Consider the following 144,179-nt stretch of genomic DNA (forward strand, 5'->3'; position numbering starts at 1 on the left):
CCATAAATTGCAGTTCATCAGTCCCCTTCATCCACTAGAGGCTCCAAAACAGAACAAATTCCTATAGACTCCCATGTTAAAAAGACCAACTTCAGAGCAGAAATAAACATGTTTAACGCCTGGTACAAAAAACATTTTTGGATCAATAGTTTAGGTTTACCTTCATGACAACTGTGGGGGTGAGTGAATTTTTTTCTAACTCCTCCGTTTAAAAGTAATTTCATTTTGAAATTTGGCATATTTAGAATGTGTCCTTTTGATTGACAGGTACCTGATCTTCTGCCTTACGTGAGATGAATGTTGAACAACTGCTGTTTTTAGCCGATAAACAGCGTGACTTAACTTTAGCCCGCTTACTTCTGTTAGCTGGTTAGTTCCTTTTACCGACTGGTTAGCTCGGTTTGCTCTTAGCTACAGGCAGCTTGGAGATCGCTCGATGTCAGTCATCCACCCCCATGCTCACAGCCCCCCTCTCAGCTCCACATCTTTGCCCATTTTTGTATTTTCCAGGAGAGAAGACACGCATGGCACTGTCAAGATGGTGATGGTAGGAATCGCCCAAATGAACTTAAATTCAGCTCTTCAGAAACCAACAGGCGACGTCACGGAGGCTCCACCCATCTTTTAATATATACAGGAGTGTCAAACTCGAGTCCTCGGGGGCCGGTATCTGGAAGGTTTTTGTTGTTTCCCTCTACCAACACAGCTGATTCAAATCAAATAGATGCAGCAGCTTCTTGTCAGCCTATCTATCAATTTCAGTCAGTTGTGTTGGAGCATGGAGCCAACAAAAACCTGCAGGATACCGGCCCTCGAGGACAGGAGTTTGACACCTGTGGTCTATAGTTCTGACTGAGGGCTGTATTTCATGTTGGCAGTTATTCTTGTCGAGATTTGTCAGTATGATTATTACTTTTATTAGGTGCTTAGAATTGTCTCCTGTGACGTTTTTTAGTGAAAGACAAAAAACTCCAACAAAAAACAACCTCAGGACAAATTAGTTATTTTTAATTAAACATCTCAACAGCTCGTTTTAAAAATCTCCTCTTTTATGACATCCAAAACCTATTAAGTTCCTCCCTCTGTTGGTCTTCAACACCTCCCGTGTCTGTGTGGGCCTTACTCGCCCTGCCCATCCTCAGCCGACAGGAAGCAGTCGAAGCTGCGGCCAGCCGGATTCAGGAGGCTTTTAAAGACAAACTCCCAGAATCAAAGGAAAAACAGGACAACACAGGATTAACCACAACATTAAAACTTAAAAGAGGATCCTTTCTGACTCTCCTTGGGCAATCTTCACAGCAGCAAAATGTAAGTATTAAAAATATAATTCAGAAAAAGTATGTATTGTTTGTGTAGAAGGGCTAATGCTAAAAGCAAATATTGATACTAATAGCTAATGCTAGCAGTCGTTTAGTACTAATTACTCAGTTCTCTGAGCGATTCATGCTACTGTTGTTTAATTTATTTTTAATTCAGTGTTTTTTGTTCGTCAAACATTTAAATTTGTTAATCAGAAAAACTATCGCAGGATGTAGGTAGGGGTGTGTATTGTAAAGAATCTGGCGGTACAATATTTATAACAATACGGGCCAACAATACAGTATATTGTGATATATCAGGATACTATGAGCAAGACGAAATATAGCAATTTTTCTTTACTAGTAGTAGAACTGAACGCTGATGTGAATTCTGATGTATCATTATTTTCTAACACGCCTGATGATGTTAGCATCAGTCTGCCTGCTCTCTCTACCAACTTCCTCCTCGCCTGTTAACCCTGTAAAATCATTTAATCATTCTTGTGGACCAACAAAGAATTTTTAATGGATTAATTTAACTCTTGACCCTGATTTAACAGTAGTGTTTATTGCTGCAGTATCAAATGCTAGAATACAGTATGGATTCAGTGTTTACTGGAGTTCAGATGTCAGCCTGGAATCATTTACTTCTCAGGAATCTTAGTTTTCCAGCTTTCCAGATTCAATTCTATTTTTTTTTTAGGTGCAGATTCCATTGAAATTTCAATTCTCATTATTCTTCAATATTGCTGATTTTTGTAGACTAAACAAAATCTACAAAACTTTTTTTTGCTCGTCATTTTTCTTTATTCCAATTATGAAAAACAACACAGTTGCCAGACCATCATTCTGGCTGAACCATTCTGCTGCTATAATTCCCAAGAAGACAAGTAAAAAGATCATAAGATCAATAATAATAATAAAATTTTGTCATGGATTATTTGTATTAATTTCCATTTTTTTAAAAAAGTAGATTTTTTTTTTACAAAAAAAATAGGGTAACAACTTTACAATACAGGCCACAAAATTTGCTTTGTTACTCAGGAACTACTGAGAAAGGAAACATTCAAGAAACATTAGGCAAGGCAAGTTTATTTGTATAGCACCTTACAAGACAATTCAAAGTGCTTTACATGAAACGTTAAAAGCATTACAGAGAAAAAGTATAAATGAAAATACAAATAACAAAATCATAATAAAATCATAAATTATATTAAAATAATTAGAAGCAGAATTAAGTAAAAGTTACTGTGCAGATGTCATGCATAGGCGCATGAGAAAAGAAATGTTTTTAATCTGAATTTAAAAGTTTCTACATTTGGTGAAAGTTTAATCTCCACTGGCATATGGCAAGCCGTTGTGTATTTATTACATATCTTTGATATCAGACATTACTTTTATTCACTAGTTGTCACTATGCACAAACTAGTTAGCATGTGCTCACATTTCATGGGCATTTTTAATTGACAAGTGGAATTCCAATCATTTATAGTAACAGTTTTTTTTAAAAAAAATTTTGTTGTTGTTTTACTTGTTATCTGCTGTGACAGAAAGTTTTACTTGATAATTAGTGAAAAAAATCAAAAATGTCGACTAGCTATAAACTGAAGAAAAAATCTAAAACCACTTGTTAATTAGAAAGTTCTAACATGTTTTCCAGTTAACTAGTTAAAGCATAGTTTGATTTTAATGATTATTTAAAGAGATCATAATTGTTCACTAGTTGACTATTGAAAATCTAAACTGCCACTAGTTACAGTAGTTACACTTAATGCTAATTAGGAGGTGGGATAGAGGGTTAAAAGCACTTCTCTGATTGGGTCTACAGCTGTAACAACCCAGTGAATATTTAACCCTTAAAAGTCTGAAACATTTTTGTTGTTTGCATCCACAAGAACACCAGAAAGTATATGTACAACAACTAATAAATTTGATTCAGCAGGACAAAAAGAAAACAAGAAACATATTGATTTTTGTCTTGAACATAGTCATTGCTGTGTGTTATTACTTTTAGAGGTTTAAAATGCTGAAAGATAAATATTTGCATTTTTGAAGCAGAAGAAACACACCAGAGTTTCCTTTAGTTTATTTTTACCTTGGTCACAAACATTTTATCAATGAACATATCTCGAAGAGAAAAATTGGTCTGGTTCAAAGTAAATAAGTTGTATGTGACAATAATGTTCACATACATCTTAGAAAGTTTTAAATAATGACATAAAAATTATGAGAAATCGGTAAAAGATGCCATCATGACTTGCTGTGCTTCTATTGGAAAACACCCAGGAAGCCTCATCTGTTAAAACAGATCTGATTTTAAAATCCACGTTAAAGACCCAGCTGCTCTCAGCTGCATTTCCAGAGGTATTATTTATAAGCTTAAATTTAGACTTTCTTTAAAGCTGAATTTTTAAACTTGATTTTTATCTAGTGTTTTAAAACAATGTCTTTATTTTACATTTCACTTGTTTTTAATCTTAAATTATGCTTCTTCGCAGACATCATTACCTATAAAACCTTGTTTCTGTTTAAAAACAGTAAAGTGATGTTCATGTTGCTGCTAACAGTGTTTTTATATTTTGTCAAATAATTTCAAAAGACTAGCATGTTCAACAAGAAATGAAATATTAAAATCAGACTATCTCTGGTGTTCAGCTTTCTTCAGTTTCTGGAAATGTTTTGGCACAGTTTGGCAAAATAACATACCTTCCTTCCACATTTCCTTAAATAAAGAGGGTTGTATGTGTTATACATGTTTACAAATGTCTATTTTGTTTTAACACTAATGTCTATGCTAAAAAAAAGTTTTATACTTTTGCAGTCTATCCTTTGGATTGCCTTATCTCCTGACTCCATCCATCCATCCATGAAAAATATCTTATATGCTTCTTTTAGACTAATAAACTGTCATTGTACACACATATAGCAAAAAATGCTTCAATGCAACTAACAGCTGGGAATTGAGTCCCACGTATATGCCATTTAGTAACTTCTCCAGTAACATTTTTATTGCACTTTAACATAAAACCATCCACAAACACACACTCACACAATGGAAGGATTGGTATTAAGAGACTGCTGGAAAGTTTGTTTGAGTTTAAAAGAGAAAGCAAAGTGACCTCATTGGTGACTCACTGAATCTGCTTCCATGAAATTGTTTATGATAAAACTATTCATCTCTCTATCTATCTATCTGTCCATGGTGAAATATAAACAACTTTATCAGCACTAAATCACAATGGTGTAAAATGTACCCAGTTTAATCAAACTTTGTGCTTCAGGTAAGACTTTAAGATGATAATAATAAAAAGGCTACACAACGAAATAGAGGAAACTCAAGGGTAACCCACTAACAAAATTCCTATAGGAATCAAGATTTCTTTAAAGTTTGTTTTTGACTAATTTGGTTCTTTGAATAGTTCTGATTTTGGTTTTTATAACATAAAGGGTCATCATACTGTACATATTTAGTCTCATTTTCTAAACAAACACTTTGGGCCCTGTGATGGCTATGTCTACAGCCACACATAGGTGATACCCAAATGCGTTACACATACACTTAGATTGATTTTGTTCAACCAGGATTTAATTTGCAGACCAATATGAGACATCCATTTCATGTAGCATCACAACTATTCTGAAAAAGCACACATTTTAGTTTATGTTGTGATGGTATGGTTTTCATTTGTTTTTTCCTTGAGTTTCAGTGGCTCCAGTCCCTTGGCTGTGAACCAGCAGCTGGCCACGGGGTGGAGTCAGCTAATTGGACTGAACCAGTGGCAGAAATGGGAGGGGGAATTTAGGGTTTTCTTCTGTTCATTTAGTTAGGTTTTGTGTGTCATCCCCTTTGTCTGTTTTTGTTTGGGCTGATTAGCCACTATTTAAGCTTACCCTTGTGTGTTATTTGTTAGGTCAGTTTGTTTCATTTTGTTGCTTGGGTCCCTTCTGTTACAAATTCTTTGATTATAGTTTTGTTAAGTTGACCTCTTTTATAGGCCTGATTTATTCATTTATGTTAAAACAACTTTTTCTTTTTTTGGGTCAAAATAGAACCCTATGTTACGACCCGTTAGGAAGGTTGGTGCAACAAAGTACGGTGGACACCATGGATGCGAAAGAAAGGCATTTTATTTTATACCCCTGGATAGCCGACACAGTGTAGTTAAGCATGTAGCAACACGCTAGTTGTTTGTTGGGGTAACGGGAACAGCTGAACAGAAAAAAAAAGGACTGCAAAAGCACATAATAAATCACAAAACACAGCCAATGCAGCTGTTCCCATGAATGGAATAGAGTGGTCTGATGAACTCAACCCAGGGTGTTCCAAAACCCAACCAGGGCAAGACCACAAAAAAAATAAACAAAACAAAAGACTGAATCCCAAATCAGTTCACAAGATTCACACACAGGAATGTCCTGTCATGAAAGTCAAAATGTTATTAAAGTTCACCACAGACATAGGTCTCAAAGAAATCCCATGAAGGTAAACATCACAAAAAATGTCCAACACAAAACCCAAGTTGAGGGGGACAACCACCAGAAACAGACAGCTGCTTCCCCCTCCAGCTGAAGTGCAGCAGTGTCCTTTTATTTCCTGGCTTGCTCCCAAAATGGCACTCTGTGAATCCATAAGAAGAGGAGGAGTTGAAGGTGTGTCCACAGTAACCACTCGTGGATCAGGGGGGCAGAGCTTGCACTTTCATCCAGAATGGAGATCAGGTGTGGTTCTTTCACAGGTGCTCGTAACACCCTATTTTGTGAACTTTAAACCTGTGCCTGACTGTGCTTCACTGCTCGGCCGATCACAGGCCCAAACAAATGTAAAAATAATCAAATAAAATTTGAAAAAAAGAAAAGAAAAACAGTTAAAAACCATAATTTATTCATGTAGTTGAAAGACCACAATGACAAATATAAAGAGAAATGCAACACCAGTCCATCCTTGCCATACAGGTGACCTGTTTGTTGCTATGTGGCACTACTGTGACCGATGCCTCTTGTCAAACTAATGCAGTTGAAACTTTGTAATGTCCCTACCAGTAAACAAGTAAAACAAATTACCTTGTTAAAATGGCCTTGTGACACTCGTCCCACGAGTGACAGTTCACACAAGTGCACTTGTGCAGTTGACACTTTAAAAAATTCCTTCCACTAAAGTTTTTTCTTGTTAAATTTTACTAGTTTGACAAGTAACACAAATGTAACTAGTTGCACTAGCTGCACTAGTACAGTTCATGTTTTTAAAATTCCCCACCAGGACACAAGTAAGATAATGTTAAACTGAACAAGTTACTCAAGTGTTGTGTCAATAGTGTTACTTGTGGCACAAGTAACACTAGTGCTACTGGTGTTATTTGTGCACTAGTGTAACTTGTGTCACTAGTGGCATCAGTAAGACTAGTGCTACTAGTAACACTAGTGTTATTTGTGTTACTTGTGCACTAGGGTTGTGTCACTAGTGTTACTAGTGGCACAAGTAACACTAGTGCTACTAGTAACACTAGTGTTGTTTGTGTTACTTGTGCACTAGTGTTGTGTCACTAGTGTTACTAGTAGCACTAGTGTTATTTTTGCTACTAGTGTAACTTGTGTCACTAGTGGCATAAGTAACACTAGTGCTACTAGTAACACTCGTGTTATTTGTGTTACTTGTGCACTAGATTGACTGATTGAAAAAGGAAATAAACAGTGAAAACGTTAATATTTGTTTGGAATTTATTTTTTACGTTTACATTTACACCGTTGTTCAGAAAACTGATGGATTATACACAAACAAAAATGTAGCAACAAAATGGTAAAAAGTTAAGAGTATTCAAAATTTAAGTGTAAATAGAATTATTCTTTAAAATAATATGAAAAGTTGCAATATCTATGTAAATTACAGCTCGGGGTACTCAAAGAAACTGGATTTCATTAAAGTTTTGTTTATTTTATTAATTCTGGCTTATCAAAGTAAGAGTTATGTTCCATTGTTGTGATTAAATGCATCCCTGCTGAGTTACCATGGTAACTTTAGCTGGAGCACAACGCTGAGAACAATTCAATCCATTCAAATATCAGCCTTTTCTTTGTTTTTAAAATTAAAATAAACCTTTATATTTAATCAAACCTTGTATGCAAAAAAGGAGGATTATTTTAAATTAATGTCAAAACAAATCAACCATGAAATTATAGCAGCAATTCTTATTAGATTAAATTCTGTGTACAACAAAGAGGCCCGTTCAGATTTAAGGAACAGAAAGCGAGCAACATATTCATGGAGATTCACAGAGAGAGACAGCGCGATAAACCTTTGTTCAAGTCCGTCTGGATGAGTGGATCAAAAAAGGTTGAATGGTACATCTTAGGGCTCAATTAAGAGATGGTGACGGTTGAGTTGTACTACTTCGGCTGGATTTCTTTCTACAGAAACTAACCTGAAAAACCCATTTAAGTTCTAACCTGCATATAATTATAATGTACACAAAACATTGTTTACATATTTGAAAGAAAATCTTGCCTCTGTGCAGTTTTTCTATTTTGTGTGGATTCTCATGTGTCCTTTTAACATATTACATCGCCTAAATAATTTGCCACAAACCTCACAGCTGAATGGTTTGTCTCCTGTATGGATTCTCATGTGTTGGTTTAAGTGTGTCTTTTGACCAAATCTCTTTCCACATTCATCACAGCCGAATGGTTTGTCTCCTGTATGGATTCTCATGTGTGTGTTTAAGGTTGTTTTTAGACTAAATCTTTGTCCACATTCATCGCAGCTGAATGGTTTGTCTCCTGTATGGATTCTCATGTGTCTGTTTAAGGTTGCTTTGACTAAATCTATGTCCGCATTAATCACAGCAGAATGGTTTGTCTCCGGTATGGATTTTCATGTGTTGGTTTAAGTTTGTCTTTTGAGTAAATCTATGTCCACATTCATCACAGCTGAATGGTTTGTCTCCTGTGTGAATTCTCATGTGTCTGTTTAAGTTTGACTTATGACTAAATCTCTGCCCGCATTCATTACAGCTAAATGGTTTGTCTCCTGTATGCATTTTCATATGTCCGTTTAAGCTTGTCTTATGACTAAATCTTTGTTCACATTCATCACAGCTGAATGGTTTGTCTCCTGTGTGAATTCTCATGTGTTGGTTTAAGTGTGTCTTTTGACTAAATCTCTGCCCGCATTCATCACAGCTGAATTGTTTGTCTCCTGTATGGATTCTCATGTGTCTGTTAAAGCTTGCATTTTCACTAAATTTCTGTCCACATTCATCACAGCTGAATGGTTTATCTCCTGTATGGATTCTCATGTGTCTGTTTAAGCTTGCCTTTCGACTAAATCTCTGTCCACATTCATCACAATTGAAGGGTTTCTCTCCTGTATGCATTTTTATGTGTTGGTTTAAGGTTGTCTTATGACTAAATCTTTGTTCACATTCATCACAGCTGAATGGTTTGTCTCCTGTGTGGATTCTCATGTGTTGGTTTAAGTATGTCTTTAGACTAAATCTCTGTCCACATTCAACACAGCTGAATGGTTTGTCACCTGTATGGATTCTCATGTGTTGGTTTAAGTGTGTCTTTTGACTAAATCTCTTTCCACATTCATCACAGCTGAATGGTTTGTCTCCTGTGTGGATTCTCATGTGTTGGTTTAAGGTTGTCTTTAGATTAAATCTCTGTCCACATTCATCACAGCTGAATGGTTTGTCTCCTGTGTGGATTCTCATGTGTTGGTTTAAGCTTGACTTTTCACTAAATCTCTGTCCACATTCACCACAGCTGAATGGTTTTTCTCCTGTGTGAATTCTCATATGTGTGTTTAAGCTTGACTTGTGACTAAATCTCTGTCCACATTCACCACAGCTGAATGGTTTTTCTCCTGTGTGAATTCTCATATGTGTGTTTAACTTTGACTTGTGACTAAATCTCTGTCCACATTTATAACAGCTGAATGGTTTGTCTCCTGTGTGAATTTTTATGTGTTGGTTTAAGTATGTCTTTAGACTAAATCTTTGTCCACATTCACCACAGCTGAATGGTTTGTCTCCTGTGTGGATTCTCATGTGTCTGTTTAAGCTTGCCTTTCGACTAAATCTCTGTCCACATTCATCACAGTTGAAGGGTTTGTCTCCTGTGTGAATTTTTATGTGTTGGTTTAAGTATGTCTTTAGACTAAATCTTTGTCCACATTCATCACAGCTGAATGGTTTGTCTCCTTTGTGGATTCTCATGTGTCTTCTAAGATTTACTTCATGAAGAAAGGTTTTACCACAGATCTCACATCTGACATTGTTTTTGCCTGAATGGTCTCTTTTCTGAAAAATGACACATTGCAAAGTTTTTAAACATTTCTTACTGTTCAAACAGCTGAAAGACCTTTTGGTTAAGCGTCTCTGATGAGATCTTTGGGAGTGAAACTCTTCACCACATTCAGAGCCGAGTGATTTTATGTCATTGTTACACTCCACACCACTGTTTACATCTGATCCATGTGCCCTGCTGTCATTCAAGTCTTTTTCACCACCCTCCATTGCAGTTACAAAATCTGACAAATGTTTTTACTGTGAAGAGCCTAAAGCCTTTTTGTTCCTATTTGGTTGTAAACAAGTTTTTGAGTCTGGATTACAGGTTAGTTCTGGTCCTCTTCATCAGGTTCTGATCTAATCTGTTCAGCAGGGTTGTTGATCAGAGCTTCTACCTGTGTTGCCTTTAGTTTTGGTTTGATGGAGGTGAGCTGATTATAACCAAGGCTGAGATTCTTTTTCATAATCTTCGTTCTTCACAGTAGCATCATCATTAGTAAACTGTTCACCCGCCCATCATCAACTGTTTTCCATCCTGGCTGGCCATACTTCCTCTGTTTTCTGAAAGAGATGGGACTTGAGGTTCCGTTTGTCCAGATTCCATTTATAAAGGAACTCCCTTTTTCATCACCAACTTCAACTCATCACATCTTCAGGAAACCCTGAAATTAAAGAGAAAAAAAAGCTGGATTTCAAGAGAAAATTCATCGCCACATTAATAACTTTGAATAGAATTGGATAAAAATCCACAAAATATATTTCCACAACTGACCGACTCATCCAAAATTGTATCATATTTGTATAACCAACAATACAAAATATTGCGATATATCAAGATACTATGAGCAAGACAATATATGGCAATTTTTCTTTGCTAGTAGTAAACACTGAATGCTGTTGCATGTTTGACATCAACTTACAGAATAAGAACAGAGGATCTACATTTCACTGCAGAATAAATAAAAACACTGATCATCTTTACATCTTTATCATCTGAACATCTTTATGGACAATATGAATAAAGAAATGAAAATCTGCCACATCAGTAAAGATCAGTTGCTTGATAAAAATTGGTACAGTCCTTTTGAATATTGATATAACATTGTCACACAAAATAATGAGATATTTTGATATCTCAACATTTTCTTACACCCCTACCATAGAGTGGACTATATTGGAAAAGGCATATGTTGTGGGTGTGTCCCTGTTGTGCGCTCAGAACATAAGGAAAGAAGGATCAGGCAGCTTCATAAAGTCCAGTGGTTTACTTTACATAGTCAGGCTTATTACATCACAGCAGCACAATAGGTACATATAATATTTACATCCAATTTGTTTTGGTATGTACATGTGTAGGGTGTGAAATAAAATTAAAAAAAATAATATTCACATTAATAACAAATAAAAATCTGCATGATTAACTATTACGTGCTTAAATACAGGTAAATATGTTTTAGGTTGTCATAAATGTGCCTGTTAGGCTAACTTCACTTTAATACTTGGACACAATACAATGCTGAAATCTAGTGGACGAATGGAATCATGCACTGGGAGACACGTTGCGCATTGGAATCTCTTGTCAGCACAAGAAAAATACAAGAAAACTTGTCCAACACAATATTGCAAATGCATATCAACGTAGGACAGATGTAAGCTAAGGAGAACGTAAAGAATAAAAAGCATCATTTACGCAGGTTAATGTACTGAGGAAAATACAACCTATTTCAATAACTTAGACAAATACAGCTGTAACTAGTCTATAGATTGTTGATGTGGAATGTAGATAGTTACAAAATAGAACGAGAGGTTTATATATTTTACAGTTTTTTAAACATTATTAGGTTATATTACTATGACACACGTGTCTGTTATTGCTCTATGAACAGGACTGCAAGACGAGAATAAAAAAGGAAAAAGACAAGGAGACGCTTTATTTTGAAATCCAAAGTAATAGTTGGTGGCGATTGACTTTACGGTAAAGTTGAAAGTAAACGCGCACTTGAAATAAAGTGTAGGCTGGCTTGACCGCGGATACGCGTGAAGCGGCTCGATTGACCGCAGTGTAAAGTCTCACCTCCTCTCCTGACGAGGCTTCCCTCGATTTAAACAAAAACATCTTTATCTGGTTCTTTTGTGGCGAAGTTTCTCTGCAGAAGATAGGAACGAACATTAGTCGGTATAAAAGCTACATCGGACTCGCCAGCTATAGTTTAAAATAGGGTACTAATTAATAATTCAATAATGTTGCAGAAAATACCTTGCGATGAAATTAAGCGGATCCTCGCGATATTTATAAACCGTCGTCTTGCTGCAGTTGTTTCTTCTTGTTCGTCGTCTTCTTCTTCTCCGGCAGACTGAACGCCGTCAGGCGTGCTGCTGCCCCTCACAGTCTAAAAGTAAAACTACATCAAGGACAAATCCTCCAATGTAGATTGGAAGACTAGACAAAATATCACATTCCACGAACATATGACGGCCAGTCTCTGTTTTCCTGCCACAAACAGTCTGAAAACTCTCTTTCCAATAAGGGGAAGGTCTGTTGCAAGAAAGGTGGTTGGGTCCAGACGACTGTAATGAGCAATGGTCCCTGGGACTGGGTGGCAACTAAATCAGTGGTAGCTATACTATACATTTTACATACCAAAATAAAAAAAATAAAAAAAATGGCTAATCTATTTATGTATTTATTTATTTATTTGCTTTAAAAGAATATGAAAATGAAGTATTATGATTATTAGTAATACTAACTTTATTAATTCCCTCGAAGCACAAGCAGACACAAGTGGCTTTCTTGTTACAGGTTTATTTGTAGACATCTCCACAAATGGCACCGTGAAAACTGAACAAAAATATTAAAGAAAAAATAAACAGTGTCAATTTGACATATAAACCACATACACAGCCAGTAAATAACGTTTTGCTAAAGTAAAATATAAGTAAACAAACAAATACCTCGCTGGCTGCATGCTCCTTGCAAGGGAACTATTCAGTCCTTCAGAAATGTCCCAGTCAAAATCTTTCACCCTGCAGCATCTCATTTCTGCAGGTGCTTGTACCCTGCTTATTGTCAAGCTCTCACGAGAGCAGCCCAACAGGAAATAACTTTAGGTGTACCAAAATAAAAGCACAAATACCTTACACTTCTTTAACTCTGTGATAAATTAAACTTAAAATTCCTAATTATAAACTAATTACAAGGCAAACACAAATACACAATATTGGAAATTAAACAACTATTCTAAACAACATGATTACCACAGTTGCACTCCCACCAAATCACACACTCTTTTATGTGAGATTTCTCAAAATTCTTAGCATTTGGGGTGTAAGAAAATGATCAAATCTTCAACAGTCCTCTCCAAATCAATACAGATTTTCAAGCAAGGTATTAGCTATCTTGTTCTGCTTCAAGCAGAGTAATAACTTTTTGTATGGGTCTTTCCAGAAATGCAGTCTTAATTATGGGTTTCCCTTTCTTATCAACTGTTTCACTAACAGCTTCACTCTTCTGACTTTACTGTCTGACCCCAAATAGACTTCTGTGATCCTTGCCAGCTTCCATTCACAGCGTGGTGCTAGATCATCTTGGAGAAGAACAATGTCATTCACCTTCAAGTTTCTTCTGTTCCTGTTCCATTTTTGTCTTTGTTGTAAGTTCAGAAGATATTCCTTCTTCCATCGAGTCCAGAACTTGTTAGCCAAATATTGCACTTGTCGCCATCTCTTACGGAGATAAAGATCTTCACTTACAAACTGTCCTGGTGGGGGCAAAATGACAGTGGATTTCATTGTAAGAATGTGGTTTGGAGTTAAAGGTTCAGGCCCAGATGGATCATTTAGGTGTTCTGCAGTGAGTGGCCTGCTGTTAATGATAGCCATGACTTCATATAAGAATGTTCTTAAAGAGGTGCAATCAAGGCGTTTGACTGGTCGAAAGAACACTTCTTATTGTTCTTATTTGCCTCTCCCAGACGCCACCCATATGACTTGCTGCTGGAGGGTTCATAAGAAACTCGCATCCCATTCCCTTCACCTTTTCTTGATTCATTCCGTTCATGAGTTCCATAAACTCTCTTCTTGCACCAACAAAGTTGGTACCTTGGTTACATCTTAGTTGACGAACATGTCCTCTTATAGCAAGAAATGCTCTCAGAGCATTGATAAATGCATCAGTTGACATGTTATCTATAACCTCAATGTGTATGGCTCTCGAACAAAGGCAAGTAAATAGGAGACCATATCTTTTCATGTCTTTCCTTCCTTCCTTAACATGGAAGGGACCAAAGCAGTCCATGCCAGTGTAAGTAAAAGGTGGGGTTGTTTGCATTCTTTCTTGAGGCAAGTTACTCATTCTCTGTTCTTCTGTACATCTTCTGTCCTTCCTACATTTAACACATTTGAAATATGTGACGACACTGCACTGCTGCATCCCAGGATCCACCATCCATTGGCTCGCAGTTCGTTGATCGTCATTCCTCGTCCTTGGTGATGTATTCTTTCATGAAAATGTTTAATGAGCAAACATGATATGTGACTCTTTGGTAGTATTGCTGGATGCTTCACATGTGGATGCAATGCAGCTTGACTTAAACATCCTCCAACCCTTAAGACGCTGTCTTTATCCAAGAATGGATTTAACTTGTAGATCTTACTGTGTGCACTCTTGACAAGTTCTTTCTTTAACTTAAGCTTTTTATCTCACTTGAGAATGCTTCTTCTTGAACTTGCTTGATAATAACTAGCTCTGTTTCCTTCCTTTCTTCAAGGGTAGTACTTTCACTGGTCTTTGGATTACCAGTCTTGCATTCTTTCACCTTCCGTCTCAGTCTAGATACTGCTCTTATCAGCCTTGACCAATCAGAGAAATTTTGTAGGAGGTCCAAAAATGATCTGCTCTCTTCTGTCTTTGTGTTAAATACAAAAGCCTTCCTAAGCTCAGGATCATTTTCCATGATGTCTCTCACCTTACATTCTCTGTCAGGTAGTTGTTTTTGCCAAAGAAATGTTGGTCCTGTGAACCAGTTTGAGGTCTTAAGCTGTTCAGCAGTCATACCTCGAGAAGCATGGTCTGCTGGATTGTTCTCAGAGGCAGCATAAGCCCACTGTTCAGGATTCGTTATGGATTGAATTCTCTGTATGCGATTGGCAACAAAGACCTGGAATCTTCTGGCATCATTATTTATATAACCAAGAACAACTTTTGAATCCGTCCAAAAAAACTCGTTCAGATCTTGGATTTCCAGCTCTTTTCAAAGCATTTTGCTGGTTTGAGTTGCAATAACAGCTGCAGTGAGTTCAAGTCTTGGTACGGTTATGACATTGATTGGGGATACTCTTGATTTCCCCATTACCAGAGAACAATGGACTTCACCTGATTCATTGATAGCTCACAGGTAAGAACATTCACCATATCCAGAGATACTTGCATCAGCAAAATGGTGAAGCTCATATTTTCTGACATTGCCAAACTTCGTAGGTAGGAAGCATCTTTTGATTTGCATTTCTGCTAATTTAGGCAAGTCCCTAATCCAGGATTCCCATTGTGGCTTTAAGTTTTCTGGAAGTTCTTCATCCCAGCCAATCTTCTCTTTGCACATTTGTTGGAGTACTTGCTTTCCCAAAAGCACAAATGGTGCAATAAACCCGAGGGGATCATATATAGATGCTACAGTAGAGAGCACACTTCTTCTAGAGAAGAAACTGGGTTTCACCCGAACTCTGAACTTGAATGAGTCTGATGTGATGCACCACTCTACTCCAAGAGCCCTCTCTATATGTGGTAAACTCAAAGACATGTCTCAATCTTCGGCAGTCGCACATTCTGCTACTGGGATGGTTGCCAACACCTTTTCACTGTTTGAAACAAACTTGTGAAGTCTTAACTTACCAGTGAGACAAAGTTCTCTTGATTCTTTGACAAGTTGGATGGCTTCTGCTTCCATATTAACACTTGCTAAACCATCATCTACATAGAAATTCCTCTGAATGAAATGCACAGTGTTTTCACTGAACTGATCCTTTCCTTGTGCTGCCAAATATTTTAGGCCAAAATTGGCACAGCCAGGAGATGAGGCTGCTCCAAACAAGTGAACTTCCATCCGATAGGTCAGTGGTGCAGTTTCTAAGTTTCCATTCTCCCACCAGAGGAATCTTAATAATCTTGGTCCTCTCCTTTGACATGAAACTGATGAAACATGCTTTCAATGTCACACATGATGGCAGCAGAACCCTTATTATTAGAGATTGAGTTGTTGGCAGGTAACATTAAAATTAATTTGTTGAAAAAATCTTTTTTCCACACATTTTCACACTTTTCCTAAAATAGAAATCATTAGGGTTTGAAAACACTTTCTTTGATATCTGCTTAATTTTTTACAAAGTGATTATTAATATCCTAGTCTGAAACCATGTTTAACAGAAATTGCATGAGAAGGACTTCATTTTGTGAAAAGAGTGGATTAACAAACTCAATACAACATTGTTTAAAGGGGTGCTATTATGGTATTTGGAGTTTTCTGAGCTTTCTACAGTGTTAACAGTGTTGAATCCTCATCAGATATGTGAACGGCACTGTTTTTTATTACCTAAGCGCATGTTTGAGTTTGAGTTCCAGCATGCTCTCCATTCGGTTTCCATGGCAATGAAAAACGCGTCGTTTTAGAGAGTTTTTGCTACTTGGAAATCCTTGTGACGTCCCGGGGGATAAGGTTCGGTGATTGGTTACCTTCTACTGGTTAACAAGGGCATGTACAAATACATCAGGCGGGTGGAAAACATCAGATGAAGTTATTTCCAACGGTGGCTGGTGAGTTTACCAAAGAGAGACATCCTGCTGCATTCGTTGCTGTGGGTTGCTGTTTTCCACTTCGTTTTCAGGGTCTGATTCAGGTTCCAACATGTAGGGCTGTATGCTATGTGTTGACATTGTATTTTGGTTTTTTTTATTGAGTTCATATGAGCCTAATCCTTCTGTTTATGAGATGTTACATTGACGGCAAAAGCAGTTGCGGTGCGGGCTCCCGATGTAGTGCAGTGGCGGGAGGCGGGGCTTAATGTGGAAGAGTCTCAATCCACTCGTTTTGCCCACAGGCTGATCTGACAGCCTACGGAGAGGGTCGCTCTGAAGTAAATAAAGTGATTTGTGACAATAACTCGATCAATCCCAGCCCTTCTGGGCTCAGAAATAAAAATAAATTAGCCTGAAATGCACATAATAGTTCCACTTTAAACTTAAGATATTCCATAATTATGATTGACACATCAAACAAACAGCAGATTCATTTTCATCAATGAAAAAATTCTGGTTTAATTTTATAAAATAGCTTGTAGGAGCCAAAGTTCTCAAAACATCTTTTAAATTATAAGTAACATCTACTCAGTATAAGATGTTTTAAATTGTAGGTTTGAATTTGAGGTCAAACCATGCTCTTTCTATAATGTTAGAATCCTTAGAAAGTCTGTCTGAAAATTGAAAACTTGAAATAAAGTTTGAAACCTCAAAGTATTTTGGAAGTCTGAAAAAGTCGGAATCTCTGCAAGCATAACTTCTTCATCTTCATCATCTTCATTTTCAGCCGCTTATCTGGGGTCGGGTCGCGGGGGCAGCAGCCTAAGCAGGGAAGCGTGTCTTTAATAGTCTCAATTTTCACGTTTCCCAAATCCCTCCCCCGGGCCAGACTGGACTCTCTTGCTAACCAGTTTTGGCCCCAAGGTCATATATTTGACACGCCTGACAAAAAAAAACAAAATAAAATAAGATTTTTACTTGTGTTTTTAATTGTTAAACGTCTGTGTCCGGCATGTCTTCTGTTAATCTTCAAACAAGATTTTTCTTGTCCTTTTTAACCAGATTCTGCAAACATACAAAACAGATCGAAAAATGGAAACGATGATGAAGAACATGGATTTCTACGTCACGCCGGTGCTCAACATCGATGGCTACATCTACTCCTGGAAGGACAGCACAGTCAGTACTCGTCTTTAGGCTCTGAAAGTGCAGGATATGAAAGGATTGCTGATTGTTTAGGAGAAATTATCTGCAGTTTAATCATTTTGGGAAATTATTTCTACTGCTTCACATGCTTACAAGATGAAATCATTTTGTTTGTGATGAGTGGGGAAAGAATGCAGCAGCAGCAGAAGGACAGATTTCATATTTACAGAAATGTCAAGTGGCCGTTTAATACATTCCTGAATGAGTCTCTTATTGACTGACTCAGCGTTCTGAACTGTTCAGACTCGACTGTGAAGGAAAAACAGGTCGCCGGGACCTTCAGGCGACTGTTATGGCACCGACCTCAACCGCAACTTTGAAGCCAACTGGGGCAGTAAGTGTTATTGCTGCTTTTCTCTTCTGTTTGTCAAAGTTTGAGCTGAATTTGCTCATTGTTACATATGGAAGCCCCTTCCTGTCACTTAAGATTCAATACTTACAAAGTATGTTGTGATTATGAGATTTATAGTAATAATTATAACATTTAAAGGCATTATTATGAGACCAAAAAGTCACGATGAGATAAAAGGTTATTATAAAGATAAAAATCTTCTGGGGTTTTGCCCAAATTTCCAACATAATTATAAGAGGAAATTTATAAATAAAAGATTAATAAAAATTGAACAATTTGATCTCATAATTACTTTGAATCTAATTACATTAATTTTTTATCTAATCGTTAGAACTCTAGCTGCCTATATTGTAAATTAAATCTCATATGAGATATTTTTTATTCTTGAGTGGCTGGAATGAGCCATGAAAATTACATGAAATCACATGCCTATTTCCTCTGGGGGATTTGTGTAACTGTGCCGCAAATGCCTACATTTGCAGCACAATTACACAATAAAAAAAACATTTGTGAGTTTTTTGTTTTTTTTTAATCTTTATCTCCAGATCAGTTTCCTTCATTATCCAAACTGCTTAGTCCAATTAAGGGTTGCAGGGAAGCTGGAGCCTATCCCGGCAGTCTTTGGGCGAAAGGCAGGGTACATCCTGGACAGCTCACCAATCCATCGCAGGGCCACACAGAGACAAACAACCACTTACGCTCACATTCACTCCTATGGGCAATTTAGAGTAAACAATTAACCTAACATGCATGTCTTTGTACGGTGGGAGGAAGCCGGAGTATCCGGAGAGAACCCACGCATACACGGGGAGAACATGCCGAGGACCGAACCAGCAACCTTCTGGCTGAGGCCACAGTGCAAAGCACTCTTTTATAATAGTGATTTTCCCAGAGTGATTATTACTTTAATTCTCATCATTATGATAATCATCCTTATTTTTACTTTTTACTTCCAGAAGTACATTTAATTGTTCATATTTGGAGCAAGAGATTAAAAAGTCTTATTTAGTGGTTTTTCTTAGTTTTTATATTTTAAGAATTTTGAACCTGATAATAAAAATAATATTTTCAACATAATAATAAGATACTTAGTCAATATTTCTGATTTACAAGTGGTGCAAATAGGCTGCCATACATCTTTCATCTATTTATATATAAATAAAAGCATTGACAAATGGTGAGAATGGGCTTCTACATATACATGTGTAATTTCTCTGGCCTTTTTGCCCACATGTGCAGCATAATTAAGAAATAAAAGTAATAAAAGGGAACAAAACAAAAAAAAGATTTTTCCATGTTGAAAGGTGTAAGTGGTGAGAAAGTGCTTCCATGTTTAGTTGTTTTGAGGTTTCTTCCAACATTTGCAGCTGTCGGAGCCTCAACAAACTGCAGCTCAGAAATCTACTGCGGGACGAGACCCATATCCGAGCCCGAGGCCCAAGCTGTAACTTACTTCGTAGGAAGCAGAAAGGACGACTTCCTGTGTTTCCTCACCATCCACTCCTACAGCCAGCTGCTCCTGGTTCCCTACGGACACCCCGACTTCAGCGCCTCCAATTACGATGAGCTGGTATGTACATATACAAACACAGGGTTGCATGCTTTACATAAGTCTCTGCATATTTCATCAGACGCTGAAATCGTGCAGATCTCTGTTGGATACAGAGTTTACAGTACAGTAGCTGAATTCTGCAAGAGTTAAATCCATCAGGACTTTACACAGCGTATGGAACCACATGCATGGTACCGTGACAGATGTCAGCAACACACTTGACATTCAAGAACCGTCAGCCTTCAGCTGGCAAGGCAGAACTGCAGGAAGCTGCAAAACACTGATAGTAGAGAATGAAGGCCTGTCTGTTGTTTGCAGAGACGCTGATGCAGGTAATAATCTCCAGAGAGAAATATTCTATGCAAAGCAGGATGATGCATGTATGGCTTTCAATTATGAAGAAAAAAGTACAAACCTGGAGCAGGATTAGTTGAGAAGCTTTAAAATTGTTCCAAATACTGCCTCAGATTTTGAGATCATTACTAATGTTTATGTGCAGTAGCTGTTATGAAACTTTGTCACCAGGATGCAAATAAGTGTCCAAAAGATTGGCTGGTTCAGTAAGGAGGTCAGTTAGTCACTAAAGGCGGCAATACATCAGCTGATAAGTTAGTAAATAACATAGCAAATAAATAAATTGGTTAATGAATAAATAATGAACGTGTTACAGAACAAAATGTTTAGATCCTGCTTTGCACCAGTTCCATTTCAGATAGATACAAATAAACCTTTTCATTTATTTATGTTACAAAATACTAAGAGTTTAGCTTTAAATGGGATGTATGTGGTATGTACCATGATAATCTCCCGTTCCACCACATCACCATGAGAATCTCCCATTCCACCACATTATGATGAGAATCTACCGTTCCACCACATCATGATGAGAATCTCCCGTTCCACCTTATCATCATGAGAATCACCTGTTCCACCACATCACCATGAGGATCTCCCGTTCCACGACATCATAATGAGACTCTCCCGTTCCACCACATCATCATGAGAATCTCCCGTTCCACCACATCATCATGAGAATCTCCCGTTCCACCACATCATCATGAGAATCTCCTGTTCCACTACATCATGAGAATCTCCCGTTCCACAACATCATGACGAGGATCTCCCGTTCCACCTTATCATCATGAGAATCACCTGTTCCACCACATCACCATGAGAATCTCCGGTTCCACGACATCATAATGAGAATCTCCGGTTCCACGACATCATAATGAGAATCTACCGTTCCACCACATCATCATGAGAATCTCCCATTCCACCTCATCATCATGAGAATCTCCCGTTCCACCACATCATCATGAGAATATCCCGTTCCACCAAATCATCATGAGAATCTCCCGTTCCACCTCATGATCATGAGAATCTCCCGTTCCACCACATCATGATTCGAATCTCCCGATCCACCACATCATGAGATTCTCCCGTTCCACCACATCAGAAGAATGTCCCGTTCCACCTCATCATCATGAGAATCTCCCGTTCCACCACATCATCATGAGAATCTCCCATTCCACCACATCATGATGAGAATCTCCCGTTCCACCTTATCATCATGAGAATCACCTGTTCCACCACATCACCATGAGGATCTCCCGTTCCACGACATCATAATGAGAATCTCCCGTTCCACCACATCATCATAAAGAATCTCCCATTCCACCTCATCATCATGAGAATCTCCCGTTCCACCACATCATCATGAGAATCTCCTGTTCCACTACATCATGAGAATCTCCCGTTCCACAACATCATGACGAGAATCTCCAGTTCCACCTTATCATCATGAGAATCACCTGTTCCACCACATCACCATGAGAATCTCCGGTTCGACGACATAATAATGAGAATCTCCCGTTCCACCACATCATCATGAGAATCTCCCGTTAAACCTCATCATCATGAGAATCTCCCGTTCCACCACATCATCATGAGAATCTCCCGTTCCACCAAATCATCATGAGAATCTCCCGTTCCACCTCATGATCATGAGAATCTCCCGTTCCACCACATCATGATTCGAATCTCCCGATCCACCACATCATGAGATTCTCCCGTTCCACCACATCAGAAGAATGTCCCGTTCCACCTCATCATCATGAGAATCTCCCGTTCCACCACATCATCATGAGAATCTCCCATTCCACCTCATCATCATGAGAATCTCCCATTCTTCCAAATCATGATTAGAATCTCCCGTTCCACCTTATCATCATGAGAATCACCTGTTCCACCACATCACCATGAGAATCTCCGGTTCCACGACATCATAATGAGAATCTACCGTTCCACCACATTATCATGAGAATCTCCCGTTCCACCTCATCATCATGAGAATCTCCCGTTCCACCACATCATCATGAGAATCTCCCGTTCCACCACATCATCATGAGAATCTACCGTTCCACCACTTCATGAGATTCTCCTGTTCCACCACATCAGAAGAATGTCCCGTTCCACCTCATCATCATGAGAATCTCCCGTTCCACCACATCATCATGAGAATGTCCCGTTCCACCACATCATCATGAGAATCTCCCGTTCCACCTCATCATGAGATTCTCCCGTTCCACCACATCAGAAGAATGTCCCGTTCCACCTCATCATCATGAGAATCTCCCATTCCACCTCATCATCATGAGAATCTCCTGTTCCACCACATCATGATTAGAATCTCCCGTTTCACCACATTATGATGAGAATCTCCCGTTCCACCACATTATGATGAGAATCTCCCGTTCCACCACATCATGATAATCTCCCGTTCCACCTAATCATCATGAGAATCTCCGGTTCCACCACATCATCATGAGAATCTCCCGTTCCACCTCATCATCATGAGAATCTCCCGTTTCACCACATCATCATGAGAATGTCCCGTTCCACCACATCATCATGAGAATCTCCCGTTCCACCAAATCATCATGAGAATCTCCCGTTCCACCACATCACCATGACAATCTCCCGTTCCACCACATTATGATGAGAATCTCCTGTTCCACCCCGTCATGAGAATCTCCCGTTCCACCACATCAGAAGAATTTCCCGTTCCACCTCATCATCATGAGAATCTCCCGTTCCACCACATCATCATGAGAATCTCCCGTTCCACCACATCATCATGAGAATCTCCCGTTCCACCCCGTCATGAGAATCTCCCATTCCACCACATCAGAAGAATGTCCCGTTCCACCTCATCATCATGAGAATCTCCTGTTCCACCACATCATAAGAATCTCCCGTTCCACCACATCACCATGAGAATCTCCCATTCCACCACATTATGATGAGAATCTCCCGTTCCACCACATCATGATGAGAATCTCCCGTTCCACCACATCATGATGAGAATCTCCCGTTCCACAACATCATAAGAATCTCCCGTTCCACCACATCACCATGAGAATCTCCCGTTCCACCACATTATGATGAGAATCTCCCGTTCCACCCCGTCATGAGAATCTCCCGTTCCACCACATCACCGTGAGAATCTCCCTTTCCACCACATCACCGTGACAATATCCCGTTCCACCACATCACCATGAGAATCTCCTGTTCCACCTCATCATCATGAGAATCCCCTGTTCCACCACATCATGAGAATCTCCCGTTCCACCACATCATGATAATCTCCTGTTCCACCTATTCATCATGAGAATCTCCTGTTCCACCGCATCATAAGAATCTCCCGTTCCACCACATCACCATGAGAATCTCCGGTTCCACCACATTATGATGAGAATCTCCCGTTCCACCCCGTCATGAGAATCTCCCGTTCCACCACATCACCGTGAGAATATCCCGTTCCACCACATCATGATTCGAATCTCCCGATCCACCACATCATGAGATTCTCCCGTTCCACCACATCAGAAGAATGTCCCGTTCCACCTCATCATCATGAGAATCTCCCGTTCCACCACATCATCATGAGAATCTCCCATTCCACCACATCATGATGAGAATCTCCCGTTCCACCTTATCATCATGAGAATCACCTGTTCCACCACATCACCATGAGGATCTCCCGTTCCACGACATCATAATGAGAATCTCCCGTTCCACCACATCATCATAAAGAATCTCCCATTCCACCTCATCATCATGAGAATCTCCCGTTCCACCACATCATCATGAGAATCTCCTGTTCCACTACATCATGAGAATCTCCCGTTCCACAACATCATGACGAGAATCTCCAGTTCCACCTTATCATCATGAGAATCACCTGTTCCACCACATCACCATGAGAATCTCCGGTTCGACGACATAATAATGAGAATCTCCCGTTCCACCACATCATCATGAGAATCTCCCGTTAAACCTCATCATCATGAGAATCTCCCGTTCCACCACATCATCATGAGAATCTCCCGTTCCACCAAATCATCATGAGAATCTCCCGTTCCACCTCATGATCATGAGAATCTCCCGTTCCACCACATCATGATTCGAATCTCCCGATCCACCACATCATGAGATTCTCCCGTTCCACCACATCAGAAGAATGTCCCGTTCCACCTCATCATCATGAGAATCTCCCGTTCCACCACATCATCATGAGAATCTCCCATTCCACCTCATCATCATGAGAATCTCCCATTCTTCCAAATCATGATTAGAATCTCCCGTTCCACCTTATCATCATGAGAATCACCTGTTCCACCACATCACCATGAGAATCTCCGGTTCCACGACATCATAATGAGAATCTACCGTTCCACCACATTATCATGAGAATCTCCCGTTCCACCTCATCATCATGAGAATCTCCCGTTCCACCACATCATCATGAGAATCTCCCGTTCCACCACATCATCATGAGAATCTACCGTTCCACCACTTCATGAGATTCTCCTGTTCCACCACATCAGAAGAATGTCCCGTTCCACCTCATCATCATGAGAATCTCCCGTTCCACCACATCATCATGAGAATGTCCCGTTCCACCACATCATCATGAGAATCTCCCGTTCCACCTCATCATGAGATTCTCCCGTTCCACCACATCAGAAGAATGTCCCGTTCCACCTCATCATCATGAGAATCTCCCATTCCACCTCATCATCATGAGAATCTCCTGTTCCACCACATCATGATTAGAATCTCCCGTTTCACCACATTATGATGAGAATCTCCCGTTCCACCACATTATGATGAGAATCTCCCGTTCCACCACATCATGATAATCTCCCGTTCCACCTAATCATCATGAGAATCTCCGGTTCCACCACATCATCATGAGAATCTCCCGTTCCACCTCATCATCATGAGAATCTCCCGTTTCACCACATCATCATGAGAATGTCCCGTTCCACCACATCATCATGAGAATCTCCCGTTCCACCAAATCATCATGAGAATCTCCCGTTCCACCACATCACCATGACAATCTCCCGTTCCACCACATTATGATGAGAATCTCCTGTTCCACCCCGTCATGAGAATCTCCCGTTCCACCACATCAGAAGAATTTCCCGTTCCACCTCATCATCATGAGAATCTCCCGTTCCACCACATCATCATGAGAATCTCCCGTTCCACCACATCATCATGAGAATCTCCCGTTCCACCCCGTCATGAGAATCTCCCATTCCACCACATCAGAAGAATGTCCCGTTCCACCTCATCATCATGAGAATCTCCTGTTCCACCACATCATAAGAATCTCCCGTTCCACCACATCACCATGAGAATCTCCCATTCCACCACATTATGATGAGAATCTCCCGTTCCACCACATCATGATGAGAATCTCCCGTTCCACCACATCATGATGAGAATCTCCCGTTCCACAACATCATAAGAATCTCCCGTTCCACCACATCACCATGAGAATCTCCCGTTCCACCACATTATGATGAGAATCTCCCGTTCCACCCCGTCATGAGAATCTCCCGTTCCACCACATCACCGTGAGAATCTCCCTTTCCACCACATCACCGTGACAATATCCCGTTCCACCACATCACCATGAGAATCTCCTGTTCCACCACATCATGAGAATCTCCCGTTCCACCACATCATGATAATCTCCTGTTCCACCTATTCATCATGAGAATCTCCTGTTCCACCGCATCATAAGAATCTCCCGTTCCACCACATCACCATGAGAATCTCCGGTTCCACCACATTATGATGAGAATCTCCCGTTCCACCCCGTCATGAGAATCTCCCGTTCCACCACATCACCGTGAGAATATCCCGTTCCACCACATCATGAGAATCTCCCGTTCCACCACATCATGAGAATCTCCCGTTCCACCACATCATCATGAGAATCTCCCATTCCACCTCATCATCATGAGAATCTCCCATTCCACCACATCATCATGAGAATCTCTCGTTCCACCACATCACCATGAGAATCTCCGGTTCCACCACATTATGATGAGAATCTCCCGTTCCACCCCGTCATGAGAATCTCCCGTTCCACCACATCACCGTGAGAATATCCCGTTCCACCACATCATGAGAATCTCCCGTTCCACCACATCATGAGAATCTCCCGTTCCACCACATCATCATGAGAATCTCCCATTCCACCTCATCATCATGAGAATCTCCCATTCCACCACATCATCATGAGAATCTCTCGTTCCACCACATCATCATGAGAATCTCCCATTCCACGTCATCATCATGAGAATCTCCCGTTCCACCACATCATGATTAGAATCTCTCGTTCCACCACATCATAAGAATCTCCCGTTCCACCACATTATGATGAGAATCTCCCGTTCCACCACATCATGATAATCTCCTGTTCCACCAAATCACCATGAGAATCTCCCGTTCCACCTCATCATCATGAGAATCTCCTGTTCCACCACATCACCATGAGAATCTCCTGTTCGACCACATCATGAGAATCTCCCGTTCCACCACATCATGATAAGAATCTCCCGTTCCACCACATCATAAGAATCTCCCGTTCCACCACATCACCGTGAGAATCTCCCGTTCCACCACATCACCGTGAGAATATCCCGTTCCACCACATCATGAGAATCTCCCATTCCACCTCGTCATGAGAATCTCCCGTTCCACCACATCATGATTAGAATCTCCCGTTTCACCACATTATGATGAGAATCTCCCGTTCCACCACATTATGATGAGAATCTCCCGTTCCATCACATCATGATAATCTCCCGTTCCACCTCATCATCATGAGAATCTCCCGTTCCACCACATCATCATGAGAATCTCCCGTTCCACCTCATCATCATGAGAATCTCCCGTTCCACCAAATCATCATGAGAATCTCCCGTTCCACCACATCACCATGACAATCTCCCGTTCCACCACATCACCATGACAATCTCCCGTTCCACCACATTATGATGAGAATCTCCTGTTCCATCCCGTCATGAGAATCTCCCGTTCCACCACATCAGAAGAATTTCCCGTTCCACCTCATCATCATGAGAATCTCCCGTTACACCACATCATCATGAGAATCTCCCGTTCCACCACATCATCATGAGAATCTCCCGTTCCACCCCGTCATGAGAATCTCCCATTCCACCACATCAGAAGAATGTCCCGTTCCACCTCATCATCATGAGAATCTCCTGTTCCACCACATCATAAGAATCTCCCGTTCCACCACATCACCATGAGAATCTCCCATTCCACCACATTATGATGAGAATCTCCCGTTCCACCACATCATGATGAGAATCTCCCGTTCCACCACATCATGATGAGAATCTCCCGTTCCACCACATCATAAGAATCTCCCGTTCCACCACATCACCATGAGAATCTCCCGTTCCACCACATTATGATGAGAATCTCCCGTTCCACCCCGTCATGAGAATCTCCCGTTCCACCACATCACCGTGAGAATCTCCCTTTCCACCACATCACCGTGACAATATCCCGTTCCACCACATCACCGTGAGAATCTCCCGTTCCACCACATCACCGTGAGAATATCCCGTTCCACCACATCATGAGAATCTCCCATTCCACCTCGTCATGAGAATCTCCCGTTCCACCACATCATGATTAGAATCTCCCGTTTCACCACATTATGATGAGAATCTCCCGTTCCACCACATTATGATGAGAATCTCCCGTTCCATCACATCATGATAATCTCCCGTTCCACCTCATCATCATGAGAATCTCCCGTTCCACCACATCATCATGAGAATCTCCCGTTCCACCTCATCATCATGAGAATCTCCCGTTCCACCAAATCATCATGAGAATCTCCCGTTCCACCACATCACCATGACAATCTCCCGTTCCACCACATCACCATGACAATCTCCCGTTCCACCACATTATGATGAGAATCTCCTGTTCCACCCCGTCATGAGAATCTCCCGTTCCACCACATCAGAAGAATTTCCCGTTCCACCTCATCATCATGAGAATCTCCCGTTACACCACATCATCATGAGAATCTCCCGTTCCACCACATCATCATGAGAATCTCCCGTTCCACCCCGTCATGAGAATCTCCCATTCCACCACATCAGAAGAATGTCCCGTTCCACCTCATCATCATGAGAATCTCCTGTTCCACCACATCATAAGAATCTCCCGTTCCACCACATCACCATGAGAATCTCCCATTCCACCACATTATGATGAGAATCTCCCGTTCCACCACATCATGATGAGAATCTCCCGTTCCACCACATCATGATGAGAATCTCCCGTTCCACCACATCATAAGAATCTCCCGTTCCACCACATCACCATGAGAATCTCCCGTTCCACCACATTATGATGAGAATCTCCCGTTCCACCCCGTCATGAGAATCTCCCGTTCCACCACATCACCGTGAGAATCTCCCTTTCCACCACATCACCGTGACAATATCCCGTTCCACCACATCACCATGAGAATCTCCCGTTCCACCACATTATGATGAGAATCTCCCGTTCCACCCCGTCATGAGAATCTCCCGTTCCACCACATCACCGTGAGAATCTCCCTTTCCACCACATCACCGTGACAATATCCCGTTCCACCACATCACCATGAGAATCTCCGGTTCCACCACATTATGATGAGAATCTCCCGTTCCACCCCGTCATGAGAATCTCCCGTTCCACCACATCACCGTGAGAATATCCCGTTCCACCACATCATGAGAATCTCCCGTTCCACCACATCATGAGAATCTCCCGTTCCACCACATCATCATGAGAATCTCCCATTCCACCTCATCATCATGAGAATCTCCTGTTCCACCCCGTCATGAGAATCTCCCGTTCCACCACATCAGAAGAATTTCCCGTTCCACCTCATCATCATGAGAATCTCCCGTTCCACCACATCATCATGAGAATCTCCCGTTCCACCCCGTCATGAGAATCTCCCTTTCCACCACATCAGAAGAATGTCCCGTTCCACCTCATCATCATGAGAATCTCCTGTTCCACCACATCATAAGAATCTCCCGTTCCACCACATCACCATGAGAATCTCCCATTCCACCACATTATGATGAGAATCTCCCGTTCCACCACATCATGATGAGAATCTCCCGTTCCACCACATCATGATGAGAATCTCCCGTTCCACCACATCATAAGAATCTCCCGTTCCACCACATCACCATGAGAATCTCCCGTTCCACCACATCACCGTGACAATATCCCGTTCCACCACATCACCATGAGAATCTCCCGTTCCACCACATTATGATGAGAATCTCCCGTTCCACCCCGTCATGAGAATCTCCCGTTCCACCACATCACCGTGAGAATCTCCCTTTCCACCACATCACCGTGACAATATCCCGTTCCACCACATCACCATGAGAATCTCCTGTTCCACCTCATCATCATGAGAATCCCCTGTTCCACCACATCATGAGAATCTCCCGTTCCACCCCGTCATGAGAATCTCCCGTTCCACCACATCACCGTGAGAATCTCCCTTTCCACCACATCACCGTGACAATATCCCGTTCCACCACATCACCATGAGAATCTCCCGTTCCACCACATTATGATGAGAATCTCCCGTTCCACCCCGTCATGAGAATCTCCCGTTCCACCACATTACCGTGAGAATCTCCCTTTCCACCACATCACCGTGACAATAGCCCGTTCCACCACATCACCATGAGAATCTCCTGTTCCACCTCATCATCATGAGAATCCCCTGTTCCACCACATCATGAGAATCTCCCGTTCCACCACATCATGATAATCTCCTGTTCCACCTATTCATCATGAGAATCTCCTGTTCCACCACATCATAGGAATCTCCCGTTCCACCACATCACCATGAGAATCTCCCGTTCCACCACATCACCATGAGAATCTCCGGTTCCACCACATTATGATGAGAATCTCCCGTTCCACCCCGTCATGAGAATCTCCCGTTCCACCACATCACCGTGAGAATATCCCGTTCCACCACATCATGAGAATCTCCCGTTCCACCACATCATGAGAATCTCCCGTTCCACCACATCATCATGAGAATCTCCCATTCCACCTCATCATCATGAGAATCTCCCATTCCACCACATCATCATGAGAATCTCTCGTTCCACCACATCATCATGAGAATCTCCCATTCCACGTCATCATCATGAGAATCTCCCGTTCCACCACATCATGATTAGAATCTCTCGTTCCACCACATCATAAGAATCTCCCGTTCCACCACATTATGATGAGAATCTCCCGTTCCACCACATCATGATAATCTCCTGTTCCACCAAATCACCATGAGAATCTCCCGTTCCACCTCATCATCATGAGAATCTCCTGTTCCACCACATCACCATGAGAATCTCCTGTTCGACCACATCATGAGAATCTCCCGTTCCACCACATCATGATGAGAATCTCCCGTTCCACCACATCATAAGAATCTCCCGTTCCACCACATCACCGTGAGAATCTCCCGTTCCACCACATCACCGTGAGAATATCCCGTTCCACCACATCATGAGAATCTCCCATTCCACCTCGTCATGAGAATCTCCCGTTCCACCACATCAGAAGAATGTGCCGTTCCACCTCATCATCATGAGAATCTCCCATTCCACCACATCAGAAGAATGTGCCGTTCCACCTCATCATCATGAGAATCTCCCGTTCCACCACATCATCATGAGAATCTCCCATTCCACCTCATCATCATGAGAATCTCCCGTTCCACCCCGTCATGAGAATCTCCCATTCCACCACATCATAAGAATGTCCCGTTCCACCTCATCATCATGAGAATCTCCTGTTCCACCTCATCATCATGAGAATCTCCTGTTCCACCACATCATGAGAATCTCCCGTTCCACCACATCATGATGAGAATCTCCCGTTCCACCACATCATGATGAGAATCTCCCGTTCCACCACATCATAAGAATCTCCCGTTCCACCACATCATCATGAGAATCTCCCGTTCCACCACATCATCATGAGAATCTCCCATTCCACGTCATCATCATGAGAATCTCCCGTTCCACCACATCATGATTCGAATCTCCCGATCCACCACATCATGAGATTCTCCCGTTCCACCACATCTTAAGAATGTCCCGTTACACCTCATCATCATGAGAATCTCCCGTTCCACCACATCATCATGAGAATCTCCCATTCCACCTCATCATCATGAGAATCTCCCATTCTTCCAAATCATGATTAGAATCTCCCGTTCCACCTTATCATCATGAGAATCATCTGTTCCACCACATCACCATGAGAATCTCCGGTTCCACGACATCATAATGAGAATCTACCGTTCCACCACATTATCATGAGAATCTCCCGTTCCACCTCATCATCATGAGAATCTCCCGTTCCACCACATCATCATGAGAATCTCCCGTTCCACCACATCATCATGAGAATCTACCGTTCCACCACTTCATGAGATTCTCCTGTTCCACCACATCAGAAGAATGTCCCGTTCCACCTCATCATCATGAGAATCTCCCGTTCCACCACATCATCATGAGAATGTCCCGTTCCACCACATCATAAGAATCTCCCGTTCCACCACATTATGATGAGAATCTCCCGTTCCACCACATCATGATAATCTCCTGTTCCACCAAATCATGATTAGAATCTCCCGTTTCACCACATTATGATGAGAATCTCCCGTTCCACCACATTATGATGAGAATCTCCCGTTCCACCACATCATGATAATCTCCCGTTCCACCTCATCATCATGAGAATCTCCCGTTCCACCACATCATCATGAGAATCTCCCGTTCCACCTCATCATCATGAGAATCTCCCGTTTCACCACATCATCATGAGAATGTCCCGTTCCACCACATCATCATGAGAATCTCCCGTTCCACCAAATCATCATGAGAATCTCCCGTTCCACCACATCACCATGACAATCTCCCGTTCCACCACATTATGATGAGAATCTCCTGTTCCACCCCGTCATGAGAATCTCCCGTTCCACCACATCATGATGAGAATCTCCCGTTCCACCACATCATAAGAATCTCCCGTTCCACCACATCATCATGAGAATCTCCCGTTCCACCACATCATCATGAGAATCTCCCATTCCACGTCATCATCATGAGAATCTCCCGTTCCACCACATCATGATTCGAATCTCCCGATCCACCACATCATGAGATTCTCCCGTTCCACCACATCAGAAGAATGTCCCGTTACACCTCATCATCATGAGAATCTCCCGTTCCACCACATCATCATGAGAATCTCCCATTCCACCTCATCATCATGAGAATCTCCCATTCTTCCAAATCATGATTAGGATCTCCCGTTCCACCTTATCATCATGAGAATCATCTGTTCCACCACATCACCATGAGAATCTCCGGTTCCACGACATCATAATGAGAATCTACCGTTCCACCACATTATCATGAGAATCTTCCGTTCCACCTCATCATCATGAGAATCTCCCGTTCCACCACATCATCATGAGAATCTCCCGTTCCACCACATCATCATGAGAATCTACCGTTCCACCACTTCATGAGATTCTCCTGTTCCACCACATCAGAAGAATGTCCCGTTCCACCTCATCATCATGAGAATCTCCCGTTCCACCACATCATCATGAGAATGTCCCGTTCCACCACATCATAAGAATCTCCCGTTCCACCACATTATGATGAGAATCTCCCGTTCCACCACATCATGATAATCTCCTGTTCCACCAAATCATGATTAGAATCTCCCGTTTCACCACATTATGATGAGAATCTCCCGTTCCACCACATTATGATGAGAATCTCCTGTTCCACCACATCATGATAATCTCCCGTTCCACCTCATCATCATGAGAATCTCCCGTTCCACCACATCATCATGAGAATCTCCCGTTCCACCTCATCATCATGAGAATCTCACGTTTCACCACATCATCATGAGAATGTCCCGTTCCACCACATCATCATGAGAATCTCCCGTTCCACCACATCACCATGACAATCTCCCGTTCCACCACATTATGATGAGAATCTCCTGTTCCACCCCGTCATGAGAATCTCCCGTTCCACCACATCAGAAGAATTTCCCGTTCCACCTCATCATCATGAGAATCTCCCGTTCCACCACATCATCATGAGAATCTCCCGTTCCACCACATCATCATGATAATCTCCCGTTCCACCCCGTCATGAGAATCTCCTGTTCCACCACATCATAAGAATCTCCCGTTCCACCACATCACCATGAGAATCTCCCATTCCACCACATTATGATGAGAATCTCCCGTTCCACCACATCATGATGAGAATCTCCCGTTCCACCACATCATGATGAGAATCTCCCGTTCCACCACATCATAAGAATCTCCCGTTCCACCACATCACCGTGAGAATCTCCCTTTCCACCACATCACCGTGACAATATCCCGTTCCACCACATCACCATGAGAATCTCCCGTTCCACCACATTATGATGAGAATCTCCCGTTCCACCCCGTCATGAGAATCTCCCGTTCCACCACATCACCGTGAGAATCTCCCTTTCCACCACATCACCGTGACAATATCCCGTTCCACCACATCACCATGAGAATCTCCTGTTCCACCTCATCATCATGAGAATCCCCTGTTCCACCACATCATGAGAATCTCCCGTTCCACCACATCATGATAATCTCCTGTTCCACCTCATCATCATGAGAATCTCCTGTTCCACCACATCATAGGAATCTCCCGTTCCACCACATCACCATGAGAATCTCCGGTTCCACCACATTATGATGAGAATCTCCCGTTCCACCCCGTCATGAGAATCTCCCGTTCCACCACATCACCGTGAGAATCTTCCGTTCCACCACATCACCGTGAGAATATCCCGTTCCACCACATCATGAGAATCTCCCGTTCCACCACATCATCATGAGAATCTCCCGTTCCACCTCATCATCATGAGAATCTCCCGTTTCACCACATCATCATGAGAATGTCCCGTTCCACCACATCATCATGAGAATCTCCCGTTCCACCACATCACCATGACAATCTCCCGTTCCACCACATTATGATGAGAATCTCCTGTTCCACCCCGTCATGAGAATCTCCCGTTCCACCACATCAGAAGAATTTCCCGTTCCACCTCATCATCATGAGAATCTCCCGTTCCACCACATCATCATGAGAATCTCCCGTTCCACCACATCATCATGATAATCTCCCGTTCCACCCCGTCATGAGAATCTCCTGTTCCACCACATCATAAGAATCTCCCGTTCCACCACATCACCATGAGAATCTCCCATTCCACCACATTATGATGAGAATCTCCCGTTCCACCACATCATGATGAGAATCTCCCGTTCCACCACATCATGATGAGAATCTCCCGTTCCACCACATCATAAGAATCTCCCGTTCCACCACATCACCATGAGAATCTCCCGTTCCACCACATTATGATGAGAATCTCTCGTTCCACCCCGTCATGAGAATCTCCCGTTCCACCACATCACCGTGAGAATCTCCCTTTCCACCACATCACCGTGACAATATCCCGTTCCACCACATCACCATGAGAATCTCCCGTTCCACCACATTATGATGAGAATCTCCCGTTCCACCCCGTCATGAGAATCTCCCGTTCCACCACATCACCGTGAGAATCTCCCTTTCCACCACATCACCGTGACAATATCCCGTTCCACCACATCACCATGAGAATCTCCTGTTCCACCTCATCATCATGAGAATCCCCTGTTCCACCACATCATGAGAATCTCCCTTTCCACCACATCATGATAATCTCCTGTTCCACCTCATCATCATGAGAATCTCCTGTTCCACCACATCATAGGAATCTCCCGTTCCACCACATCACCATGAGAATCTCCGGTTCCACCACATTATGATGAGAATCTCCCGTTCCACCCCGTCATGAGAATCTCCCGTTCCACCACATCACCGTGAGAATCTTCCGTTCCACCACATCACCGTGAGAATATCCCGTTCCACCACATCATGAGAATCTCCCGTTCCACCACATCATGAGAATCTCCCGTTCCACCACATCATCATGAGAATCTCCCATTCCACCTCATCATCATGAGAATCTCCCATTCCACCACATCATCATGAGAATCTCTCGTTCCACCACATCACCATGAGAATCTCCGGTTCCACCACATTATGATGAGAATCTCCCGTTCCACCCCGTCATGAGAATCTCCCGTTCCACCACATCACCGTGAGAATCTTCCGTTCCACCACATCACCGTGAGAATATCCCGTTCCACCACATCATGAGAATCTCCCGTTCCACCACATCATCATGAGAATCTCCCGTTCCACCTCATCATCATGAGAATCTCCCGTTTCACCACATCATCATGAGAATGTCCCGTTCCACCACATCATCATGAGAATCTCCCGTTCCACCACATCACCATGACAATCTCCCGTTCCACCACATTATGATGAGAATCTCCTGTTCCACCCCGTCATGAGAATCTCCCGTTCCACCACATCAGAAGAATTTCCCGTTCCACCTCATCATCATGAGAATCTCCCGTTCCACCACATCATCATGAGAATCTCCCGTTCCACCACATCATCATGATAATCTCCCGTTCCACCCCGTCATGAGAATCTCCTGTTCCACCACATCATAAGAATCTCCCGTTCCACCACATCACCATGAGAATCTCCCATTCCACCACATTATGATGAGAATCTCCCGTTCCACCACATCATGATGAGAATCTCCCGTTCCACCACATCATGATGAGAATCTCCCGTTCCACCACATCATAAGAATCTCCCGTTCCACCACATCACCATGAGAATCTCCCGTTCCACCACATTATGATGAGAATCTCTCGTTCCACCCCGTCATGAGAATCTCCCGTTCCACCACATCACCGTGAGAATCTCCCTTTCCACCACATCACCGTGACAATATCCCGTTCCACCACATCACCATGAGAATCTCCCGTTCCACCACATTATGATGAGAATCTCCCGTTCCACCCCGTCATGAGAATCTCCCGTTCCACCACATCACCGTGAGAATCTCCCTTTCCACCACATCACCGTGACAATATCCCGTTCCACCACATCACCATGAGAATCTCCTGTTCCACCTCATCATCATGAGAATCCCCTGTTCCACCACATCATGAGAATCTCCCTTTCCACCACATCATGATAATCTCCTGTTCCACCTCATCATCATGAGAATCTCCTGTTCCACCACATCATAGGAATCTCCCGTTCCACCACATCACCATGAGAATCTCCGGTTCCACCACATTATGATGAGAATCTCCCGTTCCACCCCGTCATGAGAATCTCCCGTTCCACCACATCACCGTGAGAATCTTCCGTTCCACCACATCACCGTGAGAATATCCCGTTCCACCACATCATGAGAATCTCCCGTTCCACCACATCATGAGAATCTCCCGTTCCACCACATCATCATGAGAATCTCCCATTCCACCTCATCATCATGAGAATCTCCCATTCCACCACATCATCATGAGAATCTCTCGTTCCACCACATCATCATGAGAATCTCCCATTCCACCTCATCATCATGAGAATCTCCCGTTCCACCACATCATGATTAGAATCTCTCGTTCCACCACATCATGAGAATCTCCCGTTCCACCACATCATGATGAGAATCTCCCGTTCCACCACATCATAAGAATCTCCCGTTCCACCACATCACCGTGAGAATCTCCCGTTCCACCACATCACCGTGAGAATATCCCGTTCCACCACATCATGAGAATCTCCCATTCCACCTCGTCATGAGAATCTCCCGTTCCACCACATCAGAAGAATGTGCCGTTCCACCTCATCATCATGAGAATCTCCCGTTCCACCACATCATCATGAGAATCTCCCATTCCACCTCATCATCATGAGAATCTCCCGTTCCACCCCGTCATGAGAATCTCCCATTCCACCACATCAGAAGAATGTCCCGTTCCACCTCATCATCATGAGAATCTCCTGTTCCACCTCATCATCATGAGAATCTCCTTTTCCACCACATCATGAGAATCTCCCGTTCCACCACATCATGATGAGAATCTCCCGTTCCACCACATCATGATGAGAATCTCCCGTTCCACCACATCATAAGAATCTCCCGTTCCACCACATCATCATGAGAATCTCCCGTTCCACCACATCATCATGAGAATCTCCCATTCCACGTCATCATCATGAGAATCTCCCATTCCACCACATCGTGATTTGAATCTCCCGTTCCACCACATCATAAGAATCTCCCGTTCCACCACATCACCATGAGAATCTCCCATTCCACCACATTATGATGAGAATCTCCTGTTCCACCACATCATGATAATCTCCTGTTCCACCTCATCATCATGAGAATGTCCTGTTCCACCACATCATGAGAATCTCCCGTTCCACCTCATCATCATGAGAATCTCCCGTTCCACCACATCATCATGAGAATCTCCCGTTCCACCACATCATCAGAATCTCCCGTTCCACCACATTATGATGAGAATCTCCCGTTCCACCACATCATGATAATCTCCTGTTCCACCTCATCATGAGATTCTCCCGTTCCACCACATCACCGTGAGAATCTCCCGTTCAACCACATCACCGTGAGAATATCCCGTTCCACCACATCATGAGAATCTCCCATTCCACCTCGTCATGAGAATCTCCCGTTCCACCACATCAGAAGAATGTGCCGTTCCACCTCTTCATCATGAGAATCTCCCGTTCCACCACATCATCATGAGAATCTCCCGTTCCACCACATCATCATGAGAATCTCTCGTTCCACCTCATCATCATGAGAATCTCCCGTTCCACCACATCATCATGAGAATGTCCCGTTCCACCACATCATCATGAGAATCTCCCGTTCCACCTCATCATGAGATTCCCCCGTTCCACCACATCAGAAGAATGTCCCGTTCCACCTCATCATCATGACAATCTCCCATTCAACCTCATCATCATGAGAATCTCCCGTTCCACCACATCATGATTAGAATCTCCCGTTTCACCACATTATGATGAGAATCTCCCGTTCCACCACATTATGATGAGAATCTCCCGTTCCACCACATCATGATAATCTCCCGTTCTACCTCATCATCATGAGAATCTCCCGTTCCACCACATCATCATGAGAATCTCCCGTTCCACCTCATCATCATGAGAATCTCCCATTCCACCACATTATCATGAGAATCTCTCGTTCCACCACATCATCATGAGAATCTCCCATTCCACCTCATCATCATGAGAATCTCCCGTTCCACCACATCATGATTAGAATCTCTCATTTCACCACATCATCAGAATCTCCCGTTCCACCACATTATGATGAGAATCTCCCGTTCCACCACATCATGATAATCTCCTGTTCCACCTCATCATGAGATTCTCCCATTCCACCACATCAGAAGAATGTCCCGTTCCACCTCATCATCATGAGAATCTCCCATTCCACCTCATCATCATGAGAATCTCCTGTTCCACCACATTATGATTAGAATCTCCCGTTTCACCACATTATGATGAGAATCTCCCGTTCCACCACATTATGATGAGAATCTCCCGTTCCACCACATCATGATAATCTCCCGTTCCACCTCATCATCATGAGAATCTCCCGTTCCACCACATCATCATGAGAATCTCCCGTTCCACCTTATCATCATGAGAATCTCCCGTTTCACCACATCATCATGAGAATGTCCCGTTCCACCACATCATCATGAGAATCTCCCGTTCCACCAAATCATCATGAGAATCTCCCGTTCCACCACATCACCATGACAATCTCCCGTTCCACCACATTATGATGAGAATCTCCTGTTCCACCCCGTCATGAGAATCTCCCGTTCCACCACATCAGTAGAATTTCCCGTTCCACCTCATCATCATGAGAATCTCACGTTCCACCACATCATCATGAGAATCTCCCATTCCACCACATCATCATGAGAATCTCCCGTTCCACCCCGTCATGAGAATCTCCTGTTCCACCACATCATAAGAATCTCCCGTTCCACCACATCACCATGAGAATCTCCCATTCCACCACATTATGATGAGAATCTCCCGTTCCACCACATCATGATGAGAATCTCCCGTTCCACCACATCATGATGAGAATCTCCCGTTCCACCACATCATAAGAATCTCCCGTTCCACCACATCACCATGAGAATCTCCCGTTCCACCACATTATGATGAGAATCTCCCGTTCCACCCCGTCATGAGAATCTCCCGTTCCACCACATCACCGTGAGAATCTCCCTTTCCACCACATCACCGTGACAATATCCCGTTCCACCACATCACCATGAGAATCTCCCGTTCCACCACATCACCATGAGAATCTCCCGTTCCACCACATTATGATGAGAATCTCCCGTTCCACCCCGTCATGAGTATCTCCCGTTCCACCACATCACCGTGAGAATCTCCCTTTCCACCACATCACCGTGACAATATCCCGTTCCACCACATCACCATGAGAATCTCCTGTTCCACCTCATCATCATGAGAATCCCCTGTTCCACCACATCATGAGAATCTCCCGTTCCACCACATCATGATAATCTCCTGTTCCACCTCATCATCATGAGAATCTCCTGTTCCACCACATCATAAGAATCTCCCGTTCCACCACATCACCATGAGAATCTCTGGTTCCACCACATTATGATGAGAATCTCCCGTTCCACCCCGTCATGAGAATCTCCCGTTCCACCACATCACCGTGAGAATCTTCCGTTCCACCACATCACCGTGAGAATATCCAGTTCCACCACATCATGAGAATCTCCCGTTCCACCACATCATGAGAATCTCCCGTTCCACCACATCATCATGAGAATCTCCCATTCCACCTCATCATCATGAGAATCTCCCATTCCACCACATAATCATGAGAATCTCTCGTTCCACCACATCATCATGAGAATCTCCGATTCCACCTCATCATCATGAGAATCTCCCGTTCCACCACATCATGATTAGAATCTCTCGTTCCACCACATCATAAGAATCTCCCGTTCCACCACATTATGATGAGAATCTCCCGTTCCACCACATCATGATAATCTCCTGTTCCACCAAATCATGATTAGAATCTCCCGTTTCACCACATTATGATGAGAATCTCCCGTTCCACCACATTATGATGAGAATCTCCCGTTCCACCACATCATGATAATCTCCCGTTCCACCTCATCATCATGAGAATCTCCCGTTCCACCACATCATCATGAGAATCTCCCGTTCCACCTCATCATCATGAGAATCTCCCGTTTCACCACATCATCATGAGAATGTCCCGTTCCACCACATCATCATGAGAATCTCCCGTTCCACCAAATCATCATGAGAATCTCCCGTTCCACCACATCACCATGACAATCTCCCGTTCCACCACATTATGATGAGAATCTCCTGTTCCACCCCGTCATGAGAATCTCCCGTTCCACCACATCAGAAGAATTTCCCGTTCCACCTCATCATCATGAGAATCTCCCGTTCCACCACATCATCATGAGAATCTCCCGTTCCACCACATCATCATGAGAATCTCCCGTTCCACCCCGTCATGAGAATCTCCTGTTCCACCACATCATAAGAATCTCCCGTTCCACCACATCACCATGAGAATCTCCCATTCCACCACATCATGATGAGAATCTCCCGTTCCACCACATCATGATGAGAATCTCCCGTTCCACCACATCATAAGAATCTCCCGTTCCACCACATCACCATGAGAATCTCCCGTTCCACCACATTATGATGAGAATCTCCCGTTCCACCCCGTCATGAGAATCTCCCGTTCCACCACATCACCGTGAGAATCTCCCGTTCCACCTCATCATGAGATTCCCCCGTTCCACCACATCAGAAGAATGTCCCGTTCCACCTCATCATCATGAAAATCTCCCATTCCACCTCATCATCATGAGAATCTCCCGTTCCACCTCATCATCATGAGAATCTCCCATTCCACCACATTATCATGAGAATCTCTCGTTCCACCACATCATCATGAGAATCTCCCATTCCACCTCATCATCATGAGAATCTCCCGTTCCACCACATCATGATTAGAATCTCTCGTTTCACCACATCATCAGAATCTCCCGTTCCACCACATTATGATGAGAATCTCCCGTTCCACCACATCATGATAATCTCCTGTTCCACCTCATCATCATGAGAATCTCCCGTTCCACCACATCATGAGAATATCCCATTCCACCAAATCACCATGAGAATCTCCCGTTCCACCTCATCATCATGAGAATCTCCTGTTCCACCACATCACCATGAGAATCTCCTGTTCCACCACATCATGAGAATCTCCCGTTCCACCACATCACCATGACAATCTCCCGTTCCACCACATTATGATGAGAATCTCCTGTTCCACCCCGTCATGAGAATCTCCTGTTCCACCTCATCATCATGACAATCTCCTGTTCCACCACATCATGAGAATATCCCATTCCACCAAATCACCATGAGAATCTCCCGTTCCACCTCATCATCATGAGAATCTCCTGTACCACCACATCACCATGAGAATCTCCTGTTCCACCACATCATGAGAATCTCCCGTTCCACCACATAACCATGACAATCTCCCATTCCACCACATTATGATGAGAATCTCCTGTTCCACCCCGTCATGAGAATCTCCCGTTCCACCACATCAGAAGAATTTCCCGTTCCACCTCATCATCATGAGAATCTCCCGTTCCACCACATCATCATGACAATCTCCCGTTCCACCACATCATCATGAGAATCTCCCGTTCCACCCCGTCATGAGAATCTCCCATTCCACCACATCAGAAGAATGTCCCGTTCCACCTCATCATCATGAGAATCTCCTGTTCCACCACATCATAAGAATCTCCCGTTCCACCACATCACCATGAGAATCTCCCATTCCACCACATTATGATGAGAATCTCCCGTTCCACCACATCATGATCATCTCCTGTTCCACCTCATCATCATGAGAATCTCCTGTTCCACCACATCATGAGAATCTCCCGTTCCACCACATCATGATGAGAATCTCCCGTTCCACCACATCATGATGAGAATCTCCCGTTCCACCACATCATAAGAATCTCCCGTTCCACCACATCACCATGAGAATCTCCCGTTCCACCACATTATGATGAGAATCTCCCGTTCCACCCCGTCATGAGAATCTCCCGTTCCACCACATCACCGTGAGAATCTCCCTTTCCACCACATCACCGTGACAATATCCCGTTCCACCACATCACCATGAGAATCTCCCGTTCCACCACATTATGATGAGAATCTCCCGTTCCACCCCGTCATGAGAATCTCCCGTTCCACCACATCACCGTGAGAATCTCCCTTTCCACCACATCACCGTGACAATATCCCGTTCAACCACATCACCATGAGAATCTCCTGTTCCACCACATCATGATAATCTCCTGTTCCACCTCATCATCATGAGAATCTCCTGTTCCACCACATCATAAGGATCTCCCGTTCCACCACATCACCATGAGAATCTCCCGTTCCACCACATTATGATGAGAATCTCCCGTTCCACCCCGTCATGAGAATCTCCCGTTCCACGACATCACCGTGAGAATCTTCCGTTCCACCACATCACCGTGAGAATATCCCGTTCCACCACATCATGAAATCTCCCATTCCACCACATCATGAGAATCTCCCGTTCCACCACATCACCATGAGAATCTCCCGTTCCACCACATTATGATGAGAATCTCCCGTTCCACCCCGTCATGAGAATCTCCCGTTCCACGACATCACCGTGAGAATCTTCCGTTCCACCACATCACCGTGAGAATATCCCGTTCCACCACATCATGAAATCTCCCATTCCACCACATCATGAGAATCTCCCGTTCCACCACATCATCATGAGAATCTCCCATTCCACCTCATCATCATGAGAATCTCCCATTCCACCACATTATCATGAGAATCTCTCGTTCCACCACATCATCATGAGAATCTCCCATTCCACCGCATCATCATGAGAATCTCCCGTTCCACCACATCATGATTAGAATCTCTCGTTCCACCACATCATAAGAATCTCCCGTTCCACCACATTATGATGAGAATCTCCCGTTCCACCACATCATGATAATCTCCTGTTCCACCAAATCACCATGAGAATCTCCCGTTCCACCTCATCATCATGAGAATCTCCTGTTCCACCACATCACCATGAGAATCTCCTGTTCCACCACATCATGAGAATCTCCCGTTCCACCACATCATGATGAGAATCTCCCGTTCCACCACATCATAAGAATCTCCCGTTCCACCACATCACCGTGAGAATCTCCCGTTCCACCACATCACCGTGAGAATATCCCGTTCCACCACATCATGAGAATCACCCATTCCGCCTCGTCATGAGAATCTCCCGTTCCACCACATCATCATGAGAATGTCCCGTTCCACCACATCATCATGAGAATCTCCCGTTCCACCTCATCATGAGATTCTCCCGTTCCACCACATCAGAAGAATGTCCCGTTCCACCTCATCATCATGAGAATCTCCCATTCCACCTCATCATCATGAGAATCTCCCGTTCCACCACATCATCATGAGAATCTCCCGTTCCACCACATCATCATGAGAATCTCCCGTTCCACCTCATCATCATGAGAATCTCCCGTTCCACCACATCATCATGAGAATGTCCCGTTCCACCACATCATCATGAGAATCTCCCGTTCCACCTCATCATGAGATTCCCCCGTTCCACCACATCAGAAGAATGTCCCGTTCCACCTCATCATCATGAGAATCTCCCATTCCACCTCATCATCATGAGAATCTCCCATTCCACCTCATCATCATGAGAATCTCCCGTTCCACCACATCACCATGAGAATCTCCTGTTCCACCACATCATGAGAATCTCCCGTTCCACCACATCACCATGACAATCTCCCGTTCCACCACATTATGATGAGAATCTCCTGTTCCACCCCGTCATGAGAATCTCCCGTTCCACCACATCAGAAGAATTTCCCGTTCCACCACATCACAATGACAATCTCCCGTTCCACCACATTATGATGAGAATCTCCTGTTCCACCCCGTCATGAGAATCTCCCGTTCCACCACATCATTATGACAATCTCCCGTTCCACCATATCATCATGAGAATCTCCCATTCCACCTCATCATCATGAGAATCTCCCGTTCCACCCCGTCATGAGAATCTCCCATTCCACCACATCAGAAGAATGTCCCGTTCCACCTCATCATCATAAGAATCTCCTGTTCCACCACATCATAAGAATCTCCCGTTCCACCACATCACCATGAGAATCTCCCATTCCACCACATTATGATGAGAATCTCCCGTTCCACCACATCATGATCATCTCCTGTTCCACCTCATCATCATGAGAATCTCCTGTTCCACCACATCATGAGAATCTCCCGTTCCACCACATCATGATGAGAATCTCCCGTTCCACCACATCATGATAATCTCCTGTTCCACCAAATCATGATTAGAATCTCCCGTTCCACCACATCATCATGAGAATGTCCCGTTCCACCACATCATCATGAGAATCTCCCGTTCCACCTCATCATGAGATTCTCCCGTTCCACCACATCAGAAGAATGTCCCGTTCCACCTCATCATCATGAGAATCTCCCATTCCACCTCATCATCATGAGAATCTCCCGTTCCACCACATCATCATGAGAATCTCCCGTTCCACCACATCATCATGAGAATCTCCCGTTCCACCTCATCATCATGAGAATCTCCCGTTCCACCACATCATCATGAGAATGTCCCGTTCCACCACATCATCATGAGAATCTCCCGTTCCACCTCATCATGAGATTCCCCCGTTCCACCACATCAGAAGAACGTCCCGTTCCACCTCATCATCATGAGAATCTCCCATTCCACCTCATCATCATGAGAATCTCCCATTCCACCTCATCATCATGAGAATCTCCCGTTCCACCACATCATGATTAGAATCTCCCGTTTCACCACATTATGATGAGAATCTCCCGTTCCACCACATCATGATAATCTACCGTTCCACCTCATCATCATGAGAATCTCCCGTTCCACCACATCATCATGAGAATCTCCCGTTCCACCTCATCATCATGAGAATCTCCCATTCCACCACATCATCATGAGAATCTCTCGTTCCACCACATCATCATGAGAATCTCCCATTCCACCTCATCATCATGAGAATCTCCCGTTCCACCACATCATGATTAGAATCTCTCGTTTCACCACATCATCAGAATCTCCCGTTCCACCACATTATGATGAGAATCTCCCGTTCCACCACATCATGATAATCTCCTGTTCCACCTCATCATCATGAGAATCTCCTGTTCCACCACATCATGAGAATATCCCATTCCACCAAATCACCATGAGAATCTCCCGTTCCTCCTCATCATCATGAGAATCTCCTGTTCCACCACATCACCATGAGAATCTCCTGTTCCACCACATCATGAGAATCTCCCGTTCCACCACATCACCATGACAATCTCCCGTTCCACCACATTATGATGAGAATCTCCTGTTCCACCCCGTCATGAGAATCTCCTGTTCCACCTCATCATCATGAGAATCTCCTGTTCCACCACATCATGAGAATATCCCATTCCACCAAATCACCATGAGAATCTCCCGTTCCACCTCATCATCATGAGAATCTCCTGTTCCACCACATCACCATGAGAATCTCCCGTTCCACCACATCATGATGAGAATCTCCCGTTCCACCACATCATAAGAATCTCCCGTTCCACCACATCACCATGAGAATCTCCCGTTCCACCACATTATGATGAGAATCTCCCGTTCCACCCCGTCATGAGAATCTCCCGTTCCACCACATCACCGTGAGAATCTCCCTTTCCACCACATCACCGTGACAATATCCCGTTCCACCACATCACCATGAGAATCTCCCGTTCCACCACATTATGATGAGAATCTCCCGTTCCACCCCGTCATGAGAATCTCCCGTTCCACCACATCACCGTGAGAATCTCCCTTTCCACCACATCACCGTGACAATATCCCGTTCAACCACATCACCATGAGAATCTCCTGTTCCACCACATCATGATAATCTCCTGTTCCACCTCATCATCATGAGAATCTCCTGTTCCACCACATCATAAGGATCTCCCGTTCCACCACATCACCATGAGAATCTCCCGTTCCACCACATTATGATGAGAATCTCCCGTTCCACCCCGTCATGAGAATCTCCCGTTCCACGACATCACCGTGAGAATCTTCCGTTCCACCACATCACCGTGAGAATATCCCGTTCCACCACATCATGAAATCTCCCATTCCACCACATCATGAGAATCTCCCGTTCCACCACATCACCATGAGAATCTCCCGTTCCACCACATTATGATGAGAATCTCCCGTTCCACCCCGTCATGAGAATCTCCCGTTCCACGACATCACCGTGAGAATCTTCCGTTCCACCACATCACCGTGAGAATATCCCGTTCCACCACATCATGAAATCTCCCATTCCACCACATCATGAGAATCTCCCGTTCCACCACATCATCATGAGAATCTCCCATTCCACCTCATCATCATGAGAATCTCCCATTCCACCACATTATCATGAGAATCTCTCGTTCCACCACATCATCATGAGAATCTCCCATTCCACCACATCATCATGAGAATCTCCCGTTCCACCTCATCATCATGAGAATCTCCCATTCCACCACATCATCATGAGAATCTCTCGTTCCACCACATCATCATGAGAATCTCCCATTCCACCTCATCATCATGAGAATCTCCCGTTCCACCACATCATGATTAGAATCTCTCGTTTCACCACATCATCAGAATCTCCCGTTCCACCACATTATGATGAGAATCTCCCGTTCCACCACATCATGATAATCTCCTGTTCCACCTCATCATCATGAGAATCTCCTGTTCCACCACATCATGAGAATATCCCATTCCACCAAATCACCATGAGAATCTCCCGTTCCTCCTCATCATCATGAGAATCTCCTGTTCCACCACATCACCATGAGAATCTCCTGTTCCACCACATCATGAGAATCTCCCGTTCCTCCACATCACCATGACAATCTCCCGTTCCACCACATTATGATGAGAATCTCCTGTTCCACCCCGTCATGAGAATCTCCTGTTCCACCTCATCATCATGAGAATCTCCTGTTCCACCACATCATGAGAATATCCCATTCCACCAAATCACCATGAGAATCTCCCGTTCCACCTCATCATCATGAGAATCTCCTGTTCCACCACATCACCATGAGAATCTCCTGTTCCACCACATCATGAGAATCTCCCGTTCCACCACATCACCATGACAATCTCCCGTTCCACCACATTATGATGAGAATCTCCTGTTCCACCCCGTCATGAGAATCTCCCGTTCCACCACATCAGAAGAATTTCCCGTTCCACCACATCACCATGACAATCTCCCGTTCCACCACATTATGATGAGAATCTCCTGTTCCACCCCGTCATGAGAATCTCCCGTTCCACCACATCATTATGACAATCTCCCGTTCCACCATATCATCATGAGAATCTCCCATTCCACCTCATCATCATGAGAATCTCCCGTTCCACCCCGTCATGAGAATCTCCCATTCCACCACATCAGAAGAATGTCCCGTTCCACCTCATCATCATAAGAATCTCCTGTTCCACCACATCATAAGAATCTCCCGTTCCACCACATCACCATGAGAATCTCCCATTCCACCACATTATGATGAGAATCTCCCGTTCCACCACATCATGATCATCTCCTGTTCCACCTCATCATCATGAGAATCTCCTGTTCCACCACATCATGAGAATCTCCCGTTCCACCACATCATGATGAGAATCTCCCGTTCCACCACATCATGATGAGAATCTCCCGTTCCACCACATCATAAGAATCTCCCGTTCCACCACATCACCATGAGAATCTCCCGTTCCACCACATTATGATGAGAATCTCCCGTTCCACCCCGTCATGAGAATCTCCCGTTCCACCACATCACCGTGAGAATCTCCCTTTCCACCACATCACCGTGACAATATCCCGTTCCACCACATCACCATGAGAATCACCCGTTCCACCACATTATGATGAGAATCTCCCGTTCCACCCCGTCATGAGAATCTCCCGTTCCACCACATCACCGTGAGAATCTCCCTTTCCACCACATCACCGTGACAATATCCCGTTCCACCACATCACCATGAGAATCACCCGTTCCACCACATTATGATGAGAATCTCCCGTTCCACCACATCATGAGAATCTCCCGTTCCACCACATCATGATAATCTCCTGTTCCACCTCATCATCATGAGAATCTCCTGTTCCAGCACATCATAAGAATCTCCCATTCCACCACATCACCATGAGAATCTCCCGTTCCACCACATTATGATGAGAATCTCCCGTTCCACCCCGTCATGAGAATCTCCCGTTCCACCACATCACCGTGAGAATCTTCCGTTCCACCACATCACCGTGAGAATATCCCGTTCCACCACATCATGAAATCTCCCGTTCCACCACATCATGAGAATCTCCCGTTCCACCACATCATCATGAGAATCTCCCATTCCAACTCATGATCATGAGAATCTCCCATTCCACCACATCATCATGAGAATCTCTCGTTCCACCACATCATCATGAGAATCTCCCATTCCACCTCATCATCATGAGAATCTCCCGTTCCACCACATCATGATTAGAATCTCTCGTTCCACCACATCATAAGAATCTCCCGTTCCACCACATTATGATGAGAATCTCCCGTTCCACCACATCATGATAATCTCCTGTTCCACCAAATCACCATGAGAATCTCCCGTTCCACCTCATCATCATGAGAATCTCCCGTTCCACCTCATCATCATGAGAATCTCCCGTTCCACCCCGTCATGAGAATCTCCCATTCCACCACAGCAGAAGAATGTCCCGTTCCACCTCATCATCATGAGAATCTCGTGTTCCACCTCATCATCATGAGAATCTCCTGTTCCACCACATCATGAGAATCTCCCGTTCCACCACATCATGATGAGAATCTCCCGTTCCACCACATCATGATGAGAATCTCCCGTTCCACCGCATCATAAGAATCTCCGGTTCCACCACATCATCATGAGAATCTCCCGTTCCACCACATCATCATGAGAATCTCCCATTCCACGTCATCATCATGAGAATCTCCCATTCCACCACATCATGATTAGAATCTCCCGTTCCACCACATCATAAGAATCTCCCGTTCCACCACATCACCATGAGAATCTCCCATTCCACCACATTATGATGAGAATCTCCTGTTCCACCACATCATGATAATCTCCTGTTCCACCTCATCATCATGAGAATGTCCTGTTCCACCACATCATGAGAATCTCCCGTTCCACCTCATCATCATGAGAATCTCCCGTTCCACCACATCATCATGAGAATCTCCCGTTCCACCACATCATCATGAGAATCTACCGTTCCACCACTTCATGAGATTCTCCTGTTCCACCACATCAGAAGAATGTCCCGTTCCACCTCATCATCATGAGAATCTCCCGTTCCACCACATCATCATGAGAATGTCCCGTTCCACCACATCATCATGAGAATCTCCCGTTCCACGACATCATAATGAGAATCTCCGGTTCCACGACATCATCATGAGAATCTCCCGTTCCACCACATCATCATGAGAATCTCCCGTTCCACCACATCATCATGAGAATCTCCTGTTCCACTACATCATGAGATTCTCCCGTTCCACCACATCAGAAGAATGTCCCGTTCCACCTCATCATCATGAGAATCTCCCATTCCACCTCATCATCATGAGAATCTCCCGTTCCACCACATCATCATGAGAATGTCCCGTTCCACCACATCATCATGAGAATCTCCCGTTCCACCTCATCATGAGATTCCCCCGTTCCACCACATCAGAAGAATGTCCCGTTCCACCTCATCATCATGAGAATCTCCCATTCCACCTCATCATCATGAGAATCTCCTGTTCCACCACATCACCATGAGAATCTCCTGTTCCACCACATCATGAGAATCTCCCGTTCCACCACATCACCATGACAATCTCCCGTTCCACCACATTATGATGAGAATCTCCTGTTGCACCCCGTCATGAGAATCTCCCGTTCCAACCACATCAGAAGAATTTCCCGTTCCACCACATCACCATGACAATCTCCCGTTCCACCACATTATGATGAGAATCTCCTGTTCCACCCCGTCATGAGAATCTCCCGTTCCACCACATCATTATGACAATCTCCCGTTCCACCATATCATCATGAGAATCTCCCATTCCACCTCATCATCATGAGAATCTCCCGTTCCACCCCGTCATGAGAATCTCCCATTCCACCACATCAGAAGAATGTCCCGTTCCACCTCATCATCATAAGAATCTCCTGTTCCACCACATCATAAGAATCTCCCGTTCCACCACATCACCATGAGAATCTCCCATTCCACCACATTATGATGAGAATCTCCCGTTCCACCACATCATGATCATCTCCTGTTCCACCTCATCATCATGAGAATCTCCTGTTCCACCACATCATGAGAATCTCCCGTTCCACCACATCATGATGAGAATCTCCCGTTCCACCACATCATGATGAGAATCTCCCGTTCCACCACATCATAAGAATCTCCCGTTCCACCACATCACCATGAGAATCTCCCGTTCCACCACATTATGATGAGAATCTCCCGTTCCACCCCGTCATGAGAATCTCCCGTTCCACCACATCATCGTGAGAATCTCCCTTTCCACCACATCACCGTGACAATATCCCGTTCCACCACATCACCATGAGAATCACCCGTTCCACCACATTATGATGAGAATCTCCCGTTCCACCCCGTCATGAGAATCTCCCGTTCCACCACATCACCGTGAGAATCTCCCTTTCCACCACATCACCGTGACAATATCCCGTTCCACCACATCACCATGAGAATCACCCGTTCCACCACATTATGATGAGAATCTCCCGTTCCACCACATCATGAGAATCTCCCGTTCCACCACATCATGATAATCTCCTGTTCCACCTCATCATCATGAGAATCTCCTGTTCCAGCACATCATAAGAATCTCCCGTTCCACCACATCACCATGAGAATCTCCCGTTCCACCACATTATGATGAGAATCTCCCGTTCCACCCCGTCATGAGAATCTCCCGTTCCACCACATCACCGTGAGAATCTTCCGTTCCACCACATCACCGTGAGAATATCCCGTTCCACCACATCATGAAATCTCCCGTTCCACCACATCATGAGAATCTCCCGTTCCACCACATCATCATGAGAATCTCCCATTCCAACTCATCATCATGAGAATCTCCCATTCCACCACATCATCATGAGAATCTCTCGTTCCACCACATCATCATGAGAATCTCCCATTCCACCTCATCATCATGAGAATCTCCCGTTCCACCACATCATGATTAGAATCTCTCGTTCCACCACATCATAAGAATCTCCCGTTCCACCACATTATGATGAGAATCTCCCGTTCCACCACATCATGATAATCTCCTGTTCCACCAAATCACCATGAGAATCTCCCGTTCCACCTCATCATCATGAGAATCTCCCGTTCCACCTCATCATCATGAGAATCTCCCGTTCCACCCCGTCATGAGAATCTCCCATTCCACCACATCAGAAGAATGTCCCGTTCCACCTCATCATCATGGGAATCTCCTGTTCCACCTCATCATCATGAGAATCTCCTGTTCCACCACATCATGAGAATCTCCCGTTCCACCACATCATGATGAGAATCTCCCGTTCCACCACATCATGATGAGAATCTCCCGTTCCACCGCATCATAAGAATCTCCGGTTCCACCACATCATCATGAGAATCTCCCGTTCCACCACATCATCATGAGAATCTCCCATTCCACGTCATCATCATGAGAATCTCCCATTCCACCACATCATGATTAGAATCTCCCGTTCCACCACATCATAAGAATCTCCCGTTCCACCACATCACCATGAGAATCTCCCATTCCACCACATTATGATGAGAATCTCCTGTTCCACCACATCATGATAATCTCCTGTTCCACCTCATCATCATGAGAATGTCCTGTTCCACCACATCATGAGAATCTCCCGTTCCACCTCATCATCATGAGAATCTCCCGTTCCACCACATCATCATGAGAATCTCCCGTTCCACCACATCATCATGAGAATCTACCGTTCCACCACTTCATGAGATTCTCCTGTTCCACCACATCAGAAGAATGTCCCGTTCCACCTCATCATCATGAGAATCTCCCGTTCCACCACATCATCATGAGAATGTCCCGTTCCACCACATCATCATGACAATCTCCCGTTCCACGACATCATAATGAGAATCTCCGGTTCCACGACATCATCATGAGAATCTCCCGTTCCACCACATCATCATGAGAATCTCCCGTTCCACCACATCATCATGAGAATCTCCTGTTCCACTACATCATGAGATTCTCCCGTTCCACCACATCAGAAGAATGTCCCGTTCCACCTCATCATCATGAGAATCTCCCATTCCACCTCATCATCATGAGAATCTCCCGTTCCACCACATCATCATGAGAATGTCCCGTTCCACCACATCATCATGAGAATCTCCCGTTCCACCTCATCATGAGATTCCCCTGTTCCACCACATCAGAAGAATGTCCCGTTCCACCTCATCATCATGAGAATCTCCCATTCCACCTCAACATCATGAGAATCTCCCGTTCCACCACATCATGATTAGAATCTCCCGTTTCACCACATTATGATGAGAATCTTCCGTTCCACCACATTATGATGAGAATCTCCCGTTCCACCACATCATGTTAATCTCCCGTTCCACCTCATCATCATGAGAATCTCCCGTTCCACCATATCATCATGAGAATCTCTCGTTCCACCACATCATCATGAGAATCTCCCATTCCACCATATCATCATGAGAATCTCTCGTTCCACCACATCATCATGAGAATCTCCCATTCCACCTCATCATCATGAGAATCTCCCGTTCCACCACATCATGATTAGAATCTCTCGTTTCACCACATCATCAGAATCTCCCGTTCCACCACATTATGATGAGAATCTCCCGTTCCACCACATCATGATAATCTCCTGTTCCACCTCATCATCATGAGAATCTCCTGTTCCACCACATCATGAGAATATCCCATTCCACCAAATCACCATGAGAATCTCCCGTTCCACCTCATCATCATGAGAATCTCCTGTTCCACCACATCACCATGAGAATCTCCTGTTCCACCACATCATGAGAATCTCCCGTTCCACCACATCACCATGACAATTTCCCGTTCCACCACATTATGATGAGAATTTCGTGTTCCACCCCGTCATGAGAATCTCCCGTTCCACCACATCAGAAGAATTTCCCGTTCCACCTCATCATCATGAGAATCTCCCGTTCCACCACATCATCATGACAATCTCCCGTTCCACCACATCATCATGAGAATCTCCCATTCCACCTCATCATCATGAGAATCTCCCGTTCCACCCCGTCATGAGAATCTCCCATTCCACCACATCAGAAGAATGTCCCGTTCCACCTCATCATCATGAGAATCTCCTGTTCCAACACATCATAAGAATCTCCCGTTCCACCACATCACCATGAGAATCTCCCATTCCACCACATTATGATGAGAATCTCCCGTTCCACCACATCATGATCATCTCCTGTTCCACCTCATCATCATGAGAATCTCCTGTTCCACCACATCATGAGAATCTCCCGTTCCACCACATCATGATGAGAATCTCCCGTTCCACCACATCATGATGAGAATCTCCCGTTCCACCACATCATAAGAATCTCCCGTTCCACCACATCACCATGAGAATCTCCCGTTCCACCACATTATGATGAGAATCTCCCGTTCCACCCCGTCATGAGAATCTCCCATTCCACCACATCACCGTGAGAATCTCCCTTTCCACCACATCACCGTGACAATATCCCGTTCCACCACATCACCATGAGAATCTCCCGTTCCACCACATTATGATGAGAATCTCCCGTTCCACCCCGTCATGAGAATCTCCCGTTCCACCACATCACTGTGAGAATCTCCCTTTCCACCACATCACCGTGACAATATCCCGTTCCACCACATCACCATGAGAATCTCCTGTTCCACCTCATCATCATGAGAATCCCCTGTTCCACCACATCATGAGAATCTCCCGTTCCACCACATCATGATAATCTCCTGTTCCACCTCATCATCATGAGAATCTCCTGTTCCACCACATCATAAGAATCTCCCGTTCCACCACATCACCGTGAGAATCTTCCGTTCCACCACATCACCGTCAGAATATCCCGTTCCACCACATCATGAAATCTCCCGTTCCACCACATCATGAGAATCTCCCGTTCCACCACATCATCATGAGAATCTCCCATTCCACCTCATCATCATGAGAATCTCCCATTCCACCACATCATCATGAGAATCTCTCGTTCCACCACATCATCATGAGAATCTCCCATTCCACCTCATCATCATGAGAATCTCCCGTTCCACCACATCATGATTAGAATCTCTCGTTCCACCACATCATAAGAATCTCCCGTTCCACCACATTATGATGAGAATCTCCCGTTCCACCACATCATGATAATCTCCTTTTCCACCAAATCACCATGAGAATCTCCCGTTCCACCACATCATGAGAATCTCCCGTTCCACCACATCATGATGAGAATCTCCCGTTCCACCACATCATAAGAATCTCCCGTTCCACCACATCACCGTGAGAATCTCCCGTTCCACCACATCACCGTGAGAATATCCCGTTCCACCACATCATGAGAATCTCCCATTCCATCTCGTCATGAGAATCTCCCGTTCCACCACATCAGAAGAATGTGCCGTTCCACCTCATCATCATGAGAATCTCCCGTTCCACCACATCATCATGAGAATCTCCCATTCCACCTCATCATCATGAGAATCTCCCGTTCCACCCCGTCATGAGAATCTCCCATTCCACCACATCAGAAGAATGTCCCGTTCCACCTCATCATCATGAGAATCTCCTGTTCCACCACATCATAAGAATCTCCCGTTCCACCACATCACCATGAGAATCTCCCATTCCACCACATTATGATGAGAATCTCCCGTTCCACCACATCATGATAATCTCCTGTTCCACCTCATCATCATGAGAATCTCCTGTTCCACCACATCATGAGAATCTCCCGTTCCACCACATCATGATGAGAATCTCCCGTTCCACCACATCATGATGAGAATCTCCCGTTCCACCACATCATAAGAATCTCCCATTCCACCACATCATCATGAGAATCTCCCATTCCACCACATCATCATGAGAATCTCCCATTCCACGTCATCATCATGAGAATCTCCCATTCCACCACATCATGATTAGAATCTCCCGTTCCACCACATCATAAGAATCTCCCGTTCCACCACATCACCATGAGAATCTCCCATTCCACCACATTATGATGAGAATCTCCTGTTCCACCACATCATAATAATCTCCTGTTCCACCTCATCATCATGAGAATGTCCTGTTCCACCACATCATGAGAATCTCCCGTTCCACCACATCATGATGAGAATCTCCCGTTCCACCACATCATGATAATCTCCTGTTCTACCTCATCATCATGAGAATTTCCTGTTCCACCACATCATAAGAATCTCCTGTTCCACCACATCACCATGAGAATCTCCCGTTCCACCACATTATGATGAGAATCTCCCGTTCCACCCCGTCATGAGAATCTCCTGTTCCACCACATCACCGTGAGAATGTCCCGTTCCACCACATCACCATGAGAATCTCCCGTTCCACAACATCATGAGAATCTCCTGTTCCACCTCTTCATCATGAGAATCTCCCGTTCCACCTCATCACCATGAGAATCTCCCGTTCCACCACATCCCAAAGCTGTTCTGTTCAATGTAGATCTGGTGACTGTGGAGGCCGTTGGAGGACAGTGAACTCATCATCATGTTGAAGATGATGTGAATTTGCGACATGGTGCATCATCCTGCTGGAAGTTTCCATTAGAAGATGCTAAACTGTGCTTATAAAGGGACGGACATGGTCAGCAGCAGGACTCAGATAGGCTGTGCTGGTTAAACCAGGTCATGCTGGTATTCATGGACAAATGTGGGTCAAGAAAGCATGTGGAGCTGAAATGGAGACTCATCAGACCAGCAACGTTTCTCCATCTTTTATTTTCAGTTCTGGTGAGTCAGTGTGAATTGTAGCCTCAGTTTCCTGTTCTTACTGACAGAAGTGACACCTAGTGTGGTCTTCTGCTGCTGTAAGCGGTGCTAGCTCTAGCCTTTCCCAGTAGGCGTGTATTTAGTAGCAATCAGCTACGTCAGCTATGAAATAGCATCAGGTCATCACAGCATGACACCTTCTTTTAAATATAACAAAGAAAAGCAATGAAACAAAGGTGAATGGTGAAAATCCAGAAGTTTGTCTTCTTTCTTCGAACAGCAACAAAAATTCATTTTGTGTTTAAACATGAAGATTTTTCCAAACAAAGGTGACGTTTCTTTCACTGATTGCAGTGTGTTAAGGTCTGCCTCGAGGATCAGATTGATAACAATGGAAATGTGAAACAAATATAGTACGGGTTGGATCAGATGCCGTGGGTCCCTTCTGTGTTTTTTACTGGAAATGCAAAAAGAATGCGTACTGACCCACCCCTAGCCATCCTGAACCCCGTGGAGGAAACAGAGCTTTTTAGACCCCTCTACCTTCCCTGACAGCTACTTTCCTTACCGAGGAGTTGGGGAAAAAGTGACTGTACACCATCTGCTTCAAGGTTGAACATGTTTTGTGTTCAGAGACTGCATATCTTGATTGGAACTAGCGCGTAATTGACTTCGTGTTGCCTTTCTATCATCTCCAACCAGTCTGTCCATTCTCCTCTGACATCAACAACTAGATATTTTCTCTTTCAGACCTACTTTGTAAACCCTGGAGATGGTTGTGTGTGAGAAACAGCTTCAGTCCTCAAGCTGATATTTCTAGAAGCACACTGTGACTGCAGTGTTTCCTCACTCTGTTCTCACACCCCCACCACAGTGTTTGTGCGACATATCGAAGATGGCGTCATACATTAGGAGCACATTTCTCATGTTTTTCAAGTGACTGAATTCTCTGCTCATTTTGCTGTAATATGTCGATCGCAGGATGGAGCCATGAATACAGATGAAGCCCCAGAACATTTTACTCTCCAAATCTCCTGTTTTAGACTCGTATTAGAGCACGAAAGTAGTCTTGTGCATTGCAGTGATTACCTGACAAAAGCTATTTTCTGGTTCCTCAGATGGAAGTGGGACTGAAAGCAGCCAATGCTATTTACAACGTCCACGGGAAATACTACAAAGTTGGAGCCTCACCAGATATATTATGTATGTATTTACTGCAGAAACAACTGACTACTACCTCATTTTACCTAACCTTAAAATAAACCTTTCTTCAGACCCCAACTCTGGCTCATCCAGAGACTGGGCCCGGATGCTGGGGATCTCATTAGCCTACATCTTTGAGCTGAGAGACAATGGGACACACGGCTTCCTCCTCCCAGAGGATCAGATCCAGCCGACTTGTGAGCAGGCCTACAGCGGAGCTCTCCACATCATCACCTACGCCCACGATAAGACCTTTAACGGTGCCGTAGCAACCGCCATGGCGACCCTTTGGACCGTGCTGTTAGCAGCAGGCATCACCACAGCCAACTTGATGTGAAGAGAAAAGATCCTTTTTTTTTATTCAGTCTTACATCCTGATTGAATCTGCTGTTTTATCACATTTTAGAATAAATGCAAAAGCATTTTGTGAATAAACAATAATGTATATTTCATAATAACAGCTGCAGCTTTAGTTGTTGAATGTTTGTTTTGCGTGAATGTCAAATTCCTTCCAGTCATTGATGGAATTAAACATTTTATACATCAGTGAAAAGAATTTAGATTGGATTTTTTCATTCATTCATTCATTTTACATTGCGGAAGACACAAAGAACCAGATTTACAATCGGACTCCAAGTGACTCCACATACAAAAAAGATCCTGACTGAAGTCTGTTTGGGTCCATCAGAGATAAGATGATGTTTACAGAGTTTATCTACTCGACCCGACCCTGGATAAACGGCAGAAAATGGATGGATGGATGGATTCATGGATAGATGGACAGAAGCGCAGATGAATAGATGAACCCCCATCATGTTTATCCTCTTTACATTTACTTAATGTGATTCTTGCAGCCGTACTGTGAGCAGACCCTCAACTGTTGAGCAGCAGCATTGTAACAGATAAAACGACATCATCTGCATACATCAATGCAACCTGTCGCACAATGAACCACAGACAAAAAAAAAAACAGGACACATGATGCCTGTCTGACCCCAGCACTTATTTTAAAAGGAGAAAACTGTTTCTCTATGTCATGGGCATTAACTGGTGGGTGCACTATAAGGATAAAATTCCATCTATAGATTTGGGAACCCCTCTGTTATATAATAAACTTTTCATGAGTTATATGACCAAAAGTTTTTCAAGCATCAATAAAACAAAAGTTGTAAAACTGTGTCCAGTATCCAAATCCAAAATCTCTTTCATGGATGTGTAATATACAAAATTTTTAAATAATTGTCATGTTACGCTCTATTTTTCTATATCAAGTAAAAATGAGTAAGTAAAAAAGGAGTATTGCAGATACTGATACTTTTAAATAAGATTGTCCAAAGCATTTATTTAACATGCTGTGTTTAAAAATGTAGTATTATCTTGCCAAGAAAGGCAGATTTTGGGCATGGAAGTGCATCGTCATAGCAGTGAACCAAATCCACGAAAAACAACTTTAAACTCCTTATTTAAGAAGATGCTGGGAGTCTTTCAGCCGGTAATTTAGGGGACTGCAAGATGAAGCACCTGGTGTCATGCGATTAGCAAGTCCGTTGTTGCATCTGACATTCTGGTCCATACTTCTTAACAGCTGGTGGTGTGTGTGCTGCTGGCGGGAGGCCATTTGCTTCCTCATTTACCTGTGTAGCTGAGACGAACCAAAACTAAAATATCGATGATTACACTATAGTATCAACTGAAAACACCACCGTTGGTATCCATATTATACCAGTCGAAATAGCAGAGGCTGTGTTTAGTTGTACAGCTGACACACAACCAGCAAAAGAGAAGATCAGAAAGAAGAAAATGCAGAAACCGCCAAATAAAAAGCACATGAAGAAGACGCACGAGGTGAGATCAGCAAATTATTCTTCTTCTGGTGTTTTCAGACAGCTACAATCTTTACATCAAAGCATTATCTCTACCAACTGGTGTCAAAACATGGAAGTGAACTCTGAACTCAGAATTGCCCCAGAGTAAATGAACTGACTTCAACATGGCAACATAATAGACATATGGAAATATGAGTACGGCGATGCAAGACTGTTTTATTGACGTCCAGATTTAGTACATAGGGGAGCAGAAATAGACCTTTACAGAGACTGACGGGAAGGCCGTCCCAAACATGCGCATTGGTGCATAAACAGTCATTACTCGTGCCGTATTAAAAGTCCAAATTTGGCATTGTCTCAGTGACCAGGGCTGAAATAAAACTGTTCGAGTCCCTGGGCCCAGAGTGTTCCAGGGACCCTCTTCCACACAGCAACATTGTCTAAATTGGGAATGATACACTGTTAAACGACATTTCCAACATCCCTCAGCCAGTGGTACCAATAGCAATACACTAGACACTGTGGTGTAACTATCTCACTTTTATATACATTTTGTTTTATGTCCAAACTGCTGGTGTATGCCCTATGTGGCCCCCACGTGGGTCCCAAGTGGGGACCGTCCCCATAATTCTTATTGGATAATCTGGTCTTGTCAGTGACAGACCCTGGTTTTGTTTATGTAGGTGCCTTGTCATAAATGTCAACATAACCAACTAAAAACTATTTTATCATCCTTATGCAGGAAGTTTGCAATGTTTTAAAAATGGCTTATATTTTGAGTTTTCATCACTGGTTGTCCAGAAGCAAAATTATTACTGCTGTCATTTTAAAAATCTGGATTTGGTTTTATTTTTGTGAGAAAAGACCATTTTGGGGGATTTGGTGCCTGGTCATGGCAGTGGATTAAAAAACGGATACAGGGTGACCCACCTGATGTCACAATTTATCACACATTACATTTTACATTCTGGTCCATACCCCTTACCAGTGAACTCTGATAGGGATTTATTTGTACTCATTTTGGTGCTCAAAAGCATTCACTTGCACAATTTTTTTATAGGAGGTATCTTTGCATCCCTAAACACTGTTACACACATCTATAAACTGGAGTTAAACCCGCCACACACTGGTGGTGAAACTGTATTGGGTCTGACTGGAAAATTAAACCACACTTCAATTCCACATCTTGCATCAGGTGGAATTATTGCAAAGAATAAATCTGAGTGGCAATCTCATCATGACTGCAAACTAGACACTTTCAACAACATCAAGTTTAATTTGTTGTTTTATAATAATAAATAATAACAGTTTACGATGAAAGGCTCCTCATGTCACAAAGGAAATTCGGGTTTCCGTGCTCCTGAAAGGCTGGAAGCCTTGCTGTCTCAGACCGGCCAGCGGCAGGAAAAGTTGCTGCTCTGGAGGAAACTCGTCCCAACGTGTCCAGGTCCAGCCTGAAAGACAAGAAGTCAATACTCAGCATTAAACCTGATGAACTACAGATGAATTATGACAAGTTAAAAACAGTATTTCCACCGTTTGTACCTTCATTCTTGTCTGGCTCCAGGTTCTCTGGCTCTCCAGGCTGCCTCCTGTCCAGTTCTCCTTGCATGATAATGGTGACATAGTGGTACTGCTCCTCCAGTTTGATGGAGTTTACCACTGAAGCAAAGCAGACATTCACTAAATGCACTCCAGTTTCCTCCAGTACTTCTCTGTGGGCACATTCTTCCCATGTTTCCCTTTCAAAGACATGAAATCGGGGTCATCCAAATCCATAGACTGTATATAAAGAGATGGACGTAGCCTCCGTGGTGTCACCCATAGGTTTCTGAAGAGCTGAATTGAAGCTTGGTGGGCGGTTCCTATCATCGCCATTTTGGCAGAGGCATGCGCATCATCTCGCCCGGAAAATACATATATGGGCAAAGAGGTGGAGCTGAGAGTGGGGCTGTGAGCGTCATTGTGGATGATTGACATTGAGTGAACTCCGAGCTTTCTGTAGCGAAGAGCTAACCGAACTAACCCGGAGATAAGAGCTAACCAGAGAACGGAGGTAAGCAAGCTAAAGCTAAGCCACGTTGTTTACTGGCTAAAAACTGGTTGTTCTACATTCTTCTTACTTCAAGAGGGAGATCGGGTACCTGTCAATCAAAAGAACAGGTACCATATATATGCTAAACTTCAAGATTAAATTACTTTTAAACGGGCAAGTTAGAAAAAAATTCACTCCTCTCACAGTTGTCATAAAGATAAACCTGACCTATTAAACCAAAAATGGATTTTTGAACCAGGCTGTACACATGTTTATTTCGGCTGTGAAGTTGGTCTTTTTAACATGAGAGTCTATGGGGATTTGCAGTCAGCCCCTAGTGGAAGAAGGGGGAACTGCAGTTTTATACACTACCACATAGGCTGCACTTTTTACTGCCGAAGGCTCTGTCCATCTTTCATGTACGGTCTATGTCCAAATCCTTTTCCTTCTTTAATGTCAGAGCAGGCCGTGTGCTGCGGGATCATTACCTTCCACCAAACTCCACTTAAAAAACAGCTAATTTAAAGTTGAGCACCATATTTTACCATTAAATTCCAAATGATTCATTCAGATCGTGTTTTTTGTGTTTACTGAAAAAGTTCGGGAGTTATTCAGTATTCATAAATACATTAATACGTGACAAACTTACACCGTAAGTCAGTAAAAGCTTTGTGAACTGTTATTGTGCTAGCAAGCTACCTACCCGAACTCCAGGTGACCACCGGGGAGCTGGTAAGTTCCTCTGCCCACTGCACTCTTCCGTTTCCCCCAAAAAACACAGCCAGGGTGGGCAGAGTCAATCACCAGTACCCCAACTCCGACCCCTGGACGTTTAACCTGTTTGTCCATCTGAACACAAAAATTAGTTCAACATTTTCAACCTTTCCTGCAACGCCATGCAGATGCTCCATCACAAGATAGTTCCCTGTCGTCCACTTCCGTGTTCGCCGAAAACACGGAAATATTCGCGAGTTATAGTCTTTCACCCATAGAGTCTATGTTTTCACCTCAAAATTAGAACGGAAAATAATACAAAAACAAATTATATGTAGCTTTTAATGGTAAAAACTTGTCTAATTTAGCCCATAAATTTGCATAAAGTGTATTAAAAGTGTTCTTGATTTGATTAAATTATAATGATCCATCCATCCATCCATTCATTATCCTCACGGCTTAGACCGAGGAAGTGTCGCAGGGAAACTGGAGCCCATCCCCGCAGCGAAAGGCAGGGTACACCCTGGACAGCTCGCCAGTCCAAGCAGAAATTATAATGATACTTGTTAGTAATACAATTTCATTCTACAACGGGGTGCAATACTGCCATCTGGTGACTATTTATGGAAGGTGTTTTGTTTGTTTTTATGATCAGTGAATATACAAACTCGTTTAGGAAGTAAACAAGATCATGACAGGAGAGATCTAAAGGGTCTGCACATAAACATAAACACATCAATTTATAGGTTGGAACAATGGGATTCATGCTGAGCGTAAATCAAGAAAACACTGAAAACAAAAGCCCAAAAAAACCTTGCACATCAATATCAGAAAAGCACTTTGTATGGAAATGAATGGAGACTAAATGAAAACAGATGAGCAACAGACTTTTCTTCTTTAAAGATCTTTTTGCAATCTTACTTTTTCTAGGGGTGAGAACAGTGAAAACTTGTTCTTAATAGGGAATTTTTTATTTATTTTTTTTTAAATATTATTTGTTCATTACAATGTAGAGGTAACCCACTGAACGTAATACTAATAATAGTATCAGAAGTATTTGGATATATAATATTAGAAAGCCAACAGAATGGAACATTATTATTTTTCTGCATTATTATGGGAAGATTATGGATTTGTCTAGAATTTATTATGACGTTATCCTACTGTTATAGTCAAACTTTGTTCTTAGACATTGTCTGGATCTGATGGGGTTTTTTTTTTGTTTTACTTCTTTTATTATATTTTATTAATGCTTACAATGCTTTTATTTCACCGATGTTAAATGTTTGGCATTTTCTTTAGCTGGGACTAAAGGTCTTTATAAATAAAAATTAATATAATGGTATTTCAACAATGACTTTTTATTGCTGGTCATCATCCTATCGCCTGGCCTGGGCATTCTCAGGCTCCAGCCCCGAACATTTGTCATCAAACCCCGAATGATTTTTCAGTCCAGAAGGAAAAAGTTTAACTGAGTCGCCTTATGACGGTAAAGAGGAAGGTAGTTTTGTAATTTCTAGACTTCAGTGAATGCAACATAGGTAAAACAATTCGACCAATCGGAGGGGAGTTTTACGGAAGCGGGAAATTCTCCGTGTTTTGATTGGCTGACAGCCTGGCAGTTTTATCCCCAATCTGAACTACTCTGATATTATTCCTAATTTGAGTGGACATTAGCAGTAAACATAGAAATCATACGATTATTATTTTTTAATTTAAAGAATTGTGGCGGCTGCCAATGGACAGCAAGACCAACACATGAAACAGGGAAACAAACAAGCAATTTAAATCTTGTATGTCTTCAGAATTACATTAACATTAGGCAGATCATTGGTGAGAGTTAGTACTTCGAAGGTTAAGCTAGTTATGCTAAACCATTACCCTTGCCCTTTGCTGTTATACACATTTGTATTACTTTGTATTTATTGATATTTTAGTACTGTAACATTGTTTTTATTTTCATTCTGTGCAGCACTTTGGAAACTGTTCATGTTTATAAAATTGAATTTTCCTTTGGGGATTAATAAAGTATTTTTCATTTCATAAAATGTGCTGTATAAATCAAATGGATTGAATTGGATTGGATTAAAACCAGTGGTGAAATCTATTTGTGACTGGAGAACGTCCCGAATTTCCCAAAACCACCAAGGAGAGGTAAGTGTGTGTGTGCTTTTTGTTGTAGTAGATGAAAACAGCTTTAACGTCATGTTGGAAGTTTTGTTTCTAGATGCTGCTTCAGTTCAAATGTAGATAGAAAAAGAAAAGCTTTATTGTAATGTTATTTACTAATTTGTTTACCTGCAGGTCTCTGGCTGTTCAGCAGTTAAAGTCCAGCTGTTAAAGATGGTTTTACATCTTATGTTGCTTTACAATATATTTATATTTGGAATACAAAATCAGTCTTTCATCCTCTCATCTTTGCGTGGGTGTTTATTTATAAATGAGGATGATGGTTCTTGTTTAAATGTGTTGCTCCAGAACAGGGCTGTTGAAGACTGGGAGGGACAGATCAGAGTAGACCAGCAGACTAAACTAGGCTACACTACTGAATAAATATATTGTAGTTTTGTTCGGACCAAGCAGCAGCAGCCTCCGGTGATTAAAAGTGAAGCCTATGTGGAAGTGCCATAAATTGCAGTTCATCAGTCCCCTTCATCCACTAGAGGCTCCAAAACAGAACAAATTCCTATAGACTCCCATGTTAAAAAGACCAACTTCAGAGCAGAAATAAACATGTTTAACGCCTGGTACAAAAAACATTTTTGGATCAATAGTTTAGGTTTACCTTCATGACAACTGTGGGGGTGAGTGAATTTTTTTCTAACTCCTCCGTTTAAAAGTAATTTCATTTTGAAATTTGGCATATTTAGAATGTGTCCTTTTGATTGACAGGTACCTGATCTTCTGCCTTACGTGAGATGAATGTTGAACAACTGCTGTTTTTAGCCGATAAACAGCGTGACTTAACTTTAGCCCGCTTACTTCTGCTAGCTGGTTAGTTCCTTTTACCGACTGGTTAGCTCGGTTTGCTCTTAGCTACAGGCAGCTTGGAGATCGCTCGATGTCAGTCATCCACCCCCATGCTCACAGCCCCCCTCTCAGCTCCACATCTTTGCCCATTTTTGTATTTTCCAGGAGAGAAGACACGCATGGCACTGTCAAGATGGTGATGGTAGGAATCGCCCAAATGAACTTAAATTCAGCTCTTCAGAAACCAACAGGTGATGTCACGGAGGCTCCACCCATCTTTTAATATATACAGGAGTGTCAAACTCGAGTCCTCGGGGGCGGTATCTGGAAGGTTTTTGTTGTTTCCCTCTACCAACACAGCTGATTCAAATCAAATAGATGCAGCAGCTTCTTGTCAGCCTATCTATCAATTTCAGTCAGTTGTGTTGGAGCATGGAGCCAACAAAAACCTGCAGGATACCGGCCCTCGAGGACAGGAGTTTGACACCTGTGGTCTATAGTTCTGACTGAGGGCTGTATTTCATGTTGGCAGTTATTCTTGTCGAGATTTGTCAGTATGATTATTACTTTTATTAGGTGCTTAGAATTGTCTCCTGTGACGTTTTTTAGTGAAAGACAAAAAACTCCAACAAAAAACAACCTCAGGACAAATTAGTTATTTTTAATTAAACATCTCAACAGCTCGTTTTAAAAATCTCCTCTTTTATGACATCCAAAACCTATTAAGTTCCTCCCTCTGTTGGTCTTCAACACCTCCCGTGTCTGTGTGGGCCTTACTCGCCCTGCCCATCCTCAGCCGACAGGAAGCAGTCGAAGCTGCGGCCAGCCGGATTCAGGAGGCTTTTAAAGACAAACTCCCAGAATCAAAGGAAAAACAGGACAACACAGGATTAACCACAACATTAAAACTTAAAAGAGGATCCTTTCTGACTCTCCTTGGGCAATCTTCACAGCAGCAAAATGTAAGTATTAAAAATATAATTCAGAAAAAGTATGTATTGTTTGTGTAGAAGGGCTAATGCTAAAAGCAAATATTGATACTAATAGCTAATGCTAGCAGTCGTTTAGTACTAATTACTCAGTTCTCTGAGCGATTCATGCTACTGTTTAATTTATTTTTAATTCAGTGTTTTTTGTTCGTCAAACATTTAAATTTGTTAATCAGAAAAACTATCGCAGGATGTAGGTAGGGGTGTGTATTGTAAAGAATCTGGTGGTACAATATTTATAACAATACGGGCCAACAATACAGTATATTGTGATATATCAGGATACTATGAGCAAGACGAAATATAGCAATTTTTCTTTACTAGTAGTAGAACTGAACGCTGATGTGAATTCTGATGTATCATTATTTTCTAACACGCCTGATGATGTTAGCATCAGTCTGCCTGCTCTCTCTACCAACTTCCTCCTCGCCTGTTAACCCTGTAAAATCATTTAATCATTCTTGTGGACCAACAAAGAATTTTTAATGGATTAATTTAACTCTTGACCCTGATTTAACAGTAGTGTTTATTGCTGCAGTATCAAATGCTAGAATACAGTATGGATTCAGTGTTTACTGGAGTTCAGATGTCAGCCTGGAATCATTTACTTCTCAGGAATCTTAGTTTTCCAGCTTTCCAGATTCAATTCTATTTTTTTTTTAGGTGCAGATTCCATTGAAATTTCAATTCTCATTATTCTTCAATATTGCTGATTTTTGTAGACTAAACAAAATCTACAAAACTTTTTTTTGCTCGTCATTTTTCTTTATTCCAATTATGAAAAACAACACAGTTGCCAGACCATCATTCTGGCTGAACCATTCTGCTGCTATAATTCCCAAGAAGACAAGTAAAAAGATCATAAGATCAATAATAATAATAAAATTTTGTCATGGATTATTTGTATTAATTTCCATTTTTTAAAAAAGTAGATTTTTTTTAACAAAAAAAATAGGGTAACAACTTTACAATACAGGCCACAAAATTTGCTTTGTTACTCAGGAACTACTGAGAAAGGAAACATTCAAGAAACATTAGGCAAGGCAAGTTTATTTGTATAGCACCTTACAAGACAATTCAAAGTGCTTTACATGAAACGTTAAAAGCATTACAGAGAAAAAGTATAAATGAAAATACAAATAACAAAATCATAATAAAATCATAAATTATATTAAAATAATTAGAAGCAGAATTAAGTAAAAGTTACTGTGCAGATGTCATGCATAGGCGCATGAGAAAAGAAATGTTTTTAATCTGAATTTAAAAGTTTCTACATTTGGTGAAAGTTTAATCTCCACTGGCATATGGCAAGCCGTTGTGTATTTATTACATATCTTTGATATCAGACATTACTTTTATTCACTAGTTGTCACTATGCACAAACTAGTTAGCATGTGCTCACATTTCATGGGCATTTTTAATTGACAAGTGGAATTCCAATCATTTATAGTAACAGTTTTTTAAAAAAAAAATTTTGTTGTTGTTTTACTTGTTATCTGCTGTGACAGAAAGTTTTACTTGATAATTAGTGAAAAAAATCAAAAATGTCGACTAGCTATAAACTGAAGAAAAAATCTAAAACCACTTGTTAATTAGAAAGTTCTAACATGTTTTCCAGTTAACTAGTTAAAGCATAGTTTGATTTTAATGATTATTTAAAGAGATCATAATTGTTCACTAGTTGACTATTGAAAATCTAAACTGCCACTAGTTACAGTAGTTACACTTAATGCTAATTAGGAGGTGGGATAGAGGGTTAAAAGCACTTCTCTGATTGGGTCTACAGCTGTAACAACCCAGTGAATATTTAACCCTTAAAAGTCTGAAACATTTTTGTTGTTTGCATCCACAAGAACACCAGAAAGTATATGTACAACAACTAATAAATTTGATTCAGCAGGACAAAAAGAAAACAAGAAACATATTGATTTTTGTCTTGAACATAGTCATTGCTGTGTGTTATTACTTTTAGAGGTTTAAAATGCTGAAAGATAAATATTTGCATTTTTGAAGCAGAAGAAACACACCAGAGTTTCCTTTAGTTTATTTTTACCTTGGTCACAAACATTTTATCAATGAACATATCTCGAAGAGAAAAATTGGTCTGGTTCAAAGTAAATAAGTTGTATGTGACAATAATGTTCACATACATCTTAGAAAGTTTTAAATAATGACATAAAAATGATGAGAAATCGGTAAAAGATGCCATCATGACTTGCTGTGCTTCTATTGGAAAACACCCAGGAAGCCTCATCTGTTAAAACAGATCTGATTTTAAAATCCAGGTTAAAGACCCAGCTGCTCTCAGCTGCATTTCCAGAGGTATTATTTATAAGCTTAAATTTAGACTTTCTTTAAAGCTGAATTTTTAAACTTGATTTTTATCTAGTGTTTTAAAACAATGTCTTTATTTTACATTTCACTTGTTTTTAATCTTAAATTATGCTTCTTCGCAGACATCATTACCTATAAAACCTTGTTTCTGTTTAAAAACAGTAAAGTGATGTTCATGTTGCTGCTAACAGTGTTTTTATATTTTGTCAAATAATTTCAAAAGACTAGCATGTTCAACAAGAAATGAAATATTAAAATCAGACTATCTCTGGTGTTCAGCTTTCTTCAGTTTCTGGAAATGTTTTGGCACAGTTTGGCAAAATAACATACCTTCCTTCCACATTTCCTTAAATAAAGAGGGTTGTATGTGTTATACATGTTTACAAATGTCTATTTTGTTTTAACACTAATGTCTATGCTAAAAAAAAGTTTTATACTTTTGCAGTCTATCCTTTGGATTGCCTTATCTCCTGACTCCATCCATCCATCCATGAAAAATATCTTATATGCTTCTTTTAGACTAATAAACTGTCATTGTACACACATATAGCAAAAAATGCTTCAATGCAACTAACAGCTGGGAATTGAGTCCCACGTATATGCCATTTAGTAACTTCTCCAGTAACATTTGTATTGCACTTTAACATAAAACCATCCACAAACACACACTCACACAATGGAAGGATTGGTATTAAGAGACTGCTGGAAAGTTTGTTTGAGTTTAAAAGAGAAAGCAAAGTGACCTCATTGGTGACTCACTGAATCTGCTTCCATGAAATTGTTTATGATAAAACTATTCATCTCTCTATCTATCTATCTGTCCATGGTGAAATATAAACAACTTTATCAGCACTAAATCACAATGGTGTAAAATGTACCCAGTTTAATCAAACTTTGTGCTTCAGGTAAGACTTTAAGATGATAATAATAAAAAGGCTACACAACGAAATAGAGGAAACTCAAGGGTAACCCACTAACAAAATTCCTATAGGAATCAAGATTTCTTTAAAGTTTGTTTTTGACTAATTTGGTTCTTTGAATAGTTCTGATTTTGGTTTTTATAACATAAAGGGTCATCATACTGTACATATTTAGTCTCATTTTCTAAACAAACACTTTGGGCCCTGTGATGGCTATGTCTACAGCCACACATAGGTGATACCCAAATGCGTTACACATACACTTAGATTGATTTTGTTCAACCAGGATTTAATTTGCAGACCAATATGAGACATCCATTTCATGTAGCATCACAACTATTCTGAAAAAGCACACATTTTAGTTTATGTTGTGATGGTATGGTTTTCATTTGTTTTTTCCTTGAGTTTCAGTGGCTCCAGTCCCTTGGCTGTGAACCAGCAGCTGGCCACGGGGTGGAGTCAGCTAATTGGACTGAACCAGTGGCAGAAATGGGAGGGGGAATTTAGGGTTTTCTTCTGTTCATTTAGTTAGGTTTTGTGTGTCATCCCCTTTGTCTGTTTTTGTTTGGGCTGATTAGCCACTATTTAAGCTTACCCTTGTGTGTTATTTGTTAGGTCAGTTTGTTTCATTTTGTTGCTTGGGTCCCTTCTGTTACAAATTCTTTGATTATAGTTTTGTTAAGTTGACCTCTTTTATAGGCCTGATTTATTCATTTATGTTAAAACAACTTTTTCTTTTTTTGGGTCAAAATAGAACCCTATGTTACGACCCGTTAGGAAGGTTGGTGCAACAAAGTACGGTGGACACCATGGATGCGAAAGAAAGGCATTTTATTTTATACCCCTGGATAGCCGACACAGTGTAGTTAAGCATGTAGCAACACGCTAGTTGTTTGTTGGGGTAACGGGAACAGCTGAACAGAAAAAAAAAGGACTGCAAAAGCACATAATAAATCACAAAACACAGCCAATGCAGCTGTTCCCATGAATGGAATAGAGTGGTCTGATGAACTCAACCCAGGGTGTTCCAAAACCCAACCAGGGCAAGACCACAAAAAAAATAAACAAAACAAAAGACTGAATCCCAAATCAGTTCACAAGATTCACACACAGGAATGTCCTGTCATGAAAGTCAAAATGTTATTAAAGTTCACCACAGACATAGGTCTCAAAGAAATCCCATGAAGGTAAACATCACAAAAAATGTCCAACACAAAACCCAAGTTGAGGGGGACAACCACCAGAAACAGACAGCTGCTTCCCCCTCCAGCTGAAGTGCAGCAGTGTCCTTTTATTTCCTGGCTTGCTCCCAAAATGGCACTCTGTGAATCCATAAGAAGAGGAGGAGTTGAAGGTGTGTCCACAGTAACCACTCGTGGATCAGGGGGGCAGAGCTTGCACTTTCATCCAGAATGGAGATCAGGTGTGGTTCTTTCACAGGTGCTCGTAACACCCTATTTTGTGAACTTTAAACCTGTGCCTGACTGTGCTTCACTGCTCGGCCGATCACAGGCCCAAACAAATGTAAAAATAATCAAATAAAATTTGAAAAAAAGAAAAGAAAAACAGTTAAAAACCATAATTTATTCATGTAGTTGAAAGACCACAATGACAAATATAAAGAGAAATGCAACACCAGTCCATCCTTGCCATACAGGTGACCTGTTTGTTGCTATGTGGCACTACTGTGACCGATGCCTCTTGTCAAACTAATGCAGTTGAAACTTTGTAATGTCCCTACCAGTAAACAAGTAAAACAAATTACCTTGTTAAAATGGCCTTGTGACACTCGTCCCACGAGTGACAGTTCACACAAGTGCACTTGTGCAGTTGACACTTTAAAAAATTCCTTCCACTAAAGTTTTTTCTTGTTAAATTTTACTAGTTTGACAAGTAACACAAATGTAACTAGTTGCACTAGCTGCACTAGTACAGTTCATGTTTTTAAAATTCCCCACCAGGACACAAGTAAAATAATGTTAAACTGAACAAGTTACTCAAGTGTTGTGTCAATAGTGTTACTTGTGGCACAAGTAACACTAGTGCTACTGGTGTTATTTGTGCACTAGTGTAACTTGTGTCACTAGTGGCATCAGTAAGACTAGTGCTACTAGTAACACTAGTGTTATTTGTGTTACTTGTGCACTAGGGTTGTGTCACTAGTGTTACTAGTGGCACAAGTAACACTAGTGCTACTAGTAACACTAGTGTTGTTTGTGTTACTTGTGCACTAGTGTTGTGTCACTAGTGTTACTAGTAGCACTAGTGTTATTTTTGCTACTAGTGTAACTTGTGTCACTAGTGGCATAAGTAACACTAGTGCTACTAGTAACACTCGTGTTATTTGTGTTACTTGTGCACTAGATTGACTGATTGAAAAAGGAAATAAACAGTGAAAACGTTAATATTTGTTTGGAATTTATTTTTTACGTTTACATTTACACCGTTGTTCAGAAAACTGATGGATTATACACAAACAAAAATGTAGCAACAAAATGGTAAAAAGTTAAGAGTATTCAAAATTTAAGTGTAAATAGAATTATTCTTTAAAATAATATGAAAAGTTGCAATATCTATGTAAATTACAGCTCGGGGTACTCAAAGAAACTGGATTTCATTAAAGTTTTGTTTATTTTATTAATTCTGGCTTATCAAAGTAAGAGTTATGTTCCATTGTTGTGATTAAATGCATCCCTGCTGAGTTACCATGGTAACTTTAGCTGGAGCACAACGCTGAGAACAATTCAATCCATTCAAATATCAGCCTTTTCTTTGTTTTTAAAATTAAAATAAACCTTTATATTTAATCAAACCTTGTATGCAAAAAAGGAGGATTATTTTAAATTAATGTCAAAACAAATCAACCATGAAATGATAGCAGCAATTCTTATTAGATTAAATTCTGTGTACAACAAAGAGGCCCGTTCAGATTTAAGGAACAGAAAGCGAGCAACATATTCATGGAGATTCACAGAGAGAGACAGCGCGATAAACCTTTGTTCAAGTCCGTCTGGATGAGTGGATCAAAAAAGGTTGAATGGTACATCTTAGGGCTCAATTAAGAGATGGTGACGGTTGAGTTGTACTACTTCGGCTGGATTTCTTTCTACAGAAACTAACCTGAAAAACCCATTTAAGTTCTAACCTGCATATAACTATAATGTAAACAAAACATTGTTTACATATTTGAAAGAAAATCTTGCCTCTGTGCAGTTTTTCTATTTTGTGTGGATTCTCATGTGTCCTTTTAACATATTACATCGCCTAAATAATTTGCCACAAACCTCACAGCTGAATGGTTTGTCTCCTGTATGGATTCTCATGTGTTGGTTTAAGTGTGTCTTTTGACCAAATCTCTTTCCACATTCATCACAGCCGAATGGTTTGTCTCCTGTATGGATTCTCATGTGTGTGTTTAAGGTTGTTTTTAGACTAAATCTTTGTCCACATTCATCGCAGCTGAATGGTTTGTCTCCTGTATGGATTCTCATGTGTCTGTTTAAGGTTGCCTTGACTAAATCTATGTCCGCATTAATCACAGCAGAATGGTTTGTCTCCTGTATGGATTTTCATGTGTTGGTTTAAGTTTGTCTTTTGAGTAAATCTATGTCCACATTCATCACAGCTGAATGGTTTGTCTCCTGTGCGAATTCTCATGTGTCTGTTTAAGTTTGACTTATGACTAAATCTCTGCCCGCATTCATTACAGCTAAATGGTTTGTCTCCTGTATGGATTCTCATGTGTCTGTTAAAGCTTGCATTTTCACTAAATTTCTGTCCACATTCATCACAGCTGAATGGTTTGTCTCCTGTATGGATTCTCATGTGTCTGTTTAAGCTTGCCTTTCGACTAAATCTCTGTCCACATTCATCACAATTGAAGGGTTTCTCTCCTGTATGCATTTTTATGTGTTGGTTTAAGGTTGTCTTATGACTAAATCTTTGTTCACATTCATCACAGCTGAATGGTTTGTCTCCTGTGTGGATTCTCATGTGTTGGTTTAAGTATGTCTTTAGACTAAATCTCTGTCCACATTCAACACAGCTGAATGGTTTGTCACCTGTATGGATTCTCATGTGTCTGTTTAAGCTTGACTTTTCACTAAATCTCTGTCCACATTCACCACAGCTGAATGGTTTTTCTCCTGTGTGAATTCTCATATGTGTGTTTAAGCTTGACTTGTGACTAAATCTCTGTCCACATTTATCACAGCTGAATGGTTTTTCTCCTGTGTGAATTCTCATATGTGTGTTTAACTTTGACTTGTGACTAAATCTCTGTCCACATTTATCACAGCTGAATGGTTTGTCTCCTGTGTGAATTTTTATGTGTTGGTTTAAGTATGTCTTTAGACTAAATCTTTGTCCACATTCACCACAGCTGAATGGTTTGTCTCCTGTGTGGATTCTCATGTGTCTGTTTAAGCTTGCCTTTCGACTAAATCTCTGTCCACATTCATCACAGTTGAAGGGTTTGTCTCCTGTATGCATTTTTATGTGTTCGTTTAAGGTTGTCTTATGACTAAATCTTTGTTCACATTCATCACAGCTGAATGGTTTGTCTCCTGTGTGGATTCTCATGTGTTGGTTTAAGCTTGCCTTTCGACTAAATCTCTGTCCACATTCACCACAGCTGAATGGTTTGTCTCCTGTGTGGATTCTCATGTGTTGGTTTAAGGTTGTCTTTAGTCTAAATCTTTGTCCACATTCATCACAGCTGAATGGTTTGTCTCCTTTGTGGATTCTCATGTGTCTTCTAAGATTTACTTCATGAAGAAAGGTTTTACCACAGATCTCACATCTGACATTGTTTTTGCCTTTCTGAAAAATGACACATTGCAAAGTTTTTAAACATTTCTTACTGTTCAAACAGCTGAAAGACCTTTTGGTTAAGCGTCTCTGATGAGATCTTTGGGAGTGAAACTCTTCACCACATTCAGAGCCGAGTGATTTTATGTCATTGTTACACTCCACACCACTGTTTACATCTGATCCATGTGCCCTGCTGTCATTCAAGTCTTTTTCACCACCCTCCATTGCAGTTACAAAATCTGACAAATGTTTTTACTGTGAAGAGCCTAAAGCCTTTTTGTCCCTATTTGGTTGTAAACAAGTTTTTGAGTCTGGATTACAGGTTAGTTCTGGTCCTCTTCATCAGGTTCTGATCTAATCTGTTCAGCAGGGTTGTTGATCAGAGCTTCTACCTGTGTTGCCTTTAGTTTTGGTTTGATGGAGGTGAGCTGATTATAACCAAGGCTGAGATTCTTTTTCATAATCTTCGTTCTTCACAGTAGCATCATCATTAGTAAACTGTTCACCCGCCCATCATCAACTGTTTTCCATCCTGGCTGGCCATACTTCCTCTGTTTTCTGAAAGAGATGGGACTTGAGGTTCCGTTTGTCCAGATTCCATTTATAAAGGAACTCCCTTTTTCATCACCAACTTCAACTCATCACATCTTCAGGAAATCCTGAAATTAAAGAGAAAAAAAAGCTGGATTTCAAGAGAAAATTCATCGCCACATTAATAACTTTGAATAGAATTGGATAAAAATCCACAAAATATATTTCCACAACTGACCAACTCATCCAAAATTGTATCATATTTGTATAACCAACAATACGAAATATTGCGATATATCAACATACTATGAGCAAGACAATATATGGCAATTTTTCTTTGCTAGTAGTAAACACTGAATGCTGTTGCATATTTGACATCAACTTACAGAATAACTGAGGATCTACATTTCACTGCAGAATAAATAAAAACACTGATCATCTTTACATCTTTATCATCTGAACATCTTTATGGACAATATGAATAAAGAAATGAAAATCTGCCACATCAGTAAATATCAGTAGCTTGATAAAAATTGGTACAGTCCTTTTGAATATTGATATAACATTGTCACACAAAATAATGAGATATTTTGATATCTCAACATTTTCTTACACCCCTACCATAGAGTGGACTATATTGGAAAAGGGATATGTTGTGGGTGTGTCCCTGTTGTGCGCTCAGAACATAAGGAAAGAAGGATCAGGCAGCTTCATAAAGTCCAGTGGTTTACTTTACATAGTCAGGCTTATTACATCACAGCAGCACAATAGGTACATATAATATTTACATCCAATTTGTTTTGGTATGTACATGTGTAGGGTGTGAAATAAAATAAAAGAAAATAATATTCACATTAATAACAAATAAAAATCTGCATGATTAACTATTACGTGCTTAAATACAGGTAAATATGTTTTAGGTTGTCATAAATGTGCCTGTTAGGCTAACTTCACTTTAATACTTGGACACAATACAATGCTGAAATCTAGTGGACGAATGGAATCACGCATTGGGAGACACGTTGCGCACTGGAATCTCTTGTCAGCACAAGAAAAATACAAGAAAACTTGTCCAACACAATATTGCAAATGCATATCAACGTAGGACAGATGTAAGCTAAGGAGAACGTAAAGAATAAAAAGCATCATTTACGCAGGTTAATGTACTGAGGAAAATACAACCTATTTCAATAACTTAGACAAATACAGCTGTAACTAGTCTATCGATTGTTGGTGTGGAATGTAGATAGTTACAAAATAGAATGAGAGGTTTATATATTTTACAGTTTTTTTTTTAACATTATTAGGTTATATTACTATGACACACGTGTCTGTTATTGCTCTATGAATGGGACTGCAAGACGAGAATAAAAAAGGAAAAAGACAAGGAGACGCTTTATTTTGAAATCCAAAGTAATAGTTGGTGGCGATTGACTTTACGGTAAAGTTGAAAGTAAACGCGCACTTGAAATAAAGTGTAGGCTGGCTTGACCGCGGATACGCGTGAAGCGGCTCGATTGACCGCAGTGTAAAGTCTCACCTCCTCTCCTGACGAGGCTTCCCTCGATTTAAACAAAAACGTCTTTATCTGGTTCTTTTGTGGCGAAGTTTCTCTGCAGAAGATAGGAACGAACATTAGTCGGTATAAAAGCTACATCGGACTCGCCAGCTATAGTTTAAAATAGGGTACTAATTAATAATTCAATAATGTTGCAGAAAATACCTTGCGATGAAATTAAGCGGATCCTCGCGATATTTATAAACCGTCGTCTTGCTGCAGTTGTTTCTTCTTGTTCGTCGTCTTCTTCTTCTCCGGCAGACTGAACGCCGTCAGGCGTGCTGCTGCCCCTCACAGTCTAAAAGTAAAACTACATCAAGGACAAATCCTCCAATGTAGATTGGAAGACTAGACAAAATATCACATTCCACGAACATATGACGGCCAGTCTCTGTTTTCCTGCCACAAACAGTCTGAAAACTCTCTTTCCAATAAGGGGAAGGTCTGTTGCAAGAAAGGTGGTTGGGTCCAGACGACTGTAATGAGCAATGGTCCCTGGGACTGGGTGGCAACTAAATCAGTGGTAGCTATACTATACATTTTACATACCAAAATTTAAAAAAAAAAAAAAAAAGGCTAATCTATTTATGTATTTATTTATTTGCTTTAAAAGAATATGAAAATGAAGTATTATGATTATTAGTAATACTAACTTTATTAATTCCCTCGAAGCACAAGCAGACACAAGTGGCTTTCTTGTGAGAGGTTTATTTGTAGACTTCTCCACAAACGGCACTGTGAAAACTGAACAAAAATATTAAAGAAAAAATAAACACAGTGTCAATTTGACATATAAACCACATACACAGCCAGTAAATAACGTTTTGCTAAAGTAAAATATAAGTAAATAAACAAATACCTCGCTGGCTGCATGCTCCTTGCAAGGGAACTATTCAGTCCTTCAGAAATGTCCCAGTCAAAATCTTTCACCCTGCAGCATCTCATTTCTGAAGGCGCTTGTACCCTGCTTATTGTCAAGCTCTAACGAGAGCAGCCCAACAGGAAATAACTTTAGGTGTACCAAAATAAAAGCACAAGTACTTTACACTTCTTTAACTCTGTGATAAATTAAACTTAAAATTCCTAATTGTTAACTAATTACAAGGCAAACACAAATACACAATATTGGAAATTAAACAACTATTCTAAACAACATGATTACCACAGTTACACTCCCACCAAATCACACACTCTTTTATGTGAGATTTCTCAAAATTCTTAGCATTTGGGGTGTAAGAAAATTATCAAATCTTCAACAGTCCTCTCCAAATCAATACAGATTTTCAAGCAAGGTATTAGCTATCTTGTTCTGCTTCAAGCAGAGTAACCTTTTGTTTGGGTCTTTCCAGAAATGCAGTCTTAATTATGGGTTTCCCTTTCTTATCAACTGTAGTGTCTTTCACTAACAGCTTCACTCTTCTGACTTTACTGTCTGACCCCAAATAGACTTCTTGCCAGCTTCCATTCACAGCGTGGTGCTAGATTATCTTGGAGAAGAACAATGTCATTCACCTTCAAGTTTCTTCTGTTCCTGTTCCATTTTTGTCTTTGTTGTAAGTTCAGAAGATATTCCTTCTTCCATCGAGTCCAGAACTTGTTAGCCAAATATTGCACTTGTCGCCATCTCTTACGGAGATAAAGATCTTCACTTACAAACTGTCCTGGTGGGGGCAAAATGACAGTGGATTTCATTGTAAGAATGTGGTTTGGAGTTAAAGGTTCAGGCCCAGATGGATCATTTAGGTGTTCTGCAGTGAGTGGCCTGCTGTTAATGATAGCCATGACTTCATATAAGAATGTTCTTAAAGAGGTGCAATCAAGGCGTTTGACTGGTCGAAAGAACACTTCTTATTGTTCTTATTTGCCTCTCCCAGACGCCACCCATATGACTTGCTGCTGGAGGGTTCATAAGAAACTCGCATCCCATTCCCTTCACCTTTTCTTGATTCATTCCGTTCATGAGTTCCATAAACTCTCTTCTTGCACCAACAAAGTTGGTACCTTGGTTACATCTTAGTTGACGAACATGTCCTCTTATAGCAAGAAATGCTCTCAGAGCATTGATAAATGCATCAGTTGACATGTTATCTATAACCTCAATGTGTATGGCTCTCGAACAAAGGCAAGTAAATAGGAGACCATATCTTTTCATGTCTTTCCTTCCTTCCTTAACATGGAAGGGACCAAAACAGTCCATGCCAGTGTAAGTAAAAGGTGGGGTTGTTTGCATTCTTTCTTGAGGCAAGTTACTCATTCTCTGTTCTTCTGTACATCTTCTGTCCTTCCTACATTTAACACATTTGAAATATGTGACGACACTGCACTGCTGCATCCCAGGATCCACCATCCATTGGCTCGCAGTTCGTTGATCGTCATTCCTCGTCCTTGGTGATGTATTCTTTCATGAAAATGTTTAATGAGCAAACATGATATGTGACTCTTTGGTAGTATTGCTGGATGCTTCACATGTGGATGCAATGCAGCTTGACTTAAACATCCTCCAACCCTTAAGACGCCGTCTTTATCCAAGAATGGATTTAACTTGTAGATCTTACTGTGTGCACTCTTGACAAGTTCTTTCTTTAACTTAAGCTTTTTATCTCACTTGAGAATGCTTCTTCTTGAACTTGCTTGATAATAACTAGCTCTGTTTCCTTCCTTTCTTCAAGGGTAGTACTTTCACTGGTCTTTGGATTACCAGTCTTGCATTCTTTCACCTTCCGTCTCAGTCTAGATACTGCTCTTATCAGCCTTGACCAATCAGAGAAATTTTGTAGGAGGTCCAAAAATGATCTGCTCTCTTCTGTCTTTGTGTTAAATACAAAAGCCTTCCTAAGCTCAGGATCATTTTCCATGATGTCTCTCACCTTACATTCTCTGTCAGGTAGTTGTTTTTGCCAAAGAAATGTTGGTCCTGTGAACCAGTTTGAGGTCTTAAGCTGTTCAGCAGTCATACCTCGAGAAGCATGGTCTGCTGGATTGTTCTCAGAGGCAGCATAAGCCCACTGTTCAGGATTCGTTATGGATTGAATTCTCTGTATGCGATTGGCAACAAAGACCTGGAATCTTCTGGCATCATTATTTATATAACCAAGAACAACTTTTGAATCCGTCCAAAAAAACTCGTTCAGATCTTGGATTTCCAGCTCTTTTCAAAGCATTTTGCTGGTTTGAGTTGCAATAACAGCTGCAGTGAGTTCAAGTCTTGGTACGGTTATGACATTGATTGGGGATACTCTTGATTTCCCCATTACCAGAGAACAATGGACTTCACCTGATTCATTGATAGCTCACAGGTAAGAACATTCACCATATCCAGAGATACTTGCATCAGCAAAATGGTGAAGCTCATATTTTCTGACATTGCCAAACTTCGTAGGTAGGAAGCATCTTTTGATTTGCATTTCTGCTAATTTAGGCAAGTCCCTAATCCAGGATTCCCATTGTGGCTTTAAGTTTTCTGGAAGTTCTTCATCCCAGCCAATCTTCTCTTTGCACATTTGTTGGAGTACTTGCTTTCCCAAAAGCACAAATGGTGCAATAAACCCGAGGGGATCATATATAGATGCTACAGTAGAGAGCACACTTCTTCTAGAGAAGAAACTGGGTTTCACCCGAACTCTGAACTTGAATGAGTCTGATGTGATGCACCACTCTACTCCAAGAGCCCTCTCTATATGTGGTAAACTCAAAGACATGTCTCAATCTTCGGCAGTCGCACATTCTGCTACTGGGATGGTTACCAACACCTTTTCACTGTTTGAAACAAACTTGTGAAGTCTTAACTTACCAGTGAGACAAAGTTCTCTTGATTCTTTGACAAGTTGGATGGCTTCTGCTTCCATATTAACACTTGCTAAACCATCATCTACATAGAAATTCCTCTGAATGAAATGCACAGTGTTTTCACTGAACTGATCCTTTCCTTGTGCTGCCAAATATTTTAGGCCAAAATTGGCACAGCCAGGAGATGAGGCTGCTCCAAACAAGTGAACTTCCATCCGATAGGTCAGTGGTGCAGTTTCTAAGTTTCCATTCTCCCACCAGAGGAATCTTAATAATCTTGGTCCTCTCCTTTGACATGAAACTGATGAAACATGCTTTCAATGTCACACATGATGGCAACAGAACCCTTATTATTAGAGATTGAGTTGTTGGCAGGTAACATTAAAATTAATTTGTTGAAAAAATCTTTTTTCCACACATTTTCACACTTTTCCTAAAATAGAAATCATTAGGGTTTGAAAACACTTTCTTTGATATCTGCTTAATTTTTTACAAAGTGATTATTAATATCCTAGTCTGAAACCATGTTTAACAGAAATTGCATGAGAAGGACTTCATTTTGTGAAAAGAGTGGATTAACAAACTCAATACAACATTGTTTAAAGGGGTGCTATTATGGTATTTGGAGTTTTCTGAGCTTTCTACAGTGTTAACAGTGTTGAATCCTCATCAGATATGTGAACGGCACTGTTTTTTATTACCTAAGCGCATGTTTGAGTTTGAGTTCCAGCATGCTCTCCATTCGGTTTCCATGGCAATGAAAAACGCGTCGTTTTAGAGAGTTTTTGCTACTTGGAAATCCTTGTGACGTCCCGGGGGATAAGGTTCGGTGATTGGTTACCTTCTACTGGTTAACAAGGGCATGTACAAATACATCAGGCGGGTGGAAAACATCAGATGAAGTTATTTCCAACGGTGGCTGGTGAGTTTACCAAAGAGAGACATCCTGCTGCATTCGTTGCTGTGGGTTGCTGTTTTCCACTTCGTTTTCAGGGTCTGATTCAGGTTCCAACATGTAGGGCTGTATGCTATGTGTTGACATTGTATTTTGGGTTCTTTTATTGAGTTCATATGAGCCTAATCCTTCTGTTTATGAGATGTTACATTGACGGCAAAAGCAGTTGCGGTGCGGGCTCCCGATGTAGTGCAGTGGCGGGAGGCGGGGCTTAATGTGGAAGAGTCTCAATCCACTCGTTTTGCCCACAGGCTGATCTGACAGCCTACGGAGAGGGTCGCTCTGAAGTAAATAAAGTGATTTGTGACAATAACTCGATCAATCCCAGCCCTTCTGGGCTCAGAAATAAAAATAAATTAGCCTGAAATGCACATAATAGTTCCACTTTAAACTTAAGATATTCCATAATTATGATTGACACATCAAACAAACAGCAGATTCATTTTCATCAATGAAAAAATTCTGGTTTAATTTTATAAAATAGCTTGTAGGAGCCAAAGTTGTCAAAACATCTTTTAAATTATAAGTAACATCTACTCAGTATAAGATGTTTTAAATTGTAGGTTTGAATTTGAGGTCAAACCATGCTCTTTCTATAATGTTAGAATCCTTAGAAAGTCTGTCTGAAAATTGAAAACTTGAAATAAAGTTTGAAACCTCAAAGTATTTTGGAAGTCTGAAAAAGTCGGAATCTCTGCAAGCATAACTTCTTCATCTTCATCATCTTCATTTTCAGCCGCTTATCTGGGGTCGGGTCGCGGGGGCAGCAGCCTAAGCAGGGAAGCGTGTCTTTAATAGTCTCAATTTTCACGTTTCCCAAATCCCTCCCCCGGGCCGGACTGGACTCTCTTGCTAACCAGTTTTGGCCCCAAGGTCATATATTTGACACGCCTGACAAAAAAAAACAAAATAAAATAAGATTTTTACTTGTGTTTTTAATTGTTAAACGTCTGTGTCCAGCATGTCTTCTGTTAATCTTCAAACAAGATTTTTCTTGTCCTTTTTAACCAGATTCTGCAAACATACAAAACAGATCGAAAAATGGAAACGATGATGAAGAACATGGATTTCTACGTCACGCCGGTGCTCAACATCGATGGCTACATCTACTCCTGGAAGGACAGCACAGTCAGTACTCGTCTTTAGGCTCTGAAAGTGCAGGATATGAAAGGATTGCTGATTGTTTAGGAGAAATTATCTGCAGTTTAATCATTTTGGGAAATTATTTCTACTGCTTCACATGCTTACAAGATGAAATCATTTTGTTTGTGATGAGTGGGGAAAGAATGCAGCAGCAGCAGAAGGACAGATTTCATATTTACAGAAATGTCAAGTGGCCGTTTAATACATTCCTGAATGAGTCTCTTATTGACTGACTCAGCGTTCTGAACTGTTCAGACTCGACTGTGAAGGAAAAACAGGTCGCCGGGACCTTCAGGCGACTGTTATGGCACCGACCTCAACCGCAACTTTGAAGCCAACTGGGGCAGTAAGTGTTATTGCTGCTTTTCTCTTCTGTTTGTCAAAGTTTGAGCTGAATTTGCTCATTGTTACATATGGAAGCCCCTTCCTGTCACTTAAGATTCAATACTTACAAAGTATGTTGTGATTATGAGATTTATAGTAATAATTATAACATTTAAAGGCATTATTATGAGACCAAAAAGTCACGATGAGATAAAAGGTTATTATAAAGATAAAAATCTTCTGGGGTTTTGCCCAAATTTCCAACATAATTATAAGAGGAAATTTATAAATAAAAGATTAATAAAAATTGAACAATTTGATCTCATAATTACTTTGAATCTAATTACATTAATTTTTTATCTAATCGTTAGAACTCTAGCTGCCTATATTGTAAATTAAATCTCATATGAGATATTTTTTATTCTTGAGTGGCTGGAATGAGCCATGAAAATTACATGAAATCACATGCCTATTTCCTCTGGGGGATTTGTGTAACTGTGCCGCAAATGCCTACATTTGCAGCACAATTACACAATAAAAAAAACATTTGTGAGTTTTTTTTTTTTTTTTAAATCTTTATCTCCAGATCAGTTTCCTTCATTATCCAAACTGCTTAGTCCAATTAAGGGTTGCAGGGAAGCTGGAGCCTATCCCGGCAGTCTTTGGGCGAAAGGCAGGGTACATCCTGGACAGCTCACCAATCCATCACAGGGCCACACAGAGACAAACAACCACTTACGCTCACATTCACTCCTATGGGCAATTTAGAGTAAACAATTAACCTAACATGCATGTCTTTGTACGGTGGGAGGAAGCCGGAGTATCCGGAGAGAACCCACGCATACACGGGGAGAACATGCCGAGGACCGAACCAGCAACCTTCTGGCTGAGGCCACAGTGCAAAGCACTCTTTTATAATAGTGATTTTCCCAGAGTGATTATTACTTTAATTCTCATCATTATGATAATCATCCTTATTTTTACTTTTTACTTCCAGAAGTACATTTAATTGTTCATATTTGGAGCAAGAGATTAAAAAGTCTTATTTAGTGGTTTTTCTTAGTTTTTATATTTTAAGAATTTTGAACCTGATAATAAAAATAATATTTTCAACATAATAATAAGATACTTAGTCAATATTTCTGATTTACAAGTGGTGCAAATAGGCTGCCATACATCTTTCATCTATTTATATATAAATAAAAGCATTGACAAATGGTGAGAATGGGCTTCTACATATACATGTGTAATTTCTCTGGCCTTTTTGCCCACATGTGCAGCATAATTAAGAAATAAAAGTAATAAAAGGGAACAAAACAAAAAAAAGATTTTTCCATGTTGAAAGGTGTAAGTGGTGAGAAAGTGCTTCCATGTTTAGTTGTTTTGAGGTTTCTTCCAACATTTGCAGCTGTCGGAGCCTCAACAAACTGCAGCTCAGAAATCTACTGCGGGACGAGACCCATATCCGAGCCCGAGGCCCAAGCTGTAACTTACTTCGTAGGAAGCAGAAAGGACGACTTCCTGTGTTTCCTCACCATCCACTCCTACAGCCAGCTGCTCCTGGTTCCCTACGGACACCCCGACTTCAGCGCCTCCAATTACGATGAGCTGGTATGTACATATACAAACACAGGGTTGCATGCTTTACATAAGTCTCTGCATATTTCATCAGACGCTGAACTCGTGCAGATCTCTGTTGGATACAGAGTTTACAGTACAGTAGCTGAATTCTGCAAGAGTTAAATCCATCAGGACTTTACACAGCGTATGGAACCACATGCATGGTACCGTGACAGATGTCAGCAACACACTTGACATTCAAGAACCGTCAGCCTTCCGCTGGCAAGGCAGAACTGCAGGAAGCTGCAAAACACTGATAGTAGAGAATGAAGGCCTGTCTGTTGTTTGCAGAGACGCTGATGCAGGTAATAATCTCCAGAGAGAATTATTCTATGCAAAGCAGGATGATGCATGTATGGCTTTCAATTATGAAGAAAAAAGTACAAACCTGGAGCAGGATTAGTTGAGAAGCTTTAAAATTGTTCCAAATACTGCCTCAGATTTTGAGATCATTACTAATGTTTATGTGCAGTAGCTGTTATGAAACTTTGTCACCAGGATGCAAATAAGTGTCCAAAAGATTGGCTGGTTCAGTAAGGAGGTCAGTTAGTCACTAAAGGCGGCAATACATCAGCTGATAAGTTAGTAAATAACATAGCAAATAAATAAATTGGTTAATGAATAAATAATGAACGTGTTACAGAACAAAATGTTTAGATCCCGCTTTGCACCAGTTCCATTTCAGATAGATACAAATAAACCTTTTCATTTATTTATGTTACAAAATACTAAGAGTTTAGCTTTAAATGGGATGTATGTGGTATGTACCATGATAATCTCCCGTTCCACCACATCACCATGAGAATCTCCCATTCCACCACATTATGATGAGAATCTACCGTTCCACCACATCATGATGAGAATCTCCTGTTCCACCTTATCATCATGAGAATCACCTGTTCCACCACATCACCATGAGGATCTCCCGTTCCACCACATCATAATGAGAATCTCCCGTTCCACCACATCATCATGAGAATCTCCCGTTCCACCACATCATCATGAGAATCTCCCGTTCCACCACATCATAAGAATCTCCTGTTCCACCTCATCATCATGAGAATCTCCTGTTCCACTACATCATGAGAATCTCCCGTTCCACAACATCATGACGAGAATCTCCCGTTCCACCTTATCATCATGAGAATCACCTGTTCCACCACATCACCATGAGAATCTCCGGTTCCACGACATCATAATGAGAATCTACCGTTCCACCACATCATCATGAGAATCTCCCGTTCCACCACATCATCATGAGAATCTCCGGTTCCACCACATCATCATGAGAATCTACCGTTCCACCACTTCATGAGATTCTCCTGTTCCACCACATCAGAAGAATGTCCCGTTCCACCTCATCATCATGAGAATGTCCCGTTCCACCACATCATCATGAGAATCTCCCGTTCCACCTCATCATGAGATTCTCCCGTTCCACCACATCAGAAGAATGTCCCGTTCCACCTCATCATCATGAGAATCTCCCATTCCACCACATCATCATGAGAATCTCCCGTTCCACCACATCATCATGAGAATCTCTCGTGTCACCACATCATCAGAATGTCCCGTTCCACCACATTATGATGAGAATCTCCCGTTCCACCACATCATGATAATCTCCTGTTCCACCTCATCATCATGAGAATCTCCTGTTCCACTACATCATGAGAATCTCCCGTTCCACCTCATCATCATGAGAATCTCCCGTTCCACCACATCATCATGAGAATCTCCCGTTCCACAACATCACAATGAGTATCTCCCGTTCCACCTCATCACCATGAGAATTTCCCGTTCCACCTCATCACCATGAGAATCTCCCATTCCACCTCATCATCATGAGAATCTCCCGTTCCACCTCATCACCATGAGAATCTCCCGTTCCACCTCATCATCATGAGAATCTCCCGTTCCACCACATCATCATGAGAATCTCCCATTCCACCACACCATCATGAGAATCTCCCGTTCCACCACATCATCATGAGAATCTCCCGTTCCACCTCATCATCATGAGAATCTCCCGTTCCACCTCATCATCATGAGAATCTCCCGTTCCACAACATCACAATGAGAATCTCCCGTTCCACCTCATCACCATGAGAATTTCCCGTTCCACCTCATCACCATGAGAATCTCCCATTCCACCTCATCATCATGAGAATCTCCCGTTCCACCTCATCACCATGAGAATCTCCCGTTCCACCTCATCATCATGAGAATCTCCCGTTCCACCACATCATCATGAGAATCTCCCATTCCACCACATCATCATGAGAATCTCCCGTTCCACCACATCATCATGAGAATCTCCCGTTCCACTACATCATGAGGAGAATCTCCCGTTCCACCACTTCATGATAATCTCCCATTCCACCACATCATAATGAGAATCTCCAGTTCCACCACATCACCATGAGAATCTCCTGTTCCAACTCATCATCATGAGAATCTCCTGTTCCACCACATCACCATGAGAATCTCCCATTCCACCACATCATCATGAGAATCTCCCGTTCCACTACATCATGATTAGAATCTCTCGTTTCACCACATCATCAGAATGTCCCGTTCCACCACATTATGATGAGAATCTCCCGTTCCACCACATCATGATAATCTCCTGTTCCACCTCATCATCATGAGAATCTCCTGTTCCACTACACCATGAGAATCTCCCGTTCCACCACATCATCATGAGAATCTCCCGTTCCACCACATCATCATGAGAATCTCCCGTTCCACCTCATCATCATGAGAATCTCCCGTTCCACCTCATCATCATGAGAATCTCCCGTTCCACCACATCATCATGAGAATCTCCCGTTCCACCACATCATAATGAGAATCTCCCGTTCCACCACATCACCATGAGAATCTCCCATTCCACAACATCATGAGAATCTCCTGTTCCACCTCTTCATCATGAGAATCTCCTGTTCCACCACATCACCATGAGAATTTCCCGTTCCACCACATCACCATGAGAATCTCCCGTTCCACCACATCACCATGAGAATCTACCGTTCCACCACTTCATGAGATTCTCCTGTTCCACCACATCAGAAGAATGTCCCGTTCCACCTCATCATCATGAGAATCTCCCGTTCCACCACATCATCATGAGAATGTCCCGTTCCACCACATCATCATGAGAATCTCCCGTTCCACCTCATCATGAGATTCTCCCGTTCCACCACATCAGAAGAATGTCCCGTTCCACCTCATCATCATGAGAATCTCCCATTCCACCTCATCATCATGAGAATCTCCCGTTCCACCACATCATGATTAGAATCTCCCGTTTCACCACATTATGATGAGAATCTCCCGTTCCACCACATTATGATGAGAATCTCCCGTTCCACCACATCATGATAATCTCCCGTTCCACCTCATCATCATGAGAATCTCCCGTTCCACCACATCATCATGAGAATCTCCCGTTTCACCACATTATGATGAGAATCTCCCGTTCCACCACATCATGATGAGAATCTCCCGTTTCACCACATTATGATGAGAATCTCCCGTTCCACCACATTATGATGAGAATCTCCCGTTCCACCACATCATGATAATCTCCCGTTCCACCTCATCATCATGAGAATCTCCCGTTCCACCACATCATCATGAGAATCTCCCGTTCCACCTCATCATCATGAGAATCTCCCGTTCCACCACACCATCATGAGAATCTCCCGTTCCACCACATCATCATGAGAATCTCCCGTTCCACCTCATCATCATGAGAATCTCCCGTTCCACCTCATCATCATGAGAATCTCCCGTTCCACAACATCACAATGAGAATCTCCCGTTCCACCTCATCACCATGAGAATTTCCCGTTCCACCTCATCACCATGAGAATCTCCCATTCCACCTCATCATCATGAGAATCTCCCGTTCCACCTCATCACCATGAGAATCTCCCGTTCCACCTCATCATCATGAGAATCTCCCGTTCCACCACATCATCATGAGAATCTCCCATTCCACCACATCATCATGAGAATCTCCCGTTCCACCACATCATCATGAGAATCTCCCGTTCCACTACATCATGAGGAGAATCTCCCGTTCCACCACTTCATGATAATCTCCCATTCCACCACATCATAATGAGAATCTCCAGTTCCACCACATCACCATGAGAATCTCCTGTTCCAACTCATCATCATGAGAATCTCCTGTTCCACCACATCACCATGAGAATCTCCCATTCCACCACATCATCATGAGAATCTCCCGTTCCACTACATCATGATTAAAATCTCTCGTTTCACCACATCATCAGAATGTCCCGTTCCACCACATTATGATGAGAATCTCCCGTTCCACCACATCATGATAATCTCCTGTTCCACCTCATCATCATGAGAATCTCCTGTTCCACTACACCATGAGAATCTCCCGTTCCACCACATCATCATGAGAATCTCCCGTTCCACCACATCATCATGAGAATCTCCCGTTCCACCTCATCATCATGAGAATCTCCCGTTCCACCTCATCATCATGAGAATCTCCCGTTCCACCACATCATCATGAGAATCTCCCGTTCCACCACATCATAATGAGAATCTCCCGTTCCACCACATCACCATGAGAATCTCCCATTCCACAACATCATGAGAATCTCCTGTTCCACCTCTTCATCATGAGAATCTCCTGTTCCACCACATCACCATGAGAATTTCCCGTTCCACCACATCACCATGAGAATCTCCCGTTCCACCACATCACCATGAGAATCTACCGTTCCACCACTTCATGAGATTCTCCTGTTCCACCACATCAGAAGAATGTCCCGTTCCACCTCATCATCATGAGAATCTCCCATTCCACCACATCATCATGAGAATGTCCCGTTCCACCACATCATCATGAGAATCTCCCGTTCCACCTCATCATGAGATTCTCCCGTTCCACCACATCAGAAGAATGTCCCGTTCCACCTCATCATCATGAGAATCTCCCATTCCACCTCATCATCATGAGAATCTCCCGTTCCACCACATCATGATTAGAATCTCCCGTTTCACCACATTATGATGAGAATCTCCCGTTCCACCACATTATGATGAGAATCTCCCGTTCCACCACATCATGATAATCTCCCGTTCCACCTCATCATCATGAGAATCTCCCGTTCCACCACATCATCATGAGAATCTCCCGTTTCACCACATTATGATGAGAATCTCCCGTTCCACCACATCATGATGAGAATCTCCCGTTTCACCACATTATGATGAGAATCTCCCGTTCCACCACATTATGATGAGAATCTCCCGTTCCACCACATCATGATAATCTCCCGTTCCACCTCATCATCATGAGAATCTCCCGTTCCACCACATCATCATGAGAATCTCCCGTTCCACCTCGTCATCATGAGAATCTCCCGTTCCACCACATCATGATTAGAATCTCCCGTTCCACCACATTATGATGAGAATCTCCCGTTCCACCACATTATGATGAGAATCTCCCGTTCCACCACATCATGATAATCTCCCGTTCCACCTCATCATCATGAGAATCTCCCGTTCCACCACATCACCATGAGAATCTCCCATTCCACAACATCATGAGAATCTCCTGTTCCACCTCTTCATCATGAGAATCTCCTGTTCCACCACATCACCATGAGAATCTCCCATTCCACAACATCATGAGAATCTCCTGTTCCACCTCTTCATCATGAGAATCTCCTGTTCCACCACATCACCATGAGAATCTCCCGTTCCACCACATCACCATGAGACTCTTCCGTTCTACCACATCACCATGAGAATCTCCCGTTCCACCACATCACCATGAGAATCTCCCGTTCCACCACATCACCATGAGAATCTCCCGTTCTACCACGTCATAATGAGAATCTCCCGTTCCACCACATCAACATGAGAATCTCCCGTTCCACAACATCATGAGAATCTCCTGTTCCACCTCTTCATCATGAGAATCTCCTGTTCCACCACATCACCATGAGAATCTCCCGTTCCACCTCATCACCATGAGAATCTCCCGTTCCACCACATCCCAAAGCTGTTCTGTTGGATGTAGATCTGGTGACTGTGGAGGCCGTTGGAGGACAGTGAACTCATCATCATGTTGAAGATGATGTGAACTTTGCGACATGTTGCATCATCCTGCTGGAAGTTTCCATTAGAAGATGCTAAACTGTGCTTATAAAGGGACGGACATGGTCAGCAGCAGGACTCAGATAGGCTGTGCTGGTTAAACCAGGTCATGCTGGTATTCATGGACAAATGGGGGTCAAGAAAGCATGTGGAGCTGAATTGGAGACTCATCAGACCAGCAACGTTTCTCCATCTTTTATTTTCAGTTCTGGTGAGTCAGTGTGAATTGTAGCCTCAGTTTCCTGTTCTTACTGACAGAAGTGACACCTAGTGTGGTCTTCTGCTGCTGTAAGCGGTGCTAGCTCTAGCCTTTCCCAGTATTTAGTAGCAATCAGCTACGTCAGCTATGAAATAGCATGACGTCATCGCAGCATGACACCTTCTTTTAAATATAACAAAGAAAAGCAATGAAACAAAGGTGAATGGTGAAAATCCAGAAGTTTGTCTTCTTTCTTCGAACAGTAACAAAAATTCATTTTGTGTTTAAACATGAAGATTTTTCCAAACAAAAGTGACGTTTCTTTCACTGATTGCAGTGTGTTAAGGTCTGCCTCGAGGATCAGATCGATAACAATGGAAATGTGAAACAAATATAGTACGGGTTGGATCAGATGCCGTGGGTCCCTTCTGTGTTTTTTACTGGAAATGCAAAAAGAATGCGTACTGACCCACCCCTAGCCATCCTGAACCCCGTGGAGGAAACAGAGCTTACTAGAGGGGTCTAGCGGATACTAGACCCCTCTACCTTCCCTGACAGCTACTTTCCTTACCGAGGAGTTGGGGAAAAAGTGACTGTACACCATCTGCTTCAAGGTTGAACATGTTTTGTGTTCAGAGACTGCATATCTTGATTGGAACTAGCGCGTAATTGACTTCATGTTGCCTTTCTATCATCTCCAACCAGTCTGTCCATTCTCCTCTGACATCAACAACTAGATATTTTCTCTTTCAGACCTACTTTGTAAACCCTGGAGATGGTTGTGTGTGAGAAACAGCTTCAGTCCTCAAGCTGATATTTCTAGAAGCACACTGTGACTGCAGTGTTTCCTCACTCTGTTCTCACATCCCCACCAGTGTTTGTGCGACATATCGAAGATGGCGTCATACATTAGGAGCACATTTCTCATGTTTTTCAAGTGACTGAATTCTCTACTCATTTTGCCGTAATATGTCGATCGCAGGATGGAGCCATGAATACAGATGAAGCCCCAGAACATTTTACTCTCCAAATCTCCTGTTTTAGACTCGTATTAGAGCACGAAAGTAGTCTTGTGCATTGCAGTGATTACCTGACAAAAGCTATTTTCTGGTTCCTCAGATGGAAGTGGGACTGAAAGCAGCCGATGCTATTTACAACGTCCACGGGAAATACTACAAAGTTGGAGCCTCACCAGATATATTATGTATGTATTTACTGCAGAAACAACTGACTACTACCTCATTTTACCTAACCTTAAAATAAACCTTTCTTCAGACCCCAACTCTGGCTCATCCAGAGACTGGGCCCGGATGCTGGGGATCTCATTAGCCTACATCTTTGAGCTGAGAGACAATGGGACACACGGCTTCCTCCTCCCAGAGGATCAGATCCAGCCGACTTGTGAGCAGGCCTACAGCGGAGCTCTCCACATCATCACCTACGCCCACGATAAGACCTTTAACGGTGCCGTAGCAACCGCCATGGCGACCCTTTGGACCGTGCTGTTAGCAGCAGGCATCACCACAGCCAACTTGATGTGAAGAGAAAAGATGCTTTTCTTTTATTCAGTCTTACATCCTGATTTAATCTGCTGTTTTATCACATTTTAGAATAAATGCAAAAGCATTTTGTGAATGAACAATAATGTATATTTCATATTAACAGCTGCAGCTTTAGTTGTTGAATGTTTGTTTTGCGTAAATGTCAAATTCCTTCCAGTCATTGATGGAATTAAACATTTTATACATCTGTGAAAAGAATTTAAATTGGATTTTTTTCATTCATTCATTCATTTTACATTGCGGAAGACACAAAGAACCAGATTTACAATCGGACTCCAAGTGACTCCACATACAAAAGAGATCCTGACTGAAGTCTGTTCGGGTCCATCAGAGATAAGATCATGTTTACAGAGTTTATCTACTCATGCGTTTCTACATAAGATGTACAGGATACTACCAGACCAATAACAGATAGAAAGTTTAAGATAAAGCAGGTTATGTCCTGTTCATGTTAGGAATGAGGTCTAAGTGGAGCTCATGTAGCTCAGGGTCTTGTTTATATGTGAGGGAAGGATAGAGTGGGAGGTCTGCAGGTGGATCCGTGCAGCGTCTGCAGTGATGTGGACTCTACCAATCTGTTGTGGTGAAGGGGCTGCCTTCACGTATAATCATCAGCAGTGGGTAGTTAAAAAAAAACAAGAGTCGCGAAGACAAGAGACCGAAATGAGTTTCCTCTGCACAGGACACACTAGAGGGATTATATCTCTCGGCTGGCCAGAGAACGCCACGAGATCCAGCTGATGAGCTGACAAATGTGGAAGGAAGTCTGGTTTTCCCTGCTTAGGCTGCTGCCCCCACGACCCAACCCCGCATAAACGGCAGAAAATGGATGGATGGATGGACGGGCGGATGGATGGATTCATGGATAGATGGACAGAAGCACAGATGAATGGATGACCCCCCATCATGTTTATCCTCTTTACATTTACTTAATGTGATACTTGTAGCCGTACTGTGAGCAGACCCTCAACTGTTGAGCAGCAGCATTATAACAGTTAAAATGACATCATCTGCATACATCAATGCAACCTGTCGTACAATGAACCACAGACAAAAAAAAAAACAGGACACATGATGCCTGTCTGACCCCAGCACTTATTTTAAAAGGAGAAAACTGTTTCTCTATCTCATGGGCATTGACTGGTGGGTGCACTATAAGGATAAAATTCCATCTATAGATTTGGGAACCCCTCTGTTATATAATAAACTTTTCATGAGTTACATGACCAAAAGTTTTTCAAGTATCAATAAAACAAAAGTTTTAAAACTGTGTCCAGTATCCAAATCCAAAATCTCTTTCATGGTGTAATATACAAAATTTTAAAATAATTGTCATGTTACGCTCTATTTTTCTATATCAAGTAAAAATGAGTAAGTAAAAAGGAGTATTGCAGATACTGATACTTTTAAATAAGATTGTCCAAAGCATTTATTTAACATGCTGTGTTTAAAAATGTAGTATTATCTTGCCAAGAAAGGCAGATTTTGGGCATGGAAGTGCATCGTCATAGCAGTGAACCAAATCCACGAAAAACAACTTTAAACTCCTTATTTAAGAAGATGCTGGGAGTCTTTCAGCCGGTAATTTAGGGGACTGCAAGATGAAGCACCTGGTGTCATGCGATTAGCAAGTCTGTTGTTGCATCTGACATTCTGGTCCATACTTCTCAACAGCTGGTGGTGTGTGTGCTGCTGGCGGGAGGCCATTTGCTTCCTCATTTACCTGTGTAGCTGAGTCACGTGATGGTACATGAAGAGGCTTTGATTGAATGCAGCAGCTCATCCTGCACAGAGGAGACGAACAGACTAAAATATCGATGATTACACTATAGTATCAACTGAAAACACCACCGTTGGTATCCATATTATACCAGTCGAAATAGCAGAGGTTGTGTTTAGTTGTACAGCTGAGACACAACCAGCAAAAGAGAAAATCAGAAAGAAGAAAATGCAGAAACCGCCAAATAAAAAGCACATGAAAAAGACGCACAAGGTGAGATCAGCAAATTATTATTCTTCTGGTGTTTTCAGACAGCTACAATCTTTACATCAAAGCATTATCTCTACCAACTGGTGTCAAAACGTGGAAGTGAACTCTGAACTCAGAATTGCCCCAGAGTAAATGAACTGACTTCAACATGGCAACGTAATAGACATATGGAAATATGAGTACGGCGATGCAAGACTGTTTTATTGACGTCCAGATTTAGTACATAGGGGAGCAGAAATAGACCTTTACAGAGACTGACGGGAAGGCCGTCCCAAACATGCGCATTGGTGCATAAACAGTCATTACTCGTGCCGTATTAAAAGTCATAATTTGGCATTGTCTCAGTGACCAGGGCTGAAATAAAACTGTTCGAGTCCCTGTGCCCAGAGTGTTCCAGGGACCCTCTTCCACACAGCAACACTGTCTATATTGGGAATGATACACTGTTAAACGACATTTCGAACATCCCTCAGCCAGTGGTACCAGTAGCAATACACTAGACACTGTGGTGTAACTATCTCACTTTTATATACATTTTGTTTTATGTCCAAACTGCTGGTGTATGCCCTATGTGGCCCCCACGTGGGTCCCAAGTGGGGACCGTCCCCATAATGCTTATTGGATAATCTGGTCTTGTCAGTGACAGACCCTGGTTTTGTTTATGTAGGTGCCTTGTCATAAATGTCAACATAACCAACTAAAAACTATTTTATCATCCTTATGCAGGAAGTTTGCAATGTTTTAAAAATGGCTTATATTTCGAGTTTTCATCACTGGTTGTCCAGAAGCAAAATTATTACTGCTGTCATTCTAAAAATCTGGATTTGGTTTTATTTTTGTGAGAAAAGACCATTTTGGGGGATTTGGTGCCTGGTCATGGCAGTGGATTAAAAAACGGATACAGGGTGACCCACCTGATGTCACAATTTATCACACATTACATTTTACATTCTGGTCCATACCCCTTACCAGTGAACTCTGATAGGGATTTATTTGTACTCATTTTGGTGCTCAAAAGCATTCACTTGCACAATTTTTTATAGGAGGTATCTTTGCATCCCTAAACACTGTTACATACATCTATAAACTGGAGTTAAACCCGCCACACACTGGTGGTGAAACTCTGTATTGGGTCTGACTGGAAAATTAAACCACACTTCAATTCCACATCTTGCATCAGGTGGAATTATTGCAAAGAATAAATCTGAGTGGCAATCTCATCATGACTGCAAACTAGACACTTTCAACAACATCAAGTTTAATTTGTTGTTTTATAATAATAAATAATAACAGTTTACGATGAAAGGCTCCTCATGTCACAAAGGAAATTCGGGTTTCCGTGCTCCTGAAAGGCTGGAAGCCTTGCTGTCTCAGACCGGCCAGCGGCAGGAAAAGTTGCTGCTCTGGAGGAAACTCGTCCCAACGTGTCCAGGTCCAGCCTGAAAGACAAGAAGTCAATACTCAGCATTAAACCTGATGAACTACAGATGAATTATGACAAGTTAAAAACAGTATTTCCACCGTTTGTACCTTCATTCTTGTCTGGCTCCAGGTTCTCTGGCTCTCCAGGCTGCCTCCTGTCCAGTTCTCCTTGCATGATAATGGTGACATAGTGGTACTGCTCCTCCAGTTTGATGGAGTTTACCACTGAAGCAAAGCGGACATTCACCAAATGCACTCCAGTTTCCTCCAGTACTTCTCTGTGGGCACATTCTTCCCATGTTTCCCTTTCAAAGACATGAAATCAGGGTCATCCAAATCCATAGACTGTATATAAAGAGATGGACATAGCCTCCGTGGTGTCACCCATAGGTTTCTGAAGAGCTGAATTGAAGCTTGGTGGGCGGTTCCTATCATCGCCATTTTGGCAGAGGCATGCGCATCATCTCACCCGGAAAATACATATATGGGCAAAGAGGTGGAGCTGAGAGTGGGGCTGTAAGAGTCATGGTGGATGATTGACATTGAGTGAACTCCGAACTTTCTGTAGCGAAGAGCTAACCGAACTAACCCGGAGATAAGAGCTAACCAGAGAACGGAGGTAAGCAAGCTAAAGCTAAGCCACGTTGTTTACTGGCTAAAAACTGTGGTTGTTCTACATTCTTCTTACTTCAAGCGGGAGATCGGGTACCTGTCAATCAAAAGAACACGCCCATATATATGCTAAACTTCAAGATTAAATTACTTTTAAACGGGCAAGTTAGAAAAAAATTCACTCCTCTCACAGTTGTCATAAAGATAAACCTGATCTATTAAACCAAAAAAGGATTTTTGAACCAGGCTGTACACATGTTTATTTCGGCTGTGAAGTTGGTCTTTTTAACATGAGAGTCTATGGGGATTTGCTCGGTTTTGCAGCCAGCCCCTAGTGGAAGAAGGGGGGACTGCAGTTTTATACACTACTGCATAGGCTGCACTTTTTACTGCCGAAGGCTCTGTCCATCTTTCATGTACGGTCTATGTCCAAATCCTTTTCCTTCTTTAATGTCAGAGCAGGCCGTGTGCTGCGGGATCATTACCTTCCACCAAACTCCACTTAAAAAACAGCTAATTTAAAGTTGAGCACCATATTTTACCATTAAATTCCAAATGATTCATTCAGATCGTGTTTTTTGTGTTTACTGAAAAAGTTCGGGAGTTATTCAGTATTCATAAATACATTAATACGTGACAAACTTACACCGTAAGTCAGTAAAAGCTTTGTGAACTGTTATTGTGCTAGCAAGCTACCTACCCGAACTCCAGGTGACCACCGGGGAGCTGGTAAGTTCCTCTGCCCACTGCACTCTTCCGTTTCCCCAAAAGAACACAGCCAGGGTGGGCAGAGTCAATCACCAGTACCCCAACTCCAACCCCTGGACGTTTAACCTGTTTGTCCATCTGAACACAAAAATTAGTTCAACATTTTCAACCTTTCCTGCAACGCCATGCAGATGCTCCATCACAAGATAGTTCCCTGTCGTCCACTTCCGTGTTCGCCGAAAACACGGAAATATTCGCGAGTTATAGTCTTTCACCCATACAGTCTATGTTTTCACCTCAAAATTAGAACGGAAAATAATACAAAAACAAATTATATGTAGCTTTTAATGGTAAAAACTTGTCTAATTTAGCCCATAAATTTGCATAAAGTGTATTAAAAGTGTTCTTGATTTGATTAAATTATAATGATCCATCCATCCATCCATTCATTATCCTCACGGCTTAGTCCGAGGAAGGGTCGCAGGGAAGCTGGAGCCCATCCCCGCAGCGAAAGGCAGGGTACACCCTGGACAGCTCGCCAGTCCAAGCAGAAATTATAATGATACTTGTTAGTAATACAATTTCATTCTACAACGGGGTGCAATACTGCCATCTGGTGACTATTTATGGAAGGTGTTTTGTTTGTTTTTATGATCAGTGAATATACAAATTCGTTTAGGAAGTAAACAAGATCATGACAGGAGAGATCTAAAGGGTCTGCACATAAACATGAACAAATCAATTTATAGGTTGGAACAATGGGATTCATGCTGAGCGTAAATCAAGAAAACACTGAAAACAAAAGCCCAAAAAAACCTTGCACATCAATATCAAAAAAGCACTTTGTATGGAAATGAATGGAGACTAAATGAAAACAGATGAGCAACAGACTTTTCTTCTTTAAAGATCTTTTTGCAATCTTACTTTTTTCTAGGGGTGAGAACAGTGAAAACTTGTTCTTAATAGGGAATTTTTTTTTTTTTTTTTAAATATTATTTGTTCATTACAATGTAGTGGTAACCCACTGAACGTAATACTAATAATAGTATCAGAAGTATTTGGATATATAATATTAGAAAGCCAACAGAATGGAACATTATTATTTTTCTGCATTATTATGGGAAGATTATGGATTTGTCTAGAATTTATTATGACGTTATCCTACTGTTATAGTCAAACTTTGTTCTTAGACATTGTCTGGATCTGATGGGGTTTTTTTTTGTTTTACTTCTTTTATTATATTTTATTAATGCTTACAATGCTTTTATTTCACCGATGTTAAATGTTTGACATTTTCTTTAGCTGGGACTAAAGGTCTTTATAAATAAAATTAATATAATGGTGTTTCAACAATGACTTTTTATTGCTGGTTATCATCCTATCGCCTGGCCTGGGCATTCTCAGGCTCCAGCCCCGAACATTTGTCATCAAACCCCGAATGATTTTTCAGTCCAGAAGGAAAAAGTTTAACTGAGTCGCCTTATGACGGTAAAGAGGAAGGTAGTTTTGTAATTTCTAGACTTCAGTGAATGCAACATAGGTAAAACGATTCGACCAATCGGAGGGGAGTTTTACGGAAGCGGGAAATTCTCCGTGTTTTGATTGGCTGACAGCCTGGCAGTTTTATCCCCAATCTGAACTACTCTGATATTATTCCTAATTCGAGTGGACATTAGTAGTAAACATAGAAATCATACGATTATTATTTTTTAATTTAAAGAATTGTGGCGGCTGCCAATGGACAGCAAGACCAACACATGAAACAGGGAAACAAACAAGCAATTTAAATCTTGTATGTCTTCAGAATTACATTAACATTAGGCAGATCATTGGTGAGAGTTAGTACTTCGAAGGTTAAGCCAGTTATGCTAAACCATTACCCTTGCCCTTTGCTGTTATACACATTTGTATTACTTTGTATTTATTGATAGTTTAGTACTGTAACATTGTTTTTATTTTCATTCTGTGCAGCACTTTGGAAACTGTTTATGTTTATAAAATTGAATTTCCCTTTGGGGATTAATAAAGTATTTTTCATTTCATAAAATGTGCTGTATAAATCAAATGGATTGAATTGGACTGGATTAAATCCAGTGGTGAAATCTATTTGTGACTGGAGAACGTCCCGAATTTCCCAAAACCACCAAGGAGAGGTAAGTGTGTGTGTGCTTTTTGTTGTAGTAGATGAAAACAGCTTTAACGTCATGTTGGAAGTTTTGTTTCTAGATGCTGCTTCAGTTCAAATGTAGATAGAAAAAGAAAAGCTTTATTGTAATGTTATTTACTAATTTGTTTACCTGCAGGTCTCTGGCTGTTCAGCAGTTAAAGTCCAGCTGTTAAAGATGGTTTTACATCTTATGTTGCTTTACAATATATTTATATTTGGAATACAAAATCAGTCTTTCATCCTCTCATCTTTGCGTGGGTGTTTATTTATAAATGAGGATGATGGTTCTTGTTTAAATGTGTTGCTCCAGAACAGGGCTGTTGAAGACTGGGAGGGACAAATCAGAGAAGACAAGCAGACTAAACTAGGCTACACTACTGAATAAATATATTGTAGTTTTGTTCGGACCAAGCAGCAGCAGCCTCCGGTGATTAAAAGTGAAGCCTATGTGGAAGTGCCATAAATTGCAGTTCATCAGTCCCCTTCATCCACTAGAAGCTCCAAAACAGAACAAATTCCTATAGACTCCCATGTTAAAAAGACCAACTTCAGAGCAGAAATAAACATGTTTAACGCCTGGTACAAAAAAACATTTTTGGATCAATAGTTTAGGTTTACCTTCATGACAACTGTGGGGGTGAGTGAATTTTTTTCTAACTCCTCCGTTTAAAAGTAATTTCATTTTGAAATTTGGCATATTTAGAATGTGTCCTTTTGATTGACAGGTACCTGATCTTCTGCCTTACGTGAGATGAATGTTGAACAACCGCTGTTTTTAGCCGATAAACAGCGTGACTTAACTTTAGCCCGCTTACTTCTGTTAGGTGGTTAGTTCCTTTTACCGACTGGTTAGCTCGGTTTGCTCTTAGCTACAGGCAGCTTGGAGATCGCTCGATGTCAGTCATCCACCCCCATGCTCACAGCCCCCCTCTCAGCTCCACATCTTTGCCCATTTTTGTATTTTCCAGGAGAGAAGACACGCATGGCACTGTCAAGATGGTGAAGGTAGGAATCGCCCAAATGAACTTAAATTCAGCTCTTCAGAAACCAACAGGCGACGTCACGGAGGCTCCACCCATCTTTTAATATATACAGGAGTGTCAAACTCCAGTCCTCGGGGGCGGTATCTGGAAGGTTTTTGTTGTTTCCCTCTACCAACACAGCTGATTCAAATCAAATAGATGCAGCAGCTTCTTGTCAGCCTATCTATCAATTTCAGTCAGTTGTGTTGGAGCATGGAGCCAACAAAAACCTGCAGGATACCGGCCCTCGAGGACAGGAGTTTGACACCTGTGGTCTATAGTTCTGACTGAGGGCTGTATTTCATGTTGGCAGTTATTCTTGTCGAGATTTGTCAGTATGATTATTACTTTTATTAGGTGCTTAGAATTGTCTCCTGTGACGTTTTTTAGTGAAAGACAAAAAACTCCAACAAAAAACAACCTCAGGACAAATTAGTTTTTTTAATTAAACATCTCAACAGCTCGTTTTAAAAATCTCCTCTTTTATGACATCCAAAACCTATTAAGTTCCTCACTCTGTTGGTCTTCAACACCTCCCGTGTCTGTGTGGGCCTTACTCGCCCTGCCCATCCTCAGCCGACAGGAAGCAGTCGAAGCTGCGGCCAGCCGGATTCAGGAGGCTTTTAAAGACAAACTCCCAGAATCAAAGGAAAAACAGGACAACACAGGATTAACCACAACATTAAAACTTAAAAGAGGATCCTTTCTGACTCTCCTTGGGCAATCTTCACAGCAGCAAAATGTAAGTATTAAAAATATAATTCAGAAAAAGTATGTATTGTTTGTGTAGAAGGGCTAATGCTAAAAGCAAATATTGATACTAATAGCTAATGCTAGCAGTCGTTTAGTACTAATTACTCAGTTCTCTGAGCGATTCATGCTACTGTTGTTTAATTTATTTTTAATTCAGTGTTTTTTGTTCGTCAAACATTTAAATTTGTTAATCAGAAAAACTATCGCAGGATGTAGGTAGGGGTGTGTATTGTAAAGAATCTGGCGGTACAATATTTATAACAATACGGGCCAACAATACAATATATTGTGATATATCAGGATACTATGAGCAAGACGAAATATAGCAATTTTTCTTTACTAGTAGTAGAACCGAACGCTGATGTGTATTCTGATGTATCATTATTTTCTAACACGTCTGATGATGTTAGCATCAGTCTGCCTGCTCTCTCTACCAACTTCCTCCTCGCCTGTTAACCCTGTAAAATCATTTAATCATTCTTGTGGACCAACAAAGAATTTTTAATGGATTAATTTAACTCTTGACCCTGATTTAACAGTAGTGTTTATTGCTGCAGTATCAAATGCTAGAATACAGTATGGATTCAGTGTTTACTGGAGTTCAGATGTCAGCCTGGAATCATTTACTTCTCAGGAATCTTAGTTTTCCAGCTTTCCAGATTCAATTCTATTTTTTTTTTAGGTGCAGATTCCATTGAAATTTCAATTCTCATTATTTTTCAATATTGCTGATTTTTGTAGACTAAAAAAAATCTACAAAACTTTTTTTTGCTCGTCATTTTTCTTTATTCCAATTATGAAAAACAACACAGTTGCCAGACCATCATTCTGGCTGAACCATTCTGCTGCTATAATTCCCAAGAAGACAAGTAAAAAGATCATAAGATCAATAATAATAATAAAATTTTGTCATGGATTATTTGTATTAATTTCCATTTTTAAAAAAAGTAGATTTTTTTTACAAAAAAAATAGGGTAACAACTTTACAATACAGGCCACAAAATTTGCTTTGTTACTCAGGAACTACTGAGAAAGGAAACATTCAAGAAACATTAGGCAAGGCAAGTTTATTTGTATAGCACCTTACAAGACAATTCAAAGTGCTTTACATGAAACGTTAAAAGCATTACAGAGAAAAAGTATAAATGAAAATACAAATAACAAAATCATAATAAAATCATAAATTATATTAAAATAATTAGAAGCAGAATTAAGTAAAAGTTACTGTGCAGATGTCATGCATAGGCGCATGAGAAAAGAAATGTTTTTAATCTGAATTTAAAAGTTTCTACATTTGGTGAAAGTTTAATCTCCACTGGCATATGGCAAGCCGTTGTGTATTTATTACATATCTTTGATATCAGACATTACTTTTATTCACTAGTTGTCACTATGCACAAACTAGTTAGCATGTGCTCATGTCATGGGCATTTTTAATTGACAAGTGGAATTCCAATCATTTATAGTTATTTTCATCATTTATAGTAATCATTTTTTTTAAACTGTTTATTTTGTTGTTGTTTTACTTGTTATCTGCTGTGACAGAAAGTTTTACTTGATAATTAGTGAAAAAAATCCAAAATGTCGACTAGCTACAAACTGAAGGAAAAATCTAAAACCACTTGTTAATTAGAAAGTTCTAACATGTTTACCAGTTAACTAGTTAAAGCATGGTTTGATTTTAATGATTATTAAAGAGATCATAATTGTTCACTAGTTGACTATTGAAAATATAAACTGCCACTAGTTACAGTAGTTACACTTAATGCTAATTAGGAGGTGGGATAGAGGGTTAAAAGCACTTCTCTGATTGTGTCTCCAGTTGTAACTACCCAGTGAATATTTAACCCTTAAAAGCCTGAAACATTTTTATTGTTTGCATCCACAAGAACACCTGAAAGTATATGTACAACAACTAATAAATTTGATTCAGCAGGACAAAAAGAAAACAAGAAACATATTGATTTTTGTCTTGAACATAGTCATTGCTGTGTGTTATTACTTTTAGAGGTTTAAAATGCTGAAAGATAAATATTTGCATTTTTGAAGCAGAAGAAACACACCAAAGTTTCCTTTAGTTTATTTTTACCTTGGTCACAAACATTTTATCAATTAACATATCACGAAGGGAAAAATTGGTCTGGTTCAAAGTAAATAAGTTGTATGTGACAATAATGTTCACATACATCTTAGAAAGTTTTAAATAATGACATAAAAATGAGAAATCAGTAAAAGATGCCATCATGACTTGCTGTGCTTCTATTGGAAAACACCCAGGAAGCCTCATCTGTTAAAACAGATCTGATTTTAAAATCCAGGTTAAAGACCCAGCTGCTCTCAGCTGCATTTCCAGAGGTATTATTTATAAGCCTAAATTTAGACTTTCTTTAAAGCTGAATTTTTAAACTTGATTTTTATCTAGTGTTTTAAAACAATGTCTTTATTTTACATTTCACTTGTTTTTAATCTTAAATTATGCTTCTTCGCAGACATCATTACCTATAAAACCTTGTTTCTGTTTAAAAACAGTAAAGTGATGTTCATGTTGCTGCTAACAGTGTTTTTATATTTTGTCAAATAATTTCAAAAGACTAGCATGTTTAACAAGAAATTGTTGTGGGTGAGGGGCTAGTAGGATCCAAAGAGCGGACACTTTGAGTACAGAGAGAGGTTTATTGATTTCCCACAGATTCCTGTGAATTCTTCCAGCAGAACTTTCAGAGACTGGCAGACTGGCGAGCATCAGGAGGCAGGCAGGCAGGGGAGCAAACGAACGAACAGGCAGGCTTTCTCTGGCAGGGGGAAGACAGGACAGGTTACAAATCAGGGTCAAGCACAAGCAAGGTAAGCTGAGGCCGAGAGCTGGTTTACCGCAGGGCAATCAACAATCTGGCGCTGGATAGCAGGCAGAGCTGGTCTTAAATAGGTGGTGCATTGATTGCTTAAATGTGGATCAGCTGTGCCTCCAGTTCCCAGCTGACCACGCCCACCAGGGAACAGGAATCACCACAGAAATGAAATATTAAAATCAGACTATCTCTGGTGTTCAGCTTTCTTCAGTTTCTGGAAATGTTTTGGCACAGTTTAGCAAAATAATATACCTTCCTTCCACATTTCCTTAAATAAAGAGGGTTGTATGTGTTATACATGTTTACAAATGTCTATTTTGTTTTAACACTAATGTCTATGCTAAATAAAAGTTTTGTACTTTTGCAGTCTATCCTTTGGATTGCCTTATCTCCTGACTCCATCCATCCATCCATGAAAAATATCTTATATGCTTCTTTTAGACTAATAAACTGTCATTGTACACACATATAGCAAAAAATGCTTCAATGCAACTAACAGCTGGGAATTGAGTCCCACGTATATGCCATTTAGTAACTTCTCCAGTAACATTTTCATTGCACTTTAACATAAAACCATCCACAAACACACACTCACACAATGGAAGGATTGGTATTAAGAGACTGCTGGAAAGTTTGTTTGAGTTTAAAAGAGAAAGCAAAGTGACCTCATTGGTGACTCACTGAATCTGCTTCCATGAAATTGTTTATGATAAAACTATTCATCTCTCTATCTATCTGTCTATCTGTCCATGGTGAAATATAAACAACTTTATCTCAGCACTAAATCACGATGGTGTAAAATGTACCCAGTTTAATCAAACTTTGTGCTTCAGGTAAGACTTTAAGATGATAATAATAAAAAGGCTACACAACAAAATAGAGGAAACTCAAGGGTAACCCACTAGCAAAATTCCTATAGGAATCAAGATTTCTTTAAAGTTTGTTTTTGACTAAATTGCTTGTTTGAATAGTTCTGATTTTGGTTTTTATAACATAAAGGGTCATCATACTGTACATATTTAGTCTCATTTTCTAAACAAACATTTTGGGCCCTGTGATGGCTATGTCTACAGCCACACATAGGTGATACCCAAATGCGTTACACATACACTTAGATTGATTTTGTTCAACCAGGATTTAATTTGCAGACCAATATGAGACATCCATTTCATGTAGCATCACAACTATTCTGAAAAAGCACACATTTTAGTTTATGTTGTGATGGTATGGTTCTCATTTGTTTTTTCCTTGAGTTTCAGTGGCTCCAGTCCCTTGGCTGTGAACCAGCAGCTGGCCACGGGGTGGAGTCAGCTAATTGAACCGAACCAGTGGCAGAAATGGGAGGGGGAATTTAGGGTTTTCTTCTGTTCATTTAGTTACGTTTTGTGTGTCATCCCCTTTGTCTGTTTTTGTTTGGGCTGATTAGCCACTATTTAAGCTTACCCTTGTGTGTTATTTGTTAGGTCAGTTTGTTTCATTTTGTTGCTTGAGTCACTTCTGTTACAAATTCTTTGATTATAGTTTTGTTAAGTTGACCTCTAATAGGCCTGATTTATTCATTTATGTTAAAACAACTTTTTCTTTTTTTGGGTCGAAATTAAAAACCCTATGTTACGACCCATTAGGAAGGTTGGTGCAACAAAGTACGGTGGACACCATGGATGCGAAAGAAAGGCATTTTATTTTATACCCCTGGATAGCCGACACAATGTAGTTCAGCATGTAGCAACACGCTAGTTGTTTGTTGGGGTAACGGGAACAGCTGAACAGAAAAAAAAAAAGGACTGCAAAAGTCCATATTAAATCACAAAACACAGTCAATGCAGCTGTTCCCATGAATGGAATAGGGTGGTCTGATGAACTCGACCCAGGGTGTTCCAAAAACCCAACCAAGGCAAGACCACAAAAAAATAAACAAAACAAAAGACTGAATCCCAAATCAGTTCACAAGATTCACACACAGGAATGTCCTGTCATGAAAGTCAAAACAATGTTATTAAAGTTCACCACAGACATAGGTCTCAAAGAAATCCCATAACAGTAAACATCACAAAAAATGTCCAACACAAAACCCAAGTTGAGGGGGACAACCACCAGAAACAGACAGCTGCTTCCCCCTCCAGCTGAAGTGCAGCAGTGTCCTTTTATTTCCTGGCTTGCTCCCAGAATGGCATTCTGTGAATCAATAAGAAGAGGAGGAGTCGAAGGTGTGTCCACAGTAACCACTCCTGGATCAGGGGGGCAGAGCTTGCACTTTCATCCAGAATGGAGATCTGTTTTCCAAGCCTTAGTTAATGATGTGCTGAGAGACTTCCTGAACCGTTTTGTTTTCGTCTATTTAGACGATATCCTCATCTTTTCCCACAACCTCACCGAACATATACAACATGTCCGACAAGTCCTGCAGAGACTTCTGGAGAATTGCCTATTCGTTAAGGCCGAGAAGTGTGATTTTCATAAGAACACTTTCTTTTCTCGGATACATTTTTGAGAGTGGGCAGGTCCGAGCAGATCCTGAGAAGGTCAAAGCTGTTACCGAATGGCCAGTCCCAACTTCTGTCAAGCAGCTGCAACGTTTCTTGGGTTTTGCTAATTTTTATCGCAGATTCATTCGCAATTATAGCCGCATCGCAGCTCCCCTGACAAGACTTACATCGCCTACAGTCCCATTTGTCTGGTCTGAGCCGGCGGCTCAGGCTTTTGTCAAGTTAAAGGATCTATTCACCACTGCTCCTGTCCTCCTCCACCCTGATCTCCACCATCAATTTGTGGTGGAGGTTGATGCTTCTGATGTCGGCGTTGGAGCTGTCTTGTCCCAACGATCCCCAGAGTCTCAGAAGTTACATCCTTGTGCCTTTTTCTCTCGACGTCTAACACCAGCTGAGCAGAACTACCATGTCGGTGATAGGGAACTCTTAGCCATCAAACTCGCCCTGGAGCAGTGGCGCCATTGGTTGGAGGGATCCAAAGTGCCATTCCTCATCTGGACTGACCATAAGAACCTGGAATACCTACAGTCTGCTAGACAAATGAATCCCCGACAGGCCCGTTTGTCTCTTTTCTTCAATCGATTCCACTTCACGCTGTCATACAGACCTGGGTCCAAAAACCAGAAACCGGACTCTCTCTCTCGCCAATTTCCACCCAAGACTGCAGTTTCACCTGATACCATCTTACCTGCAACCTGTGTTGTAGCCGCTGTTTCCTGGGAGGTGGAGGACAGGGTTAGAGAGGCCCAACAGCAACAGCCTGACCCTGGCACAGGTCCCCGTAACCGCCTTTATGTCCCCAATTCTGTACGTTCCCAAGTCCTCCAGTGGGGACATTCCTCCCGCCTAGCATGCCACCCTGGTTCTGTGCGAACACTTTCTTTTCTGAGACGCAGATTCTGGTGGCCCACAATGGATAAAGATGTCTGGGAGTTTGTTGCAGCCTGTATGACGTGTGCACGCAGTAAGTCATCGCATCAGCTACCTGCGGGATTTCTTCGTCCATTACCTGTTCCAAGCAGACCCTGGTCGCACATTGCTCTGGACTTCGTCACTGGTCTTCCAGCCTCAAGAGGTAACACCACCATCCTCACAGTTGTTGATCGCTTTTCCAAAGCTGTTCACTTTATTGCCCTTCCCAAACTTCCTACTGCCAAGGAGACAGCCAACTTACTTGTTCATCATGTCTTTCGGCTCCATGGTCTGCCCACAGACATAGTATCAGACAGAGGACCCCAATTTACATCCCAGGTATGGAAGTCGTTTTGTCACTCACTCGGGGCCACTGTGAGCCTGTCATCTGGTTTCCATCCCCAGACCAATGGCCAGGCTGAGAGGTCTAATCAGGATCTGGAAACTGCCCTGAGATGTGTGGCTGAGTCCAACCCCTCCTCCTGGTGTGACCATCTGGACTGGGTAGAGTATGCTCACAACTCCCTTACCTCTTCTGCTTCAGGCTTATCACCTTTCGAATGCTCCCTGGGATATCAGCCGCCCCTGTTTCCAGCACAGGAGGTGGAGGTTTCTGTGCCGTCGATCCAGCTACACATCCGCCGCTGCCGACGGATTTGGAGGAAGGCTCGAACTGCGCTCCTTCATGCCTCCGTACGTACCCGCCGCATGGCGGATCGTCATCGGACTCCTGGACCCCATTACGCACCTGGCCAAAAGGTTTGGTTATCAGCAAAGAACATTCCATTGCGTACTGATGCCAAGAAGTTGGCCCCCCGCTTTTTGGGTCCTTTTGAGGTTGAGCGGATCATTAATCCCACCGTGGTCAAACTGAAACTCCCCAGTTCCATGAGAGTCCACCCTTCTTTCCATGTCTCCCAACTCAAGCCTGTTTCCTCTAGTCCTCTCGTCCCTCCTTCCAGACCCCCTCCTCCCGCCCGGCTTGTGGCGGGTCGCCCTGCCTATTCTGTCCGGCGTCTCCTGGATGTGCGGCGTCGGGGTCGTGGTTTCCAGTTTCTGGTGGACTGGGAGGGGTATGGTCCTGAGGAGCGTGCCTGGGTTCCGCGCTCATTTATTCTGGATGCCTCCCTGGTCCGGGATTTTCGTCGTGCTCATCCGGAGAAGTTTCGGTCGCCCGGTGGCTCCCGTGGAGGGGGGGGGGGTACTGTTGTGGTTCCTGCTCTGACCTGTGCTGCAGTGGGTGTGCCTGTTTCCCTGGCAATCAAGTCCACACCAGGTTCTCATCGGGTAATCAGCAGCAGCAGCAAGATAAAAGGCCAGCTCAGTTCACCAGTCATCGCCTGATTGTTGTGTCATCTGTGGTAACAGCTCTCGGCCATTGCAGCATTTCAGCTTAAGAATTTAAACTGCTTGTTTCACAACTGTCTGTTCTGTCACCAGTGCATGATTCTTGCCTGCCTGCCTGCCTGCCTGCCTGCCTGCCTGCCTGCCTGCCTGCCTGCCTGCCTGCCCGCCTGCCTGCCTGCCCGCCAACCTGCCTGCCTGGCCACCTACCATTCTGCCCAGGAGAACAATAAACCTGTCCTAGTATCCACATCCAATCTGCACTTGGGTCCTTGTTTGTCCTACACTACAACAGTTTTAGCCCACCTGAGGATACATGTAGAAAGAGTGATAGGCAGCTTGCGCAACAAGTACACACTGTTCCACAAAACACTACCAATAAGTTTGTTGCTTCCCTGTGAGTGGGAAGAATTTACTCTTCTTGATAAGATTGTTAAATGTTTGTTTTTATACTTGTAAACATGTGTCCAAGTGCTGTTGTAAGACCAGATGAAAGTGAGATGTGTGCATGTTGAAGAGTGTCTATAATAGTGTAAAATCACTTAAAACACACAAGGGTCTTGTCTGATGTAGAACTAAAAGCAATGAAATGTCTGATTCTTCAATAAAAAAATTTAACTTAACTTTCACACATGGCAACTGAGGTTAATTTTGTACTTATTACTTAATACTGATTCAAGTAAAAAGAATGGATGTATGTGTGTACATATGTAGATATGTATAGACACACACAAAGGAGACATCTGTTATGTCAAAATCAGTAGCCACCACCCTTAGCAATACAGTTCCCAGAACAGGAAATGGAGCATGTACTACAATATTACCATCACCGTGGAGAGAATCTATGGACACCAAAATACACCCTCCAGAAATCCAGCACTGTATGGGAGAGCATATTATGAAAACTGAGGAAAGCGCATCCTATCTGCAGAGACTCAGGGCTTTTTCTGGACGGCTGCCCTGACCGGCACATGAGGCGGATTTTGAGACCTGGCACTCAGAAGTGGATTTAATGAGTGATCCATCAGTGAACGGATCACCAGCATGCCAAATCTGCCCAACAGACAGACTGATGTCTGATGAGATACAGGTGGGAACTATGAGGACTGCCATTAAACTACCTAAAGGCCTTGTTGGATCCAAATGTACTGCGGTTGTTAACATTTCTGGACACACCAATAACCATCTTAGACACCAGGTCACGGGTTACAACTATTCCTGTCACCTTTTACAATAGGCATCTAAGCAACCAACTGATGAAGCAACTGCATAACTTGCTCCAAGTTGAAGGTGCAGCAGGCCAGACTGTGCCCTATCTGGGTTATATTGAGCTAAGAATCACATTCCCCAAAGCTTTTATGGTGACAGACAGATGTTCAGCAACTGGCTCTTGATGTTCCAGATGTTCACCCTGATTGTTTATCTCTTGTGCTTATTGGCATGAATACTCGTCTATAGAAGAAACATCGCAGGAGTGAAAGCTTCAACTTCCAACATGTTAGCTAGGGGTACCTAACAGTTTTGAAGCTGCTGCATGTGAGACATCAACAGAGCCAAGTCAGCAGTGTGGAAACTGTCAGGCTGTTGAATTCTAAGCCAGTCTTCGTTCCACAAGGCCAGACTGCTGTCCTGTGGGATTCCGTCAGAATTGATGCCCTGACTTGTGATCTTAGGGATGTCTCAACATGTGGTTCCTCAGGTTTGTCGTATTTCTGCAAAACCTCACCTCCATTTGGCATGTCTTGCAAATCTCTTTGCTTTGACAAGTTTCTTTTTCCGTTTGACTTTTCTGAATCTGAAATGTTTCCAGATCTCAGCTTTAAACGTTTTGGACATTTTCAAAGCCCGGGCTTGGCTAAGTGCCAGTGCCTGACGCTATGTTTTACTGTTTTAAAGTCTTTACACATACTGCACATGTGTAAATTCAATGACTTGATAAAAAAGTTCAAGTTCACCAGGGAAACATTTTATACAAATTGATCTTTGTACTTACAGATCAATCTTTAGGAATATATACAACAATCAATTCAATTCAATTCAACTTTATTTATATAGCGTCAAATCAAACGCTTTACAGACAGAGAAGAAAACATAATGAAAGCCAATTCATAATAGCCTATATAAGGAAACCAACACATTGAGTTGAGTCCAACTCAATCTCCCATTCTGAGCAAGCACACTGGCAACAGCGGGAAGGAAAAAACTCCCTTTTAAAAGGAAGGGAACCTCCGGCAGAACCTGGCTCAAGGACAGGCAGCCATCTGCCTCTGCTGTGTGGGGGGAAGAGGACAGAAAGACAACAGACAACAGGAACTGCTACTCCCGGCCAGGGAGACCTGCTGAGACAGGAGACCTACATGTTAATGATGCAACACTGTTATTGGGGGGAGGGATAAAAGAGAGAGAAAGAGAGAGAAAAAGAAGCTCAGTGTATCAGGAAATGTCCCTCAGCAGCCTAAACCTATAGCAGCATAGCTAAGTGATGCTAACCATCCCTAGCAATAGGACTTATCAAAAGATAAGTCTTTAGCCTAGTCTTAAAGGTGGGGAGGGGGTCTGCTTCCCTAACACTAACTGGGAGCTTATTCCATAAGAGAGGGGCCTGATAACCAAAGGCTCTGCCTCCTGCTCGGCTCTTTGAGACTCTAGGAACCACAAGTAGGCCTGCAGTCTGCAAACAAAGTACTCTGCTTGGTATATAAGGAACTATGAGGTCTTTGATATATAGTGGTGCCTGGTTGTGGAGGGCTTTATATGTAAGGAGAAGGATTTTAAATTCTATTCTAGATTTAACAGGCAGCCAACGAAGAGAGGCTAAAACTGGAGAAATATGATCTCTCCTGCTGGTTCTGGTCAGGACTCTGGCTGCAGAATTCTGGATCAGCTGAAGGGTTTTCAGGGCATATTTAGGGCAGCCCAGTAATAAAGAGTTACAGTAATCTAGTCTCGAAGTAACAAAAGCATGAACCAATTTTTCTGCATCACTCTGAGACAGAATGTCCCTAATTTTGGCTTTATTATGTAAATGAAAGAAGGCTGTTTTAGTAACCTGCTTAATATGTGGGCCAAAGGACAGGTCAGAGTCAAATATTACTCCAAGGTTTCTCACTGTAGCACTGGAAGCTAAAGTAATGCCATTACAAAACAGGAAAATTTAGCTCGGAGTTTTTCAGATCCAATGAGAATTACTTCAGTCTTAGATGTTTAAGAGGAGAAAATTTCTAGGCATCCAAGTCTTTATGTCTATGAGACAATTTTGTAGCCTACTGGGCTGATTTGTTTCATCTGGTTTAAAGGATAAGTATATTTGAGTATCATCTGCATAACAATGAAAGTTTATTCCATGCTGTCTAATAATTTTGCCTAAAGGGAGCATATATAGCGTGAAGAGTATTGGTCCAAGTACAGAACCTTGAGGAATTCCATGACTTACTGTAGTTTGTGAGGAGGACTTGTCATTTACATGAACAAACTGAAGTCTATCAGATAAATGTGATTTAAACCAGCTTAACACTGTAGCTGTAATTCCAATCACCTGTTCTAGTCTTTGTAACAGAATGTTGTGATCGACTGTATCAAATGCAGCACTAAGATCAAGCAAGATAAGTACGGACACAAGTCCTTTGTCTGAGGCCATAAGAAGGTCATTAGTAACTTTCACCAATGCTGTCTCAGTGCTATGATGAGCTCTAAATCCTGACTGAAACTCTTCAAATAAATTATTTCTGCTTAGGTGGGCATGTAGCTGAGCTGAAACTATTTTCTCCAGAATTTTGGACATAAACGGGAGATTAGATATAGGTCTATAATTTGCTATCACCTCTGGATCCAGAGATTGCTTTTTAAGTAAAGGCTTGATTACAGTAGTTTTAAATGATTGTGGTACAGATCCTGTCACTAAAGACATATTGATAAGATTTAATAGCGATGTATCACTTAAAGGGAAAATGTCCTTAAAGAGGCTCGTTGGGAGAGGGTCTAAGATACAGGTGGATGGTTTAGATGAAGTTATTATTTTAGTTAATTCAGAGGGTTGGACAGGACAGAAACTATTTAGACACAAGTCAGATCCTGGTTCTAAGGATGCTTCGGAGACCACAACAGGCTCAACATTATAGGTAGAAGGAAGAATATTGTGGATTTGATCTCTAATAGTATCAATTTTATTCCTGAAAAAATACATGAAAGCATCACAGCGAAGTGAGAAAGGAATACATGGCTCCACAGCGCTCCGACTGCTAGTAAGCCTAGCTACGGTGCTGAAAAGAAACTGAAGGTTGTTTTTGTTTTCCTCTATCAATGATGAATAATAAGCTGTTCTTGCTGCACGTAAGGCATTTTTGTATACAATTCAACTTTCTTTCCAGGTTAAGCGAGACTCCTCTAGTCCTGATGATCACCATTTGTTTTCCAAACGCCTTGACGCCTGTTTTAGAGCTTGAAGATTGGAATTAAACCAGGGAGCCTTCATAATCTTACCCAATTTCTTCTTCTTTAGGGGAGCAACATTATCCAAGGTTGTACGCATTGAAGCTGTTATAGTATCAGCATGTTGATCAATCTGAGCAGGAGTAAAGTTAAAGGGGGACTCTTAGTCATGCTAACACATGGTAGAGGTGAAAAAATTGATTCAATTGATTGTTTAAAATTTGTAATATTATTGTCTGATAAACATCTACTATAGTAGAATTTATTTTTGGTCAGTGAGTAATCAAATGAAGTGAATTCAAAGGTTAATAAGAAGTGATCGGACAAGACAGGGTCTTGAGGAAAAACTTTGAGCTTGTCAGTCTCAATACCATATGTTAGAACAAGATCAAGAGTATGACCATGAGAGTGAGTGGCACCATTAACATTTTGTGAAAACCCAATTGAGTTTAGTATAGAGCTAAAGGAAATGTTTAAACTATCATTTTCATCGTCAACATGAATATTAAAATCACCTAGTACAATGACCATCAGTATTTAGCACTAACTCAGACAAGAGATCAGAGAATGCAGTCAGAAACTCGGTCAGAATTGCTGAATTGATCTTTTCAACACTCCTCTAGTTTTTAAAATGAATGGTTCTAAAGTATTCAGATTGATTTTTTTTTTTTTTTTTTTTTGGTTTTGTTTACAAGGTTCTGCAATTTTAAGACTTTATTCAAATGTATGGTATCTGATTGAAAAAGGAAATAAACAGTGAAAAAGTTTATATTTGTTCGGAATTTATTTTTTAGTTTACAGTTACACCATTGTGTTTACAATTACACATACAGAAAAGTGATAGATTATACACAAAAATGTAGCAATAAAATGGTAAAAAGTTAAGAGTATTAAAAAATTAAGCGTAAATAGAATTATTCTTTAAAATAATTTGAAAAGTTGCAATAACTATGTAAATTAAAGCTCGGGGTACTCAAAGAAACTGGATTTTACTTAAGTTTTGTTTATTTGAATAATTCTGGCTCATAAAAATAAAAGTTATGCTCCATTGTTGTGATTAAATGCATCCCTGCTGAGTTACCATGGTAACTTTAGCTGGAGCACAACTCTGAGAACAATTTAATCCATTCAAATATCAGCCTTTTCTTCGTTTTTAAAATTGAGATAAGCCTTTATATTTAATCAAACCTTGTTTGCAAAACAGGATTATTTTAAATTAATGTCAAAACAAATCAACCATAAAATTATAAAAGCAATTTTTATTAGATTAAATTCTGTGTACAACAAAGAGGTCCGTTAAGATTTAAGAAACAGAAAGTGAGCAACATATTCATGAAGATTCACAGAGAGAGACAGTGCGATAAACTTGTTCAAGTCCGTCTGGATGAGTGGATCAAAAAAGGTTGAATGGTACATCTTAGGGCTCAATTATGAGATGGTGACGGTTGAGTTGGACTACTTCGGCTGGAATTCTTGCTACAGAAACTAACCTGAAAAACCCTTTTTAAGTTCTAACCTGCGTACAACTATAATGTGCACAAAAATCTTGCCTCTATGCAGTTTTTCTATTTTGCATGGATGTACATGTGTCCTTTTAACAAATTACGTCGCCTAAATAATTTGCCACAAACCTCACAGCTGAATGGTATTTCTCTTGTATGGATTCTCATGTGTTGGTTTACGCTTGTCTTTCGACTAAATCTTTGTCCACATTCACCACAGCTGAATGGTTTGTCTCCTGTGTGAATTCTCATGTGTGCGTTTAAGTTTGTCTTTTGACTAAAGCTCTTTCCACATTCATCACAGCTGAATGGTTTGTCTCCTGTGTGAATTCTCATGTGTCGGTTTAAGTGTGTCTTTTGACTAAATCTCTTTCCACATTCATCACAGCTGAATGGTTTGTCTCCTGTATGGATTCTCATGTGTTTGTTTAAGCTTGTTTTAAGACTAAATCTCTTTCCACATTCATCACAGCTAAATGGTTTGTCTCCTGTGTGTATTCTCATGTGTTGGTTTAAGCTTGTCTTTTGAATAAATCTTTGTCCACATTCATCACAGCTGAATGGTTTTTCTCCTGTGTGAATTCTCATATGTGTGTTTAACCTTGACTTGTGACTAAATCTCTGTCCACATTTATAACAGCTGAATGGTTTGTCTCCTGTGTGAATTTTTATGTGTTGGTTTAAGTATGTCTTTCGATTAAATCTCTGTCCACATTCAACACAGCTGAATGGTTTGTCTCCTGTGTGAATTTTCATGTGTATGTTTAAGTTTGCCTTATGACTAAATCTCTGCTTGCATTCATTACAGCTGAATGGTTTGTCTCCTGTGTGGATTCTCATGTGTTGGTTTAAGGTTGTCTTTAGACTAAATCTTTGTCCACATTCACCACAGCTGAATGGTTTGTCTCCTGTGTGAATTCTCATATGTGTGTTTAAGTTTGTCTTCCGACTAAATCTTTGTCCACATTCATCACAGCTGAATGGTTTTTCTCCAGTGTGAATTCTCATATGTGTGTTTAAGCTTGACTTGTGACTAAATCTCTGTCCACATTTATCACAGCTGAATGGTTTTTCTCCTGTGTGAAATCTCATATGTGTGTTTAACTTTGACTTGTGACTAAATCTCTGTCCACATTTATCACAGCTGAATGGTTTGTCTCCTGTGTGAATTTTTATGTGTTGGTTTAAGTATGTCTTTAGACTAAATCTTTGTCCACATTCACCACAGCTGAATGGTTTGTCTCCTGTGTGGATTCTCATGTGTCTTCTAAGATTTACTTCATGAAGAAAGGTTTTACCACAGATCTCACATCTGACATTGTTTTTGCCTGAATGGTCTCTTTTCTGAAAAATGACACATTGCAAAGTTTTTAAACATTTCTTACTGTTCAAACAGCTGAAACACCTTTTGGTTAAGCGTCTCTGATGAGATCTTTGGGAGTGAAACTCTTCACCACGTTCAGAGCCGAGTGATTTTATGTCATTGTTACACTCCACACCACTGTTTACATCTGATCCATGTGCCCTGCTGTCATTCAAGTCTTTTTCACCACCCTCCATTGCAGTTACAAAATCTGACAAATGTTTTTACTGTGAAGAGCCTAAAGCCTTTTTGTTCCTATTTGGTTGTAAACAAGTTTTTGAGTCTGGATTACAGGTTAGTTCTGGTCCTCTTCATCAGGTTCTGATCTAATCTGTTCAGCAGGATTGTTGATCAGAGCTTCTACCTGTGTTGCCTTTAGTTTTGGTTTGATGGAGGTGAGCTGATTATAACCAAGGCTGAGATTCTTTTTCATAATCTTCATTCTTCACAGTAGCATCATCATTAGTAAACTGTTCACCCGCCCATCATCAACTGTTTTCCATCCTGGCTGGCCATACTTCCCCTGTTTTCTGAAAGAGATGGGACTTGAGGTTCCATTTGTCCAGATTCCATTTATAAAGGAACTCCCTTTTTCATCACCAACTTCAACTCATCACATCTTCAGGAAACCCTGAAATTAAAGACAAAAAAAGCTGGATTTCAAGAGAAAATTCATCGCCACATTAATAACTTTTAATGGAATTGGATAAAAATCCACAAAATATATTTCCACAACTGACCGACTCATCCAAAATTGTATCATATTTGTATAACCAACAATACGAAATATTGCGATATATCAAGATACTATGAGCAAGACAATATATGGCAATTTTTCTTTGCTAGTAGTGAAAACTGAATGCTGTTGCATGTTTGACATCAACTTACAGAATAAGAACAGAGGATCTACATTTCACTGCAGAATAAATAAAAACACTGATCATCTTGACATTTTTATCATCTGAACATCTTTATGGACAATATGAATAAAGAAATAAAAATCTGCCTCATCAGTAAAGATCAGTTGTTTGATAAAAATTGGTACAGTCCTTTTGAATATTGATATAACATTGTCACACAAAATAATGAGATATTTTGATATCTCAACATTTTCTTACACCCCTACCATAGAGTGGACTATATTGGAAAGGGGATATGTTGTGGGTGTCCAGTGGTTTACTTTTCACACTCAGGCTTATTACATCACAGCAGCACAATAGGTACATATAATATTTACATCCACTTTGATTTGGTATGTACATGTGTAGGGTGTGAAATAAAATGATAAAAGAATAATATTTACATTAATAACAAATAAAAATCTGCATGATTAACTATTACGTGCTTAAATACAGGTAAATATGTTTTAGGTTGTCATAAATGTGCCTGTTAGGCTAACTTCACTTTAATACTTGGACACAATACAATGCTGAAATCTAGTGGACGAATGGAATCATGCATTGGGAGACACGTTGTGCATTGGAATCTCTTGTCAGCACAAGAAAAATACAAGAAAACTTGTCCAACACAATATTGCAAATGCATATCAACGTAGGACAGATGTAAGCCAAGGAGAACGTAAAGAATAAAAAGCATCATTTACGCAGGTTAATGTACTGAGGAAAATACAACCTATTTCAATAACTTAGACAAATACTGCTGTAACTAGTCTATCGATTGTTGGTGTGGAATGTAGATAGTTACAAAATAGAACGAGAGGTTTATATATTTTACAGTTTTTTAAACATTATTAGGTTATATTACTTTGACACAAGTGTCTGTTATTGCTCTATGAATGGGACTGCAAGACGAGAATAAAAAAGGAAAAAGACAAGGAGACGCTTTATTTTGAAATCCAAAGTAATAGTTGGTGGCGATTGACTTTACGGTAAAGTTGAAAGTAAACGCGCACTTGAAATAAAGTGTAGGCTGGCTTGACCGCGGATACGCGTGAAGCGGCTCGATTGACCGCAGTGTAAAGTCTCACCTCCTGTCCTGACGAGGCTTCCCTCGATTTAAACAAAAACGTCTTTATCTGGTTCTTTTGTGGCGAAGTTTCTCTGCAGAGGACAGGAACGAACATTAGTTGGAATAAAAGCTACATCGTACTCGTCAGCTGTAGTTTAAAATAGGGTATTAATTAATAATTCAATAATGCTGCAGAAAATACCTTGCGATGAAATTAAGCGGATCCTCGCGATATTAATAAACAGTCGTCTTGCTGCAGTTGTTGCTTCTTGTCAGTCTTCTTCTCCGGCACACTGAACGCCGTCAGGCGTGCTGCTGCCTATCACAGTCTAAAAGTAAAACTACATCAAGGACAAATCCTCCAATGTAGATTGGAAAACTAGACAAAATTCATAACTGCAGCATTCGCAAGACTCATATTCGTATGTGGGCCAAGAAGTGTTCAGCGCGACATGTTCTCTAATTATTAAAACAAAATTAACTGCGGACTTAAACAATTAACTCTTTTATTGTTTATAGAAATCACAGTCCGTGAACATATGACGGACAGTCTCTGTTTTCCTGCCACAAACAGTCTGAAAACGCTCTTTCCAACAGGGGGAGGGTCTGTTGCAAGAAAGGTGGTCGGGTCCAGACGACTGAAATGAGTAATGGTCCCTGGGACTGGGTGGCAACTGTATCAGTGGTAGCTATACTATACAAATCACCTACCAAAATAAAAATGACTAATTTATTAATTAATTTATTTACTTTAAAATAATATGAAAATGAAGTATTATGATTATTAGTAATACTAACTTATTATTAGTGATTGAGTTGTTGGCAGGTAACATTAAAATTAACTTGTTGAATCTTTTTTCCACACATTTTCACACTTTTCCTAAAATAGAAATGATTAGGGTTTGAAAACAATGTCTTTGTTATCTGCTTAATTTTTTATAAAGGAGTTATTAATATCCTAGTCTGAAACTAAGTTTAACAGAAATTGCAGGAGGAGGACTTCATTTTGTGAAAAGAGTGGATTACAAACTCAATACTACATTGTTTAAACTTAAGATATCCTATATTTATGATTGACACATCAGACAAACAGCAGATTCACTTTCATCAATGAACAAAGTCTGGTCTAATTTTATACAATGGCTTGTAGGAGCCAAAGTTGTCAAAACATATTTTAAATTATAAGTAACATTTACTCAGTATCAGATGTTTTAAATTGTAGGTTTGAATTTGAGGTCAACCCATGCTCTTTCTATAATGTTAGAATCCTTAGAAAGTCTGTCTGAAAATTGAAAACTTGAAATAAAGTTTGAAACCTTTAAGTATTTTGGAAGTCTGAAAAAGTTGGAATCTCTGCAAGCATAACTTCTTCTTCATCTTCATTTTCAGCCGCTTATCCGGGGTCGGGTCACGGGGACAGCAGCCGAAGCAGGGAAGCCCAGACTTCCCTTCCCCCAGCCACATTTCCAACTCTGTGGGGGAGATCCCGATGCGTTCTCAGGCCAGCCGAGTGATATAATCCCTCCAGCGTATCCTGGGTCTTCCCCGGGATCCCCTCCCAGAGTGATGTGCCTGGAACACCTCACCAGGAGGCATCCTGACCAGATGCCCGAGCCACCTCAACTGGTTCCTCTCAATGCGGAGGAGGAGCGACTCTACTCTGAGCCCTTCCCAGATGACCGAGCTCCTCATTCTATCTCTAAGGGAAAGCCCAGCCACCCTGCGGAGGAAACACATTTCAGCCGCCTGTATACGAGATCTCGTTCTTTCGGTCACGACCCACAGCTCGCGACCATAGGTGAGGGTAGGAACGTAGATCAACTGGTAAATCGAGAGCTTCGCCTTCTGGCTCAGCTCCTTCTTCACCACGACAAACCTGCACAGAGTCCACATTACTGTAGACGCCGCACCAATCCGTATGTCGATCTCGCGCTCCATCCCTCCCTCGCTCGTGAACAAGACCCTGAGATATTTAAACTCCTCCACTTGAGGCAGGATCTGACTCCCGACCCGGAGAGAGCCCTATTCCAGCTGAGGACCATGGTATCAGATTTGGAGGTGCTGATTCTCATCCCAGCCGCTTCACACTCGGCCACGAATTGCTCAAGTGAGAGCTGGAGATCATGACCAGATGACGCCAACAGGACCACGTCATCTGCAAAAAGCAGGGACCCAATCCTGAGGCCACCAAGCCGGATCCCTTCAATGCCTCGGCTGCACCTAGAAATTCTGTCCATATAAGTTATGAACAGAATCGGTGATAAAGGGCAGCCTTGGCGGAGTCCAACCCTCACTGGAAACAAATCCGACTTATTACTGGCAATGCGAACCAAGCTCTGAAGCCTGTCGTACAGGGACCGGACAGCTCTTACAATGGGGTAAGACAGGTGATGGAAACAAGACTGTTCCAGAGGCTTGCAACAATTCCAAAGCCGGTCCCAATGCTGCCAAGTATGCCCCCAAGGTGGGCAGGGGAGGCCAGTGCCATCCTGAACAAAAAGTAGGCCACCCCACTGGCCTTCCCTGTAAATATTGTATTTTTTTACTGTTAACACGGCATGCCATAGTTTGTTTATATTTGTGTGTCCAAATATTTCAAAAGCAAATAAAAACAGACATAAAAGTGTATGTTAATCAGGCGCACAAAGGGCACCTCATGTTCAGTCCTACTATTTGAGTTTCTTAGATGCAGGACACCAAAGCACAAAGATCAAAGAGTGATTTTGCCATTGCAGTCGTAGGATGGACGCAAACTTACAGTCATCAGTAAGTACTTAATAAAACAACAATCACTTCAGCTGAACGGTTTCATGCCAATTCTTGGTGGTGTTCAAATAATTACTGGGATAATGGCTAGCACTGACATGTGGATGTATGTGACCTGAAATTAATAATAAAATCTGTTCCTGTTTCATATGCTAATGCTACCAAGGATTGGCTAACATTAGCTTGGTTACCAAGCTCATTCAATCAAGCACTACCAAGTTAACACGTGCTCACGGTTAGCTGGATAATAGTGATATCAGTTGTATCTACATTAGATGGAGAACGTTTTTAATAACATTGCCAACTTGTCTTTAATGCTAGCTCACATTAGCTGGCTGAATGCTACTGCCCAGCTAGGCTGCTAACATTATACAGAACTTGGTATAATAGCATCATCAATTAGGTTATCACTGTGTGCTAACGTTATGTCAATTTGCACAGTATCAATGAGAAAAAGCCCCTCATTGATACTGTGTCATACTTTGCTTCGAGACAGAATGTTTCAGGGGATCAACACAGAGAGCGATTCTGCTGAAGGTAACTTAAATCAAGCCAATTCCTTGACTTCTAAGGACTTCAATTGTACTAGATTTATTTATCAGAACAATATCACAGAATTTATCAAATGCTTGACTCCTTTTTTGGAGGGTAATATTAACGTTCTTATGTTTCTTTCATAGCTGCTAGTTGTTTATTTCTCCATCTTTATTGATAGTTTAATGTTGAGTGTGATACTATGTTGACAAGAACTTCTCCTCCTGGTAAATATAATTCTTACCTGTCTCCATTCAGCAGGAGAGGGCTCTGAGTGCTGTTGCTGAGAAATAGTTTAAAAATTATATCCTGATTCCTGTAATCTGGGGGTTGTAGTAACACTCAGAAGATAAATCATCTTATTCTAACAACAGGTTCTGTTCTTTCCATATGATGATCAATAAAAGTAATTGATTTATTTACACTTATCTTTAAATTAATCTATCTTTTGCACAGGCCTCGATCTGAGGATTCAGACCACTTTAGGCCTTCAACTTCTATTAACCTGCCCATGGTCCACCAGGTGAGGATGAAGTGTTAATGGTGAAAATAAATAAATGTTGCATATTTTCCTCCTCTTTCTCTCTCTCCTATCTTCTCTATACAACTCATTTTCATTCTTTTATATCCCTCCTACAGGAACAGGATGAGAACAGCTGGATCCTGACCAGACCAAGCCTCCAGGTGGTGGACCTGTTCATGGACCAGCAGGTGAGGATGATGTTGTCCTGATGGTAGAATTGATGTTTAGCAGCTCATTTCTGGAAGAAGGTCCCGTCATATTTTTATTATGACTGCTTTTCTCTGTCATTTCAGACAGATGACCCAAAATAGCCACACCTAAAGTTTTACTCCATGACCTTGTATAATGACAGGAGATGGGGCTTCAAAAATAAGTGGTTCTCCTTTCATAAGTGGTTGGAGTACTCACAACTTACAAACTCCTATTAAACTCTTCTAAGTGCTACTATGTTATGTACAACATAGTAGTGCTATGTACTACGATGTTTATTTCCATGTCAATGAACATTTTTATTGCTACTTTTTTATGTTTACTGCTTGTTCAGCCAGATCCCTGAGTAAGTTAGTTTTTACCCTCTCTGCATTTTGTGAATAAGCGCAACTAGTTATTTCATTTTCTGAACCGCTTATTCCAATTCAGGGTTGCGGGGAAGCTGGAGCCTATCCCAGCTGGCTTTGGGCGACAGGCAGGGTACACCCTGGACAGCTCGCCAGTCCATCACAGGGCGCAACTAGTTAATAAATACAAATTTTATTGGAGAGAGGAGTCAATGTGCTGATGTCCATTAAGGTTGTTTAACTAGTTCAAGGCTGTAGTTGCCAAATACATTAAGAGAAATAAGTCCTGCCCACAGACCGTATATGAAAGATGGACTGAGCCTTCGGCAGTTAAAAGTGAAGCCTATGCGGAAGTGCATAAAACTGCAGTTCCCCCTTCATCCGTGTTGGGAATTTCAGTTGTTATAATATTTTCAGTTCATATTATGATAATCTTTTATTATTCTTAAATTGATGTTCTTCATTAATCTTCATGTGCAAGTTAAAAGTTTTCCTCTGTGTGCTGTTTGGATAAACAGGACATTCCAGTGACGTGCAAGGTCAGAGTGATCTGACCAAACTTGATAAATATTTGGTTCCTATCAGGATGGTATCATCAAGACGAGCACACATATGCATTGTCCTATCAGGCACATACACATTGGACTTTTGAACCAAGCAAACACCCACACACACATTAAATTGTATCAACTTGTATGAATGTCACGTGGTATCTTTCAATAAATGGCATGGGGTTTTTTTTTAAGCTCAGGCTTCTGAGATGAGCCTCCTTGCAAGTTAAACAAGATCGTCTCATCTGGCTTCCTTCTTATTTAATGATAATTATGTTAAGATGTTAAAGGTTAAACTTAATCCGCTAGGGGCTCCAAAACAGAGCAAATCCCCATAGACTCCCATGATAAAAAGACCAACTTCACAGCAGAAATAAACATGTTTACAGCCTGGTTCAAAAATACATTTTCGGTTTATAGGTCAGGTTTACCTTCATGACAACTGTGGGGGGAGGGCATTTTTTTCTAACTCGCCTGTTTAAAAGTAATTTAATCTTGAAGTTTGGCATATATAGGGGCGTGTCCTTTTGATTGACAGGTACCAATCTCCTGTTTCAAGTCAAAAGAATATTGAACAACCATGGTTTGTAGCTGGTTAACAACATGACTTAGCTTTAGCCTGCTTACCTCCGTTAGCTGGTTAGCTCCTGCTATCTCGGTTACCTCTTAGCTACAGGAAGCTCGGAGTTCGCTCGATGTCAATCATCCACCATGACGCTCACAGCCCCCCTCTCAGCTCCACCTCTTTGCCCATATTTGTATTTTCCAGGCGAGATGACATGTATGCCCCTGCCAAGATGGCAATGGTAGGAACCGCCCACTGAGCTTCAACTCAGCTCTTCAGAAACCTTTTGATGACGTCACGGAGGCTTCGTCGATCTCTTTATATACAGTCTATGGTCCTGCCATATGCTCAGATATGCTCAACATGTCCCATCCAATATATTTGCTGGAAAAAAATCTAAATCCAACTTTAAGACCTCTTAAGTTAAATTTTAGCTTTTGTCTTTGTATAATGAGGAGCAAAGTATTTTGCACCAGATTAATGCATTTTTGTCTATAATGTTTCCATTTTTCTCCTGGGGGTGTATGCTTCCAGACCCCTCTAGCTAAATTTGTTCCCCCACCTACATCACTGATGCTGTCCTATTGGATCAAGCCTTGTCTACATAATGGCAGATAATTTCATTTGGTCTTTTTTTTTTTTTTTTTTTTTTTTTTTTTTTTTTTTAATAAACACTTCTCATAGATAGGTTCCTCTTTGTCATAAGCTCAAACTGACCAGATTTAGGTTTTTGCTCACATACATCAACTTTTTCAGTTATGCATCATATACTTAATAACTCTTGGCCACCCACACATTTCCCGTGGTCATCCTATGGCCGCCCATAAAAAAATTTCTGTGGGTATCCCTAAATGCTGCCCCACTCAAACGCTGATGTGGGTTTTTAGTGGTGGGACTTAACAAGACCAAGACTAGGAACACTTTGGCCCTGAACAGAACCCTGCCATCAATGATGACTATTAAAATGGCGAGCGTCGAGGCCTGCTTCAAGTGAGCACAGAAACCATCAAGGCCTCAGAAGATAACAAGCCAGAACAACAAAGCATACACAGAACGAAAATCATTACTGTTGTTAAATTCACCTTGTTTTTTCTGAGCGATACTTTCTTTGTTTAGCTGATTTTTTTCCTTTTTTATTCTGAAGTGACTGTTGTTACTTCGTTTATTTCACATTGAAGACAATATACCGTAGTGGTTTCAGATCTGGTTTCTGGTCTTACCTGCTGGATGGGTCCACGTGGATCTGGCCGTCCAGGTGCAGCATCTGGGTCTGCATGTTCTGGATGATCCTTTCGATCTCCCAGAACTGCTGCCTCACTCGAAAGAGTGAGGCAGCGACTCTGTGAGGCTGACAACTCTGCCCTGCATCTCACACAATCAGGGAAAACCAAAGCTCAGTCTGGTTCTGCTGACTGGACCCAAGACCACCAGAACCATCAGAACCAGGTTGCCCGGGACTCTGATCTGCTGTGGTTCTTGGTTTCCTCCAGGAGTTTCTTCTGATCCAGGATCAGCTGCTCCTTCTGGACCAGCTGGCACTCCAGCTCTGCTGCTCTGTGATTGGCTGCTTCCAGTTTTTGTCTCAGCTGGACGTTGCTGTCCTTCAGTGTCTGGAAGTCCTCCCGCTGCACTGCAGCATGGCCTCTTTCTGCATGACACAACTCGTGCAGTCAGCCTCTGTGGATCCCAGGGTTGTGTTCTGATGCCGGTGCAGGTTCTCAAAGTCCAGATGCAGGGATCTCCCCCCTCAGAGACCTGCCGATTTCTCTCAACAGGGCCAGGTTCTGGCCCAGGAGAAAGATCTCCTGCTGGACCTGCTTGCTGTTGCACAGCTGGAACACAAAACCAAGATCTGAGGATAGACCAGACCATCCAGAACAACTAACAGACCCCCTGCTGATCCAGACAGACCGGACTGTCCAACTCAGTAGTTTATAGAGAACATACAGAACCGTAGGACTGGTCCTCAATGTTGGGGAAGCCGATTTTTGCTCCCGGCAACCTGGTATGACTGGTTTCACTTAAACTTTTGAGTAGCATATTTAATAATTAAAATAAATAATTGAGCCAGTATCCCCCAATAAATGACACTTGAAGGCTAATCGTGTCCCTTTTTAAGATGGGCTTTTGTTATCATTAATTATGATATAAACAAATCTGGCAAATCTTACGGAGGACAGGACAGAGAAGACAGAACAGACGAGGACGCTTCTATAAAAATGCCTTTTTTTATGCATTGTTTTGCAGAGATTCCTCTATGAACCTGTGAGTTCAGCCCCCAATGTCCCCAGATCCAGGAAATGCCACTGAGTTTATCCATGAGAGGAAAAGTAAGATGATATGTGTTTGTGGGTTGTTTTGTTTTAAAATATGTTTTTAAAATATTTTTTACCTCAAAAATCCCACTTTAAAAAAGACCCAGCTCTCCAACAGTTACAGATCATGTATGTAGGATGATTACAGCTGGAAAATGAGGATTTCCTAGAACAAAAAGTTCAGAATATAAACCCTGCGTCAGCTTCAATTATAGCACTTCTCCAACTGATTTGATTGAACAGGTTTATCAGAACATGTCTCCCTGTCTGCCACTAGATGAAGCTCTAACAGAGGAAATTAAATGACTTCCTCCGCCTGTGCAGCAAAAATTTACCCATTTTTAACATGCAGCTCTTGGTTTAGGTTTTAATTAGTTTTAAAAAGATCATTATTAGTTGATTGAGTCTAAAATATAAAATCATCTAGTCCAAATTCTGCACCTGCAGTCGCTTTGTGAATAATTGGACTTTAGTTTGTAGACGTCATTGACAAGAAGATTCACCCACGCTGCGTGTTTTGTTTTAAAAAAAAATACAACCTCCAGAAGGCTCTTTATGAAATGAAATGAAATAAAAAATACTTTATTAATCCCCAAAGGGAAATTCAATATTGTAGTATATAATAATAATTAACTTGAGGAGGTCTTGTTCCGGAGGCTGATGGTTGCTGGCAGGAATGATCTTCTGTATCTTTCAGTCTTGCATCAGATCTGAAGAAGCCTCTCACTGAACACACTTTGTTGTTTCATCACTGTGTTGTTGAGAGGGTGTGAAGAATCCTCCATCATCTTCATCAGCTTGTGCAGCATTCTTCTTTGGACAATCAGCTCCAGCGGCTCCAGAGTTACTCCAAGCACAGAACCAGCTTTCATGATCAGTTTGTTGATTCTCTTCAAGTCTCTGGTTCTGATGCTACTACCCCAGCAGATGCTGCAAAGCTGATTGTACTCTCCACAACAGACTTATAGAAGATATGCAACATCTTGGTGCAGACGTTAAAAGATCTCAACTTCCTTAAGAAGTACAGTCTGCTCTGACCTTTCTTATAGATGTAGTCAGTGTTGCATTTCCAGTCCAGTTTGTTGTCCAGCTGAACTCCAAGATACTTGTATGTCACCGCATCATATAACAAACTGACTGACCAGTTCTCTGTACTCTGTTTCTTGTCCATCCCTAATACAATATACAATTGCAGATCCCTTGTGGTGCACCAGTGCTGCTGACCTCCATCTCAGACACACGACCTTTCAGTCTCACAAACTGTGGTCTGTTTGTGAGGTAGTCATAGATCCAGTTGTGGAGGTATCCACCTGGAATTTATGGAGCTTCTCACATAACAAAGCATTACTACATTATGTTACTCCAAATGTGGTACAGAAAAGGTTTTAAATAAACATAGCTGTGTCCAAGTGTTCCCATTATTCCCCAGGGCTACTCAATTAGATATTCAGGTGGGCCAGATTTTCAAAAAAAAAAAAATATCAGAGCCAGTCAGTAAAGTAAGGTAAAATAAATCAGTCAAAATGAATAAATACATTTTTTTTAAAAGAAAAAGTTACATTTACATTTTGAAAAGTAAGTAGTTTATTAATTTTTCAATTTTAAATTCAGTCCCACATGACAAGGGCAAATGCACAAAATAAAATTATGAAAATTCCAGTCAGAGCCTATTTTTCTCTTAACTTCTAACATTAAAAGATCATATCAAACTAAACTTCTCGATATGGTGCCTCCTCACATTATAATCTTTAAACACTGCCACACGATCATTGCATATTAAACACATCGGTTTGGCGCTCGAATGTATAAACAATAAATTATAAACAAATTCTTATCAGTCCAGGCGGGATTTAATCTGCGGTTTTTGTTGTCAATTTCGCGTTCTGGAACAGAGAGCGACATGCTTGCTAGCGCTACTCTTACAAATTCAAAACACAACAAAACGCGTTGGGGTTAATGTTGCTAGGCAACCAAGTGATGCATTCATGGTGTACACAACTGTAGAATTGTAGGCTACTTGATCAGCATAGGAATGACTGAAGGGTCTTGATTAATATCTTTATTCTTTACATAAGCTGGGCCACACAGAAGTTGGTTCTGGGCCGCATGTGGCCCGCAGGCTGCCATTTGAAGAGGCCTGATTTACTTTCAGGGCTGAACTAGTGAACTCGATCTGTTGGCGATCACGTAACTACCGACCGTCACCACGGCAACTGCCACGCGTCGTTCCAATCTAATCTAAACTTGTGTGAAAATATTTTATTTTCTTATATTTTCTTTTATTCATTCTTTGTTGCATATTTATTTAAAAAAAATAAGTATAGAAAATAAATGCTCTATAGTTTTGTTTTTTTTTACCTACTTTGACGTTTGTGTCATTTGCATCCATTTTGAGCTCCTGCCCGCAATGCATTGTGGTTTATTGACCCGTCTAGTGACCTTAGAGGCTCACTACTTGTCAAGATGCATTGTGTGTAATTTTAAGTGCACTACTTCTTTTCTCTCTGAACATTCATCCAGCCATATAAACTGGCGTGACCACTATGGTGTGGACATCCACTGCAGAGTGCACATGCTGCCTGCTTCAACACACACCTGATTCAGATTATCTTCAAGGCTTGGAAGGACTTGAGGAGATCAATTTCATTATAATCAGGTGTGTTGGAGGAGAAAAAACATTTAAATACCTGCTTTACTAGCAATGCTTGTAGTGGTAAAACAACATTAAATGCAGCATTTAGATGTTTGGAAGTGACTCATTTGGTGCGCCTGAACACTAGAGCGGCTTGATGAGAGTCCTTTATGTTCCTGTGGCTAAATGTAAACCCAAGGCTGAAAATTAAACAAGCCACAACATAAAACATTTATAATTTAATGCTTCGTCATCAACAACGTTGTGATTAAGCTTGATTTTAAAAGTATGGCTTGAACTGGTTTGTTCAGTTCACTAAAAAACTTTTCTTCCTCAGTCCGATTGATATGATAAAATAACTGGTCTATTCTAGACATTGAGGAGTTTTCCACCAACACCTGTTTTCCTCGCTAGACCTGCCTGGTGGCTCTGGCCCCACCCATCTTCTTTCTGCTTTCTCTCACCTGAGACACATCATTTCCTCCTGTGGATCCAGACTGCTCACAACCTTCTTCTCCTCTGCGTCCTTCCTTTCCTCTTTTCCAGTGTCTTCTTTCTGTTGTTTTTGACACCATGAGTGCAAAGCTGTGGACAGAGGAGCAGTTCAACTGCCCCGTGTGTCTGGATCTCCCAAACGATCCAGTCACCATCCCCTGTGGACACAGCTACTGCATGGGCTGCATCAAGGACTTCTGGAGCAAGGATGACCCCAAAGGGATCTACAGCTGTCCCCAGTGTCGCCAGACCTTCTGCCCCAAGCCTTCCCTGTCCAGGAACACCATGCTGGCTGAAGCTGTGGAGCAGCTTCGCAAAGGGGCCCTTAAATCTGAGGTGCGGGATTCAATCCGGAGTGCTCGTGGGGCCAGTTCCTCATCCAGGTCCAAGGCCAAGGTGTCCACCTCTGCTGTGCTGTGCGACATGTGCAAAGGAGAGCAGCGAGCTGCTGTTAAGAGCTGTCTAGTGTGCATGAGCTCCTTCTGTGAAGGGCATTTGAAGCCACACCAGACCAAGAAGTCTCTGAAGAAGCACGAGCTCATCCCACCGACGGGGAATCTGGCAGAGAAGATCTGCACCCAGCACAAGTACCTGCAGGAGTTCTTCTGTCGCCAGTGCAAGATGTTTGTCTGCTGGTTGTGCACCAGTAGCCACCATAAGGAACACGAGTGTGTGTCCACCAAGGCGGAGAGGCTGGAGAGACAGGTAGGAAAAGGATAGATGATGGCCATGGTCAAACCAACAGGTCGCATCCAGTCTGGCCTTCAGGGAGAATCTAAATATAACAAAATCCATCCATCAACTTTTACACGCCTTTTGTAAACATACTTATTAACTGTAATTTATTAACAAAAGTTCTTGTGATTACTCATTTGTTCAGATCAGCTTGCTTTTTATGTTTAAATCTAAAACTTTTTAACTTTCTGACGTCACAGATGTGATTTCAGTTTGCATGAGGGGAATCGGGTCAGGTGGCCTGTATCACTAAACTCATGTGGAAATGTACACATATGTACATTTAAAATAACATTGAGATTCTGATCTGATCATGATGTGAAATACTGGATGTTTTGCTTCCAGGTACATAGGATGGAATGATCTGTGTGAGCTCTAAGCTGGAATCCAGGTGTAGATGAGTAAATATGTGAATGAATAACATGTTAAATATATTATTTAACTATAAAATATAATATATATATATATATATATATATATATATATATATATAATAATTAAGTAAAAGTATGAAATATAAATGTGAAATAAGCCATATTTTCATGTGAAGTTAAAAAAAAAGTCACATTTTTAAAGATGTATGTATTTATACATATGTATAAAAATAAAGTTAAATAAATATATATATATATATATATATATATATATATATATATATACACACACACACACACACACACACACGTATATAAGATTTACAGTATAGATTTGTAATCATTTTATAAACAAAAAATTTAGGAAAAAAAGTAAAAAAATTTATTTCAAATAATAGAAAATATAAAATCTTTTAAGTAACTTCAAATAAAAATTCAATAACTTTTCATGTTCAGATAAAATAATAGTTTATTTTACATTTATATTCTATACATTTATTACATCCTATTGTGTTTTAGGGTTGTAATGTAGATTTTTATTCATTTAATTTTATAAATAAGATACAAAATATGCATTAATTTTTTTACATTCCCCTCCTGATTCACTGCAGATCAGACTGCATGTTGCCTCAACTCAGATGAATTCCACCCTCCTATAACACCATACCTGCAGCGTTTCCAGCCTTTGTCGTGTCTAAATGTCGGTTTAAGGTGCCGTCTTCGCTCCTTTTGTGACTAAATCCATGCTGAAGACATTCCTAACCACATTCCTGTTTGTTCACACCACGCCTCCCTGCTGTGCTTCCTCCTGCTCACCTCGTCTTTCCTGTCCGTCTGCAGAAGGTGCTGTCGGAAATCCAAACAGAGAATCAACAGAGGCTGAAAGACCGAGAACAGGAGCTGAAAGACCTGAAGAGGACGATGGAAGTGGTGAAGGTTGGTCCTCTGCAGCAGTTCTGCTAAATCTAAGACAAAAGTCACCATGACTGAGACCAGATCTTCTGCTCCTTGTCTCTGCCTGCATAGCGTTCTTCAGACCGGGTGCACGATGGCGGGGAAAATGCGCTGGAGGAGCTGCTGCGCTCTGTGGAGCGTCTGCAGGAGTTGCTGGAGGAGGTGCTGGATCAGGCCAGCCTGGAGAAGATGGGCCAGGCACAGGAAGTTGCAGATAACCTGGAGGCCGAGATCAAGGAGCGAAAGAGGAGGGACACTGAGATGAGGGACTTGGCGAGCTGTGAAGACCACATCTACTACCTGCAGGTGAGTTTGGATGAATTAGATGGACGGTGGAGGTGCATCCTGACATTAACCACCATACTTCCCTTCAGACCTGCGAGTCCATGTCCAGTCCTCTTGAGATAGGAGACCTGCCGTCTGTGCATGTCAACCCCGATGCTTCTTTTGAGCCTGTTCATGACGTCATCGTGGCTCTAAAGGAGCGTGTGGAAGAGATGTGCAACCAGGAGCTCAGCAAAATCACCAAACAAGGTCTTCACAAGGCTCCTCTCTGACGCTTCTTCAGCTTTTCCTGCCATGAAATCATCTTTCTTGAAATCATCATGCTTTTGTTTCTTTCTGCAGTTAATAACACCACACTCTTCACTTTGGGAACCTGTAAGTTCACAATCCAGCTTTTATTTCTCTTTTCCCATCGTCATAACTACACTCATCACTGTCCTCAAGCGTTGCAGCTAATAGTAACTCTGATCCTCTCCAGCCAACCGGAGCGGACAGAAAGGAGGCATTTTAAAATGTGAGTTTTCTGCTGGACTCTACATGTATCTTAGTGTGATACTTTCATTAATCATGAAGGAAATATTTCCCTTTCTTTCCAGTGTTTTCTGGCTTGGGCGCCCGCAACCCAAACAGTCGATCGCCAGGTCTGTTCCATATCTTCTTGCCTTCATTTTACATAAAAAGACCATTTATTTACAGAAAATGTGCTGCACATTATCTTCCACAGCCTCTCCAGCCAGCATCTCAGTCGGACTGCGGAGTACAGACAGACAGGGTAAATCTGACTTAAATTTATGCATTATGTGGGACAATAATCTGACATTGTGTAGGTAATTAAATGTATTTCTGTGTGTGTTCAGGTACAGGTCTGAGAGGTCATGATGTGAGGAGCAGAGACTCACCACGAGGTACGATTAGAGGTTTTTTGTTAAAAAAAATACATTTGCTGCCTGCAGCATTGATGATGTATAAATGTCAAGTTTTTAACTGGTGCATCTTCCTTGTTGCAGACAGAGGGAACACAAGCTCACCCAGACCAGGAAATAGAAGGAGAAGGGAAGAAAGAGAGGCTTGTAAGTAGGCTGTTATTTAAAAGCCAAGACTTCTGGGTGTAGTACTTTTTAAAAGTACTACACCCGGCAAAATGTACATGCAGAATATTTTCTCACCATAATCCAACTGCATCACGTAAAATCCAAAAGTCGGCTTCCAGTTAATAAAATGTATGAAAATAGATTCCACTGCTTTACTGGGGACCTTCACCTCATGAGATCAAGTCTGAAAACCTGTAATACTCTTAGAATACAGACAGAAACACGATTCACATTTATGTAGATAAAATTAAAACGTTAATTCTCTTTACATCTGGACAGATATATTTTACAGAGCATGTGGATGAATAAAAGCTCTTACTGATTTGTGAACCTTCATTCTATCTGTGACTTGAAATAATGGTTATTTTATAGATTTTTTTAAAAACTTTACTAGCCCAGCCAGCTTTACTACCTTTACTAATCCTGCAGTACTAGTAGAGCTAGCAGTACTAGTGCTACTAGTACTGCTAGCTCCAGTAGCCTGGCCAGCTCCAATAGTTCTACTAATCCTGCTAGCTTTACTAGCACTGCTAGCTCTTCTAGCCCGACTAGCTCTACTAGCACTACTAGCTCCGTAGCTCTACGTCTAGTAATGCTAGCTCTACTAGCTTTACCAATCCTGCTAGCTCTCTAGCTCTACTAGCACAACTAGCTCCAGGAGCGCAGTCAGCTCTATTAGCTTTACTAATCCGTCTAGCTCTTTAGCCCAACTAGTACTGCTACCTCCAGTAGCCCAGCCAGCTCTACTAGTTCTACTAATCCTGCTAGCTTGCTAGCTTTACTAGCACTGCTAGCTCTTCTAGCCCTACTAGCTCGACTAGTCCTTCTAGCCCTACAAGATCTACTAGCACTGCTAGCTCCAGTCTCCCAGCCAATCCCTACTAGCTTTACTAATCATATTAGCTTGCTAACTCTACAAGCAGTACTAGCCCTGCTAGCTCTGTAGCTCTACTAGCACTGCTAGCTGCAGTAGCCCAGCCAGATCTACTAGCACTACCAGCTCAGACATCAAATGAATATTCTCAACTTTCCACTCCGGGGTATGTCAAAATAAAATAAAACAAAGCAAAGCAACAGACCCAGAATTCAGTTTGGCACCATGTACATTTAAATCTGGCCTCAGTGTTTAACATTTAAACCTAAAGTCATTGCATTTCCATTTCTGATTTGCATCTTACATTTCTTTAAAGCACCAAGGGAGACCAACCCTAGACCCAGCCCCAGCCCCACTCCAAGCCGTAGACAGTCTCCGTCCCTATGGAGCAGGTCCTGTCAGGGTCAACCTGCTTCCAATGCAGCCCCGACCCCAGCCCCAACCCCAACCCCAGCCCCAGCCGCAGCACCAGTCCCAATCCCCTCCTCTTTCCCTTCCCCTGCCACCCCAACCCCTGCTGCTACACCAACATCAACTGGAGGTAATCGCTCACATTATTGCCATTTCCTGCCACCAAGTAGCAAAGTGAGAAAACTCTTTTTCCACATCTCTCTTTTCTCTTCCTCTATTGATTAGCTTTCAGTCGGATGGCCTCTATCAGCAGTCTGTTCCGCTCCCATCGTCGTGGCGCCAGCCAGGCATGCCCAGCTAACAACGCACAACCTGCAGGAGGAAATCCATGTAAGATTTTAATTATCATATCCCTTCTTCCTCAGCCATGCCTTTGCTATTTGTGCAAAGTTTGGTCACGCAAAATAGACTGTGTATAAAAAGATGGATGGACACTCCATAACATTACCCGTAGATTTCTGAAGAACTGAACTGAGGGTCAGTGGGTGGCTCCCACCGCTGTCATTTTGGCCATATGGCCAAAGATTAGAGCTGAGAGGGGGCTCTGAGTGTGGCGGTGGATGATTAACATCTATCAAACTCAGAGCTGCCTGTAGCTAAGAGCTAACAGGAGCTAACTGGCTAACAGAGGTAGGCAGGCTAAATTTAAGTCAGTTATTAGCTGGCCAAAAACTGCGTTTATGCTACCCTTTACCCCAAGGGTGTCCAAAGTCCGTCCTCAAGTACCACTATCCTGCAGGTTTTAATGTATCCCTGTTACAAGGCTTCCATTAAATGGATCCAATAGCCAATGAAGTTTTGCACAATGATTCATTCATTTGCAACATGTGTTTTGAAGCAGGGATACATGGAAAACCCGCAGGATTGTGGCCCTCGGGACTGGAGTTGGACATCCCTGCTCTACCCTCTTGCCGCAGGATATTGGATACCTCTCAATTATGCAAAATTTTAATATTAAATAACATTTAATTGGATGAGTTACAAAAACGTTCACGATTCACAAAGTAAACCTGACCTATTAAATCTAAAAAAAAATTTTTTTGTTGCAGGCTATAAACATGTTTATTTCTGTTGTGAAGTTGGTATTTTTAAGTCTATGAGAATTGACTCCCTTTTGAAACCCAGAGTGGGTAAGGAGGGAACTGTGGTTTTTGGCACTTCCATGTAGGTTTTACTTTTAACCACTGGAGTTTGCCACTTGGGATGGACACAGAGAATTTTAGCCATCTTGTCTTTGTTAATGGTTAGGGAAAGAAATGGGGTTAGTTCTTGAATGGGCGTGCAAAATGTAAAACAATGTGTTTTGTATTTATAAGACTAACTAATTAATCCGTAGCTGTTGATTTGATTTGTACCTGTACTTGTTAAACTTGAAAACTAGAAACGCAAGTTAGAAAACATATAACCCTATCCTTGCCCCATAATCTTCTGCCCATCTTCGCTCTTCAAGGAGCCATACTTGGATGCTGCTTTTGCACCAAAGATTGGTGATTTTTCACCTCATGAGGTGAAACAACGCTTAACCAGTCTCATTTTCTGTTCTCTTCAATGTGTTGCATCCCGGAACATACAAAATAAGTTAGTTTGACCAAAGTACATAAAGCTGATGAGATCAGGACATTTTCTCTGGGGTTGTAATTTTTTTTATTTTTTTTATTGTATATTCACCAGGGGCAATGGCTGCTCTGCATGAAACACCAACAGAGGGTAAGATGGATGCACCTCTATCTCAATAACTTTATTTGGAAAACAGAATGATTCTTGAAACAACATTTTTCCTATAGCTTGTGTTCCAAACTACATGAAATAAGATGTTTTGCCTTACTAATTAACACTTTCATTATCAGTCTGAAGTAAGCGATAAAGTTCTTACAGATTAATCAAGCAAAGCTAAAATTGTTATGGCTATCTTTAGCTGTGGAGCTAATGTTGACGTTAGCTTACAGCGATGTAATGCTGCTGCAGAATCAACAGATATACCAGGTGATTGGGATCGGTGTAACCCACACGATCCACACAGATAAAACCATTTTCATCTTAAAGTTTTTCATAAGACATAATTACTTACACAGAAGAAATGAGTTTAAGTCCAGGCTGCATTTCCTGATAAAAGCGCCAACGCTACCACAGAAATACACCAAAAACACAGAAGACATGGAGAATGATCATACACATGAGATGCAAATACATAAGAACAATAGTGGAAAAGTTTTTATCCCATTATTATTTTTCATTAGTTTTAATTAAAATAAGAGATATTTCTAAAGTTTTGACAAAGCAAAACTGCAGTGTTTCATGCATAAATCCTAATTCTTATAAAATCTCGTCCCACAAGACTCCACTTTGAGGTGGCCAGAGATAGAAAAATTCTACGTTTTAGAGCTGATATTTCGGTTGCAACTACTGCAGTTTCGGCTGTCATAAGATGAAAGAAATCATCCAGAAGCCATCTTGAAATGGTTTAAAATGAACTGAACTGGTCACGTGACCCACCAATCTCATATCTAGTGACGTCTAAATACGAGAAAAAATGTTTCCATTACACTTTTAGGAGATACTTTTATATTGACACATCTAAAAAAATCATCTTATGACAGCATAAAAACGTTTTTCAAAATATAGTTTTTTTCCATTACTTTTTTTTTCATTACAATATTTAAGTTTTGTGTAAATGATGAATGGAAACGTAGCTATTTATGCTTTACAGAAGGAATCCCCAGTCTTGGTCCTCAGGGGCCAGTGTCCTTCATATTGTAAAAGTTTCCCTGCTGCAATATTCCAGATTACAGTTTTTCAGAGCTTGATGTCAAGCTCTGCACCAATCTAGTAATTATCCATTGATTTGAATCAGATATGCTGCAGCAGGGAAACTTGTGAACCTACCGGCTCCCTGTATGAATATGCAAAGACATATCCACTTTGTCCATCTTTGTACGTCCTCTACGTCCTATTTCAGTCCAAATTCAGAACTTGCTGATGTGTAACCCAAATGTGGCAAACTGAGCAGTACCACCACAAACCATGGGGGCAGTGTCTACTGCAGGTTTACTGTATCGTTAATGAAACTGCTGTCAGAACTCCGAACTGCTAACCATGCAAATGTAAAGGAAGTGACATTGTTTTATGTTCCTCTTAACACATATAAATGGAGTATGCATGTGGCATTTTTTCATTTTGGAACCTGGTTTTTAGCCTTTTCAGACTTTTTAACTGATAAAGAACTTTATATACACTTAAACATGGTCCTTTGTGGACATGAAGCAACACTTAAGGGGGTTTCGAACTTGTGAAGTCACCTCAACAGGAGAAGGATGTAGGGATTGCTCTTTATCTATGTCGTAGGATGGAGCTCTAATCAAGAGTCCCTGTCACTTGAACACTAGATCATATCTTCCTGTAATTTGTCTAACGGTGATTTTTCATTGTTCAGTTAACCCTGGTCTGTTCTTGGACTCGCCCATCCCAGATAGCATGAACCATGCTCCTGCTTTTCCTGCACGTGAGTCAATGTAGATGAATTTATCTCCATTCTGAGAGGAAGCAAAGATGATGTGCTTAATCGCTTGAATGATTTTCTAGTGAGAGAGATAAACATCGACAGCATTCAGGCACCAGAACCGAGGACCAGGGATGAGTTCCTGCAGTGTGAGTTACAGAGATTAATTGTTTTTTTTTCCCATTTTCTTGAACATTAAAATAAAATTGACTTTGGAATTTGTCTTTTAGACTCTGTGAGTTTCACCCTTGACCCCAACACAGCCCACAAACGGCTGGTTCTTTCTGAGGGCGACACTAAAGCCACCCTGCAGGGGGCAGCGCAGCCTTACCCTGACACCCCCCAGCGTTTTGATGGCTGGACCCAGGTGATGTGCCAGAGCCCGTTGTACGGCCAGCGCTGCTACTGGGAGGTGGAGTGGCGAGGGCGAGGCTCCTCTTTGGGCGTAGCGTACGGGGCGCTTAACAGGAAAGGCTCGGATGCCAGGTCAGGGCTCGGCTACAACGCCCAGTCGTGGACCCTAGAGCTGTCTGACACTTACTGCTTGGCCATGCACGACAACGAGAAGAAAGACATCCCAGTCACCTACTCCCCCCGCCTGGGCGTGTACCTGGACCTGTCCATGGGAACGCTGGCGTTCTACAGCGTGGCAGACAACATGACGCACCTTCACACCTTCCGCGCTAATTTCACCCAGCCGCTTTACGCTGCCTTCGGGGTCGGGAGTGGAGTCGGGGTTGGTCTCGACTTTGCCCTCGGTCAGTTCAGCTCAAGCTCAGACAGCATCAAGATCTGTCCCTTGTAAGGGTGCAGACCCATCATCAAAACAACCGATTATAAATATTCCTGCTAATCAAATATACTTGGAAATGTCAGACATGTGGCAGGGGTAAGGTGTCTCTTTTCTTATGAGATAATCAAGAACTATAGGCCACCTCTAGGTGGAAGAGATGGAATGACTGCATGTGATTGCATTTAAAGCACCCATTTTGCCTTTTTTTTTTCCCCCCTCAACATTTGGTCCAAGACCCTGCAGAATTTCTGTTGAGTCCAAGTCACAATAAACCAGCAAAACATTCATTTTGTTTGTGATACTTTATTTAGAAAAAGAGGCAACTCAATAATAATGACAAAATCCTGATCAGAGGAGACGCATGAACAAAACTCATTTTAGATATTAGACTTTAGACAAACACAGAAAAGACAAGATATGACAAATTTAAAATATATGTACAGGAGATGTGCCTTGCTGCGTCTTTATAATCTAAATATGAGGCATTCAGCTGAAGCTTTTCCTTTTTAAAATGTTCACTCACTCTAGTTTAATATGGACTCCCTTCATATAGAAAGCAAACGAATAACTTAAAACATTATGACAAAAAGGTTAGCAGACATTGTTACGATAGGCACGCATTATGCAATAGTTTCTCAATGTTAGGATCTTTATACTTTAAAATAACGTTTAAACACTAAATTCAAAGTGCAGATACTCAGTTGAAGGGGTTAGATGATGCATTAAGGAGCAGAAGCACTAAGGCTTAGGGTTCACACTGGTCAAGCAAAGAAAAACAATCTTATGTTTAATTCCCTAAAACTACACAAGTAGCATGTAGAGGCCCAAATGGCTCCACCTGCTGGTTGGTGTGTGAACTGCAGATATTTGGTATCATCCCATGACACATTTTAAATCACATATACAGGTGAAATGACAAATCAAAGTGGTTTTTCTCCTCCTATTTGACTAAACCTGATTGCATCACAGGCCTGAGACAATAATGATGTCTGAAATGTTTTCAGCTGAGGAATGTCAGAATGGTGCCTGGCTCTGCTTAAGGCCTCATACCATTAAAAACATCAAGGACCTGAAGTAAAAACAGGCCCACTATCTTTTGGTCTTTTTGGCATCAGACTTGGTTCAGACCTTGCTCATACTGGCCCCCACCCGTCTGCTGACAGATGCATGCTGGGACTTGTAACCCAGGTCGTTTTTCATGCAGATGCTTGACCATGGCACATGGACGACTAAACCAGACATCCATGCAACATTGGACGACTCTTAAGTCTTTAGATATTAATGTTAAAATACTGGCATGTTTTCGAAGCATGACTATACTAGCCTGGCAGTTTGCTGTTAGTCATGTAGTTGGCTAGCATGATACGGTTCAGTTACAGACTAAAGCGCATACAGCGTTCTACACAACAAGCCCTTGGAACATCTAGACCCTGGATGCTCGGTCTGTCTCTCAACCTTCCCTTTTCTTCTAAAATAAATGTTCTTTCGCTTCCTTTAAAACTCCTTCCTGATTCCTTTCATCACTTCCACAAACCCTCGTACACATCCATGTTGTTCCTTCTTCCTCCTCTGGTTATCTGAGCATTCAGGGCCTCGCTGTGAAGAATAACCCACTAAGGCCTAGCGTCATGGCAGATGTACACTGATTAGCATCACTAAAAACAGTCAAGTTAAATTGTGCTTTAAAATGATGTCATAAAAATAAGGGATTATTCTGCCCACCGATTTCTAGATCACCTACAGGATGACGTTCGAAATAAAGATGGTCATGGCATCGCCTGCTGCACCCAGCATCTCCCATTAGTGCTTCTCTGAACTTCTCGGAGGGTGGGAGATGGATGCAAGGTGCCGTCGTCGCTCTTTAGGATTTCCCCATGGTGGTGGGGGGATAGCCAGAGAGGTGGGATGAGGTGGAGGTCTGGGATTACCTGCTGTCTTATGTCCCGCTCGGGCACCGATCATGGCCGGGAGGCTCTGGTTGCGCCTCAGGCCGTCCAACAGGCTCCCTCCGCTTGCCGACACAAAAGTAGCCGAATCTTGCCGCGGCGCTGAAGTGTCAGACTCTGAGCCACACAGCACCTTGGCGAATCCAAGCCTCCTGAGCCTCTCTACCAGACCAACGTTGACCAGGTCGGGCTTGGCTTGGCCTGATTTAGGAGCCGAGATAAAGGCTGTGGTTTCCTGGGAGGGGCTTGGTAGGTCTGGATGAGGGGCTCGGCCCAGGTTCAACCCATAAACGTCTTGGAGAAAAAGCTCTGCAGGTCTCGAAGCCAGGAAATTGTCAGCGGGGTGTTGGCGGGACTCTACGGGCACAGGGGAAGGGGCAGGCGAGTGGGTGGGGGAGTTTGGTGGGGTGCCCGGCAGGAGGCGCATCAGGGGCTGCCGGGAAAGGGAGGCAGGTCTTGATGCAGGTGGGGTGTCTGTAGAGACTTGTGCAGAAATGCCCCTCTCCATGACCAGCTTGGCCAGGCCACTGGGACGTGTAAGTGGACGGCGAGGGGGGAAGGAATCACCGAGGCTCAGCCTGCAGGGTGTAACAGGGGTACTTGGACCAGTTCTCATGGAGCTGGGCGTGTTGACCAAAAGAGATGACTGGGAACTGAAAAGAAAAGATCCGGTTAAAACCGGAAAAGATTTTAAGGTTTGAATGGTTTGTGAACAGGATTCCTTTCAGCCTGAGAGGTCTACGTGATGGCGTGATCAGATCGCGCGCACCATGTTTTCAAACCATCGTAACATATTGAACATTAAACTACAGATATGATTGTTCAGATTTAAAAAGTATTGATCCAAGCTTTAAAGATTTTCCCAGAGAAAAAAGCGCTCCCTTATCGATGGCCTATTCAGCATTGGTCTTTCATCCTGCATCTTCTCTGAGCAGTGAAAGTCAGTCCAGTCTCATCTCTTACTGTCTCTTTTCCTTTCATCCTCCAATATGTCTTCTTGCGGTTTTATGCTAAATCGCTCGAGAATGTGCTTGCTAGCGCGTGATATGGTACATTAAGAGAACCTTTGTTTCTACACAATGCAGCGTCCCAGAACAAACAGTTGCCAACAGCCGTTTCTCAGCCTCGGGACACGGTGGCACTCTGGAACGGGGAGTTCTAAGGTCGGAAAGTTATATATTGCATCTGTAAAGTAGGATGTGATATATATTGGTTTCTGAAGAGCTGAATTGAAGCTTGGTGGGCGGTTCAAACCATCGCCATCTTGGCAGAGGCATGCGTGTCGTCTCGCCCAGAAAATACAAATATGGGCAAAGAGGTGGAGCTGAGAGGGGGGCTATGAGCGTCATGGTGGATGATTGACATCGAGCGAACTCTGAGCTTTCTGTAGCTAAGAGCTTACCTGGAGATAACAGGAGATAATCAGCTAACGGAGGTAAGCGGGCTAAAGCTAAGTCACGTTGTTAACAGACTAAAAACCGCAGTTGTTCTACGTTCTTCTGACTTAAAGCGGGAGATCGGGTACCTGTCAATCAAAAGGACACGCCCTTAAATATGCCCAATTATGAGATAAAACTACTTTTAAATGGGCGAGTTAGAAAAAAAATTCCCTCCCCCCACAGTTGTCATGAAGGTAAACCTGACCTATTAAACCGAAAATGGATTTTTTTGAACCAGGCTGTAAACATGTTTATTTCTGCTGTGAAGCTGGACTTTTTAACATGGGAGTCTATGGGGATTCGCTCTGTTTGCAGCCCCGAGTGGATGAAGGGGGAACTGCAGTTTTATGCACTTCCGCGTAGGCTTCACTTTTTACCACCGAAGGCTCTGTCCATCTTTCATATATGGTCTATGAACATTAAGAAGACAGTAGGGCTGGGCGATATATCGAGTATACACGAGATATTGTGGCTCGTCCCCTGTGCGATGTAGAAAATGCCTATATTCGTCATATTCGAGTATCCTGTTGTCATGCAGGTGTTTTTAGCTGTGGGTGGGGTTTTCTCCCTCCTCCTCGACTCTGCACCGCTTTGCACAGAGAGTTAAAGCAAGCGCACCTAGCTACGTACATAACGTGAGCTACGTGCTACGTCATGAGAGGCAGCGTGTAGCCACTGTTGCCAACTTGGCGACTTTCTCGCTAAATCTGGCGACTTTTTTGTGAAAAGCGACTAGCGACAAATCTAGCGATTTTTACTGGAGTTATTGGAGACTTTCCTGGCGTTTTGGCAACTGACTTTAAAGCGCATATTGTAAAGTTATTGTCAGAAGGAGAGTCTCTCCCTGTCCTAAAGCACTCAGTCGCTCCGGCTGCAGCTGCAGCCAGTTAGAGGAGCAGAGAGGACACCTGCACGACTCCACCTACAGTCACAATGAACAGCCAAATCCGCCAATGATCCCACTCTGGATTACAGAGTGGGACCTAAATTACAAAGTTTATCACGTCACGCAAAAATAATTAATTCTATTTGATTACATTCACAGCTCTGTCACTTACTCACCTCATCCACTGTGTGTGTGACACAAGCATATTTATCTAGCTTGTCATGTCTCTAGAAAGTACAAAAAGGAGTGGGAATCAAATCCTGAATTAAAAGCTGGCTGAAGCCGTTTATTGGAGACGATACGAGGACATTCTGCCTGTATTATAAGACTGATTTCTACGCTAAACTCTGCGATTAAAAAAAATACGACAACTCAAAAACGTATCCATAAAGCAAAGCCTTATAATAGTTCATCATTTGAAAATTCACCGCCTAGAGCACCTATTTTCATATGTTGCATTTATTATATCATGCAAAGTCACTTTATTTCGTTTTAAAATTACATGTTTGTGCCTTGCCTTAACTGTTCAATAAATACGGTTTTGATCAATTTGCTTCGTTACAATTTCATCCTTTTGGCATAAATGTTTAAAATCAGCATATCTTAATGCAGTATGAACAATTATGTTTTAATGTAGACACAAAATCATCTTACTGATGTGATTGTAAGAACCAAAGCATTCATTCAAGGCTGAGGTAAATATCGAGATATATATATCGTATGTCGTGACATGCCATAAAAATATCGGGATATTACTAAAAGGTCATATTGCCCAGCCCTAGAAGACAGTGTTTAAAAAGAGAGAGTAGAGCATCAAGGAAGACAATATAAGATGTTTATGAGGCAGTTTTATAGAGGACAAAATGCAGAGAATGACCCTGTTTCACCTTCACTCTCAGTGGAGAGGTGTTGCTAATGCAATGATTAACCCATCTGTTGTCATGGTGATGAGAGGTAAGACAAACTTATGAATACTTACAGCTTTTGTTTTGTGTATTGCTGAATTGTAAACACTGAAAACTGGATTTAAATTAAAGTAATGTCATTTTCCTGCAGCTCATTTTGGGTTACATTTCACATTTTGTTTCCTGTAATATTACCTATGCTAACTGTATTTAATTTGCAGTTGGACAATGGGAAATTTAGTGCCATGTCGTTTCCTTCATGTTCATATAAACCAGAGATCTCCAACTCCAATCTCCAACTCCGGTCCTCGTGAGCTACCATTATGCAGGGTTTAGTGTTTTCCTGCTACAACACACTTGATTCAAATGAAAAGGTTCTCCAACAACTTGTTCTCATCATCTGCACCTGCCTGTTAATGAGCCGTTGATTTGGGTCAGGTGTGTTGCAGCAGGGAACAATAAAGCCTGCAGGATATTAGCGCATGTGGACCAGAGTGCAGACCCCTAATATAAACATTAACCCGAATCATCTCTTATTTTTTCTACATTACTTTCAGGCACATGCACAGTTATGAAGAAACTGGACCTTCTACAGCCAGAGAGGATATAGGAGGAGGAGTCAGATGTCCTCTGGCTCACCCACATCATCACTCATACAGTGTGAAATGTTAGCCTATAGTTTAATTACCTTTCAATTAGACTATTTGGTACTGGAGGAATACAAAGCACTGCTGCAGCTTTCTGACAAGCATATAAAAAAATCTGTAAATATACATGGTTTTTTAGGAAATGTTTGTTTTTAGTTTCATTATATTTCAATGTAACTAGTTTAAAAAAGTAATATTCTTTTTTAACCTCTGAAAAGTTAATTGATCTTGTTTCTTTTTTTTTTTTTTACTTTTATTGAAATAAATTGTACATTTTTTAATTGAGATTTGATGACTTTTGTGTTTTTGGGCCCAATATGTCAATAAAGTTGGTTAAAGTGAAAAAAAATAATCAGATCATGTAGGTGAGATTACAGTGGAAAAAAACAACACATATTATAAACATTTTTTGTGTGGTATATAAAGGCTAAGTCTAAAGTATAGACAAATGGCTAAAATAGGATGGAAGGGCGAAGACGTCCTGTGATCCCCAACTCAAACAGGAGTGGATCTGAGCAACAGGAAGTAGTGGGAGGGACTTACCTTGGGGTGACCTGTGTGACGTCACTAGGGTGCAGGATGCGACAGGTGGTGATGGTGTAGGTCGAGAAGGTGGAGCTCTGACACTTTCCAGGGTTTTGAACTAAAAAACAAAATCAAAACTCTCAAAAACGAAGTAATACGCTGGATTTGAATGTTTAAGCAATTATTTGTCGTACCGCATGACAATGCTGTTGAGGTGGAAATTTGACTTTGTGATTGAACTGTTGCTGTGGAAACGGGCTGAAACAGGCTGGATTTCTCAGTGACGGTACCTGGTGTCAAACCGAGGTCTGGTCGGACCGAAGAGGAGGCAGACGGTACCACAG

The 144,179-nt window shown here is 41.6% G+C and overlaps 5 protein-coding genes, 3 long non-coding RNA genes and 1 pseudogene across 10 annotated transcripts in view; 3 read left to right on the forward strand and 6 right to left on the reverse strand.

Annotated features, from left to right (window-relative positions):
* Positions 1-6,587: 6,587 nt before the first annotated feature.
* Positions 6,588-11,932, reverse strand: LOC306773839. Its single transcript, XR_013771814.1, has 3 exons — positions 11,841-11,932; positions 11,658-11,730; positions 6,588-10,245 (listed from the first exon to the last, which is right to left on the reverse strand). It is a non-coding gene; the product is annotated as an uncharacterized lncRNA (long non-coding RNA).
* Positions 11,933-13,853: 1,921 nt separating this feature from the next.
* On the forward strand, positions 13,854-57,910 carry LOC306774150 (carboxypeptidase O-like; annotated as a pseudogene). The gene is made up of 6 exons: positions 13,854-13,883; positions 17,433-17,549; positions 17,820-17,910; positions 19,296-19,498; positions 57,489-57,573; positions 57,645-57,910. The product of its transcript is annotated as a carboxypeptidase O-like (transcript).
* Positions 57,911-60,652: 2,742 nt separating this feature from the next.
* LOC306773856 (nucleotide triphosphate diphosphatase NUDT15-like) lies at positions 60,653-62,357 on the reverse strand. Its single transcript, XM_079263798.1, has 3 exons — positions 62,138-62,357; positions 60,945-61,141; positions 60,653-60,853 (listed from the first exon to the last, which is right to left on the reverse strand). Exons 1-3 carry the CDS (start codon positions 62,281-62,283, stop codon positions 60,726-60,728), a joined length of 471 nt encoding a protein of 156 aa, XP_079119924.1. The 5' UTR covers positions 62,284-62,357; the 3' UTR covers positions 60,653-60,725.
* A 9,037-nt stretch (positions 62,358-71,394) lies between these two features.
* On the reverse strand, positions 71,395-76,521 carry LOC306773858. The gene is made up of 3 exons (XR_013771816.1): positions 76,428-76,521; positions 76,245-76,317; positions 71,395-74,832 (listed from the first exon to the last, which is right to left on the reverse strand). It is a non-coding gene; the product is annotated as an uncharacterized lncRNA (long non-coding RNA).
* Positions 76,522-78,435: 1,914 nt separating this feature from the next.
* Positions 78,436-91,986, forward strand: LOC306774151 (carboxypeptidase O-like; the record flags this gene model as incomplete). The annotated part of the gene is made up of 6 exons (XM_079264131.1): positions 78,436-78,465; positions 82,015-82,135; positions 82,412-82,492; positions 83,879-84,081; positions 91,565-91,649; positions 91,721-91,986. The coding sequence occupies 6 exons, from the start codon at positions 78,436-78,438 to the stop codon at positions 91,984-91,986; spliced, it is 786 nt and encodes a 261-aa protein (XP_079120257.1).
* A 3,249-nt stretch (positions 91,987-95,235) lies between these two features.
* On the reverse strand, positions 95,236-96,950 carry LOC306773961 (nucleotide triphosphate diphosphatase NUDT15-like). Its single transcript, XM_079263911.1, has 3 exons — positions 96,732-96,950; positions 95,528-95,724; positions 95,236-95,436 (listed from the first exon to the last, which is right to left on the reverse strand). The coding sequence occupies exons 1-3, from the start codon at positions 96,875-96,877 to the stop codon at positions 95,309-95,311; spliced, it is 471 nt and encodes a 156-aa protein (XP_079120037.1). The 5' UTR covers positions 96,878-96,950; the 3' UTR covers positions 95,236-95,308.
* Positions 96,951-114,561: 17,611 nt separating this feature from the next.
* LOC306773788 lies at positions 114,562-117,825 on the reverse strand. Its single transcript, XR_013771812.1, has 3 exons — positions 117,739-117,825; positions 117,556-117,628; positions 114,562-116,199 (listed from the first exon to the last, which is right to left on the reverse strand). It is a non-coding gene; the product is annotated as an uncharacterized lncRNA (long non-coding RNA).
* A 10,727-nt stretch (positions 117,826-128,552) lies between these two features.
* trim25l (tripartite motif containing 25, like) lies at positions 128,553-137,499 on the forward strand (the record flags this gene model as incomplete). The annotated part of the gene is made up of 16 exons (XM_079264132.1): positions 128,553-129,179; positions 130,424-130,519; positions 130,610-130,843; positions 130,912-131,071; positions 131,165-131,197; positions 131,301-131,336; positions 131,419-131,463; positions 131,547-131,594; positions 131,680-131,727; positions 131,830-131,892; positions 133,104-133,328; positions 133,424-133,528; positions 134,870-134,905; positions 136,629-136,697; positions 136,778-136,843; positions 136,925-137,499. The coding sequence occupies 16 exons, from the start codon at positions 128,553-128,555 to the stop codon at positions 137,497-137,499; spliced, it is 2,466 nt and encodes an 821-aa protein (XP_079120258.1).
* Positions 137,500-137,786: 287 nt separating this feature from the next.
* trak2 (trafficking protein, kinesin binding 2) overlaps positions 137,787-144,179 on the reverse strand; it is a 21,254-nt gene continuing 14,861 nt past the window's right edge. For both annotated transcript variants that reach the window (XM_079263653.1, XM_079263654.1), the window contains 3 exons: positions 144,030-144,179; positions 143,854-143,953; positions 137,787-140,086 (listed from right to left, as the gene is read on the reverse strand). The exon at positions 144,030-144,179 is cut by the window's right edge and continues 348 nt beyond it. In XM_079263653.1, the coding sequence (XP_079119779.1) occupies positions 139,288-140,086; positions 143,854-143,953; positions 144,030-144,179 (1,049 nt within the window). In that variant the 3' untranslated portion in view covers positions 137,787-139,287. The remainder of the gene's footprint in view (positions 140,087-143,853; positions 143,954-144,029) is intronic.

This window comes from Telmatherina bonti (genome assembly GCF_933228915.1).
Source record: "Telmatherina bonti genome assembly, chromosome: 24".
Classification (NCBI taxonomy): domain Eukaryota; kingdom Metazoa; phylum Chordata; class Actinopteri; order Atheriniformes; family Telmatherinidae; genus Telmatherina; species Telmatherina bonti.

Bases quoted from the DNA above. Each gene is read 5' to 3' on its own strand.
- LOC306773856 (XM_079263798.1), bottom strand. From the start codon at position 62,283: ATGGACAAACAGGTTAAACGTCCAGGGGTCGGAGTTGGGGTACTGGTG. The intron at 61,142-62,137 runs GTAGGTAGCTTG...TGTCTTTGAAAG, and splicing joins GGTGGTCACCTGGAGTTCGG to GGAAACATGGGAAGAATGTG. The intron at 60,854-60,944 runs GTACAAACGGTG...CTTGTCTTTCAG, and splicing joins GGAGCCAGACAAGAATGAAG to GCTGGACCTGGACACGTTGG.
- LOC306773961 (XM_079263911.1), bottom strand. From the start codon at position 96,877: ATGGACAAACAGGTTAAACGTCCAGGGGTTGGAGTTGGGGTACTGGTG. The intron at 95,725-96,731 runs GTAGGTAGCTTG...TGTCTTTGAAAG, and splicing joins GGTGGTCACCTGGAGTTCGG to GGAAACATGGGAAGAATGTG. The intron at 95,437-95,527 runs GTACAAACGGTG...CTTGTCTTTCAG, and splicing joins GGAGCCAGACAAGAATGAAG to GCTGGACCTGGACACGTTGG.